This window comes from Triturus cristatus, chromosome 3_2, assembly GCF_964204655.1.
Source record: "Triturus cristatus chromosome 3_2, aTriCri1.1, whole genome shotgun sequence".
Classification (NCBI taxonomy): domain Eukaryota; kingdom Metazoa; phylum Chordata; class Amphibia; order Caudata; family Salamandridae; genus Triturus; species Triturus cristatus.
In genome coordinates this window covers 636833118-636977296 of record NC_140584.1, presented here as the reverse complement: position 1 = coordinate 636977296, position 144179 = coordinate 636833118, and the positions used below count along the sequence as shown (strand labels likewise).

Here is a 144179-nt window from a genome sequence, read left to right as displayed (position 1 = left end):
CTCTCTGACTCCCAGTCAAACCACCTGGTGTACCCATGAAGTGGACACATCCTTTTGAACACCTTCTGTGCACACCTCTGAGCCTTCGAGTTCTGCGCACACCTCTGAGCTCAGCTGTGGCTCCTTGTCGGAGCCGAGCCGCAACAGTTAGGAGCCGAGCCGCAGCACCTCACACAGCTCAGGACCCCGCGCAGCCTGCGCTCAACCCGACTACGGAGAGATCCACCTGTGAGGAATCTGGCCGACCCGCGAGATCTAACGACCCAGGGGCACAGACTGGCCTGGGGGCTGCTTCAGACCGGGCCAGAGGAGGAGCTCTCTGCATGAGTCCCGCGGACCCGCCGCTGCCCGAGCAAGGTCAGTCCAGACTCCTGCCTCATTAGCATGCGGGTTGTGTAGTAGCCAAAGTTTTTTTCTTTTCCCAACAATTATCCATTTTTTCGGTCGCACGGCCACACATAGGGCCATATGTAGGTAATATATATTTACCGATTCATAAATACCGAATTTTACCGATTCGGTATTTATGAATCGGAAAATAGAATGTAGGTAAACATTCGGTAATTATTACCGAATCGGTAATATTCGGTATTTATGAATCAGTATTTACCGATTCGGTAATAATGCATCCCTTCCAATTCATTCCTATGGGCCTGGAGGCCCATAGGAATGAATGGGAAGCCATTCACAATTACCGATTCGGTAAATACCGAATCGGTAATAGGGGGAGCTTTTTCATGGGTGGCAGGGTGTCACATTGACACCCTGTTGCACCCCTGAATCGTGCATGTGTGCAAATGTGGTGCACATACATGCCCTAAGGGCATGTATGTCTGCCACATGGCACTTGTCAAAAAGCACAAAATTGCTTTTTAAAAGGTTTTCGTTATTTACCATCAACTTGTAGTTGGTGGTAAATAACGAATCCAGAAACCTAAAATGCACTCACTTGAGTGCCCCCTACATTGGATTTCAGGATTCGGTAATTTACCGAATCGGTATTTTACCGATTTCTTAAAATTCAGAATCGGTAAATTACCGAATCCTGAAATCCAGCCACCTACATCTCAATTGCCTAAATACCGGTCGGTAACGGGATATTTACCGATTTTCGGCCGTTACCGACCGGTATTTAGGTACCTACATATGGCCCTTAGTATTTTGTGCAGTAAAGAGCCGCGGACCGTCTTTTTTGCAGTTTCTTGTGACTGAGTGTACGGTGAGCCTAGAAGCCGCTAAAGTGCTGGTTGTCAAGGGGGACGTATCAACGACATCGCTCTGATGGGCTTTTTACGGCCTGCCTGCATACACTGAATATGTATTTGGTGAAGTTGCCTGATTTCTCGTCTTGCAATCCTGATACTAATTAGCAAGTAACGATTCAAGTGACTTTTGCTCTCCAATCCCGCATCCCCGGATTTCGTCCGCGCCATTGTTAAACCAGAGGATTATTCCCTGTTCTTTCTTGTGCCTCGTCTGAAGATATTGAATGTTGGTTAATCGCGTCTTTTTTTTGTTTGCCTGAGATAGTCTACCTGACTCCCCCGTTTCTGCCCAGGAGGTCGCACTGAGCTGGAGCTACATGGCCAGAAAGTTTCTCTGGCTTCCCTCGATTCTTTTTTTGAATACCCCTTCCCCTCCGTCAGCTACTCGACTGTGACAGATTTATGCTACAGTCCCACGGTGGAGTTAACCTGGGGAGCCTCTACTAGCGGGACCAGAGACCCTTCTTGCACGGAGCACCTTACAGGGCAGGACCAGGAGCCCTACGGGGTCGTTACCCCCCAAAGCACAGCGCACTTTCTCGTCACCGGGGGGCCTGACTTCAAGCTCCAGTAGCCCTTGCGCCTCGAGGTGCCTGCGCTCTCTGTGCGCCAAGGGTGGGCCCGTCTGCCCCGTCAAAGACCGGAGGAGACTGGGCTGGGCCCCCCCAAGACCTACATCAAAATAAGGTACTGTGGACGGCTGCTTTATTCACTATATTCTCTTTACCCCATGATCCACTGTGTCAACGTCTGAGAGCCCCTGTTCAATATTACGCTTTCCGAACTATAAAATATTAAGATGAGCAAACGTGAGGGGAAGGGGAAAGGCGTGCAACCAGCTGGGAGTATCGCGGGGACTCTGGACAAATTTTTGATTAGGGCAACCTCCGTACTTGAACATGAGATTGTGAGGGCGGAACGACGACTATTTGTGGAACCTTTAGTTAATAAAAGATCTTCACTAGGGGGCATGACCTCCCTAGCCTCTCAGGTTTGTGGACCCAGCATCGACTTAATGAGCGAAACTTCTTTTGATGCAGTAGCCGAAATAGCCCCCGATATAGCTCACGGCCCGATACCCTGTGAACCTGCAATAGAGCTAGAGCCAACTCGCAATTCTCAAAGATCCTCTACCAGGGTACCAAGACTGACCAAAACTAGAAGCCCGGAAATCATTCCTGAGCCTGTCATGAAGAGGAAGAGGGGAGAGGGCCCACAGAGACATAAACCTGCGAAACCTGCTAAACAGTTTAAAAAAGGGGCGGATGTTGCAACCAAAAGAGCCTTAAACTCTGCGGATCTATCAAACACCGATACCCCTCAAGCAGCCTGCCTACCCCAAGATGAAGCCTCATGGCAGAGGTTGGAAACCTTGATGCTTACCATGTTAAATCCAATCACTCTGAGACTGGCCCACATAGAGGACAAGTTAAATGGCCTTGAATTGCAAACTAAAACAAATTTTCGAACTACAGAGGCGCTACTAATTAAAAATAGGCCTTTACCCCTGTTAAATGTTAATTTTAATGCCCAGATCACTGAAAGTTTTTACCAAGAGAAGAGTGAACGGGCGCAAATCCAATAGAACCCAAAAAGAAAGAAGTCTGCACCCCAAAGCTTGGCACCCCAAAGCTTGGCACCCCTTTCTGATTCCAACTTAACTAAGAACATGGAAGAATCCAATATCCTAGCCGACACATCTGGAGAATTTGTCCAAGGCACACCGAGCCCAATTGATGCTAACAACCCAAATTACATGGACGATGTAAATAATATCCTAGTGACTAACATTGCTAACGCACCTATTGGGCAAGGCACAATATTGCCAAGACTAGGAAGCACAGGAGCTAGCAGGAAGATCGAAAGATCCGACCGAAGTACAAAAAGGACTGGCATCCAGACCCTGACCCTGCACCTCCCAAGGGCAGCTGCATCCCTGGTGGTGGTACTGGGAAACGTGCCGTTACTGAGGGAGGGCCAGGCAGAGTCTACAGCCCAACTAATGACTAAAGCTATGCACTGGGTAGACCAAAAGCTGAGGGGGGCGGAGTTTGGGACGGGGCAATACAAAGCCACCTGATTATGGCCAGGAGAATTACCTGGATAGGGCCTATAAGAAAGGAAAAGGGGGGAGACTGTGAGGTCTTAAATTTTAACAATGGTCAAATTGTAAAATTCTTATTGGATATTTTGGACATCGACACCGATAAAAACCCCAATAACATCACAGTGCTGCCCTTTTGCTACTTCTATAGACCACCCCTCCCCTAAAATTATCAGGGACTATCCAATCATGTCTGATGTCGGGGAGACAGACCTGGGCGGTCCCAAGAGGTTGACCCCTGGTTTACAATCTAAGCTGTGAAAATAGATTTGCCCCTCTCTCTGATTTAGAAGCATGCGATTGACTACAGCATGTACAACTGAATTACCTCAATAAGCCTGCGACTAAACCCCCAATAGTCTCTCCCATCAGAGACAATGGACAGGTAGTACCATTAAATCTAACAGAGGGTAGAGGGACCCTATCCATTTTGGCCTCTACTATAAGTAACAGGTCACAGCCACCTGACAGACCACAGGGGTCTCAAATCATGGGATTTAAAGTAGACCCTAGGAATTCACAGGGAATTGACCCAATACAGTGGGACAAACATCAGCCAAACACACAGGAAAATCAGGACTGCCTAATTCCCTTTCCAGATCAGTTAATTTTAGGGAAAAGGCAAACTGCTATCGCCCAATATCCCTTCTCGACTCCTCGTCCAAGATTATGAGCTGAATTATGCTGGAAAGGCTTGAAGCCTGGGCCAACGAAAACAACATACTAACAGAGGCACAGTATGGTTTCAGAAGGGGTATTGGGACGGCAGAGAAATATTTAAATCTAGACCTGTTAATTGGGAAGTATACATTAGCTAAGAAGGGCACACTCCATTTATGTTTTGTTGACCTGACCAGTGATTTCGATTTAGTTAATCACCAAATATTATGGCAAACTCTGAGAGGGCTTGGTGCTCCCACAGAAATAATGTAATTTTTATCACAAATGTATGCCTATCTAATGTCAAGTGTACGATACGGAAAATCAGGAGAATGCACGTCCGACTTTGCGTAAAGCGAGGTATCAGACAGGGATGCGTACTGGCTCCCTTATTATTTTCCCTGACATAAACAATGTGGACTCGTTTTTACAAAAACTGGTAGTAGATGCCCCAAAAGTTGGAATACGCCCCACCCCTGTTTTATTATATGCGGACGATGCTGTCCTAATGTCCAGAACTGCAAATGTCCTACAATGTCTAATAGAAAACTTTGCCCAATATATGACTAACATAGATTTACAGCTGAACCTAAAGAAAACATTTGTAATCGCATGTGGAGGCAAGAGACAAAAGTGTAGACAACATCATTTGGGAGGGGTTTTTATAAACAGAGCCCCGACTTTTTCATATCTGGGTTTGTTATTCTGCAACAACAGCTCTTGGAATACACACATTGAATTATGTAAAATTACATTTTTAAAGATCTCTGAGGGAATTTTTAGATTTGCAGCGAAACTTGGGAACAAACCACCACGTGAAATTTTAAATTTATATATGAGTAAGTGTGTCCCAGCTGTCAACTATGGAGCCGCAATATGGGGAGAGCAAATACAATAACCCTCCAAATTAATGAAAATAAGTTCTTTAAAAGATTACTTGCAGTTCCTAGCGAAACTGCAAATATGATTGTACATAAAGAACTGTGTGTGCCATATTTAAGCGATTCCTTGAATATAGCTGCTCTTACCCTCTGGCACAGTATATGGACAAAAGAAAAAACACAATTTCCAGCGATGTAATCACAGACTGCATACCATGGCTGTGTCACATTTTTAAACTTTCGACAAAATGTGAAGTAAATACAGATAACTCCCTAAGTATATGGGAACACAGCAAAAGCGACCTGAAATTAAGATATATCACTGCTATAGAATATGATAGGGATAGGATGGCTATGAAAAAACAGACAATGGCAGCCTACTGTGAACGCCCCTACATGAGAGGTAGCCAGTTATACCTTATCTTGGTGCAGAATGTACAGCATAGATTTTACCTGACAAGGTTAAGGATGAGCACATTACACTATCTAATTGCCTTCCCAAGCATAGAGAAATGGCAGAGAACCTTGCCACCCTGCCCATGTGATGGTAAAACTTTACAGTCCACCTTGCATTTTATCCTCTTTTGCCCTTTTTATATGGATATTCGAAAAACTGTATTGAAACCACTCTTTTTAAAAAACATGCTTTTTAACTATAAAGACGCGTTTAGCTTTATATGTAGCTTGGATACAATGAAAATTATTAGCTCTGTAATCCACTTCATATATTAATCAGAATGTATTCCTGATATATAAATGTTTGTATGCTTTATGGTGTTTGCCTTGTTGTCACCGAATAAAGCTGTTTTGATTTTGGACACAGGTGACAGTCTGCCTTTGAAGAGCAAAATCTAAAGACAGCCTGACCATGTCAGAGATTGCATCAGGACAAGGATCCAAATATGCTGGAGTTGGGGAATCATTGAGCCTTCAGATAGCACCTGGGCTAGTCTTGTAGTCCTTGTGCCAAAACCTCACATCCATGATGGTAAAAGAGAGATGAGGTTTTGTGTAGACTTTAGAGGTCTCAATGCAGTCACTAGGACTGATGTCCATCCAATTCCCTGGGCGGATGAGCTAATTGGTACTCTGGCCTCTGCCAGGAACTCAGTATATTTGACCTGACTGCCGGTTACCGGCAAATCAAACTCCCTGAGGATGCCAAACCAAAAACAGCATTTTCAACCGCAAGTGGGCATTATCAATTTTTTGTGATGCCTTTTGGTTTGAAGAATGCACCTGCTCCATTCCAGAGGATGGTGAGCAAAGTCCTAATAGGGCTGGAAGCCTCTAGTGCAGAAAGCTAGTTACAGGCTGCATTTACTCATCCTCGGATGAACGCACTTCCGTGCTTTTGAAGGAAATAGGTATCTATTGGAATTTTACTATTTTGTTGGAAATTTATGCCAAGAATAATGATATATTTGGATATATTTCTTGTGATACGGCTTCATAGTAGAGCAAAATCCAGACCATCCTGGAATGGGTTACTCTCACTACCCAGACTCAGGTCAGAGCTTTCTTGGGCCTGAGTGGGTACTACAGGAGGTTTGTTAAGGGCTATGGATCCATAGTAACACCCCTCAATGATCGCCCATCCAAAAGAATGCCTAAGAAAGTTCAGTGTACTGTTACCTGTCAGAAGGCATTTGATGACCTGAAGCAAGCCATGTGCTCTGTTACAATTTTGCAAAGTCCTGATTACTCCAAAACCTTCATTATCCAGGTAGGTGCAGCATTGTCACAACTTAATGCAGATAGCGAGGCTCAACCAGTAGCTTTTCTAAGCAGAAGGTTGACCCCCAGGGAGAAATGTTGGTCAGTTATTGAGAGGGAGGCCTTTGCTGTGGTCTAGGCCTTGAAGAGGTTGAGGCCATACCTGTTTAGCACAAACTTCATTGTTCAGGCAGAACACATTCCCCTCTTATGGCTTAAACAAATGAAGGGTGAAAATCTCAAACTTCTGAGGTAGTCCATTTCCCTACAGGGGAAGGACTATTCTGTGGAACATAGGCCTGGGAGTAACCATGCCAATGCAGATTCACTGTCCAGATATTTCCAGATAGAAAATGAAGATTCAGCTGGGCAAGGTTGTCTCCCCTTCTTATGTTTAGGGGGGTTGAGGGGTTGTGTAGAAAAGTAAGATCTCCTCTCATTGCTACCCCACTTGGTGCTTGGTTAGTGTGTTTTTGACCTAATCGGACTGGGATACTGTTAATCAGGATGCCAGGCACTACGCTTCCTCTCCTAAATTGACCATGGTAAGTACTTTGGTACCCCCACAATTGGCTATTGATGTACTTTATATGTCCCTAGTCTGTGGTACTGAGGTACGCAGGGCATAGGTACCCCAGGGGTCTCCCATGAGAGCAGCATATATTATGCCACTCATGGAAGTCCACTTAAACGTTGACTACAGGCCTGCCAATGCAGCCTGTGTGAGTTGATGTTGATGCTTGCACCACTCATGACAGATATAAGTTTCCTTCTATCTGAGGTCACTGCACTTTAAACCGATAATTCACCCCAGAGGCACGCTCTTCAGTCTTAAGAGCAGGGTGCTTGGTAATAATTATGAGGGTGCCCCTGCTTGAGCAGGACACCCCAACAAACCCCAAAGTTGATTCTCCAGGCTTTGTAAGTGCAGTCAGCCATTTTAATACATATTTGGCCTTATGTAGGTGGCCTGGCATTTACCACTTCATAAATACCGAATCATACCGATTCGGTATTTATGAAGTGGTAAATGCTATGTAGGTATTCCTGCGGTAAAAATTACCGATTCGTAGAAATTCGGTAATTACCGAATCGGTATTTACCGATTCGGTAATGAGGCATACCTTCCCATTGATTGAATCGATTCGGTAATGAGGGGAACACAATCAAGGGTGGCAGGGTGTCACATTGACACCCTGTTGCACCCCTGATTCCTGCATGTGTGCACATGTGGCACACATACATGCCCTAAGGACATGTATGTCTGCCACATTGCACACTTCTAAGCGCTTGAAAATGCATTTACAGAGCCATTCTTCATTTACCACCAACTATTAGTTGGTGGTAAATACCGACTCCACACGACACCCACACACTCCCCCTACATATCATTACAGGATTCGGTATTTACCGAATCGGTAAAATTACCGATTCGGTAATTTTACCGATTCGGTAAATTACCGATTCCTGTAATGTGCCCCCTACATTGCAAAAGCCTAAATACCGGTCGGTAACGGTATAATTACCGAAAATCGGCCGTTACCGACCGGTATTGGGCTACCTACATGAGGCCCATTGTGTACATCAGTCATTACGAGATTTCTAACTACATAGTGACTGCACTGAACCTGGTCATGTTTGGTATCAAACATATTGCAATCATACCCCACATCCGATTCCAGTGTAAAAGGTATGATCCCATGTACTGGGGGCTCTTTTGGGGTACCCCCCCCCTGTACTACCGGTAATAGCCTTTCAGGGTCTGACAGCAAGCTAGTGCTTTTGCCAACCACAGACACAATTCTGCCCGCCTGCTGCTGAGACAAGCTCAAGCAGAGGAAGGTAGTACAATTGGTCTCAGTGTGTTGTGCTGGGGTGGGGGTGTTTGCCAGCGCCACCAACTGCTTTGAATGGCACATTTGCTACTGTCTTTGCATACTCCAGTTTCAGCCAGTTTAGGGAGCCTTGGCCCGTTGCTCTGTTGCAAAACTGGAAAAGGAACATGGGGGTATACTTCCCTCTGTCCAACCCCTCCCCAGCGAGGGAACCCTGAGTTGATCTAACCCTTTCCCTTAGGGTAATTAAGGGCTTACCTGTGGGTGGGTCTTTAGATTTGTCAAGACTCAAGCCTGAAACTATGTTGCTCTTTTACCATCTGGACACTTGGACTTTGTCAGACTTTGACTGGAACCGAGACTTCACCAAGGAAGACGCCTGCTGCTTCTGGTATCACTGTTCCTCAAGTTTTCTTCATTGTCTGTGCTTCTTCCAGGATCTTCAACAGACCTGTGGTTATCAAGGTCACCCGAAATAATCTCCCTTGAGTGAAGGAGTCACTCCGCTGCATCTGCAGGCACTGCAACTAAGTTAACCAGTATGCTGCTCTTGTTTTTCTATGGACTTCCCGGGGCTCAGCAACGCAGGTGTTGGATTTGCAACTCCTTCAAGGCCTCACCTGTTCTCGCAGCAATTTTGAGGCCAGTATCCCTCTTCGGAACTGCTGGGACCGAACCTCTGTGCACTGCATCGACTTGCCATTGCAAAGGTTTGTTTGAGCTACACTCCAGAGATATTTGGGATACAAGATCCTCCAGCATTCAGCATCTTTTCCTGCCAAGTACAGTGTCCTCACCACATCCCCTGCACCATGGGCCTTCCCTCTCAGCAAGCTGCTCAATGTCCTCCTGTGCCTTTGGCCTATGGGTCCTCCTGAGGGTCTTCTCCTGCTTCAGTGGGCTTCCCTGCTTGCTTGGGGCCTGCTCTGACTCTCCTGATTGTGGTGAGTCCCTTGGACCTTGCTGGTCCCAACGTTGCTTCTTCATTTTTTTCCATGCCAGTTTCAGCTGCCATGGTTTGTTGGTGCTCCTGCCAGACACTGACCCCCTGGTTCTTGACATCTGGCATGGGACAGCTCACGCACCGCTCATGGTATTCCTCAGCATTGCCTGGCCCTCACAGCTGCAGCAACAAGTTCACGTTACAGCTCTGAACTGTCTGACATCATTGGGCCTTACTCTTCTGTGCTGCCTGGTCACCTTCGAGTGGCTTAGACTCTTTCCCCTCTGCTTACAGGTTCTCCTCTTCAAAATCCACCCTTGAATTCCCCCGGACTTTTGCACAGTCTTCTCCAGAGGCATCTTCTTGGAAGTCCTCCATTGTGGTCAACATTACTTTGCACCTAATCACCTGGTTCTCTGGTGTAGGTATCCTGGTTACTAGGGTATCCACTGGTGGGTTGACTCTCCAACCTTCTGTCTTTCACAAGGTTTTTTCAGGGTCCATTGGGAAGGGTCCTTCTTCTTCAAAACTGAAACCACAACTTTCCTAATAACTTCTACTGGAGGCGCGGCTGTGTTTCCACACTTCAAACAGTCGCTGTGGGGGTTCCTGGGTACTTACCTAAGGAGGTTCCTTTTGTCCCCAGCTCCTCTGAGTCTCCTGGTCCATTCCATTTATTTTGTGTATGGTTTGGTACCCCCCTAGAGACCACTGTGTTTTGTGCTTACTTTCCTGATTGTAATTGAAGTATTGTTATGCATTTGTTTTTATATCTTCCGTTAGGAGATATACCAATATGTTATTGAGTGTTGTGAAATAAATAGACATATTTTTATATATACACTGTGTTTTTTATTTCAATTTAACCTACCCTATAGGATTAGACTGGTAAAACAAGCTGCTTAACACTCCTTCAAGATAAGCCTGATGGCTGCTCTCCATAGCTACCACTTTGAGAACTTTCTATGGTTATCAAAGACCACTTAATCACTTTGAGGGCTGCCTGGATTGGTGGAGGGTGTATCACTTAGATAAGTGTGCACCATATACTAAGCCAGCCTCCTACATGTCTCTACTACTCCTCCCAAGAGGGAGCCTAAGAAAATGGAGCCTTATGCAGAAAAGGCTAGTTTAGCCTTAAGATCTGTGAATACTTCCTGTTTAATAGGAAGAAACTCTCATGCTTCATTGGACAGGGTATCATATGTGTTACCAGCTGTTTTGTAGGACACTCAGAAACTTTTACAAAATTTGGGACCACATGCATCACTATTGTAATTGGCGATTATCTAATTGCAATTTTCTGTGAATCACAATTAGGTAATCGCTATTAATAATGTACACAACTCCATTCCTAGTGGGTCGCAAATCGACCTACCTAATGCATGTTCATGAGGTGGGCCGCAATTTGCGACCCATTAGGAATCACTAAAATCACAGGCATGGTGGCCTGCTGAAGTCAGCAGACCACCATGTCCATAATTGCTTTTAAATAAAGCAATCTTTTTTTTTTTTATTGCAGCCTTTTCCTTAAAGAAAAACAGGTTGCATCTAAAAGTGAAAAATTAAAAGTTTTCTTTTCCTTTTTTAAGAGGAGGCAGTGCTCTGAAAAAACGTCTTTGCTACAATTCCCAGAGGGGATTGGGTCCCTTAGGGATGTTACTGAATCGCAAATTGGAATTCGTACATACCATAATGCATTTTACCAGTCTCAAACGGTTTGCGACCGGTAAAATGCATGATACATGTGGCCCTTGGTTGGTGAGGGACAAGACACGGTCACATTTTCATTTAAGTCAGGTTAAATAAGGCTGATAGTTTGGCTAGAGCATAGTCACAATTATGGCTATTAGGCGACATGCGTGGAAATTTCAACTGGTTTTTCAACAGATGATCAACATTTATTAATAGATACATATTTTAATGAGCCCAGGTTATTTGAGGAATAAGCGGAATAAGCACTTGAAAGGTTTAGGGAGAGTAAGGCCACAGCCAGTACTTTAGGCTTCGTGCCTCTAGTTCACCACCTTACACAGCAACATCACACCTTTTGAGGCTTTGGAACAGGTTGCTTTCAGAGACAGTGGCAGTATTCACCTCAATTGGAAGTCACCCGGCCTTTTAAAGGTCGTAGTCATGGAGAAAGATATCAACACTCAGGGCCCCAAGGGCAGTGTTCTACCCAGCCCCTTTCAATACTTGTCCCCAAACATTCTACCACCAGCACAACATCTTCTGGGTGCCCACTTGTCAATTCTGAAAGGAGAAGTTCAGGCTCATTGGCCATGGGATCAATCGAGAAAGTGCCAGTTTCATAAATCAGAAGTGGTTGTTATGCATAGGAACCCATGTTACGAGTTTTTGTTCCAAAGGTGGTCTGTTGAACTGTGTTTTGTATGAAAGTAAAGTAACTGTGCTTTAAACCAAAAAGTGTCTTACTTACCTTTTTATTGTAGGATACCCGGTGTCATATCTAGGCATATCAACCCGAATAGTCAATGTAATTCAAAAGTGATCTAAAAGTATTCTAAAGTTATCTCTATATATTTTAAACTGTTTTAAAAGAAAATACAAACCTGTAACAATTGCAATTTCAAACACAACTGCATTTCCTTGTAAAGTTTTGCATTTGGAAGTATATTTCACTTACCTGTACCAAGTTCTGCTTGGGTCTATATATAAAAAATAAGTATAACTTTTTTATACTTACCTAATAGGTCTGGATTCTGTCACTGAGTGTGTGCCATCAGTTTTGATTGAGTGAATACAAGAAATGCTTAACACTCCCTCCTGATCAGCCTAACTGCTCGACCACCCAACCGCAAACAAAGCTATTTAATTTAGCCTCTGCTTTACCTCTGGAGATCCCCTGTGCTCTGTGCACACTATACCTTACCTTTAGAATGGTATAATTACAGTTTATTTCTTTAGTGCACTCTAATTTTACAATAATAATCCAAAGTTAACTCCGTTTATTCTGTGCTACTGCATCCGTTACACTGTGTCTGACAGTGCCAAGTAGTATACAAAGCTGTGTGGGTCGGACAAAACAGTCCCAGGATGTGTGCACTTTAACTTGAAACAAGATGTTTCTTAACTCCTGAGTATTTGGAAGAGGGAGTAAAGCGTGAACAGGAGACCCCTGAAGAAGGGTCGATATGTGACCCGAAATGCATTGGGTTTGTAAATAAAAGGACTGTACTCTGCCAAGATTAAGATGAAATGATGAATGAATTAATTAAGTACTTCAACAGATGAATGAATAAATTCATGGAATAATGTGAAACAAAAAAGTTTTGGAGTTTTTGCTTAAGAATTTGATGGAATTGAGTTAAGAAACATCATGTTTCAAATTAAAGTGCACACATCCAGGGACTGGTTTATCTGACCTATACAGCTTAGAATGGTATATACAGAGACAGCTTCCTATACCATTCTTGATCTTCGCACTCAGAACCTTTTACAAAAGGACAAGTTAAAGATGTGCACCCTGGCCCAAGTTCTGTCTGGCCTGAACCCAGGTGACTGGATGGTACCACTGAACTTGCAGGATATGTATTTTCATATCCACATTCTACAGTCCAGAACAGGCTCTACCTGCCGGTTTCCGGTACAACAAGAGTATCTTTAGTTCTATGTGCTCTCCTTTGGACTGAACAGAGTACCTCGGATGTTCACAAAAGTAATGGCAGTGGTCGCAGCTCATCTGTGGCGGCTGGGGCTGTCAGTCTTCCCATACTTGGACGACTAGTTACTGAAGGCGGACTTGCCTCAAACAGTCTCAAACCTCTTTCAAATGACAGCTGACCTGTCAACATTGATGGGTTTTACCATAAAGTACTGAAATCACACCTGAATCCTTTACAGAGATTCCCTTTAATCTGATCCATCCAGTATACGTTGCTGTTTTGGGCCATTCCTCTGCCTCAACGAGTACAGGACAGACATTCAGGTTATGCTCCTGATCTTTCAACCTACAGCCTGGGTCTCAATGAGAGTGTCTCTGATGCTTCTGGTTCTCTTGGCCTCCTGCATCCTTCTTGTGGATCACACCAGGTGGCACATGTGGGCTTTGCAGTGGAATTTGAAATCTCAGTGAGCTCCGAACCAAGGAACTCTGTCAGATTCCATCCAGGTATTGGTGGAGACTGAGGAAGACCTGCAATGGTGGGTGCTTGACTGCAGTTGGACCAGTTGCTGACCCTCTCTCGACCTCATCCAGAATTGACAGTCATGATGGATACATCATTAGTGGGTTCAGAAGGTAATTTGGTAGAGATGGAGATCAGAGGACTCTGGCATCTGATAGAGACATCTAGCTGCAGACTTTGTACCTTTGAATTTCCTAGGCACCAGATTGCATCCGTAAGATTTTCTTGTGAGCAGTACCCCTGCGTGCGCTGGTAGGTGAAGTTGGTCAGTTCTGAATGGCGCCATTAGCGTTGTCTGCACTGCAAGTGAAGTCCGAGTCATCTATATAGGTTCCTTCTCATCCCTCTCACACCAGGAAAAAGCTACCCCTCTAGGTTTTTAATCTAATTTTTTCTATGTTTGGTCAAGTATTTTTTGAGGAAATGCTTCCTCCTGGTGAGTCAAGGAGATGTCTTTGAGGAAGGCAGGATTTAAACCATGTGGCGCCTGTTGTCGCGCCAAGTAGGTTACAGACCCACACCTTGTGAGTCTGTGGTGTCTCGAGAGCAACCACGACTCCAATTTGTGCTCGGACTGCTGGGTCATGACACAAAGGCTTTGAGGGAGTGATTCCTGAAGCTGCTGACAGCCTGGCAGATGACACCTCATCATGCACCTCCTGGGATATCCCGGTCCTGATTAAGAGGGGCCACTCCAGGATTCCCAAGTCATCTTCTTCCCATTCCCGGTCCTCGGGCTATTCAGGGAGGAAGCACAAGAAACACAATAAGTCGAAGCGTACTTCGACTTCCCTCTGTCCATTGGCTGATGCAACATAGGAGCATCAACTTTCGAGACATGGTTGTTCGGAATTGCTGTCTGGGCCGACTCCAAGCTTCCTATCATTTTCAAGAGCCGGAGTGACCCCCACTCAAGTCAAAGAATTTTACAAGGCCATGTGCCGAGTTCTGAGAGGGCTGACCCCATGGGGGCCCCATCAGGTTCTTTGCTGACACCGACCACCTCGTCTCCATTTGGCCCCCGTGGGTCCAGCCATAGATCCGGACCAGCACCGGTCATGCCACTGCAACCTTCCCTGATGCCGCTGGCACCAGCCCCATTCAGATACTTGGTCGACAGGGAGTTGGAGCCACGTCGACCGACGCAGTTTCCGGTGCCGATAGGACGGCTGTGTTCTAGGTTGGAGCATGAACCATTTTCTGAAGGGCAAGGCATGGGAGAAGAGTGGGAGGGATCACTGGACCCTGTAGAATACCAGTTAGAAGGTGATATGGACTGGTGTGAGGAACCTGGGGATACCAGTAGTCTGGACACATCGACAGACACTGGTATGTTTTCTCCCCCACCGTGGCTATGGAGGAGGGAGCGTCTTATTCTATGGTGGAGAAGAGGGCAACTGACGTCCTGGACCTCAAGTTGTCCAGTTGCCCTTGGTTGCAGTCAAGACTAACATCTTAACAGAAGCGCTGCAGCCAGGAGCTTCTACTTCCGAACCCTTGCTCCATTTTAATGAAGCACTTACGGATGTCCTACTGGGAACCTGGACCAAGCTCAACACAAGGGCTTTTGTGAACAGGACAATTGCCAACCATCACCGCCCTGCACCTGGGGACCTGAACTTCCTCATTCCACAACCCATCAGTGAGAGGTTAGTGGTCCAAGCTTCTACGTCTCATGGACATCGCCACTGCCATCCCCAACGGATACAAGATCCAGAGAAGGGACCGCCCAGACCACCCAGGAGGAGGATTCGCCATCGCACACAAGATCTCCCTTCGACTCTCCACCTCCAATCCCAGTGACCCCCACTCCAACACAGAACACCTAAACTTTCAGATCCAGACAAACCCAAGAACCACTCTACGTAGCACCCTCGCCTATAGACCCCCTGGACCTCGCTCCCAGGCTGCAACCACCATCGCCAAGCTTGTCGCATCCCACGCCATCGCTTCCACGAACTACATCCTACTCGGAGACCTGAACTTTCACGTCGATAACCGCAGCGACCCCGACTCCATTACCCTCATAGACAACCTCTCCAACCTTGGACTGAAGCAGCTCGTCACCAACCCCACGCACAGAGCAAGACACACCGTCGACCCTATCTTCGCAGGACGGACGAACATCCAGTTCAGCCATACCTCGCAGCCCCTCTGGACGGACCACCTTTGCATACACTTCACCTTCAACACCTCCACTGGACCCAAACACCCCCCGCCCGCCTCAAAGGAACTCGAGTAATATCACAGAGGAGCACATCAACACTATTCTCCTCCGAGACCTACCCAGTGTCATGAATGTCGCCAACTCTGCAGCCAAGGAACTCCACTGCTGGATCTCCAGCTGCGCCGACAAGCTCACTCCCATCTGATACCCCAGCAAGCCACGTCCCCTGAAAGCCGCATTATTCGCCACTGAACTGCAAAAAGGCAGGCGCTCCTGGAGACGCCTCGAGAAAACCTGGCGAAACCGGAAAGCCACGGAAGACCAAAACATCTACCGGAGCACCCTGAAAGAATACCCCAGCACATAAGAGACACCAAGTAGACTTTCATCAAGAACAAAATCAACACCAACGCAACCAACGCCAAAGAACTCTTCAACGTCATACAGCAACTCACCAAACCCCCCAGCGAAGCCACGGACGTCACACCTTCTCAGAAACTATGCAGCAAGCTCAGCTCCTATTTCCACTTGAAAATCAAGGCCCTCTACGACAACTTCAGTGAACAGACTCCAGTCAGCACCCCCTTGCCTCCACCACCGACACAGCACCTACCATCACAACCTGGAATCCTGCCACAGTCAAACACACCACTGTGACCATGAAGAACACCCATTTAGAGCCCCTACAGACCCATGCCCACCGCACATCACCCACAGGGTCGCCGCCACCATCGCACCCAAACTAAGGCGTACCATCAATGCTACCTTTGAATCCAGCATCTTCCTAGATGCCTGGAAGCGGGCAGAGATCAAACCCCTCCTCAAAAGCCCACAGCCAACCCGACAAACCTGAAAAACTACCAGACGATCTTGCTCCTCCCTTTTACCGCCAAAGTTACCGAGAGACTCATAAACACTCAGCTGACCGCCTTCATTGAAGAAAACTCCATCCTAGATGCCTCCCAGTCCGGCTTCCGCAGCAATCACAGCACCAAGACCGCCCTTCTCGTTCCTACCAATGACATCTGCAGGCTACTCGACCAGGGACATACCACAGCCCTCATCCTACTAGACCTCTATGCAGCCTTCGACACCGTCTCACATCACACCCTCACTGCCAGACTCCACGATGTTGGGATAAGAGGAACCGTCCTCTCCTGGATCCGATCCTTTATCTCCGGCAGAACCCAGAGGATCAGACTCAACCCATTCATCTCCAAACCCACAGAGATCAACTGCTGAGTGCCCCAAGAATCATCACTCAGCCCCATGCTTTTCAACATCTACATGGCCCACCACGCCGCCATCGTCAGACAGCACGGGCTCAGAATAATATCATACGCCGAAGATACCCAGCTCATCCTCTCTCTCACCAAGAACCCCGAAGACACCAGACTCTGCTTCCAGGAAGGAATGAAGGACGTCGCTGCACGGATGAAAAGTAGTTGCCTGAAGCTCAACTCGGAGAAGACCGAGGTCCTCATCCTTGGACCCCCCCCACTGCCTGGGACAACACCTGGTGGCCCTCCGCCTTCGGGAGTCCACCCACCCCAACAGACCACGCGCGGAACCTCGGCATCATCCTCAACTCCTCCCTCACCATGATCCGCCAGATCAACTCCATCACCTCCACCAGCTTCAACTGCCTCCGAATCCTCCACAAGACCTTCAAATGGACCCCCCCAGAATGCAGAAAACTGTCACCCACACTCTCATAACCAGCAGACTGGACTACGGCAATGTCCTCTTTGCGGGAATAAAAAGAACTCTCCTTCAAAAGCTCCAAACCATCCAGAAAGCCACAACCAGCACTAAAGCCAGACTCATCCTTGGAACCCCACGGCATCAACACATGACACAACACCTACGAAACCTCCACTGGCTCCCCATTGAGAAGAGAATAACATTCAAGCTTCTCACCCACACCTACAAATCCCTCCACAACATAGGACCCAAATACCTCAACAAGAGAGTCTCCTTCCACGTACCCAAGAGGAACCTCCGCGCGGTGACCTTGCCCTCGCAGAGACCCCCCGCATCTGCCAACCCAGATTAGGTGGCAGAGCGTTATCGTACGCCTAGCATGAACTCCCCATCAACATCAGACGCTCCCCCACCCTCCACACCTTTAGGAAAAGAACCACAAGACCTGGCTTTTCGACTGAACCGGAACTGCGTCCCCCATCACCCCACAGCGCCTTGAGACCCTCATGGGTGAGTAGCGTGCTCTATAACCCCCCTGACTGATTGATTGATTGATTCCCTGCCGCACCCCGAGCAGGGAATCCAAGAGGCTGGACAGCTTGGGAAAGAAAATGATTCCATCCACCAACCTTGCATTGCTGTCGGAGAACATGGCATGCTTATTGGCTGCTACTCCCACACTCAGTGGGACACAATTGTGCATGTGCTGCTGTGGGTCCTTCAAGAGGCCCAGGCCGTGCTCTCCCAAGTTTTCAAGGATGGGAGAGATGCAGCAAAATTCACCATTAGGTGAGGTTTGGATGTGGGCAACTCGCTGGGAAGAGCTGTTTCGACAACATTGGTGCTTAGAATCCATGTCTGGCTGAGAACATCTGGCTTTTCAGGGGCTATCCAGGCTTATCTCATGGACATGCCCTTTGAGGGCAACCACTATACATGGTGCTGGAGCACTTTAAGGACTCGCGGGCAATGGCCAAATCCTTGTGCCTCTCAGTTGCACAGCGTCAACCCTAGTCTGCTTATATCTCCTTTCGTGGCTACGAAGAGGCTTTCAACCATGTCAGCCATACACTAACCACCACCCTATGCAAGCTTCTCAGACTGTAAGGGGGTGTCGACATGGTTCATATTGACCCCATAGGTCAGGTTACCAGAGGTCAGCCACAACTACTAACACCCCCCCCGCCCCGCAGCAGCAGCCTGTAAGCCCTCCTAATCTTGCCCTACAAGATAATGAGCATCCAGGTGGTGGTAGATTCAGCCATCATCTCTACCACAGGCAATCCATCACATCTGGCACATTCAGAGGGTATACTCCCTTCCCTTCAAATCCTCCGCTCCCCCTTTGCCTCTATCTCAAGACTGGCTGACAGGGAAAGTCATGGCACTCTTGGCCAAGAGCACCATAGAGAGAGATCCAATAACAGAAGTAGGAAGTGGCTGCTATTCCCGCTAATTTCTGATTCCCAAGAAGAACACCCAATTTTAGATCTCAGAACCCTCAAGCACTTCCTCAGAAAGGAAAAGTTCAAGACGCTCACATTGGCTCAGGTTTTGTCTGCCCTGGACCCACGAGACTGGATGGTAGCACTGGACTCGCAGGGTGCCTATTTTCATATTCCCGTCCTGCCAACCTCTCGGGTTACCTGCGGTTTAGAGTAGGCCACAAGCACTTTCAGTACTTTGTTCTCCCCTTTGGCCTTACCAGAACCCCTTAGGTGTTCACCAAGGTGATGGCAGTGGTCACAGCTCATCTGCGCACATCTGGAGTGCTAGTCTTCCCCTCTCCAAATGACTGGCCGCTGAAGGCGGGCTCTCCCACCTTCAGACTATGGTGGACCTCCTGCATTCGCTGGGGTTCACTGTCAACATGCGGAAGTCACACCTGAATCCCTCATGGACACTCCCTTTGATCGGAGCAGTTCTGGACATGGTGCAGTTCAAGCTTATCCTCCTGACCCGCAAGTCCAGGATATTCAGGCTATGATACCGATGTTTCAGCATCTATCCTGGATTTCGGTGAGAATGACTCTGAGGCTGTTGGGCCTTATGGCTAGGCCTGGGCCAAAATTCCGTTCCGTTCGCGGAAATTGCGATATTTTGGCATTCTCGCGTTCCGCGGAAAGCGCAAAAATGTCAAAATTTCCGCATTCCGCAGCTTAGCGATAATTTTTTTCTTGCTCGCGCTGTAAAACAATACATTCTCGCGCGCGCGCGATCGCCTTACCTGAATCCCTGCGTTCTCCGACAAGTTTTCTTGACCCGGTCGCGTTCTCCACGAGATGTTGGATTTTGGTAGCCATTTTGCGCTGTCTCGCAAGAGTTCGCGGCCGCATTCAAGTCATTTTTCACGCGATCACGTCATTTGTCGCGCGATCACGTCTTTCTTCTCGCGATCATGCACCGCGCGAGTATGAGAAGATTGAGATCTCGAACATGTCATTCTACATCGCGAGCCAGAGAATGAGGACGCGGGCACATGAAATCGAACGCGAACAGGAGAAAGAGACCGCGAACACGTCATATCCAACGCGACAGGGACAAAGAAGAGAACGCGATCATATCGTTTTCGACACGCCGGCGGAAGTAATGTGAAGCTGGAGAACTCAACAACGTAAAATTTACAATTTGGAGAGGAATATCGGCTCTAGCAGCATGAAACCATCTGCAAATACTGATTTTGGATGAAAAGAACTCCTTACATTCACATTTGGCTTTCCTTTTTTGTGCAAGGAGTCATTTTTTTTTACAAGGTGGAGAGAGGGAGGAAGTGACACAGATTCTCCAACTTCCTGTTCCTGTCCAGCAGGCTCCTCCCAGTGCTTTGTCCATCTCCTGCTCATTCTGCCTTTGGATTTGGAGCTGGAAAGATCACTCTTTTTGTCTGCTGCATCATTGCAATTGGATTTCAGGATTTTTGGAATAGGATATTTTACAAGTAAGTGGTTGTTGTGTTTGATTGTGGGCATTGCAGTTGTTGTGTAACTACAATTTATTTTTGATAATTAATTATCATCATTCCTTTTTTTTTTTTAAATTTATTTTAATTTTGTGGGTTGTAGTAGTAGGCCCGAGCTAGCCATGGGCATGGCCTCATGGGTGTGTGTGACTGTGTGCATGATGAAGCAACTGTTCCTTTTGTTTTTTGAATATATTTCATTTTCAATCACATTTAGGGCATGGATGGCATTGGATTGAGTTGGGGAAGTGTGTTTTTTGGGGTGGCCTTGCTGATGTTGTTGGGGCTCGCCATGTGGCTGGTGGCCATTTTGAGGCCTAGGCCTGCAAGCTTGCCTGGCCTTGTCTGCCAGCAGGCCTGCTTTCATCCACTGCTACCAGAGCAGGTAGCCACAGCTTTAGTAATCTACTGTTTTCTGTGTGCTCTGTTGAATTTAGACATCATTTAGGGCATGGATGGCATTGGATTGAGTTGGGGAAGAGTGTATTTTGGGGTGGCCTTGCTGATGTTGGGGCTCGCCATGTGGCTGGTGGCCATTTTGAGGCCTAGGCCTGCAAGCTTGCCTGGCCTTGTCTGCCAGCAGGCCTGCTTTCATCCACTGCTACCAGAGCAGGTAGCCACAGCTTTAGTAATCTACTGTTTTCTGTGTGCTCTGTTGAATTTAGACATCATTTAGGGCATGGATGGCATTGGATTGAGTTGGGGAAGTGTGTTTTTTGGGGTGGCCTTGCTGATGTTGTTGGGCCTGGCCAGGTGGCTGGTGGCCATTTTGAGGCCTAGGCCTGCAAGCTTGCCTGGCCTTGTCTGCCAACAGGCCTGCTTTCATCCACTGCTACCAGAGCAGGTAGCCACAGCTTTAGTAATCTACTGTTTCTGTGTGCTCTGTTGAATTTAGACATCATTTAGGGCATGGATGGCATTGGATTGAGTTGGGGAAGTGTGTTTTTTGGGGTGGCCTTGCTGATGTTGTTGGGCCTGGCCATGTGGCTGGTGGCCATTTTGAGGCCTAGGCCTGCAAGCTTGCCTGGCCTTGTCTGCCAGCAGGCCTGCTGTCATCCACTGCTACCAGAGCAGGTAGCCACAGCTTTAGTAATCTACTGTTTTCTGTGTGCTCTGTTGAATTTAGACATCATTTAGGGCATGGATGGCATTGGATTGAGTTGGGGAAGAGTGTATTTTGGGGTAGCCTTGCTGATGTTGGGGCTCGCCATGTGGCTGGTGGCCATTTTGAGGCCTAGGCCTGCAAGCTTGCCTGGCCTTGTCTGCCAGCAGGCCTGCTGTCATCCACTGCTACCAGAGCAGGTAGCCACAGCTTTAGTAATCTACTGTTTTCTGTGTGCTCTGTTGAATTTAGACATCATTTAGGGCATGGATGGCATTGGATTGAGTTGGGGAAGAGTGTATTTTGGGGTGGCCTTGCTGATGTTGGGGCTCGCCATGTGGCTGGTGGCCATTTTGAGGCCTAGGCCTGCAAGCTTGCCTGGCCTTGTCTGCCAGCAGGCCTGCTTTCATCCACTGCTACCAGAGCAGGTAGCCACAGCTTTAGTAATCTACTGTTTTCTGTGTGCTCTGTTGAATTTAGACATCATTTAGGGCATGGATGGCATTGGATTGAGTTGGGGAAGAGTGTATTTTGGGGTGGCCTTGCTGATGTTGGGGCTCGCCATGTGGCTGGTGGCCATTTTGAGGCCTAGGCCTGCAAGCTTGCCTGGCCTTGTCTGCCAGCAGGCCTGCTTTCATCCACTGCTACCAGAGCAGGTAGCCACAGCTTTAGTAATCTACTGTTTTCTGTGTGCTCTGTTGAATTTAGACATCATTTAGGGCATGGATGGCATTGGATTGAGTTGGGGAAGTGTGTTTTTTGGGGTGGCCTTGCTGATGTTGTTGGGCCTGGCCATGTGGCTGGTGGCCATTTTGAGGCCTAGGCCTGCAAGCTTGCCTGGCCTTGTCTGCCAGCAGGCCTGCTTTCATCCACTGCTACCAGAGCAGGTAGCCACAGCTTTAGTAATCTACTGTTTTCTGTGTGCTCTGTTGAATTTAGACATCATTTAGGGCATGGATGGCATTGGATTGAGTTGGGGAAGAGTGTTTTTTGGGGTGGCCTTGCTGATGTTGTTGGGCCTGGCCATGTGGCTGGTGGCCATTTTGAGGCCTAGGCCTGCAAGCTTGCCTGGCCTTGTCTGCCAGCAGGCCTGCTTTCATCCACTGCTACCAGAGCAGGTAGCCACAGCTTTAGTAATCTACTGTTTTCTGTGTGCTCTGTTGAATTTAGACATCATTTAGGGCATGGATGGCATTGGATTGAGTTGGGGAAGTGTGTTTTTTGGGGTGGCCTTGCTGATGTTGTTGGGCCTGGCCATGTGGCTGGTGTGGCCATTTTGAGGCCTAGGCCTGCAAGCTTGCCTGGCCTTGTCTGCCAGCAGGCCTGCTTTCATCCACTGCTACCAGAGCAGGTAGCCACAGCTTTAGTAATCTACTGTTTTCTGTGTGCTCTGTTGAATTTAGACATCATTTAGGGCATGGATGGCATTGGATTGAGTTGGGGAAGTGTGTTTTTTGGGGTGGCCTTGCTGATGTTGTTGGGCCTGGCCATGTGGCTGGTGGCCATTTTGAGGCCTAGGCCTGCAAGCTTGCCTGGCCTTGTCTGCCAGCAGGCCTGCTTTCATCCACTGCTACCAGAGCAGGTAGCCACAGCTTTAGTAATCTACTGTTTTCTGTGTGCTCTGTTGAATTTAGACATCATTTAGGGCATGGATGGCATTGGATTGAGTTGGGGAAGAGTGTATTTTGGGGTGGCCTTGCTGATGTTGGGGCTCGCCATGTGGCTGGTGGCCATTTTGAGGCCTAGGCCTGCAAGCTTGCCTGGCCTTGTCTGCCAGCAGGCCTGCTTTCATCCACTGCTACCAGAGCAGGTAGCCACAGCTTTAGTAATCTACTGTTTTCTGTGTGCTCTGTTGAATTTAGACATCATTTAGGGCATGGATGGCATTGGATTGAGTTGGGGAAGTGTGTTTTTTGGGGTGGCCTTGCTGATGTTGTTGGGGCTCGCCATGTGGCTGGTGGCCATTTTGAGGCCTAGGCCTGCAAGCTTGCCTGGCCTTGTCTGCCAACAGGCCTGCTTTCATCCACTGCTACCAGAGCAGGTAGCCACAGCTTTATTGATCAAGTGTTTTCTATGTGATCAGTTGAATTTTTAGACATCACCTTCCTGAGAGTGTAGTGTGGCTGTACACAGTACTAGTAGTATAACATAGCTCTAGTTAAAAAAAATTCATAAATGGCTAGACTATCTTTTGTTTGCACTAGTACAGTACTAAGTAACTGAACCACAAAAACAAATGCAACATTTCACTGATGTTCTTCTCCTGTCTTCTTTGCTTTTAGGTGCACAAAAGACAGAGTAGGAGGTGTCATCGGCATCACCTGGCTACCCGTTGTACTGCCAGCCAGACAGAAGTCCTGCTGCGCATCACGCCCACGTGTGACCAGAACTTGTTGTGCATCTGCCTCCTGCCAGACGTCGGAATAAGATGGCCCCAAAGAAAGGTACCAGGTCCAGTACCAAGAAAGTTGCTGGTGAGAAGTGAAGGACTGGGTTATTCTTAAGACCCAGCGGTGCCAGGGAACAACACCTGAAACCTTCGTGGGTTACCTGTTCTGGCGTACCAAACACAGAGACACGGGACACTTCCAGCGACGTCAGAGATCAGCGTTTATTACTGCAGGGATACAGAGGTCACAAGAAGTACACAACGTGTAGGTTCTCGGAGACTGCTTCAAATTCGTAGAAGTGGGTCGCTCCTTTTATACACGTTTTAGCCATAGCACAGTATGGCGAACAAAGGTTACAACTCGGTTCCCACAATAAACTTCAAAAGGGTCGCATTCATGTTTCAGGAGGCCGGAACATAATTACAACAGTCCTGCCAGTTCCCAACTGTAAAAACATATTCCCTCCGCCATAAAAGCATTAAGGAAGGACAAAAAACAGAATGCGGGGAAAGAACGAGGATGCACAACAGGTTAGAAAAGAGTGTTAGGGGCAATAAAGGAAACTCGATAGAGGGGTCAAAGACCTCGTGTCTAATGTATGCGTGACTGAAACAATAGACCGGAGCGGCAAGATGGGCCTTGAGCGGGGCCATCTGCCTCACTCGTGTCATTTCCCTCATCGTAAAAGTCACCTCAAAGAAACACGTGTCCTTCGTACTAGCTTGAAAGTTCCAGGGTCACGAAGCGGACAAAAAGCCCGTTCGCTGGCTACCTGAGGGCAAGAAACAAAATGGACGCTGTATCTAAAATGGAACCCGAGGGTTCGGATGAACGAACCCAAAAATGAGATGAACCATACGTGGCTGCATAGCGAAACTTCGTACACCCACTATACTCGTCATTTGCGGTTCATAGATACCAAACTCATCCATATTCGTCACCACTCAGAAAGTGCCGTCCCGTCTCACACGGAACCTCAGACGCTCCTTTTGCCCTCATGTAGGCAAGCACTAGTCAAGATCGGAATCTATATCAATATTCATCAGATCGTTCAGCTGCTGCTGGAACATCATTCTATTCATCAATGTCTCCTTGGTAACAGATGGCCGCCTTATACACGTCGCAGCGCATAGGCCACATAAGGCAGGACCACACTGTACACAATAGACAACACGTAAACAGAAACGCTACAACAGCCCCTACGATCATCAGAATCTTCCAACCCCAGGTTGACATCAGGCCCCAAAACCATCCTAGGAGCGTCCAATTACCTTCGTCCACGTGTATGGACTCGGAAATCTTGTGCAACTTCGAGATGGCTTGATAAACAGTTGGAGCATTGTCAGGAATAAAAATGCAACAACTCGAATGGATAATTTTACACACACCCCCTCTATCTGCAAGAACAACGTCTAGAACCATACGGTTCTGCAACGTCATGAGTCTATCCGCCTGTAGTTCAGCTGTTAGATTACCAAGGGCATTTGCAGTAATATTAGCAGTCGATTCTACCACACGGGTCAACTGTCGCAGGTTCCTACTATTAACCATAGGTCCCCAAAACGGCAAGAAACCCTTAAAGAAGTCTCCTGCTTCTTGACCAGCAGTATCCTCTTTGCTAATGACGCCTCTCACAACTCTAGTTTTGTGGTAGTCCGAGGCAACTGTGAAGGTCGGAGGTAAAAGATTCGCAATATAACAGGTACCCGAAAAATCGCGGGGTAACCATGTATATGCGCGTTCATAACACACAAAATAGGTGCCCTTAGCAGTCAGAAAAACAGGGGAGGAGAGCGTCGGTAGGACATACGTTTCAGTGCAGGCACTGTTCCCAAGTTGTGCTCTCGGATTTCGACCCAAACCCTGCAGGCAGAAATTTCCAAGGTGCGGTACAATCCATATTGGGGACGAGCTCTTAAGCTGTCTATCACCCACTGATGTACTATACTCAGTCTCACTCAGATCCTTATAAGCCTGCACTTCTTCATCTGGAATGAGTGATGCATCGAAAACATCTCTGTCCAGATCTGCTATGGCTATCGCCAAAGGCTTGTGGTACGGTCCAGGACCAAAGTTGACAGACCGTGGCTCTCGACTGGGGTAGGAATCTAGTGCACTGCGGAACATAGTTTGGAATGCTCGAGCTGAACCCTGGGAGCTGTATGGAAGGACCAGATACGGAATACCCCTATCCATGGTGTGTGGCATTAACCCACATACCCAACAATTGGTAGTATTCACCACCAACTGATGCTGATGTAGGAGTTGAACAAAGGAATTATTCATAAATTCCGCACGTCTAACCTGCTCATGTTGAGGCAAAGGATGAAAGGAATGTGGGGAGACAGTGGTGAGGGAACTTAGGTTAGGAGAAGAGGTAGGTGAAACAGAAGGCAAGAACAACAATACTCCGAAATACACTCCACCCACCAATAACATAGATACAGTTAGGAACAATAGAAACACCTGAAACAGAAAACATTTTGTTCGTACAACCCTCCATAACTCTGATCTCTGTGCCAACACCCTTTCTTCTTCCACCAGCTTAGAGAATGCCATCCTCTACAAACCGTCCGTGACGTACTTGACGCACTTCGTTCTGAGTAGCGATTATCAATCCCCAGGAGTTCCCAGGAATTGACAAAAGTAACCAACCTAACGTCAGAAACCTGCTAAACAGAAAGAAGTACCCGCACGGCCCTACGGTAACCCGGATGGCGAGGTTTCCTTGAAACGTTCAGATTTATTACAAGTCTCTTAGCAGTGGAAAGCACAAAAACTCAGAAAGAAAGGATGTAATTGTTCATAATATTCGTAACGTTAAAAACCACTATACTGTTAATTTTTATTAGTCCTTGAAGTCCTTGAACGAAGAAAGTATCGACTTCTTCCAGGTCGAGTTTGCTCTACGAACAATTGTTCAGCTGGCGCAACAGTGTTCAATGAAGTGGATGACGAGTCGGACCTTGGGTTCTCTGCTACTAATGACTCCACCTGTGGATCCGGCAAAGACGAATCCTCTTCCACAAGTTGAGCGTCGCTAAATGGCACAAAACGCGGAGGAGTCTCAGTTTCTCCGGCCGAAATCCCGGTTCTCACCCAACCGTCGGTTGGTAAGGGGATCGGTACCTTCTTTGTGTGACTGGCATGGACCCAATTTTTCCGGCCCTCCAGTCGAACCGCTGTCCTCGTCGTCAACAAGACTAGGTGGGGTCCGACGAATCTGGGCTCCAAGTTACGCTTCCGACCGAAGTTTCGGGTAACCACCCAATCTCCTGGCCGGAGCTGGTGTCCAGGACCCTCTGTCTGCGCTGGTAGAGCTTCAAAGACCTGTTGATGAATTAATCGTAGTTTAGTGGTCAAATCATACAAGTAATCAATCAACATTGGATATTCAAGACTATCAAAAGCCCTAGGTCTCGGGACTCCCCAAATATTTGCAGGGCGACCGAACACAATCTCATATGGGCTGAGCCCTACTCGAGAGTGTACAGTCGCTCTGGTCGATAGGAGAGCCAGAGGCAAGGCATCAGGCCATGACAGACCAGTCGTAGCTTGAATCTTAGCGAGTTTCAGCTTCAGGGTACCATTGTACCCTTCGACCAAACCCGCTGCCTGAGGATGGTTGGCACTGTGGAATTTCTGTCGTATCCCAAGGCCTTTACACACACTCTGCATTACACTTCCCACAAACTCACTTCCATTATCCGACCACACAATCCGCGGCATTCCATACCTAGGAAAATACTCCTTCAGCAGGATTTTTGCTGTGGACAGGGCAGTATTATCCTTAAGAGGATAGGCCTCAATCCATCTGGAGAACGCGCAAACCACAACTAAAACATACTTCAGGTTATTGCATCTCTCCATATGGATAAAGTCCAACTGGATAACCTCAAAGGGACAGGCAGGAGGAGCGAAATGACCAGGTGGAGTGGGGGTACCTTTTCCGGGATTGTGCATCAAGCACACCATACAATTTTTAACCACTCTTTCGGCACACTTAGCGATACCATCATTCCTCCATACAGGAGACAAGAACTTGCATATTCCTTTCGCACTAATATGTGACAACCCATGGGCCATCGTCACAACAGCTAATACATACGCATCCGGTAACATCCACCTCTGACATTCCGTCAGGTCAACCCAACATCCATGCATATCCAATTTCCCTGTACTTTCTTTCCACTTAGTCTTTTCAGCTTCAGTAGCTTCGTTCTGAATTTCTTTCACACTTTCAACAGTATTCTCACACATACCAGTCTCCGTCGGCCACCTTACTGAACTCGTGACATACATTCGAGTCGCAAGATTCTTAGCCGTTTCCTTAGCAATCTCATCCGCAAATGCATTACCACGACCAACATCATCCGTCACTTTCCGATGTGCACTACATTTGACGATCGCCACTTGTTTAGGCAACGTAAGTGCATCCAAAAGATCATTCACGAGATGGCCGTGCTGGATCTTTGTACCATGCGATGTCATAAATCCTCTTTCTCTCCACAATCTTCCAAAGTTATGCGCAACACCAAATGCATACTGACTGTCGGTAAACACATTCACTCGCTTTCCCTTCGACAGAACACACGCTCTTGTCAATGCAATTAATTCTGCTGCCTGTGCTGAATTCTGGTTCAATCTCGCGGTTTCCACAATCGTGCTCAACGTCACCACAGCATACGCAGTCGTCACATCGCCATTCGGCAATTTGAAGCAAGAGCCATCCACATACAAAGTACCATCAGGATCTGACAAGGGGGTGTTTTTCAGGTCCACACGACCTTTTGTTTCTTCCTCAGTCCGTAAATAACAATCATGGGGCAGGACATCATCTGATTCCATATTAATCGGCAACAATGTCGCCGGATTCAGTACATTACAACGCTTAATCTGTATATGACTTGCCAAAAGGGTCAGCTCGTACCCGGACAACCTTGCACTCGTCAGATGTTGAGTCTTTGTCCGATTCAAGAGCGTATCAACTGCATGTGGAACCATTACTATGAGCATATTGTCCATGACCAGACCTGCGGACTGCCGAATAGACGCCGCAGCTGCCGCTGTCGCTCTCAAGCAACTTGGCAACGCTCTAGCCACCGGGTCTAAGGTCGAGGAAAAATATGCACACGGACGCTGCTTATCACCAAATTGTTGCGTTAGAACACTCAACGCACAACCGTCCCTCTCATGGACGTATAATGTGAAAGGCTTGCTGTAATCAGGAGTACCTAACACAGGAGCCGAACACAGCGCATCACGTAGTTCAGAAAAACTTTTCTGGCATTCCTCCGTCCAAGGCAAAGGAGTTGAAACGTCCTTGCACGTGAGAGCTACCAATGGCTTCGCTAACAGTGAAAAGTTCGGGATCCACTGTCTGCAGTATGACGTGATACCTAAAAAGGCACGCACATCTCTCTGAGTTGCTGGCACAGGCATTCGAGCAATTGCTGCAATTCGTTCAGGGGTCAACCTTCTTCCCGCCTTTGACAATAAGTGACCGAGATAGGTAACTTCTTGACAACAATATTGTAATTTGGAAGGTGACACTTTATGATGTAAAGCACAGAGATGCTGTAACAAGGACACTGTAGCGCAGGGGTCTCCAACCTTTTCTGCAGTGAGAGCTACTTCTGATCCGTGAAAATGATTGTGAGCTACTAAAGGCCAAGCAACTTGTGAATCGTTCCCAAAGTCTCTTCACGCGCAGCTTCATTGACGAGGGATAAATAGATACCCATTTAGTGTCTGTAATGCACAATATGAAACCAGAGAGCCCGGTATAAGTCCTGGCTTTCCTCTTCAACAAACTGCATACTCCTGACCTCTGCCATAACCAGCTAAGAAGACTACAACCATAAGAAATCATATGGACGTGCAGTGCTGTTCAAAGCTGCAATCATACTAAAAACCATAACCTGCACATCTGTCTCTCACATCTTTTCATCCACCAAACTAGTACGTTCCATAACTCGGTATTCGAACCTCGGTGGTCATCATGCACAACATGGAACACTTCCCACATAGGCTCACAAAATAAAGACAACACCTTTCCCTCCACAAACCCTACACATGGATTGGCTTGCAGGGTAGTAAGCAGTATAAAGTAACAAATGCTGCAATACAAATATTTTATTACATCATACCTACTTTTTCTACTTTATCACATGACTAGACCTTGAAATGCATGAGTTCATGGTTTGCACTGTACAAATTCTCTCCTAACAGACCATAAATGTATTCCATGTAATAATAACCTATTCCACATGTATGGTTCACATGACTTGCCACTAAGTTCATTATCATAGAATTGTCATCAAGGATGGTGGGAGTCCATGATTATTTCATGATTAAAAGCTATTACTTCTAAAAATGCCTCTTAATCTTCAAATCATGGTCAGTGGATCACAGGACACTCACCAGAGTCCTGAACATACAGCTGTATGAAATGCTTCCTATTCGAAACGAGGTGCATTTGTCTTGAACTCTCATAGCTCCACTTTCCGCCCATCAAATAATAAATGGACAGAAACAGTGTACATTGCTGCAAATAAATATATTATATTGCTTAAGGATGTCTGGTCCTGGGCGCAGAATCAAATTTTACTTTAAATCATATTTAAATTTCATTTGGTAAAATGTTTTCAACCAACTCACCAGCTTGATTATAAAAGTTGGTTCTTGAGCAATAAAATGGTCACTAAAATATAACTATGAACTTGGGATGCAGGAAATCCGCAATCCACTCCACATCATCTGATAATAAACTGCTCCATAACCATTCGGGAACAGAGTGTAATAATGTGCCAAAGACCCATTGTGATACTTATAAGTTAATAGAAAAACAGAACATAGGGACTGGGTGGAGCAATAGTGCAGGACAGGGATATAAAGAGTTTGAATGATAAAAAAAAAAAGTCTACGTTTATTTATTCTCTTCTCTAAACGTTTGGAAAACCTGTGTGAAATGAATTGGTATCTAGGGTTTCCAGTAACCAATAGGCAAGTGTTTGCCTCTGTAAATGAAAGCTACCTTAGCAGAAAGGCCAAAGACTGAATGGGCATGGCACCAAAATACGTTTATAACTACCTTAGAAGGTTTGATACAAGATTCAAAGAAATACACACTGCTTCAGGTGACCTTAAGTGCCAGATTCACATAAAATGTATATTCCAATCCAGGCATATGTTAAGACAGAAGCAATTTACACCTGGGAGCCTACGTAAACCATGCATGGGTGAGTGATGCAAAAACTAGATTTAAATGTACTTTATGTGAATTTGATAAGCTGGAGGCGAGGTGGAAGAATCGGTTTTGTGTTTTACAAACAGGATTTTTAGAGTAGCAGGAGGCCCTCGAAATAACAGTGCAGGACACACAACAGAACAGAACGGCGGGGTCTGAGGGGCCCGGTCAGGACTGGATTACAGGAACCAGGATATGCTGGGGAAGGTTGGGTAGGAACATGCACACGAGAGATGATGATAGCAATTTGTAACGTGCATAGTTACTCTAAGAATGTACCAGCGCGACCCAGCATAGATCGGAAAGTGATCTGAATGCTACACAGCACACTGTACATATTTCATCTGTATCAATGGGCGCCATGCACACGGTGCACAGTGTGGGTAGAAATGTTTCTGAATGACCCAACAATTCATCAGTTTCCATGCTCGGATTCTGAAAATGAATTATTTCTAGCATGCCATGCCAGCGGCAAGAACCTAAAGTTGCGGAGGGAATGTTTGAGCACTAGAACCCCGCAGCCATGTGTTAATGCTGTAAAATTGACAAGCCCTGGTTCCCCTCATCTGCTTCTGCCGCTTTTCTATGCCTTGTTCACAGCAGCAGGTGGTGATGTGGTCTCTCACTGGTGGTGACATCTCCTGCCCCAGCCCCTCTCTCCCTGTGCTCACTGACAGGTTCGCTCTCCCTTTTGGCCGAGGAAGGAGGTGGGAGGGAGGAGTGAGCCCAGCCAGACCCAGAGGCTGCTGCATCCCAGCAGAGAGGCGCTGCCTGCCCAATGAAAGCCAGGGGAGGCAGAACTGCCAACGACTGGGGCTCTCTTCTCCCCTCAGCTCACAGACCCCACAAATTGCATCCCAAGGTAGGAATGCCGTGAAGACAGCCGCGGACTCGCTGTTAGCTCCTCAGCTGCTGTTCAGAAATCACAGCAAGCTGGCCTTTCCCTCGTGCTCGGATTGGTTTCATAAGGAAAGTTTTCTTTATCTGGTAGCAAAGAGCCACGAAGCAGCAGATCTGAGCTTTCGGCTTGGGAAATTAATAAACAATAACAAAGGGTATAATAAATAAAATATAGCGAACGGATCCCACGCCCGGCAAAATGAAAGATGCTGACAAGACACTTTCAGATAAGCCCCGTCTCGTGTCAGGACTCAGGAGTAGGACAGACTGCGAAAAGGCACCCCGCGATCTCGAGCCCGAGAGGAATCTGGATTTTCCGTTTCTCCTTGTGGAAAGTCGCATGGGGAGATAGTATGCTCAGTCTTATCACCCTAAGAATAAGGCGGCAAAGCAGAGCTAAAAATGAACAATTTACCTCAACAAGAGCTACATAATTTCAACAGCCAAAGCCATTGGAAGGAATTCTGTCCACATTTACTTGTTCGAAGTACTGCTCATATTTTATTTATTTTAGATGCCTTGAATAACGCTATGCACAGGCATCTATTGAAAAAAAAATAAAGCGCCTCTTGCCCACATACCTGCTGTCTGTCTGGTTCTGCTTAAGGTGGCTGACACTGCATCTCCTGTATTTCAGCATGGAGATCCAATTATGCCTTCAAGGCTGCCGCTCGGTCCGCAAAAGTGCACAGGATCATAGAAGGGAGACATGCAGCAAAAGGCGCGCATGATGGTTCTCCGAGGGCAGCAAACACTGCCCATGCGCTGGCTGACGTCACCACTTCACCCCGCCCCAGATTGGCTCAAATAGAAGGTGCTTCCTACGGCGGGAGAGAAGCGTCTACAAAAGACCTAAAAAACAAACAAAACGACAATGATAGGCTACTAAAGTGGAAGTCAGATCGCGAGCTACTGAGAGGGCACCTGCGAGCTACCGGTAGCTCGCGATCGACCGGTTGGCGACCCCTGCTGTAGCGGCTCTACAGAGCTGTTCAGTGTCAGCAGCAACCAACAGATCATCAACGTACTGAATCAAGGCTGCACCAGCCGGTAACACAAATGCATCAAGCTGACTTTTAAGAGCTTGGCTGTAGATTGATGGACTCTCACAGTAGCCCTGTGGAGCGCGTTTGAATCTGAAGCTACGACCACCTAATGAGAAACCAAACAAGTCTCTGCTGTCCTCAGCAATCGGAATGCTAAAGAACGCATTCTTCAGATCGATCACCGAGAACCATGATGCAGTGGCTGGAATCAGAGTCAGTAAAGCTGTAACGTCTGGCACCACAGGAAACTGTGGAACAACGACTTTATTTACCTCCCGTAAGTCGATAACTAGACGATACACGGGAGGCTTGGAGGGATCCGTTCGTTTCAGAATCGGCAACACGGGACTATTGCACACATTACCTCGTGTCTCCTCAATAACATCTTTGCCGATCAGATCATAAATGATCGCTAACAGTGCCCTTTCACCATCGAGGGAAATACGATACTGAGGTATACGTGGCAAACGCGCACCAACTTTTAGTTGGACAACATAAGGTGGTATATCCAACAGGCCCACGTCATTGGGACCTGTCGCCCACAAGGAGTCTGGGAGAGATCTCAATTCCGATGGGAACTTATCCATCGATAAATACATAGGGGAAATCACGCTCTTACCCAACGTAAGCTCCACACCCGTAGGAGAACAGTACAAAGTCGCATGTAACCTTTTCAACAAATCTAAACCCAAAAGATTCTCACCACAACCAGTAGTCAAAATCAAAGGAGCTTCCAGCTCATGAGACCCAATTGTAAGGGGCAAAGGGCTAGAAACTGGATTGCTAACGGGGGCGCCAGAAAATCCAACGGAAACATTCGTTAAGCCAGACAAAGGCGCGCCAGGGAGTTTTGAATGCATGATGGAACTTTTTGCTGCACCAGTGTCCAACAGAAAAGGCTCAACAACGCCCATAGTGGCTACTGCAACATAAGGCCCTCTCTGATCTACCGGAACTGATACTTCTCCCTTCCTTTGTCTATGGCTGTCCTAGTAGATACCATCCGCATCAACATCACATTCAACATAACAGTCATCCACATGATACTGTGCAGACCGACTGGACGATTGTTCGCGCCGATCGAAACAATTTTGCGAATCCGAAGACGTCGCAAAGCGTTCGGCCTGATTCTGGGTAACTCCGCGACCTCTACCACGAGAGACCTGTTGAGGACCGCTACGTCCTCCCCGAGCCGATACGCCATTGGTCCTATCACGGAGAACCGGACAATCAAACTTCAGATGGCCTTCCCCACGACAATACGCGCACTGATTGTATCCCAGCACAAAACGAGGTGCGGGCGAAGCATTGCGCGGCTGTGGTCTAGAGAACTGTGATTGCGATCTGTCTGGCTGCTGTGTATCACTGAAATTCGAACGCGGTGGATAGGCTTGCTGCAACAAAACCTTAGTTTTGAGATCCTTAGTTTTCTTTTCTGCACGCTCACTTTCCTCTTTTTCTCTATTTTCGTAATATTGGGCCGTAGCCAATATTTGGGCAGTGGTAGAGACAGCCCACGCACTCTCAGAATTCTTCAACTTGTTGCCAAGGTCGGGTGACAAATTTGATACAAATTTATCAACGAACAACCGCTGACCACCCTCGGAACCCATGTCCTGACCACTATGATCAATGAACGCTTCCTCAAATCTTGTAAAGAAATCAGAAACACTTTCATCCCTCTTTTGCCTGCACGCTGATAATTTGTCCCAGTTGACGCGCATCGCTGGCATAAGTGTTTTCATGAGGGTAATTATCCTCTGGGGCAAAGCCACAATAATCTGTTCGGGTTTAGCCCCACCAACCTGCCGGGCATCTGCCGCTGTAAGGGCGGCCCAGTCACCGCCTAACTCGGCTACGTGATTCTCGTGCCGAATTTTCGCCCAAATCGGCTGAGGCACCACATTGCCGAACAACATATCAATATCGGCTAGGTTCATAACAGTAGCATCCACCAATTGGGACAGCTCCTTATAGTAGCCCGCAGGATTCTTACGGGGATCAGGTAAGGATTGCTTTACTTGTAACACTTCCGATCGTTTCCAAGGGAGGTGTATCCACACTCTCTGGAAATGGCCTGGGACAGGAGGGATAGCAGCCTGATCACCTGGCATCCATACCGGGGGAACTTCCCGCATAGGATATTGACCAGGTTGTGCCATCCATTCCGCGGTCGCGTTCTTAAACAGCGCACGTGGTTGCACTGTACATCGAAAGGATAACAAGCGTTCCAGAGCCTCTCGAACTTTGTCACCTACAATTACACCCGTGGCAAACCGAAGCTGTAGCTCGGAAACCTCAGGTGGTATATCATCCACTATATCATCGTCCCACTCCTCTTTCAATGACTTACACAATTCTTCGAACACGAATCGCTGCGTGGGCACATTAAACTGAGAAAACGTTTCGAACACTACACGTGGGGTGTATGTAACAGGGTTACGAATCCATCTACGTGCCGTTTTCACCAACGATTCACGTTCCCTACCATCAGGAAGCTGGCTGCGTCTTTGAGCAACGTCTGAAAGAGTTGAACCAAGTATCGGCCCAAAGAGCGGAGAATAAAGAGAAGCAACAGCAGTCATGAGACGACTACGAACAGAAGGAGAAGAGGAAGAAGATACAGGCGTAGCAGCCATAGGGGTGGAAACAGTAGAAGTAGACGCAGCAGCAGGAGTAGCGGGAACGACAGGCTGAGGAGGTACTTGGAAAGGCGCAGTAGGGAGAGAAGCCGGGACAAGAGGATGTACGATCTGTGGCCCCAGGGGATTCGGGAGTACGGGAGGAACGGCGGGCTGACCAGCAGCCGCCAAAACCGCGGGTTGAGGAAGAGGTGGACGAACGGGACCCATAACATCAGGAGCATAGGGAGGTGGCGATTTCATCAGATAAGACAAAAGCGAATCTTCCACCGATTCTTCTCCTGTCTTATCGATCGTAGAAGGTAGCGCCGGATAACATTTGTCCACTGCCATATAATGAAGCCGAGCACTAACTTCCTGCTCTTTCTCATCTTTGTCTAACTGATATTGTTCAGCATTTCGCATCACCGTAATAACACCTTCTCGCTTATTTTTCTTATTCTGTTTGATTTCTTTCTGTTTGGCCTCTTTCCGCCATAACCGGAAGGAATCAAACATGGCCGGCCTAGCTTTCCTTTTAAATAATTTAGCTTCCAAGTTATCTAAAATGGCAGTCTCGAAACTACCATGAGGTGGCCAACTAAGGACGCCATCCTTTTTAGTGTAACGAACCCAATATTCATTATATACGATAGGACCCACGCCATGGCGACTATAGAGCTCATAAAGCGGAGTTCCAGCCGGAGGTATCGGACATGAATCCTCCAGCCGGGAATCCATGCTGCAACATTTGAGAAACCCAAACAAAGTACTACGGCCAGGCATCGTGCACACTAACCAAGTATACAAACTTCAAGGGCTATCGAATTACGATGTCCTCGCAAAGATGCAAGACCCTCGGTTTTTGGCAATTGCAATCGTCAAAAAAAAAACCAACAACTAAGAACCACGAATGCTATGGAACCATGCAAACAACAAAGCAACACTGGGAGCGACCCACAAATACTTAACTGAGAGAACAATGGCGTCACCAGGAAGGCCCGTCAATCGTCTCGCCGTACAAAGGACTACGCCAGGCGCCAAAACAGGTCGACAGTCAGGGCATCGGTCCGTCGCAGCCGTCAGGAGGCGGGGATCTTCGCGGGAAAAGACGTCGGGCCACTTGTTTCGACAACTGGATCGATGAAGCGGGGTGCACCTTCCCTCGGAGATTTCACACGAAGTTCCTCACGATCGCCGGGCTTTGGACCGGTACCGTTGATGTCGCCCCACGTTGGGCGCCAACTGAAGGACTGGGTTATTCTTAAGACCCAGCGGTGCCAGGGAACAACACCTGAAACCTTCGTGGGTTACCTGTTCTGGCGTACCAAACACAGAGACACGGGACACTTCCAGCGACGTCAGAGATCAGCGTTTATTACTGCAGGGATACAGAGGTCACAAGAAGTACACAACGTGTAGGTTCTCGGAGACTGCTTCAAATTCGTAGAAGTGGGTCGCTCCTTTTATACACGTTTTAGCCATAGCACAGTATGGCGAACAAAGGTTACAACTCGGTTCCCACAATAAACTTCAAAAGGGTCGCATTCATGTTTCAGGAGGCCGGAACATAATTACAACAGTCCTGCCAGTTCCCAACTGTAAAAACATATTCCCTCCACCATAAAAGCATTAAGGAAGGACAAAAAACAGAATGCGGGGAAAGAACGAGGATGCACAACAGGTTAGAAAAGAGTGTTAGGGGCAATAAAGGAAACTCGATAGAGGGGTCAAAGACCTCGTGTCTAATGTATGCGTGACTGAAACAATAGACCGGAGCGGCAAGATGGGCCTTGAGCGGGGCCATCTGCCTCACTCGTGTCATTTCCCTCATCGTAAAAGTCACCTCAAAGAAACACGTGTCCTTCGTACTAGCTTGAAAGTTCCAGGGTCACGAAGCGGACAAAAAGCCCGTTCGCTGGCTACCTGAGGGCAAGAAACAAAATGGACGCTGTATCTAAAATGGAACCCGAGGGTTCGGATGAACGAACCCAAAAATGAGATGAACCATACGTGGCTGCATAGCGAAACTTCGTACACCCACTATACTCGTCATTTGCGGTTCATAGATACCAAACTCATCCATATTCGTCACCACTCAGAAAGTGCCGTCCCGTCTCACACGGAACCTCAGAAGAAGGAACAGAAAAAGGAAGTGCCATTAACCACGACTGGTGGTGTGCCGGCCAATGTTTTTTTTGGCACCAAAGCGTTGTCCGGGAACCAAGCTGGGAGCAGCACAGCGGTCCAGCAACCCCACCAACCTAGGCCCAAGGGCTTTACTGTCGCAGAGGTAGCCAGTCTACTAACGGGCAGCGATGTTGAAGAAATGTCATTACCGCAAAGTAGTACACAATCAAGTTCAACGCAGGCGCAAACTCAGCAGATCAGTGTGCAGCCGCCGCAACAAGAACAGCAGCAGCAGCCGCCGCAACAAGAACAGCAGCAGCAGCCGCCGCAACCAGAACAGCAGCAGCAGCCGCCGCAACCAGAACAGCAGCAGCAGCCGCCGCAACCAGAACAGCAGCAGCAGCCGCCGCAACCAGAACAGCAGCAGCAGCCGCCGCAACCAGAACAGCAGCAGCAGCCGCCGCAACCAGAACAGCAGCAGCAGCCGCCGCAACCAGAACAGCAGCCGCCGCAACCAGAACAGCAGCTGCCGCAACCAGAACAGCAGCCGCCGCAACCAGAACAGCAGCAGCAGCCGCCGCAACCAGAACAGCAGCAGCAGCCGCCGCAACCAGAACAGCAGCAGCCGCCACAACAGCCCACCATAGTAGTTGTTGCTCCTGACGTAGGGGCATTTCAGGAAATCGAGCTTCCTGCAGACAAAGCGGAGCGAAGTCAAACCACTGTTTCAGAACATCTATTGTCTTCCAGACCACCAGCAAGGAAAAGGAGGCTTAGTCCATCATCTTCTTCTTCAAGCCCCGCTTCTGATGATCGTGATGACACTTGGGTCCCACCAGCTCGGTCTGAGAGTGAAGTACGCCACAAGACATTGCTTCTGAAAAGGAAGGTCCCAGAAAAACTTAGAGTTATGGAGGTAGATGTAGAAGAGGGGGGTGATGATGTTGATGAAGACGAGCCAGTCATCACGCACATTACTCCCGCCCCAAAGGGATTGGAGACCGACATTCTAACCCTATCCAGAAAGGCTGCTACTGAGCGGGATGTAGCACGGATCTCACCAACACAGGTTACACCACCACTACCTCCAGCTGCCATATTTTCCAAGGCCCGGCAGGGACCTACATCCAGCTCAACCACCTCAGTAGGAAGTGGTAGTAAAAGTCACAGTGTAGGTGGACAGGGTCACATATTTTCAAGCACCCCCTCAAGTTCATCTGGTGTTGAAAGTGGCACATCCAGCAGTGCCAGAAAGTTCTCCTCCCCAGTTTGGGACTTCTTTTCTGTTAGCGCCAAGGAGGAGAACGTTGCTATATGCGCAATTTGTCGGCAAGGTGTTCGGCGTGGTAAGCTTGGTACAAACTATGGTACCGGAGGACAAGCAAGTCATCTCAGAATACACCACACTATTGTGTGGGAGGATCACCTACTTAAGTTAAAAGAAAGTAGGAAAACTAAACCCTTTGAAGTTGGTCAGGAATCAGGGAGCGATATTATTGTGGTGGCAGGTGAAGAACAGGGAGGCATTTCTAGCCTTGTCTCCAGTAGTGCAGTCACTGCAGTGGTAACGCCCACATCCTCCTCAGTAACATCAGAGTGGCACCGCAGTAAGAGCCATACTCAGAGTGTGGGTGAGACACCAAGGCGACCGGCGAGTACCTCAATGAGACAATCTGTGTCGTTGAGCCTTAGTGGGTTAATGGCACCACTAAGGAAAGTAAGCCAGCCTACCATTGACAGCATGTTTAGGTTGGAGGGGCAGTTACAACGCAACCACCCAACGGCACGATTGTACAATGCGAAGCTGGCTAAAATGTTAGCGCTGGACCTTCTTCCTTTTTCATTTGTGGAAGGGGTGGGTTTCCTTGAATTTGTGTCTGCCATCTGCCCGAAATGGAAAGTTCCAAGCCGGTCCTATTTCGCAAGAATTGCTGTTCCGGCACTACATCATGATGTGCTGGAATTGGTTGGACAAGCTTTGCAGAAGAGTGCTGTGCACAATATCCACCTGACAACAGACATGTGGACCAGTTGCCAATGCCAAGCCACAGATTACATGTGTATCACTGCACACTGGATCTCTTTTGTGGGGGTTAAAGATCAACTATCTGCACGAGGTGTTGTTGACACAGCTGCGATTTTTGAAGGTACTCGGAAACATGCAACTGTAGCCATGTTCGCCATGGAGAAATCTCATACGGCTGAAAACATTTTAGAAGAGTTTCGCACCAAGGTTTTGGAATGGCTGCAGCCCAGAGGGCTTGGTATTGGTTTTGTTGCCACAGACAATGGCAGTAATGTACTGAAGGCCATGGAACTTGGTTCCTATTTCAGGGTTCCGTGTTTGGCACACTGCATAAACATTATAGTGCAAGACTTTCTGAAAAAAGAACCCATAGTAAGCAATTTACTGTCCATCTGCCGAAGAATATGCACTCATTTCAGCCATTCTTTTAAAGCTCGGAAGCAGCTGAGGATCCTCCAACGTGAGCGTAGGGTGCCAGTCAAGGCACTCATCCAGGAGGTGGCAACACGTTGGAACTCAACGTATTACATGCTTGATCGTCTGTACGAACAGCACAGGTCACTCAATGATTATGTCTGGTACAGAAGCAGTGATGCTAGTGTTAAAGGCATGACCCTTCAGAGGGAGCAATGGACCCTAATTCAATGCCTCACTGAGATGCTGTCTCCTTTTGAGGTCTTCACACGTGAAGTCAGCAAGGAGGACTGTACAATGGGCCAAGCTATCCCATTGTTGCAAATGCTAGAGCATGAGCTGAATAATGTGTCTGAATCCTACAAAGGTGTAGAGGACAGAAGGCAAGCCCATGACTTGGTGGAGAGCTTATCCAGGCGCTTATCAGAAAATGTAAGGATACAAAATAAAATTTTGTCACAAGAACATTACATTTGTGCCACAATTCTGGATCCACGTGCAAAATTAGGACTATTCCGTTCTTTTTCCGACACTGATGTTGCCCGCTACAAAAGTTGTATAGCTGAAGCAGCCATCAAGTTTGAAAACGAAGGGCTGCTAATTAAAAGCCCGCCACATCAACCCACAACAAGTACTGATACTGAAGCAGGCCATGCAGAATCAAGTGCAACTTCGTCGGCTGAGGGCAGTGCGGTTGGCTCACAATCGCAACATTCACCATCACCATCGACTACAAAAACAATAACTGGATCATTCTGCCGAGTACAATCATTATCAGATTGGTATGTAAAGATGGGCCTTAAGCACAGTGCTGATGCACAGAAAAAACAGCACAAAAGCTTACCAGCAGCAACCCTGAACATTGAGCGGATGGTCCAGGCCTATCTGGACGACCCAACAGAGGTGTACGTTGATCAAAACCCAGTGCAGTATTGGCATAGGAAAAGGTCTGAATGGCCACAGCTCAGCAGGCTGGCGATAAGCTATCTGGCTTGCCCTGTCGCAAGTGTCTCTTCCGAACGTGTTTTCAGTGCTGCAGGTTCCATTGTAACCTTGAGAAGGACCAGTCTATCTCCCAAAAACGTGGAGAGGTTAACAATGATCAAAATGAATCAGCACTTCATACCACCGAATTACACAATGCATGAATCAACAGAGGAAGATGAGGACAGCGGCTCAGGTGACGGAAGTATTGTGTCAGATGATTACCTACTACTGGAAGATCCCCCAGAGTTTGAGGACGAGCTATACTTCCCTGACAATTAGGCTCGCACTTACTGTCTTCCTCCCTTTTTTCCCCCTTTGTTTGTGTCTGTCGTTCCGGTTATAAACTTGTGAATCGCAACCAATGCATTATCACCGTCTTCTAATCTTCTAATTTAAGATACAAGTTTCAGGTGTCTGCCATTTGACACTACAGTCCTCAGAATCCAGCTCCTCCGCTCGATCATACTGCATCTCCTGGTCAATTCCATTTCCCTCATGAATGATGATTGGATGATGGTAACAACAAATTCAAACTTTCCTCGTCCTTCCAAAACAAGTGGACCATGAATCTGATGACTTCTATAGCTATCCTCCTTCAGAGCCGAGAGAGACTGGCCATTAACTGAAAATAAGATGCAACAGGTAATGATTGATGCCATGCATTGTCCGCAGAAAAGCAGACTGAGTGATGTAGATTTTGTTGTGTGTGTTGCGCATGAATGAATTGATGTAATTGTGCACTGCCACTAATCAACATTCTACAGAACACACTAATTTTCCTCTTCTGGCAAACAAGAAATGTGTACTTCTCCTGCATCTTGGTGATACATTGCTTTTAATTCAATACAGGAAGGGGACTCACTACATCTGCGCAATGCAAATGACTGTGACTTAACAGCACCGTCCATCATGATGATGGCGAAAGAGACGGCCTGCAGCGTTAACGAGATGAGATGCAACAGGTAATGATTGATGCCATGCATTGGCCGCAGAATAGCAGACTGAATGATGTAGATTTTGTGGTGTGTTGCGCATGAATTGATGTAATTGTGCACTGCCACTAATCAACTTTCTACAGAACACACTAGTAATTACTAATTTTCCTCTTCTGGCAAACAAGAAATGTGTACTTCTCCTGCATCTTGGTGATACATTGCTTTTAATTCAATACAGGAAGGGGACTCACTCAATCTGCGCAATGCAAATGACTGTGACTTAACAGCACCGTCCATCATGATGATGGCGAAAGAGACGGCCTGCAGCGTTAACGAGATGAGATGCAACAGGTAATGATTGATGCCATGCATTGGCCGCAGAATAGCAGACTGAATGATGTAGATTTTGTGGTGTTGCGCATGAATTGATGTAATTGTGCACTGCCACTAATCAACTTTCTACAGAACACACTAGTAATTACTAATTTTCCTCTTCTGGCAAACAAGAAATGTGTACTTCTCCTGCATCTTGGTGATACATTGCTTTTAATTCAATACAGGAAGGGGACTCACTCAATCTGCGCAATGCAAATGACTGTGACTTAACAGCACCGTCCATCATGATGATGGCGAAAGAGACGGCCTGCAGCGTTAACGAGATGAGATGCAACAGGTAATGATTGATGCCATGCATTGGCCGCAGAATAGCAGACTGAATGATGTAGATTTTGTGGTGTTGCGCATGAATTGATGTAATTGTGCACTGCCACTAATCAACTTTCTACAGAACACACTAGTAATTACTAATTTTCCTCTTCTGGAAAACAAGAAATGTGTACTTCTCCTGCATCTTGGTGATACATTGCTTTTAATTCAATACAGGAAGGGGACTCACTCAATCTGCGCAATGCAAATGACTGTGACTTAACAGCACCGTCCGTCATGATGATGGCGAAAGAGACGGCCCGTTAACTTAAGATGAGAAGTAACAGGTAATAAATGATGATAATTAATGGCATGCATTGGACACCTGACTCTGAGCTATTGGTCTTTGTGTTTGCGTTGTTTGTTGTGCACAAAGTGATGTCAAAGTGTACTAGTGTTAATCTATCTTTCTGTACACAATAAAGAATGACTCAAGTCAGTAATATTTATATTTCTACTCTTGTTGTGTTATAAAAATTACACTTGTACTGCAGGCCGATCTTCAGTCAGTAGAAGTATCAGAGCTGATGATGAAGTCAGGAGGATGTTTCATGAGTGGCATAAAACGGAAAAGCCTAAAGGTAAACACGTGAACCACAACCACAGCACACCCAAATGTCTGTGTAGAAGTTGAATAGAGTGTAGCGGTGGGATGACTGCAGTGCATTGATTTTACTAACTTTAACTGTAAAATGCTATGTCTGGAATGGATAATGTGCTTTGCGTTTGTCCAACTCTTTGAGAGAAAAAAAAAAAGGACTCTAAAGTGTTAACGTAGGATGTGCTAATGGTAAGCACTGTGGGCCTGATCTCTCCTGTTACTGTTGAAGGTCTATGCTGGAAACAGACTACAGTAGAGATGATGCATATGCATACATGCCACCTCGGAAAGTGTTCTTGTTGCACTACACCATCACTTGTGCATTTGTTTTCACTTTCTTTCTGAATATCCCCTTTGGTTTTCAATCTAAAATTACAGGCCGGGCCTTGTCCAAAACTTTGTAAAACATTACAATGCATATTAATTACCTTACCAATCAATCACCTTTTTATTCCAGCCGGGCAGTGGCGAGTGGTGAGGCGACACACCCAAGATTGATGGACGAGAGGAGCAAGAGGAATGCCGAGATGCAAAAAACCAGTCCACATTTTTGACCAGGATAAGACAGTAACAGTATCCACTTTTCACTTCTTTTAAATAATTTGATTAATATCTTGTATACATTCTTTACAACAGTGTGTTCTTGGAGTTGTTGTTATCAATCATCATTACGTTTGCTCTGTGTTTACGATTCTTCACTACCAATATTTTAAATTTCTATTTGCTATCTGTTAAAGTATTAAGGCCGGAACAGAACAAGAAATAGAAGTGTATGTAATCCGGGTCTCATCATGCATGCATTTCCTTTTTTATACCTTAACATATGGAATGGATATGGTATGGTAGTCTTCAATGATTGTCGTTTGTTTGTCTATGTATGCATACTGTTTTTCTATGTCAAACCTTTCCCAAAATCCCCCTTCCCATCCAATCAACGGACCCTAACCCTCTTCCCCCGGGCTGTGTGACTTATTGTCGAGGTGTAACTAAATTAAATGTACACCAATACTTAATCACACACTTGCTGGGGCGGATGTGGTGAAAGCAACACTACTTCAATTTCAATGCAGAGCAATGAACTTCTTCTGCTTGCCCACCCATGAGTAGGATATTTCACAGGTTATTTTATTTAACAAAGGAACATATACCTCAGCATGAATTGCCGGCATTGATTGGATTTGTTTGTTGTCATTCCTCATATACAGCACTAACTGTTAGACTGTAGGCATAGCCAAGTCGACAAAACTATAGTTTGTAACTCTGTCTAGTAGGCTATCCTCATAATAACCAGCATTCAGTTTTTTTGTCAAATATTTGAGCATATAATTGTTGCTCGGTAAATTCTGTGATGTACTTCATTCAACTACTCCTCTAACAGTCTCTCAAAGGCGATTGACTATCTCCTTTTCTTTTTTTGGAAATGCTGCCACCCTGCCAGTGTATACTACTACTACTATACTACCACCACCACCCCAATCATGGCATGTATGAAAAAGGAAACCATCTTCACCATGCAGCCAGTGCTGTGCCACAGTTGGACATAAACATCAAGCACCGGTAAGAGAGAAGTTTGGGGGAGGCAGAATCAATAATGGACATGTTGTCAATGATGTCAGTTTCAAACACTACTCCAAAGAATGCATAGTAGGACCAGTCAATGAGTGAGGTGTGTCGCATCTATCTGTTTGTGTCTTATACAGTCAGCAAATTATTGAAATCAAACACACGCTATGGGCGGCCATGCACCAGCATCACCAGCATCACCAGTGTGATGTAAAACAGTTACCCCACCTACAAAACATTAACAACATTGCATGTAACATAGAAAAATATATTTAATTGACCCTAACAAATAAACTAAACCCACAAAAGCTAACCCACCCACCTCCCTAACCCCAACGACTGTCCATAGAAATAGAGAATGCCCAAACGAGTCAAGAACGAACAGGAATTAAAAAAGGGGCAGTGACAGGGACTAACTGGTGGGGCGGGACTGGAGGAGGACACGAATCTGGTCCTCTAAATGGGCGACGCGGCGTCTAAGGCCGCGGCAGTTGCAGCCACAGTGGGGGGGGGGCACCGGAGATGGCACGGTGGCGGCGGGCAGCCGCCAGACGGTGGCGCCGTACCGCTGGAGGGCGGTGGCTGGGGCCCGGGGCACTGGAGGAGGCTTGAATTGCTGCTGCAGTCTCCTCCTCCTCCTCGGCTAGGACCACCAGCCGCCGGTATTCATGCTGGATTGCCTCCAGCTTCCGGCGCCGTGCCTTGGCGGCCAACTCCTTCCGGTTGATTTTTGGAGTAGCTGTGTATCAAAAAGAAAAAGCAAGACAATTGTAAAATATAGTCTTAATAAAACAGTAGGACAAGGTAATTATTTACACACATAGTGGCATGGTAGAGTAGCACTATAAAATAAAGCACAGTAGTACATAACATTTTAAATGTCGCCCGTCCTTCTTCCTTCCACCTGTCTTACACTTTTTAGTTGAACAGTGCACCAGGTGCTCTTCTCCATAAAACTTTCAAAGCGGAGTTGAAATCAGATAGATGAGGCCATTGGTTACTCAATACTCTGGCTCCTAGTCCTATACCAATTAAAGGGAATTCTAGTCTTCTAGTTCACTCTTCAAACGTCCCCAAGAACTCATACTTACTTACGACATCGGATAGCGGGCGGACTTTGTCCGCCCGCCATCCGACTGCTAAAAAAGGGTGGGGGTCCCGTGGGGACAATTAATTAGGATGATGCGCCCGGCACAGTGGCGGGCGCACTCTGTTATTTTAAATTTAAATTCTGGTTGGCTTTGCTGAAAGCAATGCTAAAATGTTGTGCTGCTTTTCCAAGCACAACATGACGGGCCTCGCACGGAGCCTGTCACGTTTTGCTTTGAAAGTCGGGGGGGTACCATAGCATCGGTAGGTACCCTCCATGGGGGCCCCCAAGCATACTCTGCAATGTGTGCATGCCTTTCCGTGGCGGACGGAATGCCGCCACGCAAAGGCATTCCAAAATGCAGATTATATGGCTGCCGGTGTGGTGAGAGAGACACCACCGCCATATTGAACCCTTTTCCGCCTAGACATGTCTGAATATTTTCTACAGGGATGGCGGGAGGTTTGCCCCTGCTGTGACGGCAGTGAATTCCAGCCAGCCCGGCGGGGGCAATACGCCCACCATCCTAATGGGGCCCTAATTCACAACTTTACAGTATACATGTACATACAGTACACCTTTGCAGTGAGTGTGCTGTCAAGTTAAACAATAGTTAAAGATTATGAATCTAACTTACCACCGCCTGCCACTGGTGCTGCCACTCCCCCTCCGTTGCTATCTGCAACTGCCGCATCCTCGCCCTCTGCGTCGCCTTCGCTGGCCCCAGCAATGGTGGTCGGTAGTGCGCCTAGAAAACATTACACATTTATTAGGCAACATATACACCTCCCCCCTATTGATCAGTAGCAAGGTTGAAAAATGAGTTAATACTAACATAAATCACTAGTACAAATCAGGTAGTAGTAGAGTAGACACTAAGTTATATGATCATTGTAGCATTTGCTTGATTAGCCCTAGCCATGCACATGTGACGTTACCTTTACCTTGCAGCTTCTTAAGACACCTTTGAGCCCACATGACCTGCCTCACACTGCTACTGTCTAGTCTACGCGCTGCGTACAGGCGGTCAACAAACATTAACAAGCCACTTTTTTAGGAAGAACTGGTGTACTACTGTTACTGTTAGTCCATATTGCTTATCCATAGATGCTACACTTTTTGGCACGGCTGAGAAATGCTTGCAAGTTGCAATATACTAACGCACACCATTTCTTTTTTCGCATTACAGACGCAAGATTCGCTTCTACAAACCAGAGCTTCTGAACGATGCACCAACTACCAGTACTAGGTTCTTCTGAGGTGAGGGGTCCCTTCACTCACATCTTCATTTATAAATGTATATAAACTAAATTGCTATGGGATGGTGGTGCTGCCTTCCACCACTTCAGTTATCATGATTTAATTCCCAACTGTATAAGTGTAACAATGTATATTGTTTTAATGTTATTGATTTGCCGGTTGGTGCTGCTAAGAAAACAGTGTACAGACCTTCTCAAATCGAAATAAAAATTTGAAACTTACATAGACTTTGTGGTATTTGGTGTGGAGTGGACTAACTTACACGATTGAGCAAATTAAAGTAAGGGTGTGCATGTGAATAGCTTCCACGACAGAGGTTGCGTGTGTTAATGTTCTGGGTTGTCTACTTGTTGGTTATCTTGGGGGGAGGGTTCCGAGACCTAATAGGTATGACAAGACAGTACTATAGTCAAGCAGTGGAATTGTGGTGGGTGCGGAATTTCTGATTGAGGTGTGCAAGGAAGGTCCAACCTACCATCACCAACATCCTATTTTCTGGTGCAAATGTATGTGCAAGATCCCTACAACAGTTGTATGTCCTATAGGGTATCATATCAAAATATTAAGAAATCTGGTAGGGCTGTTGCTGTGAATTTTCAAAGCCTAAACATCAACAAGAGTAAAAAGTAGTACAAGACAACAACCCAACGGATTGTATGAGCTACTGGTGAATATGAGTTTTATATTACAACCTTTCACAAAGAGTGGCACTGGCCAACTGGGCAAGACTAGCTACTACAGTACAGACAGACAGACTGATAGTATGTAGTGGTACTCAGTGATCATAGCGGAGGCAGAGATAAGCTTTTTGAAACCGTACAGATCGAAGGATAATTGGTGGTAAAAGAATAGCATTTGGAAACACACTATAGTTCGGGAGAAATGGGGCAGTAAAAGTTATGGAATAAGAAATATTATTAAAAACAAGAAGACTTACTGGGGCCAGCAGAGGAGCCCTCAGCGGTGTCCTCCTCGTGGTGTTCCTGTCCCGCCGACTGCCCAGTCCCTGCCCGTCTGCCCCTGGGTGCTGATGAACAGGAAAGATATAAGAAAGAGACAAACATTGATGGATGGTGTCAACTTAAGCAAATACAATATTTTTCAACAACGGTCAAAAAACACTTATGTAAACAATTGCAATAACTACATTGACCGATCTCATCTGGTCAACATGTAATATCGGGGGATTCGCAGTTCGACTACTTAAGTTACTATTTATCAACAGTAATCCATTCTTCCATTCTGATTCCAGAAAACTAAGTTACAAGTAAGCCTAAGAATTAGTACAACGTACCACCCAACCTAGCCCACCTATTCCAGGCATGCCAATTGTACATTAAGTATGCATTTCGACTGTATTCCTCAACAATGTGTATGATCCAATCATGGAGGACACATGAACATGACTACATTTTTTGTATACACCAAATTTTGGTTTGATTGATGCTGATCTGCTACTGCTAAGTAACTGCAAAGCCTACCTCCACTCATTGAACAAACTAGAAAGGTTCTAAAGACTGGCGTACTAGCAGCACGTCACGTAACTGAGTGAGGGGGGCATCACGCATACCACTAACCAATTAGAAGCTCATACAAAGTACCTAAACCTATGTATCAATCCGCCCCTATCTATTAGTGACAGGACAAAGTAAGGAGTGGACGTGAGTCACTGTAGCATTACGTAACTTAATTTCTCTAAAATAAACTCGTAAAGAATCACGCTAAGCAAGCGCAAACGGAAAGCTGCAAACAAGTAAAATTAGTAGTAGCGCAGAAGAGCACCTGTGTCATAATCACAGAAGACTTTTAAACGTTATTAACCTGGAATGTATTGCAAGCAGCAACATTCTAGCTGGTTGGAAGGAAAAAAAGATATTCGCAATATATAACATAGAGCAGAAGAACAGACACAAAGTTGTAATAATTAAATAGGTACTCACCAAGCCCCGGGACCTCCACTCCTAGCAGGTCCAGCAGGTCCTGCTCACGGTCCAGGATGTCAGACCACCGGTGCGTCAGCTGTGCCTGGGTGCGCCGGACCCCAGAGATGCGCGACACTGCCCGGCGCACCTTCCCCCACCGCTGCCGACGCTCCCGGAGGCCGTACCCGGACCCAGGCCTGCCACCTGCTGCCAGGGTTGAGGGGAGGTGGCGCTGCACAAAGAAAATTAGTGCAGCCAACTCTGCCTCCCCAAATAAGGCCCGTGCATGCACCCCTTGTGGGCGCCGCCTTCCGCAAGGAAGGCGGTCGCGGCTCTGGCTGCGCCGGCGAACAGCCCTGCCCTTGGACATGGTTCTGGGGACGGGGCGGGAAAGAAAAGGTAAAATAAATAAAGGAGTAAAGGAAATAAATAGCGGGCAATACAAAGAGAAACAGTAGCTAAAAAACAAAAAAAAAGTACACAAAAACCAAAAATATAGAGGCAGGAAAATAGTTAGAGAAATAATAAGTAATAAAGATCCAAAAAAAGTGGCTATAAACAAAGGATTGAAAAGATTTAGGGAGGATTGAAAATCAGGCCCCAGAACCATGCAATAGAGTGGAAAACAAGATGGCCGCGCCCGTTGCGACCACGTGCGCAAGTTCGCGCGATATTTTCTCCCTGAGCAAGCAAAAAGCAACGCGATCAAGTAAAAGCGATCGCGAACAGGAAATATCGACCGCGAACATGCATTGCGCGACCCGGAACAGGAAGTAAACAACGCCAGAGGGCGGGACAAGTGAAAACAAGATGGCCGCGCCCGTGAGCGACCGCATGGGTAAGTTGGCGACCCGCGAACACGCAAAAAATACCGCGAACAGGCGGCAAAAATACTTCCGCATCTTCGCGATATTTCCGGCATGTTTGCGAAGATTTTCTGCATTCTCGCGATAATTTGCGGAGGTTAATTCCGCAAATTCCGCCCACCCCTACTTATGGCTAGGCCTGGGCGAAGCACTACGCTACGCTCGCGTAGTTTGCGAAGTTCGCGCTACTTCGCGCTACGCGAACTTCACGTAGCACAGTGCGAACACGCGTAGCGTAGTGTTGCGTAGTGCTGCGGTCATTTTTTGCTTGCTCGCGGTCCTCAACGTCAAGTTGGCGACCGCGAGCAAGCAAAATGACATCCTGGCGAGACTTTTTCCTTGTTCGCGATCGCGAGCATGGAAAATAAACCTCCCGGCGAGATTCCCAACGCGAGAAGGTCAGGTTTCTCATTGCGAGGGGTCGCGTATGCTCGCGACCGCTCGCGATGAGAAACTACCAGTTCGCGTTGAGAAAGCTGCAGCTCGAGTAAAAATCTACTCGAGCAGTAGAAAACTACAGCTCGCACTGTGCAAGATGCCATTTTCAATGATTGCACATTGCCGATTGCTTGTCCGCACTGTGCAATCATTGAAAACAACATCTTGCACAGTGCGAACATGTTACTTCGCAGTTCGCGAAGTGCTACGCGTAGCTCGCGTAGTGCAAACTTCACTTTGCGTAGCTTCGCGAAGTGCTACTTCGCGAACTACGCCCACCCTTACTTATGGCCTCCTGCATTTTGCGAGTGGACCATGCCAGACGGCACTTGCAGGCTCTGCAGTGGGATCCGAAGTTCCAATGTGCACAGCATTATCGAAATCTCACCAACCTAGTTTGGATATCCGAGGGCACCATGAACAACCTGTGGTGGTGGCTGACAAACCGCAATTGGGTCAGAGGCAGACCCCTCTCCCTCCAGACCCAGATCTCACAGTAGTGATGGATGCTTTCTGGAATGGAGCAGCCATCAGGGTGAGGGGGAGTTCTGAGAACTCAGGGGCATATTAGAAAGGGCAGTATCGCTGCTGTTAGCGACAGCTTTATGGCAAATGCGACCGTTTTGGGTGCCGCTTTGCATGTCAGCGATATTTATCGCTAATAACATGCAAAGTAGGCGTTCCTCACTAAAAGTAATAGGAAGAAGTCGCTAACACGACTTCTCCCTATTAGCAATGCCCACGAAGCGATAAAAAAACTCACGCTAACCACGATTATCGCTGGATTTTAACACCTGCTAAAATCCTGACTTAGCCATTGTTTTCTATGGGAGGTGGATTCTACGGCTGAATCCTCACCTGCCTATTAGCGACCTTTTCCATAGCGATGGGAATTAATCGCTGGGATTCCCGCGTTATTGCTGGAGAATCGCCGCTATCGCTGGTTTATTATCGTATTGGAGATAAACTTTGATAATAGCGCGTTATCTCCGCGATGTAAACCAGTGATAGCCGGCGATAAAAAATACAGCGCTAAGCGCACTTAGCGATAATTATCGCTGAGCCTTGCTAATATGCCCCTCTGGTCTCTGGCGGAAGCCAAGTTCCATATCAACCTGTTGGAGCTTCGTGCAATCCGATTGGCACTGGATGCCTTTTTGCCATCCCTCAATGGAAGGCTAGTTCAGGTGTTCATAGACAACACTATCACCATGTGGTACTGCATCAAGCATGGCTAGTGGGGTCATGGACCCTCTGTTAAGAGGCCCTGCGTCTCTGGACTTGGATGGAACAACAGGGCATTTCCCTGGTGTTTCAATTCAATATCTGTCCGGTTCTCTATACGCCAGAGCAGACAAACTCAGCCACCGATGCCTTGCGGATCATGAGTGGCGTCTCCATCCGTAGGTGGTGCAAGGTCTCTTTCAACAATGGGGAAAGCATTGGTTAGATCTGTTTGCCTCCGAAGAGAACGCGCAATATCAGCAGTTTTGCGCATTGGAATTTCTAAGGCGGCTCTCGCTCGAGGACGCTTTTGTCACGAATGGAGCACAGGCCTTCTATACACCTTTCCACCCATGCCACTCTTGCCCAGAGTGCTCAAGAAGATCAGGAGAGACTAGGCGCAAGTCATCCTTGTGGCTCTGGAACGGAGAGTTTGTTATCCCAAGCTTCTGCAAATGAGCATTGATCCTCAAAACAGACTGCCTCTTCGGGAGGATCTTTGGTCGCAGCAGCATGGGAGGGCCCTCCACCCGAACATATCCACTCTCTGCATTCTTGCGTGGAGATAGAGCAGCGACAGTTGACAGCTTTTGACCTTCCTGTCGAAGTGTGTGAGGTGATTCTGGCAGCCATGTCCCCCCCAACAAAGTTGGTATACGCCTGCAGATGGCACACCTTTTGTAAATACTGTACAGAACGGTCTGTTAACCCTTTATGTGCCTCTCTATCAGATATTCTTCTTTACAATCCCTTCTTAGCCCAGCAGGGCTCTGCTCTGGGTTCTCTGAAGGGCTACCTTTCGCCCTTGTCTGCTTTTCTTCGGCGGCCAGATCAGCCATCCTTTTTTATATCACCTCTTGTACAGATATTTTTGAAGGGGCTTAACCATCTGTTCCCCCTTCTCCTTTTTTTATTCCCCAGTGGGGCCTTAATTTTGGCCTTACCTTTTGATGTGTGCACCATTTGAACCTCTGCACAATTGTCCCCTCTGGCTGCTAACTATCACTATCAAAACTACTTCATCAGTGCACGTATTTACTAATTTCTGCATAGCACTATTTATTTACTCTGGTCTTTATGTGATTGCCTCTAGGTATGCTACATTCAGGTGGCACATTATGTCCTAGTTCAATAGTAAATTAAGGCAGTTGAACACTGTGTCAAGTGCATCACCCCTATCCAAATGTACCCAAACTTTCTTGAAGAGAACGCAACAGCAACATTTTGATCATGTTTCTAAATAGTGTAAAACCTATGGCAAACAGTTTCGAAAACATTAAGGTAAGTGACCATCTGCTAGTTTAGACAAGTTAAACAAAAACTTCTGGCTCAACTCAACCTCCAGTCAACATTTAACCTAAAACATTTTATGAGGCAGAGCACATGGTGTGAGCAACATTCTCACACCTAATGTCAGGATGTGTCGTACCCTTAATATGTCTGTAGTCTCACAGCACTTCCGGGACTCTACATTAAGCTTAGAACTGGGAGCCTAGAATACCAGACAAATAAAATTAAACAGGCACAATTAAAAAAGGGTTGTTGTTAAGAACCGGACAATAAGGAAGTGAACAAGGTGGGACAGTTCCTGAAATCAAAAAAGATGGGCCTTCCGTAGGAAAGTGCCATTTTTGCGTGATTCCCACTCACTTTTTGGCTGACATCTGATGCAACCTGACTTCATGGGTCCTGGGTCCATGCCAATCAGGCTCCCAGGGCCACTGTTCATTCCCAAAACAGTACCTTTGTACCCAGAATTGACACATCTCTGGCAATAGGTAAGCCCCTTGTAATAGGTACCATGAGTACTAATGGCATTGTGACCGGAGAAGGCCTCTACAGGCTGTAGTACCCATTATGCCACCCTTGGAAACCCTGTACCATAACACCCACACACTGCTATTGCAGGCTGCGTGTTTTGGTGAAGAGTCGGTATTTTACCGATTTCTTAAAATTCGGAATCGGAAAATTACCGAATCCTGAAATCCAGCCACCTACATCTCAATTGCCTAAATACCGGTCGGTAACGGGATATTTACCGATTTTCGGCCGTTACCGACCGGTATTTAGGTACCTACATATGGCCCTTAGTATTTTGTGCAGTAAAGAGCCGCGGACCGTCTTTTTTGCAGTTTCTTGTGACTGAGTGTACGGTGAGCCTAGAAGCCGCTAAAGTGCTGGTTGTCAAGGGGGACGTATCAACGACATCGCTCTGATGGGCTTTTTACGGCCTGCCTGCATACACTGAATATGTATTTGGTGAAGTTGCCTGATTTCTCGTCTTGCAATCCTGATACTAATTAGCAAGTAATGATTCAAGTGACTTTTGCTCTCCAATCCCGCATCCCCGGATTTCGTCCGCGCCATTGTTAAACCAGAGGATTATTCCCTGTTCTTTCTTGTGCCTCGTCTGAAGATATTGAATGTTGGTTAATCGCGTCTTTTTTTTGTTTGCCTGAGATAGTCTACCTGACTCCCCCGTTTCTGCCCAGGAGGTCGCACTGAGCTGGAGCTACATGGCCAGAAAGTTTCTCTGGCTTCCCTCGATTCTTTTTTTGAATACCCCTTCCCCTCCGTCAGCTACTCGACTGTGACAGATTTATGCTACAGTCCCACGGTGAAGTTAACCTGGGGAGCCTCTACTAGCGGGACCAGAGACCCTTCTTGCACGGAGCACCTTACAGGGCAGGACCAGGAGCCCTACGGGGTCGTTACCCCCCAAAGCACAGCGCACTTTCTCGTCACCGGGGAGCCTGACTTCAAGCTCCAGTAGCCCTTGCGCCTGGAGGTGCCTGCGCTCTCTGTGCGCCAAGGGTGGGCCCGTCTGCCCCGTCAAAGACCGGAGGAGACTGGGCTGGGCCCCCCCAAGACCTACATCAAAATAAGGTACTGTGGACGGCTGCTTTATTCACTATATTCTCTTTACCCCATGATCCACTGTGTCAACGTCTGAGAGCCCCTGTTCAATATTACGCTTTCCGAACTATAAAATATTAAGATGAGCAAACGTGAGGGGAAGGGGAAAGGCGTGCAACCAGCTGGGAGTATCGCGGGGACTCTTGACCAATTTTTGATTAGGGCAACCTCCGTACTTGAACATGAGATTGTGAGGGCGGAACGACGACTATTTGTGGAACCTTTAGTTAATAAAAGATCTTCACTAGGGGGCATGACCTCCCTAGCCTCTCAGGTTTGTGGACCCAGCATCGACTTAATGAGCGAAACTTCTTTTGATGCAGTAGCCGAAATAGCCCCCGATATAGCTCACGGCCCGATACCCTGTGAACCTGCAATAGAGCTAGAGCCAACTCGCAATTCTCAAAGATCCTCTACCAGGGTACCAAGACTGACCAAAACTAGAAGCCCGGAAATCATTCCTGAGCCTGTCATGAAGAGGAAGAGGGGAGAGGGCCCACAGAGACATAAACCTGCGAAACCTGCTAAACAGTTTAAAAAAGGGGCGGATGTTGCAACCAAAAGAGCCTTAAACTCTGCGGATCTATCAAACACCGATACCCCTCAAGCAGCCTGCCTACCCCAAGATGAAGCCTCATGGCAGAGGTTGGAAACCTTGATGCTTACCATGTTAAATCCAATCACTCTGAGACTGGCCCACATAGAGGACAAGTTAAATGGCCTTGAATTGCAAACTAAAACAAATTTTCGAACTACAGAGGCGCTACTAATTAAAAATAGGCCTTTACCCCTGTTAAATGTTAATTTTAATGCCCAGATCACTGAAAGTTTTTACCAAGAGAAGAGTGAACGGGCGCAAATCCAATAGAACCCAAAAAGAAAGAAGTCTGCACCCCAAAGCTTGGCACCCCAAAGCTTGGCACCCCTTTCTGATTCCAACTTAACTAAGAACATGGAAGAATCCAATATCCTAGCCGACACATCCGGAGAATTTGTCCAAGGCACACCGAGCCCAATTGATGCTAACAACCCAAATTACATGGACGATGTAAATAATATCCTAGTGACTAACATTGCTAACGCACCTATTGGGCAAGGCACAATACTGCCAAGACTAGGAAGCACAGGAGCTAGCAGGAAGATCGAAAGATCCGACCGAAGTACAAAAAGGACTGGCATCCAGACCCTGACCCTGCACCTCCCAAGGGCAGCTGCATCCCTGGTGGTGGTACTGGGAAACGTGCCGTTACTGAGGGAGGGCCAGGCAGAGTCTACAGCCCAACTAATGACTAAAGCTATGCACTGGGTAGACCAAAAGCTGAGGGGGGCGGAGTTTGGGACGGGGCAATACAAAGCCACCTGATTATGGCCAGGAGAATTACCTGGATAGGGCCTATAAGAAAGGAAAAGGGGGGAGACTGTGAGGTCTTAAATTTTAACAATGGTCAAATTGTAAAATTCTTATTGGATATTTTGGACATCGACCCCAATAAAAACCCCAATAACATCACAGTGCTGCCCTTGGGCTACTTCTATAGACCACCCCTCCCCTAAAATTATCAGGGACTATCCAATCATGTCTGATGTCGGGGAGACAGACCTGGGCGGTCCCAAGAGGTTGACCCCTGGTTTACAATCTAAGCTGTGAAAATAGATTTGCCCCTCTCTCTGATTTAGAAGCATGCGATTGACTACAGCATGTACAACTGAATTACCTCAATAAGCCTGCGACTAAACCCCCAATAGTCTCTCCCATCAGAGACAATGGACAGGTAGTACCATTAAATCTAACAGAGGGTAGAGGGACCCTATCCATTTTGGCCTCTACTATAAGTAACAGGTCACAGCCACCTGACAGACCACAGGGGTCTCAAATCATGGGATTTAAAGTAGACCCTAGGAATTCACAGGGAATTGACCCAATACAGTGGGACAAACATCAGCCAAACACACAGGAAAATCAGGACTGCCTAATTCCCTTTCCAGATCAGTTAATTTTAGGGAAAAGGCAAACTGCTATCGCCCAATATCCCTTCTCGACTCCTCGTCCAAGATTATGAGCTGAATTATGCTGGAAAGGCTTGAAGCCTGGGCCAACGAAAACAACATACTAACAGAGGCACAGTATGGTTTCAGAAGGGGTATTGGGACGGTAGAGAAATATTTAAATCTAGACCTGTTAATTGGGAAGTATACATTAGCTAAGAAGGGCACACTCCATTTATGTTTTGTTGATCTGACCAGTGATTTCGATTTAGTTAATCACCAAATATTATGGCAAACTCTGAGAGGGCTTGGTGCTCCCACAGAAATAATGTAATTTTTATCACAAATGTATGCCTATCTAATATCAAGTGTACGATACGGAAAATCAGGAGAATGCACGTCCGACTTTGCGTAAAGCGAGGTATCAGACAGGGATGCGTACTGGCTCCCTTATTATTTTCCCTGTACATAAACAATGTGGACTCGTTTTTACAAAAACTGGTAGTAGATGCCCCAAAAGTTGGAATACGCCCCACCCCTGTTTTATTATATGCGGACGATGCTGTCCTAATGTCCAGAACTGCAAATGTCCTACAATGTCTAATAGAAAACTTTGCCCAATATATGACTAACATAGATTTACAGCTGAACCTAAAGAAAACATTTGTAATCGCATGTGGAGGCAAGAGACAAAAGTGTAGACAACATCATTTGGGAGGGGTTTTTATAAACAGAGCCCCGACTTTTTCATATCTGGGTTTGTTATTCTGCAACAACAGCTCTTGGAATACACACATTGAATTATGTAAAATTACATTTTTAAAGATCTCTGAGGGAATTTTTAGATTTGCAGCGAAACTTGGGAACAAACCACCACGTGAAATTTTAAATTTATATATGAGTAAGTGTGTCCCAGCTGTCAACTATGGAGCCGCAATATGGGGAGAGCAAATACAATAACCCTCCAAATTAATGAAAATAAGTTCTTTAAAAGATTACTTGCAGTTCCTAGCGAAACTGCAAATATGATTGTACATAAAGAACTGTGTGTGCCATATTTAAGCGATTCCTTGAATATAGCTGCTCTTACCCTCTGGCACAGTATATGGACAAAAGAAAAAACACAATTTCCAGCGATGTAATCACAGACTGCATACCATGGCTGTGTCACATTTTTAAACTTTCGACAAAATGTGAAGTAAATACAGATAACTCCCTAAGTATACGGGAACACAGCAAAAGCGACCTGAAATTAAGATATATAACTGCTATAGAATATGATAGGGATAGGATGGCTATGAAAAAACAGACAGTGGCAGCCTACTGTGAACGCCCCTACATGAGAGGTAGCCAGTTATACCTTATCTTGGTGCAGAATGTACAGCATAGATTTTACCTGACAAGGTTAAGGATGAGCACATTACACTATCTAATTGCCTTCCCAAGCATAGAGAAATGGCAGAGAACCTTGCCACCCTGCCCATGTGATGGTAAAACTTTACAGTCCACCTTGCATTTTATCCTCTTTTGCCCTTTTTATATGGATATTCGAAAAACTGTATTGAAACCACTCTTTTTAAAAAACATGCTTTTTAACTATAAAGACGCGTTTAGCTTTATATGTAGCTTGGATACAATGAAAATTATTAGCTCTGTAATCCACTTCATATATTAATCAGAATGTATTCCTGATATATAAATGTTTGTATGCTTTATGGTGTTTGCCTTGTTGTCACCGAATAAAGCTGTTTTGATTTTGGACACAGGTGACAGTCTGCCTTTGAAGAGCAAAATCTAAAGACAGCCTGACCATGTCAGAGATTGCATCAGGACAAGGATCCAAATATGCTGGAGTTGGGGAATCATTGAGCCTTCAGATAGCACCTGGGCTAGTCTTGTAGTCCTTGTGCCAAAACCTCACATCCATGATGGTAAAAGAGAGATGAGGTTTTGTGTAGACTTTAGAGGTCTCAATGCAGTCACTAGGACTGATGTCCATCCAATTCCCTGGGCGGATGAGCTAATTGGTACTCTGGCCTCTGCCAGGAACTCAGTATATTTGACCTGACTGCCGGTTACCGGCAAATCAGACTCCCTGAGGATGCCAAACCAAAAACAGCATTTTCAACCGCAAGTGGGCATTATCAATTTTTTGTGATGCCTTTTGGTTTGAAGAATGCACCTGCTCCATTCCAGAGGATGGTGAGCAAAGTCCTAATAGGGCTGGAAGCCTCTAGTGCAGAAAGCTAGTTACAGGCTGCATTTACTCATCCTCGGATGAACGCACTTCCGTGCTTTTGAAGGAAATAGGTATCTATTGGAATTTTACTATTTTGTTGGAAATTTATGCCAAGAATAATGATATATTTGGATATATTTCTTGTGATACGGCTTCATAGTAGAGCAAAATCCAGACCATCCTGGAATGGGTTACTCTCACTACCCAGACTCAGGTCAGAGCTTTCTTGGGCCTAAGTGGGTACTACAGGAGGTTTGTTAAGGGCTATGGATCCATAGTAACACCCCTCAATGATCGCCCATCCAAAAGAATGCCTAAGAAAGTTCAGTGTACTGTTACCTGTCAGAAGGCATTTGATGACCTGAAGCAAGCCATGTGCTCTGTTACAATTTTGCAAAGTCCTGATTACTCCAAAACCTTCATTATCCAGGTAGGTGCAGCATTGTCACAACTTAATGCAGATAGCGAGGCTCAACCAGTAGCTTTTCTAAGCAGAAGGTTGACCCCCAGGGAGAAATGTTGGTCAGTTATTGAGAGGGAGGCCTTTGCTGTGGTCTAGGCCTTGAAGAGGTTGAGGCCATACCTGTTTAGCACAAACTTCATTGTTCAGGCAGAACACATTCCCCTCTTATGGCTTAAACAAATGAAGGGTGAAAATCTCAAACTTCTGAGGTAGTCCATTTCCCTACAGGGGAAGGACTATTCTGTGGAACATAGGCCTGGGAGTAACCATGCCAATGCAGATTCACTGTCCAGATATTTCCAGATAGAAAATGAAGATTCAGCTGGGCAAGGTTGTCTCCCCTTCTTATGTTTAGGGGGGTTGAGGGGTTGTGTAGAAAAGTAAGATCTCCTCTCATTGCTACCCCACTTGGTGCTTGGTTAGTGTGTTTTTGACCTAATCGGACTGGGATACTGTTAATCAGGATGCCAGGCACTACGCTTCCTCTCCTAAATTGACCATGGTAAGTACTTTGGTACCCCCACAATTGGCTATTGATGTACTTTATATGTCCCTAGTCTGTGGTACTGAGGTACGCAGGGCATAGGTACCCCAGGGGTCTCCCATGAGAGCAGCATATATTATGCCACTCATGGAAGTCCACTTAAACGTTGACTACAGGCCTGCCAATGCAGCCTGTGCGAGTTGATGTTGATGCTTGCACCACTCATGACAGATATAAGTTTCCTTCTATCTGAGGTCACTGCACTTTAAACCGATAAGTCACTCCTGAGGCACGCTCTTCAGTCTTAAGAGCAGGGTGCTTGGTAATAATTATGAGGGTGCCCCTGCTTGAGCAGGACACCCCAACAAACCCCAAAGTTGATTCTCCAGGCTTTGTAAGTGCAGTCAGCCATTTTAATACATATTTGGCCTTATGTAGGTGGCCTGGCATTTACCACTTCATAAATACCGAATCATTCCGATTCGGTATTTATGAAGTGGTAAATGCTATGTAGGTATTCCTCCGGTAAAAATTACCGATTCGTAGAAATTCGGTAATTACCGAATCGGTATTTACCGATTCGGTAATGAGGCATACCTTCCCATTGATTGAATCGATTCGGTAATGAGGGGAACACAATCAAGGGTGGCAGGGTGTCACATTGACACCCTGTTGCACCCCTGATTCCTGCATGTGTGCACATGTGGCACACATACATGCCCTAAGGACATGTATGTCTGCCACATTGCACACTTCTAAGCGCTTGAAAATGCATTTACAGAGCCATTCTTCATTTACCACCAACTATTAGTTGGTGGTAAATACCGACTCCACACGACACCCACACACTCCCCCTACATATCATTACAGGATTCGGTATTTACCGAATCGGTAAAATTACCGATTCGGTAATTTTACCGATTCGGTAAATTACCGATTCCTGTAATGTGCCCCCTACATTGCAAAAGCCTAAATACCGGTCGGTAACGGTATAATTACCGAAAATCGGCCGTTACCGACCGGTATTGGGCTACCTACATGAGGCCCATTGTGTACATCAGTCATTACGAGATTTCTAACTACATAGTGACTGCACTGAACCTGGTCATGTTTGGTATCAAACATATTGCAATCATACCCCACATCCGATTCCAGTGTAAAAGGTATGATCCCATGTACTGGGGGCTCTTTTGGGGTACCCCCCCCCTGTACTACCGGTAATAGCCTTTCAGGGTCTGACAGCAAGCTAGTGCTTTTGCCAACCACAGACACAATTCTGCCCGCCTGCTGCTGAGACAAGCTCAAGCAGAGGAAGGTAGTACAATTGGTCTCAGTGTGTTGTGCTGGGGTGGGGGTGTTTGCCAGCGCCACCAACTGCTTTGAATGGCACATTTGCTACTGTCTTTGCATACTCCAGTTTCAGCCAGTTTAGGGAGCCTTGGCCCGTCGCTCTGTTGCAAAACTGGAAAAGGAACATGGGGGTATACTTCCCTCTGTCCAACCCCTCCCCAGCGAGGGAACCCTGAGTTGATCTAACCCTTTCCCTTAGGGTAATTAAGGGCTTACCTGTGGGTGGGTCTTTAGATTTGTCAAGACTCAAGCCTGAAACTATGTTGCTCTTTTACCATCTGGACACTTGGACTTTGTCGGACTTTGACTGGAACCGAGACTTCACCAAGGAAGACGCCTGCTGCTTCTGGTATCACTGTTCCTCAAGTTTTCTTCATTGTCTGTGCTTCTTCCAGGATCTTCAACAGACCTGTGGTTATGAAGGTCACCCGAAATAATCTCCCTTGAGTGAAGGAGTCACTCCGCTGCATCTGCAGGCACTGCAACTAAGTTAACCAGTATGCTGCTCTTGTTTTCCTATGGACTTCCCGGGGCTCAGCAACGCAGGTGTTGGATTTGCAACTCCTTCAAGGCCTCACCTGTTCTCGCAGCAATTTTGAGGCCAGTATCCCTCTTCGGAACTGCTGGGACCGAACCTCTGTGCACTGCATCGACTTGCCATTGCAAAGGTTTGTTTGAGCTACACTCCAGAGATATTTGGGATACAAGATCCTCCAGAATTCAGCATCTTTTCCTGCCAAGTACAGTGTCCTCACCACATCCCCTGCACCATGGGCCTTCCCTCTCAGCAAGCTGCTCAATGTCCTCCTGTGCCTTTGGCCTATGGGTCCTCCTGAGGGTCTTCTCCTGCTTCAGTGGGCTTCCCTGCTTGCTTGGGGCCTGCTCTGACTCTCCTGATTGTGGTGAGTCCCTTGGACCTTGCTGGTCCCAACGTTGCTTCTTCATTTTTTTCAATGCCAGTTTCAGCTGCCATGGTTTGTTGGTGCTCCTGCCAGACACTGACCCCCTGGTTCTTGACATCTGGCATGGGACAGCTCATGCACCGCTCCTGGTATTCCTCAGCATTGCCTGGCCCTCACAGCTGCAGCAACAAGTTCACGTTACAGCTCTGAACTGTCTGACATCATTGGGCCTTACTCTTCTGTGCTGCCTGGTCACCTTCGAGTGGCTTAGACTCTTTCCCCTCTGCTTACAGGTTCTCCTCTTCAAAATCCACCCTTGAATTCCCCCGGACTTTTGCACAGTCTTCTCCAGAGGCATCTTCTTGGAAGTCCTCCATTGTGGTCAACATTACTTTGCACCTAATCACCTGGTTCTCTGGTGTAGGTATCCTGGTTACTAGGGTATCCACTGGTGGGTTGACTCTCCAACCTTCTGTCTTTCACAAGGTTTTTTCAGGGTCCATTGGGAAGGGTCCTTCTTCTTCAAAACTGAAACCACAACTTTCCTAATAACTTCTACTGGAGGCGCGGCTGTGTTTCCACACTTCAAACAGTCTCTGTGGGGGTTCCTGGGTACTTACCTAAGGAGGTTCCTTTTGTCCCCAGCTCCTCTGAGTCTCCTGGTCCATTCCATTTATTTTGTGTATGGTTTGGTACCCCCCTAGAGACCACTGTGTTTTGTGCTTACTTTCCTGATTGTAATTGAAGTATTGTTATGCATTTGTTTTTATATCTTCCGTTAGGAGATATACCAATATGTTATTGAGTGTTGTGAAATAAATAGACATATTTTTATATATACACTGTGTTTTTTATTTCAATTTAACCTACCCTATAGGATTAGACTGGTAAAACAAGCTGCTTAACACTCCTTCAAGATAAGCCTGATGGCTGCTCTCCATAGCTACCACTTTGAGAACTTTCTATGGTTATCAAAGACCACTTAATCACTTTGAGGGCTGCCTGGATTGGTGGAGGGTGTTTCACTTAGATAAGTGTGCACCATATACTAAGCCAGCCTCCTACATGTCTCTACTACTCCTCCCAAGAGGGAGCCTAAGAAAATGGAGCCTTATGCAGAAAAGGCTAGTTTTAAGATCTGTGAATACTTCCTGTTTAATAGGAAGAAACTCTCATGCTTCATTGGACAGGGTATCATATGTGTTACCAGCTGTTTTGTAGGACACTCAGAAACTTTTACAAAATTTGGGACCACATGCATCACTATTGTAATTGGCGATTATCTAATTGCAATTTTCTGTGAATCACAATTAGGTAATCGCTATTAATAATGTACACAACTCCATTCCTAGTGGGTCGCAAATCGACCTACCTAATGCATGTTCATGAGGTGGGCCGCAATTTGCGACCCATTAGGAATCACTAAAATCACAGGCATGGTGGCCTGCTGAAGTCAGCAGACCACCATGTCCATAATTGCTTTTAAATAAAGCAATCTTTTTTTTTTTATTGCAGCCTTTTCCTTAAAGAAAAACAGGTTGCATCTAAAAGTGAAAAATTAAAAGTTTTCTTTTCCTTTTTTAAGAGGAGGCAGTGCTCTGAAAAAACGTCTTTGCTACAATTCCCAGAGGGGATTGGGTCCCTTAGGGATGTTACTGAATCGCAAATTGGAATTCGTACATACCATAATGCATTTTACCAGTCTCAAACGGTTTGCGACCGGTAAAATGCATGATACATGTGGCCCTTGGTTGGTGAGGGACAAGACACGGTCACATTTTCATTTAAGTCAGGTTAAATAAGGCTGATAGTTTGGCTAGAGCATAGTCACAATTATGGCTATTAGGCGACATGCGTGGAAATTTCAACTGGTTTTTCAACAGATGATCAACATTTATTAATAGATACATATTTTAATGAGCCCAGGTTATTTGAGGAATAAGCGGAATAAGCACTTGAAAGGTTTAGGGAGAGTAAGGCCACAGCCAGTACTTTAGGCTTCGTGCCTCTAGTTCACCACCTTACACAGCAACATCACACCTTTTGAGGCTTTGGAACAGGTTGCTTTCAGAGACAGTGGCAGTATTCACCTCAATTGGAAGTCACCCGGCCTTTTAAAGGTCGTAGTCATGGAGAAAGATATCAACACTCAGGGCCCCAAGGGCAGTGTTCTACCCAGCCCCTTTCAATACTTGTCCCCAAACATTCTACCACCAGCACAACATCTTCTGGGTGCCCACTTGTCAATTCTGAAAGGAGAAGTTCAGGCTCATTGGCCATGGGATCAATCGAGAAAGTGCCAGTTTCATAAATCAGAAGTGGTTGTAATGCATAGGAACCCATGTTACGAGTTTTTGTTCCAAAGGTGGTCTGCTGAACTGTGTTTTGTATGAAAGTAAAGTAACTGTGCTTTAAACCAAAAAGTGTCTTACTTACCTTTTTATTGTAGGATACCCGGTGTCATATCTAGGCATATCAACCCGAATAGTCAATGTAATTCAAAAGTGATCTAAAAGTATTCTAAAGTTATCTCTATATATTTTAAACTGTTTTAATAGAAAATACAAACCTGTAACAATTGCAATTTCAAACACAACTGCATTTCCTTGTAAAGTTTTGCATTTGGAAGTATATTTCACTTACCTGTACCAAGTTCTGCTTGGGTCTATATATAAAAAATAAGTATAACTTTTTTATACTTACCTAATAGGTCTGGATTCTGTCACTGAGTGTGTGCCATCAGTTTTGATTGAGTGAATACAAGAAATGCTTAACACTCCCTCCTGATCAGCCTAACTGCTCGACCACCCAACCGCAAACAAAGCTATTTAATTTAGCCTCTGCTTTACCTCTGGAGATCCCCTGTGCTCTGTGCACACTATACCTTACCTTTAGAATGGTATAATTACAGTTTATTTCTTTAGTGCACTCTAATTTTACAATAATAATCCAAAGTTAACTCCGTTTATTCTGTGCTACTGCATCCGTTACACTGTGTCTGACAGTGCCAAGTAGTATACAAAGCTGTGTGGGTCGGACAAAACAGTCCCAGGATGTGTGCACTTTAACTTGAAACAAGATGTTTCTTAACTCCTGAGTATTTGGAAGAGGGAGTAAAGCGTGAACAGGAGACCCCTGAAGAAGGGTCGATATGTGACCCGAAATGCATTGGGTTTGTAAATAAAAGGACTGTACTCTGCCAAGATTAAGATGAAATGATGAATGAATTAATTAAGTACTTCAACAGATGAATAAATAAATTCATGGAATAATGTGAAACAAAAAAGTTTTGGAGTTTTTGCTTAAGAATTTGATGGAATTGAGTTAAGAAACATCATGTTTCAAATTAAAGTGCACACATCCAGGGACTGGTTTATCTGACCTATACAGCTTAGAATGGTATATACAGAGACAGCTTCCTATACCATTCTTGATCTTCACACTCAGAACCTTTTACAAAAGGACAAGTTAAAGATGTGCACCCTGGCCCAAGTTCTGTCTGGCCTGAACCCAGGTGACTGGATGGTACCACTGAACTTGCAGGATATGTATTTTCATATCCACATTCTACAGTCCAGAACAGGCTCTACCTGCCGGTTTCCGGTACAACAAGAGTATTTTTAGTTCTATGTGCTCTCCTTTGGACTGAACAGAGTACCTCGGATGTTCACAAAAGTAATGGCAGTGGTCGCAGCTCATCTGTGGCGGCTGGGGCTGTCAGTCTTCCCATACTTGGACGACTAGTTACTGAAGGCGGACTTGCCTCAAACAGTCTCAAACCACTTTCAAATGACAGCTGACCTGTCAACATTGATGGGTTTTACCATAAAGTACTGAAATCACACCTGAATCCTTTACAGAGATTCCCTTTAATCTGATCCATCCAGTATACGTTGCTGTTTTGGGCCATTCCTCTGCCTCAACGAGTACAGGACAGACATTCAGGTTATGCTCCTGATCTTTCAACCTACAGCCTGGGTCTCAATGAGAGTGTCTCTGATGCTTCTGGTTCTCTTGGCCTCCTGCATCCTTCTTGTGGATCACACCAGGTGGCACATGTGGGCTTTGCAGTGGAATTTGAAATCTCAGTGAGCTCCGAACCAAGGAACTCTGTCAGATTCCATCCAGGTTTTGGTGGAGACTGAGGAAGACCTGCAATGGTGGGTGCTTGACTGCAGTTGGACCAGTTGCTGACCCTCTCTCGACCTCATCCAGAATTGACCGTCATGATGGATACATCATTAGTGGGTTCAGAAGGTCATTTGGTAGAGATGGAGATCAGAGGACTCTGGCATCTGATAGAGACATCTAGCTGCAGACTTTGTACCTTTGAATTTCCTAGGCACCAGATTGCATCCGTAAGATTTTCTTGTGAGCAGTACCCCTGCGTGCGCTGGTAGGTGAAGTTGGTCAGTTCTGAATGGCGCCATTAGCGTTGTCTGCACTGCAAGTGAAGTCCGAGTCATCTATATAGGTTCCTTCTCATCCCTCTCACACCAGGAAAAAGCTACCCCTCTAGGTTTTTAATCCAAATTTTTCTATGTTTGGTCAAGTATTTTTTGAGGAAATGCTTCCTCCTGGTGAGTCAAGGAGATGTCTTTGAGGAAGGCAGGATTTAAACCATGTGGCGCCTGTTGTCGCGCCAAGTAGGTTACAGACCCACACCTTGTGAGTCTGTGGTGTCTCGAGAGCAACCACGACTCCAATTTGTGCTCGGACTGCTGGGTCATGACACAAAGGCTTTGAGGGAGTGATTCCTGAAGCTGCTGACAGCCTGGCAGATGACACCTCATCATGCACCTCCTGGGATATCCCGGTCCTGATTAAGAGGGGCCACTCCAGGATTGCCAAGTCATCTTCTTCCCATTCCCGGTCCTCGGGCTATTCAGGGAGGAAGCACAAGAAACACAATAAGTCGAAGCGTACTTCGACTTCCCTCTGTCCATTGGCTGATGCAACATAGGAGCATCAACTTTCGAGACATGGTTGTTCGGAATTGCTGTCTGGGCCGACTCCAAGCTTCCTATCATTTTCAAGAGCCGGAGTGACCCCCACTCAAGTCAAAGAATTTTACAAGGCCATGTGCCGAGTTCTGAGAGGGCTGACCCCATGGGGGCCCCATCAGGTTCTTTGCTGACACCGACCACCTCGTCTCCAATTGTCCCCCGTGGGTCCAGCCATAGATCCGGATCAGCACCGGTCATGCCACTGCAACCTTCCCTGATGCCGCTGGCACCAGCCCCATTCAGATACTTGGTCGACAGGGAGTTGGAGCCACGTCGACCGACGCAGTTTCCGGTGCCGATAGGACGGCTGTGTTCTAGGTTGGAGCATGAACCATTTTCTGAAGGGCAAGGCATGGGAGAAGAGTGGGAGGGATCACTGGACCCTGTAGAATACCAGTTAGAAGGTGATATGGACTGGTGTGAGGAACCTGGGGATACCAGTAGTCTGGACACATAGACAGACACTGGTATGTTTTCTCCCCCACCGTGGCTATGGAGGAGGGAGCGTCTTATTCTATGGTGGAGAAGAGGGCAACTGACGTCCTGGACCTCAAGTTGTCCAGTTGCCCTTGGTTGCAGTCAAGACTAACATCTTAACAGAAGCGCTGCAGCCAGGAGCTTCTACTTCCGAACCCTTGCTCCATTTTAATGAAGCACTTACGGATGTCCTACTGGGAACCTGGACCAAGCTCAACACAAGGGCTTTTGTGAACAGGACAATTGCCAACCATCACCGCCCTGCACCTGGGGACCTGAACTTCCTCATTCCACAACCCATCAGTGAGAGGTTAGTGGTCCAAGCTTCTACGTCTCATGGACATCGCCACTGCCATCCCCAACGGATACAAGATCCAGAGAAGGGACCGCCCAGACCACCCAGGAGGAGGATTCGCCATCGCACACAAGATCTCCCTTCGACTCTCCACCTCCAATCCCAGTGACCCCCACTCCAACACAGAACACCTAAACTTTCAGATCCAGACAAACCCAAGAACCACTCTACGTAGCACCCTCGCCTATAGACCCCCTGGACCTCGCTCCCAGGCTGCAACCACCATCGCCAAGCTTGTCGCGTCCCACGCCATCGCTTCCACGAACTACATCCTACTCGGAGACCTGAACTTTCACGTCGATAACCGCAGCGACCCCGACTCCATTACCCTCATAGACAACCTCTCCAACCTCGGACTGAAGCAGCTCGTCACCAACCCCACGCACAGAGCAAGACACACCGTCGACCCTATCTTCGCAGGACGGACGAACATCCAGTTCAGCCATACCTCGCAGCCCCTCTGGACGGACCACCTTTGCATACACTTCACCTTCAACACCTCCACTGGACCCAAACACCCCCCGCCCGCCTCAAAGGAACTCGAGTAATATCACAGAGGAGCACATCAACACTATTCTCCTCCGAGACCTACCCAGTGTCATGAATGTCGCCAACTCTGCAGCCAAGGAACTCCACTGCTGGATCTCCAGCTGCGCCGACAAGCTCACTCCCATCTGATACCCCAGCAAGCCACGTCCCCTGAAAGCCGCATTATTCGCCACTGAACTGCAAAAAGGCAGGCGCTCCTGGAGACGCCTCGAGAAAACCTGGCGAAACCGGAAAGCCACGGAAGACCAAAACATCTACCGGAGCACCCTGAAAGAATACCCCAGCACATAAGAGACACCAAGTAGACTTTCATCAAGAACAAAATCAACACCAACGCAACCAACGCCAAAGAACTCTTCAACGTCATACAGCAACTCACCAAACCCCCCAGCGAAGCCACGGACGTCACACCTTCTCAGAAACTATGCAGCAAGCTCAGCTCCTATTTCCACTTGAAAATCAAGGCCCTCTACGACAACTTCAGTGAACAGACTCCAGTCAGCACCCCCCTTGCCTCCACCACCGACACAGCACCTACCATCACAACCTGGAATCCTGCCACAGTCAAACACACCACTGTGACCATGAAGAACACCCATTTAGAGCCCCTACAGACCCATGCCCACCGCACATCACCCACAGGGTCGCCGCCACCATCGCACCCAAACTAAGGCGTACCATCAATGCTACCTTTGAATCCAGCATCTTCCTAGATGCCTGGAAGCGGGCAGAGATCAAACCCCTCCTCAAAAGCCCACAGCCAACCCGACAAACCTGAAAAACTACCAGACGATCTTGCTCCTCCCTTTTACCGCCAAAGTTACCGAGAGACTCATAAACACTCAGCTGACCGCCTTCATTGAAGAAAACTCCATCCTAGATGCCTCCCAGTCCGGCTTCCGCAGCAATCACAGCACCAAGACCGCCCTTCTCGTTCCTACCAATGACATCTGCAGGCTACTCGACCAGGGACATACCACAGCCCTCATCCTACTAGACCTCTATGCAGCCTTCGACACCGTCTCACATCACACCCTCACTGCCAGACTCCACGATGTTGGGATAAGAGGAACCGTCCTCTCCTGGATCCGATCCTTTATCTCCGGCAGAACCCAGAGGATCAGACTCACCCCATTCATCTCCAAACCCACAGAGATCAACTGCTGAGTGCCCCAAGAATCATCACTCAGCCCCATGCTTTTCAACATCTACATGGCCCACCACGCCGCCATCGTCAGACAGCACGGGCTCAGAATAATATCATACGCCGAAGATACCCAGCTCATCCTCTCTCTCACCAAGAACCCCGAAGACACCAGACTCTGCTTCCAGGAAGGAATGAAGGACGTCGCTGCACGGATGAAAAGTAGTTGCCTGAAGCTCAACTCGGAGAAGACCGAGGTCCTCATCCTTGGACCCCCCCCACTGCCTGGGACAACACCTGGTGGCCCTCCGCCTTCGGGAGTCCACCCACCGCAACAGACCACGCGCGGAACCTCGGCATCATCCTCAACTCCTCCCTCACCATGATCCGCCAGATCAACTCCATCACCTCCACCAGCTTCAACTGCCTCCGAATCCTCCACAAGACCTTCAAATGGACCCCCCCAGAATGCAGAAAACTGTCACCCACACTCTCATAACCAGCAGACTGGACTACGGCAATGTCCTCTTTGCGGGAATAAAAAGAACTCTCCTTCAAAAGCTCCAAACCATCCAGAAAGCCACAACCAGCACTAAAGCCAGACTCATCCTTGGAACCCCACGGCATCAACACATGACACAACACCTACGAAACCTCCACTGGCTCCCCATTGAGAAGAGAATAACATTCAAGCTTCTCACCCACACCTACAAATCCCTCCACAACATAGGACCCAAATACCTCAACAAGAGAGTCTCCTTCCACGTACCCAAGAGGAACCTTCGCGCGGTGACCTTGCCCTCGCAGAGACCCCCCGCATCTGCCAACCCAGATTAGGTGGCAGAGCGTTCTCGTACGCCTAGCATGAACTCCCCATCAACATCAGACGCTCCCCCACCCTCCACACCTTTAGGAAAAGAGTCACAAGACCTGGCTTTTCGACTGAACCGGAACTGCGTCCCCCATCACCCCACAGCGCCTTGAGACCCTCATGGGTGAGTAGCGTGCTCTATAACCCCCCTGACTGATTGATTGATTGATTCCCTGCCGCACCCCGAGCAGGGAATCCAAGAGGCTGGACAGCTTGGGAAAGAAAATGATTCCATCCACCAACCTTGCATTGCTGTCGGAGAACATGGCATGCTTATTGGTTGCTACTCCCACACTCAGTGGGACACAATTGTGCATGTGCTGCTGTGGGTCCTTCAAGAGGCCCAGGCCGTGCTCTCCCAAGTGGTCAAGGATGGGAGAGATGCAGCAAAATTCACCATTAGGTGAGGTTTGGATGTGGGCAACTCGCTGGGAAGAGCTGTTTCGACAACATTGGTGCTTAGAATCCATGCCTGGCTGAGAACATCTGGCTTTTCAGGGGCTATCCAGGCTTATCTCATGGACATGCCCTTTGAGGGCAACCACTATACATGGTGCTGGAGCACTTTAAGGACTCGCGGGCAATGGCCAAATCCTTGTGCCTCTCAGTTGCACAGCGTCAACCCTAGTCTTCTTATATCTCCTTTCGTGGCTACGAAGAGGCATTCAACCATGTCAGCCATACACTAACCACCACCCTATGCAAGCTTCTCAGACTGTAAGGGGGTGTCGACATGGTTCATATTGACCCCATAGGTCAGGTTACCAGAGGTCAGCCACAACTACTAACACCCCCCCGCCCCGCAGCAGCAGCCTGTAAGCCCTCCTAATCTTGCCCTACAAGATAATGAGCATCCAGGTGGTGGTAGATTCAGCCATCATCTCTACCACAGGCAATCCATCACATCTGGCACATTCAGAGGGTATACTCCCTTCCCTTCAAATCCTCCGCTCCCCCTTTGCCTCTATCTCAAGACTGGCTGACAGGGAAAGTCATGGCACTCTTGGCCAAGAGCACCATAGAGAGAGATCCAATAACAGAAGTAGGAAGTGGCTGCTATTCCCGCTAATTTCTGATTCCCAAGAAGAACAAAGGGCTTCACCCAATTTTAGATCTCAGAACCCTCAAGCACTTCCTCAGAAAGGAAAAGTTCAAGACGCTCACATTGGCTCAGGTTTTGTCTGCCCTGGACCCACGAGACTGGATGGTAGCACTGGACTCGCAGGGTGCCTATTTTCATATTCCCGTCCTGCCAACCTCTCGGGTTACCTGCGGTTTAGAGTAGGCCACAAGCACTTTCAGTACTTTGTTCTCCCCTTTGGCCTTACCAGAACCCCTTAGGTGTTCACCAAGGTGATGGCAGTGGTCACAGCTCATCTGCGCACATCTGGAGTGCTAGTCTTCCCCTCTCCAAATGACTGGCCGCTGAAGGCGGGCTCTCCCACCTTCAGACTATGGTGGACCTCCTGCATTCGCTGGGGTTCACTGTCAACATGCGGAAGTCACACCTGAATCCCTCATGGACACTCCCTTTGATCGGAGCAGTTCTGGACATGGTGCAGTTTCAAGCTTATCCTCCTGACCCGCAAGTCCAGGATATTCAGGCTATGATACCGATGTTTCAGCATCTATCCTGGATTTCGGTGAGAATGACTCTGAGGCTGTTGGGCCTTATGGCCTCCTGCATTTTGCGAGTGGACCATGTCAGACGGCACTTGCAGGCTCTGCAGTGGGATCCGAAGTTCCAATGTGCACAGCATTATCGAAATCTCACCAACCTAGTTTGGATATCCGAGGGCACCATGAACAACCTGTGGTGGTGGCTGACAAACCGCAATTGGGTCAGAGGCAGACCCCTCTCCCTCCAGACCCAGATCTCACAGTAGTGATGGATGCTTTCTGGAATGGAGCAGCCATCAGGGTGAGGGGGAGTTCTGAGAACTCAGGGGCATATTAGAAAGGGCAGTATCGCTGCTGTTAGCGACAGCTTTATGGCAAATGCGACCGTTTTGGGTGCCGCGTTGCATGTCAGCGATATTTATCGCTAATAACATGCAAAGTAGGCGTTCCTCACTAAAAGTAATAGGAAGAAGTCGCTAACACGACTTCTCCCTATTAGCAATGCCCACGAAGCGATAAAAAAACTCACGCTAACCACGATTATCGCTGGATTTTAACACCTGCTAAAATCCTGACTTAGCCATTGTTTTCTATGGGAGGTGGATTCTACGGCTGAATCCTCACCTGCCTATTAGCGACCTTTTCCATAGCGATGGGAATTAATCGCTGGGATTCCCGCGTTATTGCTGGAGAATCGCCGCTATCGCTGGTTTATTATCGTATTGGAGATAAACTTTGATAATAGCGCGTTATCTCCGCGATGTAAACCAGTGATAGCCGGCGATAAAAAATACAGCGCTAAGCGCACTTAGCGATAATTATCGCTGAGCCTTGCTAATATGCCCCTCTGGTCTCTGGCGGAAGCCAAGTTCCATATCAACCTGTTGGAGCTTCGTGCAATCCGATTGGCACTGGATGCCTTTTTGCCATCCCTCAATGGAAGGCTAGTTCAGGTGTTCATAGACAACACTATCACCATGTGGTACTGCATCAAGCATGGCTAGTGGGGTCATGGACCCTCTGTTAAGAGGCCCTGCGTCTCTGGACTTGGATGGAACAACAGGGCATTTCCCTGGTGTTTCAATTCAATATCTGTCCGGTTCTCTATACGCCAGAGCAGACAAACTCAGCCACCGATGCCTTGCGGATCATGAGTGGCGTCTCCATCCGTAGGTGGTGCAAGGTCTCTTTCAACAATGGGGAAAGCATTGGTTAGATCTGTTTGCCTCCGAAGAGAACGCGCAATATCAGCAGTTTTGCGCATTGGAATTTCTAAGGCGGCTCTCGCTCGAGGACGCTTTTGTCACGAATGGAGCACAGGCCTTCTATACACCTTTCCACCCATGCCACTCTTGCCCAGAGTGCTCAAGAAGATCAGGAGAGACTAGGCGCAAGTCATCCTTGTGGCTCTGGAACGGAGAGTCTGTTATCCCAAGCTTCTGCAAATGAGCATTGATCCTCAAAACAGACTGCCTCTTCGGGAGGATCTTTGGTCGCAGCAGCATGGGAGGGCCCTCCACCCGAACATATCCACTCTCTGCATTCTTGCGTGGAGATAGAGCAGCGACAGTTGACAGCTTTTGACCTTCCTGTCGAAGTGTGTGAGGTGATTCTGGCAGCCATGTCCCCCCCAACAAAGTTGGTATACGCCTGCAGATGGCACACCTTTTGTAAATACTGTACAGAACGGTCTGTTAACCCTTTATGTGCCTCTCTATCAGATATTCTTCTTTACAATCCCTTCTTAGCCCAGCAGGGCTCTGCTCTGGGTTCTCTGAAGGGCTACCTTTCGCCCTTGTCTGCTTTTCTTCGGCGGCCAGATCAGCCATCCTTTTTTATATCACCTCTTGTACAGATATTTTTGAAGGGGCTTAACCATCTGTTCCCCCTTCTCCTTTTTTTATTCCCCAGTGGGGCCTTAATTTTGGCCTTACCTTTTGATGTGTGCACCATTTGAACCTCTGCACAATTGTCCCCTCTGGCTGCTAACTATCACTATCAAAACTACTTCATCAGTGCACGTATTTACTAATTTCTGCATAGCACTATTTATTTACTCTGGTCTTTATGTGATTGCCTCTAGGTATGCTACATTCAGGTGGCACATTATGTCCTAGTTCAATAGTAAATTAAGGCAGTTGAACACTGTGTCAAGTGCATCACCCCTATCCAAATGTACCCAAACTTTCTTGAAGAGAACGCAACAGCAACATTTTGATCATGTTTCTAAATAGTGTAAAACCTATGGCAAACAGTTTCGAAAACATTAAGGTAAGTGACCATCTGCTAGTTTAGACAAGTTAAACAAAAACTTCTGGCTCAACTCAACCTCCAGTCAACATTTAACCTAAAACATTTTATGAGGCAGAGCACATGGTGTGAGCAACATTCTCACACCTAATGTCAGGATGTGTCGTACCCTTAATATGTCTGTAGTCTCACAGCACTTCCGGGACTCTACATTAAGCTTAGAACTGGGAGCCTAGAATACCAGACAAATAAAATTAAACAGGCACAATTAAAAAAGGGTTGTTGTTAAGAACCGGACAATAAGGAAGTGAACAAGGTGGGACAGTTCCTGAAATCAAAAAAGATGGGCCTTCCGTAGGAAAGTGCCATTTTTGCGTGATTCCCACTCACTTTTTGGCTGACATCTGATGCAACCTGACTTCATGGGTCCTGGGTCCATGCCAATCAGGCTCCCAGGGCCACTGTTCATTCCCAAAACAGTACCTTTGTACCCAGAATTGACACATCTCTGGCAATAGGTAAGCCCCTTGTAATAGGTACCATGAGTACTAATGGCATTGTGACCGGAGAAGGCCTCTACAGGCTGTAGTACCCATTATGCCACACTTGGAAGCCCTGTACCATAACACCCACACTAGCTCCTATTGCAGGCTGCGTGTTTTGGTGAAGAGTCGACATGGCACACATCCCTGTATACCATGCCTTCAACCCACTTCCTGAGGCCCACTAAAGCCACCCCTCTAGGAGGTTGCACTAGCCCTCAGGTGAGGGCACAGTGGCATGAGCCCTGTGCCCCTACCTTGTCTAAGTCCATTCTCAGACATTGTAAGTGTAGCAAAGCCATAAAGAGTATATGGTCTGGAAGCTGACCATTACGAACTCCACAGCTCCATAATGGCTGTACTAAAATTTGGGAAGTTTGGTAGCAAACGTCTCAGCACATTAAACCCACATTGATGCCAGTGTGGGATTTAACATGAAATTCATTCAGAAGGCATCTTAGAGATGCCCCCTGAAAAATGACCAGCCCTGGTGCGGATAATGAATGGCTACCGCAATTTTCTACCACCAGACAGGTTTCTGGAAGTCTGGGTAGAGAGCCTCTGCTCTCTGGGTCTCGAAACAAAGCCCATCCTGGGCAGAGGTGTCATTCCTCTTCCCCCATGATAGGCTGGCTCCACAAAGGGGAAGCTTCAAAGTCCTGCCCCCTTTGGAATCTGTCCCTACCTTTTGCTGCCCCCAGCAACTGTCTCTCACCAGTTCTGCCCCCACTTTGGGATGGACAATCAGCGGGAAAATCAAGCTAGAAAGAGAGGTGTGCCCACCTTCGCCAACCCCACCCCGTAGGTGGGGGAGGCAAGGTGAAGCACAAATCTCAGTCCCCTCCATCTTGAAGATGAGGGGACTCAGCCAATTAGGGAGACACTCATGCCCCCTCCAACTGGAGGGTGGCATAATAGGGGTTATACCCACCTCAAGGAAGGGACCCATTGGTCCCTACCTGCACACCCCTTTTAATGTCCCTAAATGTATTATTTAGAGGTCACTATGAACCTTGCCCCCTCAAATCCGAGGAAGAAAGAAGAAGGACCGAAGAGCCATGCTGACCCAGGAAGAAGAGGACACCTACTGCTTTGGCCCCAGCCCAACCAGCCTGTCCTGTCTCCGACCTGCTGACAGCGAAGAATCCGGAGTGTTCAGCAGCCAGAAGCCCCTCAAAGCCTGGAGGACCTACTCTGCAACCATCTTACAGACTCTGTCTCCTGTGAGCACCAGATTTTCTCAAGCCAAGACTCATCCACAGAATCCAGATTCTGCACTACTCTGACCCGACGCCCACGACCCGAGATTGAGTGGTCCAACACCACGAGGAGGTCTCCCCAGCAATCCTGAAATGGGATTTGGGAAACCCCAATCTCCCTGAAGACAATGCCTGCAGCCTCAACCTGAAGGGTCCCCCGACCATGACCGGAGTAGGTAAGAAAACCTGATGCCAAAAAACACCCCTGCACCCGACACCCCACAGTCTTCGTGCCCCAACCAATGGTGTTTTGGCATCCCCAAGAACTTAACTTACCTCTCCAGCTGGTGGTCTTCTTCAGGAAGCCCCCCTGCCAGAGCCTGCAGCAACTTTGCCGAACCGAAGGTCTTCATCGAAAAACACAGGGTCTGTGATGTCTCCTTGGCACCCTCCTCCCAGCCACCCCAGTGCCGCTTGTGTTGCAGCTTCTGCACTGATTGTTGGCCCCTGAAGCGCTGACCTTAACCCCTGGAGCTTTGTTCCCACACCCGAGTGGCCTGTTCATAAGCAGCCCCTAACCGAAGGCCCCCTTATCCCTATTGTTTTACATTGGGCCCCTAAACTCCTCACACAGCCGCCCTAGTGCCAATAGTGGTCCAACTCAGGTGCCTCTCTAGAACTTGGGGAACCTTGGTCCTAACCCCTAAAACACCCACTTGTAAGACGTTCACTTACCTGTGAAACCGATGACCATTTTTCTCCACTAGGAACCCATGTTATGAGATTTTGGGCCTAAAATGTTCTCTGTGTTGACTTGTTATTTTGTATGGGTATAACGGTAACTATAGCTCAAGCCAAGAAAAGTCTTACTTACCTTGTATTGTGAGATCCTTAGGTGTGGTATTTAGGCATACCACTCCCAGTGCTCAATGTAATCTGAAAGTAATCAAAAAGTATTCTAAAAGTAATTACTGTGTAATTCAAGCTGCGTTTTAAAGTCATACTAGCCTGAAGCTGCAACAACTGCAAATCCATTCCAAATTGCAATTTATGTTTAAAGGTGTACAATTGAAAGTATATTTTACCTGCCTGTACCGAGTCCTACTTGGTTCTAGAAAGTACAAGTATACTTTTTTTACTTACTCAATTGGTCTGGATCCTGTCTCTGAGTGTGTTCCATCAATCTTGATTCAGTGAATTTATATACGCGGTATTAAAAAATCTTTAACCCCTTCCCTGCTCATGACGGAACCACTCCATCATGAGCCACGGGCGCCGTTTGCTCATGACGGAGTGGTTTCGTCATGCTGCGGCCGTTGGTGGCCGCTCCGCCCACGCGGCACTGATTCCCCGCCTGTGCGGGCGAACAATGCAAGTGGGCTGAGTTGTGACGGAACCACTCCGTCATGAGCACAGCGCGCCCGTGGCTCATGACGGAGTGGTTCCGTCACGAGCATGGCGGCGCCGCAAACACCCCAAACCCCCCCAGCGCCGCGGCAAAATGTGTGCCGCGGCGAAGGGGTTAATACTGATCGTGGGCTGGGCATGATGACAACATTCAGATGGAGGTGCAGATGAAATAAATATAAATGTGATAGAGACTTCTAGCTGCAGATTCATTACCTTTGAATTTCCCAGGCATCAGGAATCTGCAGTTAGATAAAGTCTCTACCAGATAATGCGTTACTGAAGGTAAGTAACTTGTTCATTAAGCAGTTTTTCTTAGAGCATGCACAAGCCTCACTAATAGAATTGAGAAAAAGTGTATAGAAATGAGTGTGCAATGTATGGAAATGTATCATTATATGCTCCATCGTAATCTCAGCAGCTTCTCCGGTCCTTTGAAACAGCAAATGTTGTTCACTATTTTGCTTGCTAAATTACCATTAATGCTATTACTGCATGTTAGAATTTGAGGTTTACGAAGTGTTTTAATTGTACAATTGGTGCATTGAATGTGCGGAAAATGTCTGTGCTAAATGAACAGGAGGGCCGTGTGCTGGCCTCCAGACATTGATCCCCGGAGTCAGAGGTAAGGGAGGTTTAGGGTGGCGCAGGGACCAGCACTGGACCTGCCGATTAGACTAGATTGCACAAACTCTCTAAACCAATTTTAGGTAAAGTCCAACTGTGTTTCGATATGCTGTTTGCTTGCTTGCATGCACATATCATATTTATGTTGTCTGTAAATGTTGAAAGAGCACAGATAAACGTGGTCTGGGTAGGAAACAGGATAATAGACTGGGTGGGGAAGTGGGATTGGGGGAGTCCAGAGATGTAGAGAATGTGTGAATTAATATCCATGGTTAAGAGGAAGTATGCTCTAGAAATAGTGCGGAAGCAGGGAAGATAAGTAGGAGCGCCCACGCTTGAAGCACAGAATTTTGAAGGATGAATGTTTGCAAGAAAGAGGCCCCCTGATCCAGCCCCACTGGCACCGGTGCAGCCCCTACATGCGCATGTCAAAAGCCAAAAGGCAAACACAAAGGGATCTTTACTTATGAGTGTAGATATCTTACTTTACCCTCCACGAAAACAGTCCTAGAATATACTGGGAGAACCCTCAACCTGTTCCTTCCCATTCCTATCCCCTTCCACAGGATGAGCTGTGGGTTCAAGGCACACAGGCCCGTTCCTACTCCTCCACTTGTGCTTGGGATAAGGAATTAGTATGGGGCCGAAAAATCTAAAACTGGCAAGACTGTATCGAAAGGGTCTTCTTCCCACACTATGTACAACCAGTCTGATAGAGCCACATGCAAGTAGCGAGTGGGAGTCACCAGCAAGAACGGGGAACAATCCATTCTTGAATATGGTACCTTTGATATAGGAAGGTTATGAAACCTGCAAAAGAAATTGAAAGATCCTAAAAACAAAATAGTCACTGAACAGTGGCCGCTGTTTTGGTTGTAGCATGAGAAGTCCCATAAACAAAAATATTGAATCCCACGTCAGGGGTCTGAAAATACTCAGGGTAAACTAGAGTACCAAATAAGCAACCTTGGTGGCAAACTGCTTTGCCTCCTTGCTATTTATTCCCCCAGATCACTAAACCACCAGAAAAGAATAAAGAAAGAAAGGGCCCAAGGGAGGAAAATCTATTGGATATGTTCCCATTCAGGCCAGAGAGGGGCGGGGCACACTTGGATGCACCCGGAAATGGAGCAGCGCATGCAGTAGTGTTGCGTTGGTGACTAGGTACAAGGAGGGAAAGTCCGAACACTGTGAAATGGCTCACTGATAGCAAAGCAACTGGTCGAGGGCTGTGAGTGACTAAATAAGATGCTGATTCCATTGTTGCGGTCTGATCATTACCTGTGGGATGCAGGGGCCTCAGATAGTGCAGGCCTAGTTTTACAAGAGAATGCTGAAGATGTACTGCTGATCGACAAGTTCCTTCTCTCCACTCTAGTGAAGCTGCTAATGAGGACCCCTTTGCTCCTGATACCTTTCTACCCTTGAATTAAACAGGCAGAAAGATTACTTGGAAACACAATTGCTGCTCTGACTCTCCGTTCCACCCCCACAGCCGCGAGGCAAATGGTCTTTCCCAATTGTGATGAGGAATACATTGTGACATATTCTGGGGATATAGAAATGCTAGTTACTAAGGAGCCGTCGCACTGAAGACCCTGACATGGTCACGAGGCGACCTCTGCTGGAGCCAGACACCAACGAGAAGACCGAGTCCATGGCTGAATTACAGGGACTCCCTCAATGGAAGAGAGAGGGATATGCTGCCTGCCACAGAGAGAATGTGAGTCAGTGACGCAATAACGCTCAAAACAGACTTGAAACCCGATTTGATCATGCACCTTAGCCCTAATTTTCGAAACATCTTCACACCTATACCCCCTCTAAATCGTTCTAGGCAAATCCTCCCTTCTTACACCACTTCATGAGGCCTTCTATAACCCCATGCAGGAAGACAACACTAGCTGTACGACAGACAATGGGAATATGCACACCAATGTACGAGATGTGACAGAAAATTGTAACTATATAATCCAGAATCCCGGTGCTAACCTATACTTGCAGAATTAGATCCTTAGAAACAAATGTAAGTACACATGTGTTAAGACAAAATGCTATAAAGTTTGTGTTAAAAAAAATGAGGCCTTCTATACCCGAAATCTGCAAAGCCACTTATTTTTCTTTCAATCCTTCCCTAATCTGTCCTTTTCAAAAACCTGCCTTATTACAAATCTGTTTTCCTTGTTCCAATGTATACCTCCTCGACTCCCATACCTTACTATCCTCAATCACCACTCCTTACTCTCGTTCCCTTCGATCACCTCAACTTGTCACACATTCTGCCCATATCATATTTCAGTCCCTCCCTCAAACCCAGTCTGTTTAATTCTACTCCCCTACATTACACCCATCACTCCTATTACTCGTACCCCATTTATAGAGGATGTAGCCTCACGGCTAGAGCGGTCGACCTCGTTCGAATCTCAGCAACAACGCTCAACATCCTGTGATTCTGCGAAAATCACTTAATCTCCCCGCGTCTAAAAAAAATCAATGTGTTCATCTGAACGAAACTGGTGCTCATGTAAAGCGTTCTGATACCTGCTATCTTCGGGTCTAGTTCACGCTATATAAAAATCTAAAAAAAAAAAAACCTTCTGACTACCACCCACTTCAATTTGTCTCCCGTTTTTCACACTCCATCCGCCATTATTTGCCAAACTTCCACACCCAAATTTTATTACTTCAAAACACTTCTTGTCCCAAACCTTAATTTACCCAAACCTCACTTGAGCCCAATTTTCCAACAATTCCACTTCTCCATTATCATTAGAAGTCTGGGTTACATCATATATTGCGCATAAACACTGTTTGACCCTAATCTCGAATTCGGAGTAGTGTGAAATTGCTGCACTTTCGGTTGTCAGGCATAACAGATTGTAATGGGGAAAAGTGCAGATTCTGGGCGTGGCAAACCCGCATTTGCACGTCATTTCCTATTCTGACCTCATTTACTCTGAATTCGGAAGTGAAAAATCATTGGGGCAAAACACTGTTAATTGAGTTGCCCTGGATATATTTTTTAACTATGCCGCAATTCTGTGGCATTTGTAACAACGCCATTGATTTCCCCCAAAACATTTTGTAAACCCTAATCACCCAAATGTTGGTCTTACATGAACGTCTCTACAAAAAAATTGGACCTATTCTTTATCGAGCACCAGCGCAGAAAGATGACACGTCTGGGGCTCAAATAGTAAATTTACCCACTAATATAGGTAGGGAGTTTGGCTGAATTCAGAGATTAAATACAAATTTAAATTTTTGCAGAAAGATATTTAAGTTGGTTCGAGATTAAGCCAATCCATAATATGGAGTTTATCTCTCTGCAAATTATGTTTTTGGAGTTTTTGTTTCAATGCGGAACCACCATTTGAGAAGAACGATGGAAAAGCTATTTGGGGAGGATGAAGGGTTGTCTGGTAAAATTGTGGGTGTTTTATCTCTAGAGCCTCGACTGAAGAGCGTAACATTATTTTTTTTCTCCCAGGTTCGAGCCTCTCAATGCCTTGGCCTCTGGTATTGCAGTGACCACTAAAGATGGAGTGTTTTGTGCTAGGTATGATAATTAGCCTTTTGTAACAGATTCATAGTTGATGCAGCAGGTCTAAAAGAGCAGGGCCACTTCAAACAAGAATGTTCCCAAGGTTATCAACTACAAACAGAGCAATATTTTTCTATTAGTGCAAAAGTAATTGAACCAATCATCATTGGGACAATGAAAGTGGTTTATAATAATAGTAGCTCCACACTATATTCAAGCCGTCTCCATCTTCTTTGTGATAAGTTGGTTGACAGATAGGTTGCTGTTTTTATGTATGAGCAAATGTTCGTTTAAAACAAAAAAAATATAAAAACATTTAGAAAATGGGAAATTATTTAATTTATAAATGTATCTAATTATTACATTAGGATATAGTAACGTTCTTGAATAATAACTCTATTATTAATTAAATTTATATTTGACACTTTCAGTCCTATTTACTAGGAAGTGGTGGAGCGCAGCGTTAGCCACCTTGGCTTAACGCCGCGCTCCACCACTTTCAAAACGCTGGGCTACACCATTTTTACAAGGATACGGTGCAGCCCTACATTTCTGGTGCTAATTTTTGCTGCCTAATGCCAACGCAGACACCCTTGCACCATAGTACAAGGGTGCCTGCATTGTAGGGAAAGACTGTTTATGTGCAGGAAGTTGTCCCTTTCTGCACATGAAGGTTTCCCTTTTTTGAAACTTCTATGTAATGCAGCACACGTAGAAGTTGCAAACTGTCAATTTTTTTAGATCGATTGTTATGTGCAGGAAGGGTCACCTTTCTGCACATAAACAATCAGTGGTCTTTTGCTGTTTCTATGTGTGCTGCACAACGCAGCACACATAGAAACAGCAAAAACGAGGAGAAATGAAACATTTCTCCCTGTTGCGCCTATTTAAGACCAGGTTTTCCCTGGTCTTAATTTTGGTGCGGCCCCATAAACCAATGGGTGTTGCGGTGGAACGCCCACCACAACACCCATTGCCCGCCCCTTTCACGCTAAGTATAGCGTGAAAGGGGACCTTATTTACAAGACAGCATTAAGACACGTTAAGTGGCTTAAAGATGCCTTGCAACTAAGGCAAACCCAATATATTGCCACAGAAACGTCACTAAAAGTGACGTTTCTGTGGTGATAGCGGCTTGTAAATATGCCCCATAGATTATTGAGTGCTTAAAGACTGGTGAAAAATGACAACATTCTTTGGGGTTTATTCAGTGCTTGGTGTATGTGGGACACCTTCAAATAACTGATGGATTACTGTCAATACTAGTTAGAGTTTAATCCTGGATATGCTCTCTTAAAAGTGCACACAGGTCATTCATCATTATTTGGTAGATCTCCCCCATCCACCAAACTCTAAATAATTCCTTTTAACATTTTTCTAATTTCGCGTGGAAGCCAACTGAGCTAATCCTTTGCTTAAAATGTTGGTGAATGTATGTCTGTCCATACATTTGGTTTTATTTGACCTCATCTTATCCAGTTTAAAATGGCGCGTGACCGGTCCATTGGGGCTGAGGGGCCACGCCCCTCCTCTCTTTGCCCCTCATGAATAGTGTCTGTCAGCCTGCAGAAAGGTTGCCTAACAGACACTGTTCACTTTCAGTTCAAGCTGCCAGGAGCCAGACATGCACATTTAGCGCAGGCTCCTGGCTGCCTGAGCTGAACTTCTGTGGGCTGAGGAAGTCACAGCTCCTGTGGGCCTGACGTCCTCAGCTTAGCAAAGGTCCATGAGGCCCTCCCCTCAGTGAAGAGGGGTAGTGTCACTGATTGCCTTGCACCTGGATGCTTCAGTTTTAAGCGCCGAAGCGACCAGGGTCGAGTGTCAATCAGTGACACTTCATCACAGAGTAGGGAAGGGTCAGCAGTCTCACTGACCCCATCCTCTGTGATGACGTTGGGACTGCTGCCTTCCCTCATTGGCTGACCTTAATGAAGGAAGGCAGCAGTCCCAAGCCTTCTGGATCCTCCGAGGCAGAGCTGGCTGCAGGTAAGTGTTTGTTTTAGTTTTAAACTGTTTGGTGCATGCGTGCGCGTATGTATGAATGTTTGGTGAAGAGTGTTGTGAATGAATGTGTTTGTGTGTGCATGCGTGTGAGTGAATACATTGCTGTAATTGTTCTGTGTATCCATCCAAAACGTACCTCAAAAATAAGATTTAAGCACACCATGAAACACAGACTAGTCAATCTGTTCCTTATAACTTCCATAGTAATCTCTTGTGTGAAGAATCCAATCAACTGCTGACATTTATTTTTCTTTTCTCCCCTGCAGAAACACTGGAGCTGTGCTTCCATCTTGTAAAACATGAATATATTCATCTCATGGACTACCTTATGGTTTACCCTTATCTTGACAGACTTCTGGACAAAGGTATAAATGTCCAGTTTACGTAACACCGCATTTGCAGCATTTGATGCTTCTTTTGTGGGGTTTCATATTGAGGTCCATGAAAAAAAGGACACCCGCTCCAGAGGTTTTCATATGCATCCATGAGTGTGCTACTTGCGACTTATCTACAACATCAAGAATGAAGCTGAAATGTTGGAGAACAGTCCAGAGAATGAAGTCTAAGGATCCTAGGAATCCTTACTAATGTGAGGAGCGATGAGATGAGATGAAGGGTCTTGTGCAGCTTCTTAAAGAGCAGCTAGAATTTGACGAGTGAGCTTTGCAAACGGAAATTATGTAAGCCGTTAGGCTCCAAACAAGAAGTTCTCAAAAGAAGCAAAAGAGGGAGGTACAGTCCATCAAAGCATCAAGTGCCTAGAAGGAAGAGCATAGTGCTGGTGCAACAGCCAAAAAAGAAGCAACTGATCCACAATGAAAAATCAGAACATCTGAACAGTATAGAACAATCAAAGTACATATTTCCAGAACTTGATCAAATGAAATCAACTTAGCCTGAACAGACTAGGGCGCAAACTAGAACTGTATTCTCTCCCCCAAAAAAACACCAACCCATTTCAAATGTACTGCCTCAGAAGTTGAACCATCTTACCCAAAATCTCTACTATTAGATCATCCTTTGCTATTCTATGTGGTTTGGTTTAAGCCGTTACAATGTAAAATTCCACCCTAACAACAGATTACACCCTCATAATGTGTGCCCCCACCGCACACCTATCATAATTGCTTTTCAGACATTCATCCCTTTCTTGCCTCATACCATTGCACTCATTTTAATTTTGGTTCCATGTTTGAGTTACTTACACCCACAATTGTACTACTCTATACCTCTCGACTTTACACCACTCCACTCTACACCATTCCACTCGGCACCACTCCACTCAATTGCCATCTACTGCACTCTACACCACTCCACTCCAAACAACACCACTCCGTACCACTCTACTCTACACCACACCACTCTATTCCACTCTTCTCTAACCCACTCCACACCACTCCTCTACCCCATTCCACTCTTCTCCATGCCACTCTCACACTCCATTCGACACCACGCCACTCTACACCACTCCATTCCATTCCACTCTACTCTACGCCACTTCACTGTATGCCATTCTACTCTACTTCACCCTACTTTATGACATTCTACTCTACAGAACTCCACTCTACTCTATGCCATTCTACTGCACACCATTCCATTTAACTCTACACAAGTCTATGCCACTCTACTCCACACCTCTCCGCTCAACACTACTCCACTATAGTCTACGCCACTCCACTTTAACCACTCCACTCAACGCCACTCCACTCCCCTCATTCAACTCCACTCCAATCTATGCCACTATACTCTACCACTTCACTCTACGCCCACTCTACTCTATGCCACACCACTCCACTCTACTCTACACCACTCCACTCTACTCAACGTCACTCCACTCGAAGGCACTGCACTCTACATCGCTCTACTCCATGCAACTCTACTCTATACTACTCTACGCTACTCCACTCCATGCCACTGTCCTCTATGCCACTCTCACCTATGCCATTCTACTAACTTTTAGCCATGTTGAACAGCCGCCACGCCGCCGATCAATATGGCTAAGAGACTGGCAAAGCCAATAGGTCTTGCATAGGCAAGAGCTATTGACTTTGTCCATGTTTGTTTTTGTTTGCTGCTGCTTCAGGTCTTTTCAGGGGCCTCCTGCTTGGGCAGCAGTGTCTGCCTACTTAAGCTACTGATAAGTTTTTGTTCCATTCACATTTTACTTCCACCTAGCACAGCATACAACACAGGGCAGTGGGATAGCCAATTTCAACTACTGATCAGTTAGCCAGCTATTCAAGTTTTTGGATGCCCACGGTATTTAGGACAACACTAAAGTATATAAAACTGTCATGGATAGAATACTTGAATTAATCTCAGTCACTGGTAATTACCCAGGCTGCATTCCCAATCCATTATTTAGCACACCATGCCATCTTAGTTTGGACCTAGCCATATGAAAATCTGTTTTGACCCTGCTCCAATGGAAACAGTCCAGCTTGAACTGCCAGGCCAGGTCCTTCAAGAGATGAAGTAGGTTTAGGGCTGTCAATGTGTTCTTGGATCTTCTGCATTTGTTTTCACTGAAGAAGAGATAGATGGCATTGCACATTCCTGTGGAGTGAGAAATAGGTGAATCTGGCAGGAGGGATGCAGTTCTTGATTGTCTTGAAGAACGTTCTGCTTCTTTTGGTGGATTCATTGGTGGTGTAGCACTGTACTTAGGCTGATGTGATGACCTGTCCGCATGTTGCACTGATGCACTGAGGACCTTCATTATCGAGAGCTCCTCAGGAGTTCTGTTTTTCTTACCTGTATCATATGGATTGTATATTGTCAGGAATGTCTTTAGAATGCGAGGGCGCTAAAGGCTTTGGCTTGCACTTGCATTTTGTAATTTGTGTGTGAATGTTTGTAGGAAGCTGGCTCTGTATATACTGTACCAAAAAGAGGAATAGTGTGCACAGAGTCCAGAGACTCCACAAAGGTATGGCAGAGGTTAAAATAGATAATACCTTACTCACAATTTAGTGGTAACTGGGCTGAACAGCTAGGCTTATCAGAGGGTAGTATTAAGCATTTATTGTACACTCTCAGGCAAGAAATGATGTCTCACACTCAAATACTGAATCCAGACCAATGGGTTGTACAAAAAGTTGCTACTTTGTTGTTTTATTCTCGAACTAAGAATCATTTACTGCAGGTAAGTTTCACAGTGGTTTAAAAGTAGCAAAACTATTAAAAATGCAGTAATGTTTTGTAAATGCAGTTATATACTTTACATTATTAACAATGTTTTCAGTAGATGTCAATCAAGTACAGTTGTATGTTTTTACAGTGATAACGTTTGACAGTTCAATTCAATAGAGAGAACTACAATGCAAATCTATGGAGGAAAACAATGTTAAACAGTTTGCAGGTAAGTACATAAACCTAATTCCCCAGGCTTTGGGGGTTTAGGACAACCCAAGGCAAGGTTCAAGACCAGGTAGGTACTGCACCACGAGCGGCACTGGTGTGGCAGAGTGCAGAGGTCACCGTGCCCAATGTTATCCAATTGAGCCGTGGGGTACCTTGAAGTGGCACGGTTTAAAGGTAGGTACCCATGGTCTAAGGGCAAGTGCCCGCCACAAAACAGCCCCTAAGCTACACAAACAGCGGCACAGGGGTGGCCGGGTCTAGGGTACAAATCAATGTCAAGCACCTAATGCTTTCCAACAGATTTCATCGTTTTCGGAAAGAGGCTGCAGGCTTAGACCAGGAAGCTGGATGAAGGCGACCAACGGTTGGGCAGGTACATTGGATAGCTGGGAGACACCATCAGCTTGGGTCTCTAAAGTCAGGGGGCGGAGGATGTAGGGGTGTCTTTTGGTATCTAGGCTTCTCAACTGGTTCCAGTCGCAGTCTGGCTGCAGGCGTCGAGGGGGAGATGGGGTCGTGAATAGGTCAGCCTCTAATGCAGATGAAGCCAGGATCACCGGGGAGACTTCACAGGATAGGTGAGTCACTGGAATTCGGGCCATGGGTGTCGGGTGCAGAGTGTGCTGGGGACACGGATCCGCCTTGATCCAGAGTCCTTGAAGTTGGGGTTTCTTTGTTGGACAATCCGTGTCCTCAGAAGACAAGAGTCTTTTTCGAAGGCAGGGAAGGTCTCCAGGGCTCTTAGCTGCAGGACTCGCTGGCTTCAGCTCACAGGTTCTATAAAGCGTAGGACAGGCTGGAAGGGATGGGGCCAAAGCAGTCATCATCTTCTCTACAGCATGACTCTTCGGTTCTTCTTCATCTTAGGTTGTCGTATGTAAGGAGCAAGGTTCAGGGGTGCCCCTAAATACCTAGATTTAGGAGTGTTACAGGGGTATGCAGGATGGGACCAATTGGTCCCTTCCCTGGGGTGTCTACACCCCCTTATGCCACCCTCCAGTGGGGAGGGGGCATATGCCTCATCCTCATTGGCGGAGTCCCCTCATCTTGAAGATGGAGGGGACTGAGATGTGTGTTTCACTTCGCCTGCCCCACCCCTCGCAAAGGTGGGCACACCTCCCTTTCTCTCTAGGTTTTCACGCCAATTCTCCTGCCCAAAGTGGGGGTCAGAACTGGTGGGAGCCAGCTCCTGATAGGAGCAGAGGCTTTGGCTAGCTTACAATTGAAGAATGCCTTTGAAGCTTCCAGTTCGTGGAACCTGACCACCCAGGAGGAGGAGGAATGACACCTCTACACAGGATGTGCTTTATTTCAGGACCCAGAGAGGTGGCAGAGGGAGGGTAGCCATTCAGGAACCACTGCAGGGATGGTCGTTTTCCAGGGGGCATCTCTAAGATGCCTCCTGAGTGCATTTTACATTAAATCCCGCACTGGCATCAGTGTGGGTTTAATGTGCTGTGAAGTTTGGTACCAAACTTCTCAGTCTTCAGTAAAGCCACCATGGAGCTGTGGAGTTCGTGCTGACAAGCTCCCAGACCATGTACTCAAAATGGCTTCACTACACTTACAATGTCTGTGAATGGCACAGACACTGTAGCGGATTTTTTTTTTTTTTCATGGAGTTTTATATAGCGTGAACATGACCAGGTTTTGGGTATCAGAGCGCTTTACATAGCACCAGTTGTGTTACATGAGGACACATCCATTCTTGTTAGGCACGGGGAGATTAAGTCATTTGCCCGTAATCACAGAATGTTCAGCATCATTGCCGAGACTCGAACATGGTTCCCCAGATTCAAGGTCAACAGCCCTAGCCGCTAGGCCAACTCCATGCAGCTATGCCCTCACCTATGGTATGGTTTACCTGCCTTTAGGGCTGTAATGCCTGCTAGAGGGGTGACTTACCCATGCTGTAGGCAGTGTGGGTGGACATTGCACACAGGGATGTGGGCCATGTCAACTCTTTAGTTTGGTCTGCACCAAAACACACAGCCTGCAATGGGAGTGTGTGGGTGTTGAGGTGAAGGGGTCTCCGAGGATGGCATGCCCACAGAGGGAACTCTCTGGTCACAAGGCCCTTGGTATCAGGGGTACCATTTACAAGGGACTTGCATGTGGCCCAGAGGTGTACCAATTGTGGAGACAACGTACAGTGTTGGGAAAGAACATAGGCCCTGTAAACCCGATTGGCAGATACCCAGGGCACACTCATCAAAGAACATAGGCCCTGTAAACCCGATTGGAAGATACCCAGGGCACACTCAGTCAAGTTTGCATCATGTATTTGGCAAAAGGTAAGGGGGTAACCATGCAAAAAGGGGCATTCAAAGACTGAATTCAGACCATTAGGTTGTTTAAAAAGTTGTTATTTTGTTATTTTATTTCTAGAACCCAAAATCACTTAGCACAGGTGAGTTTTACAGTGGTTTAAAAGTAACAATACTTTTCAAGAATGCAGTAATGTATTCTAAATGCAGTTATATACTTTACCATATTAAGAATGTTCTCTGTAGATGTCAATGAAGTACAGCTGTATGCTTTTGCAGTGATAAGGTTTCACAGTTCAATGCAATACATAGAACTACACTGCAAATCTATTGAGGAAGACAATGTTAAACAGTTTGCAGGTAAGTACCTAAACTTATTTTTCCAGGCTTTGGGGTTTTAGGACAACACAAGGCAAGGTTTAAGACCAGGTAGGTACTGAACTAACAGCAACACTGGGGCGGCTGACTGCAGAGGTCACTGGGCCTAATGTTATCCAATGGAGCCAGGGGTGGAGGGCACCTCAAAGAGGAATGTTTTGAAGGTAGGTACCCACAATGTTAAACAGTTTGCAGGTAAGTACTCAACTTACTTCCCCAGGCTTAGGGGGTTTAGGAGAACACAGGGTAAGGTTCAAGACCAGGTAGGTACTGCACCACCAGCGGCACTGGGGCAGCCGGATGCCCAGGTCGCTGTGCACAATGTTATCCAATAGAACCTGGGGGTACTTCGAAGAGGCACGGTTTGCAGGTAGGTACCCATGGTCTTAGGGCAAACGCCATCGGGATTAAAGTGAGCACAGGGTGGCCACAAAGCAGCATCAAATCGACACCACCAGCAGCACAGGGCTAGCTGGGTGTAGGATTCAAATCAGTGTCAGGCAATGAATGCTTTCCAACGTAGGTCGTCGTTTTCGGAAAAAGGCTTGGACCAGGAGGCTGGATGAAGGCGATCTACGGTTATGCAGGTAAGATGGATAGCTGGGGGACACCATCAGTTGGGCTCCATAAAGTTAGGGGGGTAAGACGCTGGGGTGCCTTTTGGTGTTGGGGTTTTGCAACTGGTTCCAGTCGCAGTCGGGCTGCAGGCATCGAGGGGGAGAGGTGTTCCCGAATAGGTCAGCCACTGATGCAGATGAGGTCAGGATCATCGGGGAGACTTCACAGGATAGGTGAGTCACTCGAACTCGGGCGATGGGTGTCGGGTGCAGAATGTGCTGGGGACACGGATCCGCCTTGATCCCGAGTCCTTGAAGTTGGAGTTTCTTTGTTGGACAATCTGTATCCTCGGAAGACAAGAGTCTTTTTCGAAGGCAGGGCAGGTCTCCAGGGTTCCTGGAGGCTGCTTAACTGCAGGACTCACTGGCTTCAGCTCGCAAGTTCTCTGAAGCAGAGGACAGGCTGGCTGGGATGGGGCCAAAGCAGTTGTTGTCATCATCTTCTCTGCAGCATGGCTCTTCGGTTCTTCTTCATCTTAGGTTGTCGTATGTAAGAAGCAAGGTTCAGGGGTGCCCCAAAATACCTAGATTTAGGAGCGTTACAGGGAGGTGCAGGTTGGGACCAATTGGTCCCAACCTAACCGCCTCTTATGCTACCCTCCAGTGGGGAGGCGGCATATGCCTCATCCAAATTGGCGGAGTCCCCTCATCTTCAAGATGAAGGGGACTGAGATGTGTGTTTCACTTCGCCTCCCCCACCCCTCGCTAAGGTGGGCACACCTCCCTTTCTCTCTAGGTTTTCCGGCCAATTCTCCTGCCCAAAGTGGGGGTCAGAACCGGTGGGAGCCAGCTCCTGATAGCAGCAGAGGCTTTGGCTAACTTACAAAGGAAGCAAGCCTTTGAAGCTCCCAGTTCGTGGAACCTGCCCATCCTGGGGGAGGAGGAGTGACACTTCTGCACAGGATGTGCTTTATTTCAGGACCCAGAGAGGTGGCAGAGAGGGTAGCCATTCAGGAACCACTTAGGGATGGTCGATTTCTAGGGGGCATCTCTAAGATGCCCCCTGAGTGCATTTTACATTAAATCCAGCACTGGCATCAGTGTGGGCTTAATGCGCTGAGAAGTTTAATATCAAACTACTCAGTCTTCAGTAAAGCCAACATGGAGCTGTGGAGTTCATTCTGACAAACTCTCAGCCCACGTACTCAAAATGGCTTCACTACACTTACTATGTCTGTGAATGGCACAGATACTGTAGGGGCATATTGATCATGCAGCTATGCCCTCACCTGTGGTATGGTGTACCTGCCTTTAGGGTAGTAATGCCTGCTCGAGGGGTGACTTTACCATGCTGCAGGCATTGTGGGTGGGCATTGCACACAGGGATGTGGGCCATGTCAAATCTTTAGTTTGGTCTGCACCAAAACACGCAGCCTGCAGTGGCAGTATGTGGGTGTTAAGGTGAGGGGTCTCCGAGGGTGGCATGCCATCAGTTGCTCTCTCTGGTCACAAGGCACTTGGCACCTGGGCTACCGTTTACAAGGTACTTGCATGTGGCCCAGAGGTGTGCCAATTGTGGAGACAAAGGTACCGTTTTGGGAAAGAACATAGGCCCTGTATGCCCGATTGGCAGTTACCCAGGGCACACTCAGTCAAGTTGACACCATGTATCTGGCAAAAAGGTAAGGGGGTAACCATGCAAAAAGGGACACTCAAAGACTGAGTTCAGGCCATTAGGTTGTACAAAACATTGTTATTTTGTTATTTTATTTCTAGAATCAAAAATCACTTAGGGCAAGTTCCACAGTGGTTTAAAAGTAGCAATACTTTTTATAACTGCAGTAATGTTTTGTAAATGCAGTTATATACTGTATCATATTAAGAATGTTTTCTGTAGATGTCAATCAAGTACAGTTGTACTCTTTTGCAGTGATAAGGTTTGACAGTTCAATGCAATACATAGAACTACAATGCAAATCTATTGAGGAAGACAATGTTAAACAGTTTGAAGGTAAGTACTCAACTTACTTCCCCAGGCTTTGGGGGCTGAGGACAACACAAGGCAAGGTTTAAGACCAGGTAGGTACTGAACTAACAGTGGCCCTTGGGCGGCTCAGTGCAGAGGTCACTGAGCCTAATGTTATCCAATGGAGCCGGGGGGTACCTCGAAGAGGCACAGTTTGAAGGTAGGTACCCACAATGTTAAACAGTTTGCAGGTAAGTACTCAACTTACTTCCTCAGGCTTTGGGAGTTTAGGACAACACAGGGTAAGGTTCTAGACCAGGTAGGTACTTCACCACCAGCGGCACAAGTGGGCGGCCGGATGCAGAGATCGCTGCGCACAGTGTTATCCAATAGAGCCTGAGGGTACTTCGAAGAGACACAGTTTGCAGGTAGGTACCCATGGTCTTAGGGCAAATGCCACAGGGATTAAAGTGAGCACAGGGTGTCCACAAAGCAGCACCAAATCTACACCACCAGCAGCACAGGGCTAGCTGGGTGTAGGATTCAAATCAGTGTCAGGCAACCAATGCTTTCCAACGGAGGTCGTGGTTTTCTGAAAGAGGCTGCAGGCTTGGACCAGGAGGCTGGATGAAGGCAACCCATGGTTATGCAGGTAAGTTGGATAGCTAGGGACACCATCAGCTGGGCGCCATAAAGTCAGGGGGCAGAAGACGCTGGGGTGCCTTTTGGTGTTGGGGTTTTTCAACTGGTTCCATTCGCAGTCGGGTTGCAGGCATCGAGGGGGAGAAGTTTTCCTGCATAGGTCAGCCACTGATATAGAGGAGGTCAGGATCATGGGGAGACTTCACAGGATAGGTGAGTCACTCAAACTCTGGCCATTGGCGTCAGGTGCAGAGTGTGCTAGGGATGCGGATCTGCCTGGATCTGGATTCCTCTTTGTTGGGCAATCCGTGTCTTCGGGATTCAAGAGTCTTTTTCAAATGCAAGGGCTGGCCTCTGGGGTTCTTGGAGGCTGCTGGCTGCAGGACTCACCAGTTTTAGCTTGTAGGTTCTCTGAAGCAGGAGACAGGCTGGTAGAGCTGGGGCAAAAACAGTGTCATCGTCCTCTTCTCTGTAGCACAGCTCTTCAGGCCTTCTTTTTCTTAGGTTGTCGTATCTAAGGAAAAAGGTTTACGGGTGGCCCTAAATACCTACATTTAGTGGCATTACAGGGTGAACAGGTTGGGACCAATGGGTTCCTTACCTGGGGTATCTACACCCCCCTCTTATGCCACCCTCTAGTGGCAGGGGGTATTTGCTTCGTACTGATTAGAGGAGTCCCCTCATCTTCAAGATGGAGGGACTGAGATGTGTGCTTCATTTCACCTGCCACACCTGAGGGTTGGGGTTGACAAAGGTGGGCACACCTCCCTTTCTCTCTAGGTTTTCCTGCTGATTCTCCTGCCCAAAGTGGGAATCAGAACCAGTGGGAGCCAGTTGCTGATAGCAGCAGGGGTAGCTAAAAAAGGCGGCAGCCTTTGAAGCTTCCCCTTCGTGGACCCTGCCCATCCTGGGGGAGCAGGTATGACATCTCTGCTCAGAATGTGCTTTGTTTCAAGGCTCAGAGAGTGGAGACTGTCTACCCAGGGGCCAGAAACACGTCTAGAGGTGGTACATGGTGGGTTGTCATTCCGGAACCACACAAGGGCTTGTCATGTTCCCGGGGCATCTATAAGATTCCCTCTGATTGCATTTTACATTAAATCCAACACTGGCATCAGTGTGGGTCAGTAAAGTCATCATGGAGCTGTGGAGTTTCTGCTTTACAAACATCACAGACCATGTATTCAAAATGGCTTTCCTGCACTTACAATGCCTGTGAGTTGCACAGACACTGAAGGTGGATATGGCTCATGCAACTATACCCTCACCTGTGGTATGGTGCACCTTGCCTTTATGGCTTTATGACTTGCTAGAGGGGTGACTTACCCATGCCACAGGCAGTGTGGGTGGGCATGGCACACAGGGATGTATGCCATCTTGACTCTTCAGTTTGGTCTGCACCAAAACACGCAGCCTGGGTATTATGGTGAGGGGTCTCTGAGGTTGGCATCATACATGCTGCAGCCCTCAGAGGCCCTCTCTGGTCACAAGACCTGTGGTACCAGAGGTACTTTTTACAAGAGACTTGCATGTGGCCCAGAGGTGTACCAATTGTGGAGAAAAAGGTACATTATTGGGAAAGAACACAGGCCCTGGGAGTCTGATTGGCAGGGACCCAGGGCACACTCAGTCAAGTTGGCAACATGTATCTGGCAAAACGTTAGGGGGTAGCCATGCAAAAAGTGTCACTTTCCTACAATGTTCACATAGTTTTAAATGGATTTTTGAGTCCAGGCAGGCAGGCACCGTGCATAGTAGAGGCAGAGTGCTCACTTGGCAGACTCCTAATTTAGTTCAGGCACAGATTCCCCCATTCACTGTTGGTGCTGGGATGTAAGGTCAATACTGCATTTTGTTTCCATTAACTACTTCCATCTTTTTCTGGAGGAAGATTTCTTTGAAGAAATTAAGTGCCAAACAAATTTACATGTCATTCAATTTCTGAGGAATCATGGAGACATTCTGTTTCCTCAATCTGGGGCACACCTGGAGACTCCCACATCACTTGTGGAGTTAAAAGAAATTCTGAGCCTAACACTGAACATGGGAATCCTACACAAACACAACTGTACAGTCCTTCTACTCATGCGGTTTGGGCAACACCTAGCTTCGCACTGGTCATGAGCACAGCAAGGTTTTTGATTTTGGAGTCTATTTTGCTTTTCAAGGATAATTCCGCTACATTGCCCCAAGATCACCCATACCATGACAGACTGTTCAAAATACAGCCTGTCATGGAACTTTTGTGTGCCAAGTTTCTAGAGATTTACGGGACATCCGCCATTTTATAAATCACCCCTAAGCCTTTGTCCTGAGTGACGCTCCTTACAGCGGGATTAGCTCGAGGCTGAAGCACCCACAACAGATGCATAGAGGAGGTGTGAGCAGTCTGCACCTTCACTATAAAAAGCCAAATCTGATAGAAATCAGGAAGAGAGACAATGGGCTGTTCACCTTCTAAGGAACTTTCACAACCTGAGATCAGATACTGCGGGCCAAATACACTAAGTGGCGAGCCATTATAGTCCCAGACTGCATTGTGTGAGATAGGCTGCGCCCAATTTCAATTATTCATCTGTGAATCCAAGTTTATCCAATGCTTTATTTATGGTGCAACTATTTACAAATCTTTTTAACTAACTGTTGTCCCAGTATATTACATTATCTCAAAACAACTTAACGAGACCTCCTTTGTTGTCAATCAACTACCAATGCATTTCAGACAAGCAGTGCTTCAGGGGAGATGATCTTATATTTCTGAAATACAAAATATAACTATTCTCAACTGAGGAAGCCTGATACATGATTACCAAAACAAATACATACCTCTTGACGTTTAGCATGTTTTTAAGGCTTGTGGACAGAAGGCTTGGACATAATATTGGAAAAGGTTTCATATAGGTTGAAATGAGACTGTCTTGGGAACTACAACTAACAGATACTGCAGTTCCACAACCCTACCGTCCATCAAATGACTGTTCCTTCAGCAGCTGTCTGTATCAGAAAGGACCTAATCGGATTTATAAGGGGGAGGCTTGTCTCAACTTTTCCCACTTCAGTGTCTGGGTTCCCTTCCTCCAGTCTCAGGAGTGTCAGCAATACAGTTCCACTGGCAAAGCATACTCATAGCCATGTTGTGTATATGAACAGTCAAGGGCTTCTAACCTGTGTCACTCTGCTCACTCATACACTGCATACCACCACACTAGCATACACACACAAGCTTAAGTGCATAGGATCTTGGTGCTACGACCCAAGATCACAGTGACCAGCAGAACACTAACGCTGTCACCCCTGTGCCACACGTGTGAAGCACCTGACCGGGACAGTAGTCCAGCTGTCAAAGTTCAAGACCAGCATACGTCCAGTAACTCTCACAAGTCAATGTCAAGCCTAGAATTCTGAATACACACTACATTAGTGACTCACCATGCAAACTTAAACTATTTCCCTCAATCATCATGTAAAGTTGGCTAACTAAGTCTTTGTGTGACAACATCACTGACAACTTTCACAACCATACGCCAAAACAATAACTCACTAACACTTGACCAATTGATTGACACTGTCACCACCCCATTACATGCGCCTGCTATTTACAATGGACCTGGACCCACAAAAGCTTTGTTTTAAGATCTTGACAACATTCTAGATCACCTTCACACTAGGGGTGGGCGGAATTTGCGGAATTAACCTTCGCAAATTATCGCGAGAATGTTTAAAATTATCGCAAACAAGCAGAAATATCGCGAAGATGCGGAAGTTTTTTTCCGGCATGTTCGCGCGATTTTCTGCATGGTTGCGGGTCGCCAACTTACCCATGTGGCTGCTTGCGGGCGCGGCCATCTTGTTTTGAGTTGTTCTCGCGGTGCATGATCGCGAGAAGAAAGACGTGATCGCGCGACGCATGACGTCACTGCGGGCGCGAACTGTCGCGAGACAGCGCAAATGGCTAAAAACAATACAACATCTCATGGAGAACGCGACCGGATCAAGAAAACTTGTCGGCGAACGCAGGGATTCAGGTAAGGCGATCGCGCGCGCGCGAGAATGTATCATTTTACAGCGCGAGCAAGAAACAAATTATCGCCAAGCTGCGGAAACCGGAATTTTTGACATTTTCGCGCTCTCCGCGGAACGCAAAAATGTCAAAATATCGCAATTTCCGCGAACGGAACGAAATTTTTGCCCAGGCCTACTTCACACTCTGGTCCCTCTGAACATTCTTGGGGTTTGGGTTTATAACAGATACACAAACACCCACATACAGAATACAATCTCCTCTCTACTTCATGCTGACCAGATACTCATTAATAGTCACGCATGCTACTCATTAATAGTCACACATGTGAATCACCCTTCCATGATCATTCACTGAGTGTCAACTCATCCATCTCTAGATATAAAATCCTGCACCTTATCCCTGCTTGCTGTACCACAGTGCACAACAATCTCTCTACTTCACCCAGTCCCAACATCTTCTATGACCTCAGAAATACACTTCCCTCACTCTTAGATCCACACTTGCATCTCAGAACCTTTAACCCTCCAGCACCACATACAGAGCAATGGATCCTTTTTGATGTCAAATCTCTCAATGCCCTCAATACCTGGAAACTTACAATAGCCCACTCCTTGTCCTTGCTATAACTTGACAAAACCAAACATTTTTAACTCACAAATTTTTATCTTCGCTCCAGAGTAATCCAACATGTCTTCTTCATTCCTCACAATCACTGTCCTGCAAAATTCCATATCTGTCACTTCAGAAACTCTTGCAGCCACCATTTTGATAAATATGTCTACTAGAACAATTACATCAGGATCACACTGGCCACTAGGTGTGCAATACCCCTAGCTCTCTTATTCACCCCATGCTCGTACAACCAGAACTATTGCACAGCATCTGCCTCAATGCATGCAATCAACATAAGAGCAATTCAACATTACCAGCCCTACACACACTCACCTCAATCATGCGTAACAGGCTACAAATTAGGCCTTCTTCTAAACAAATCATTGAGAGCTACCTGTCCATACTTTACATCGGTGACACTTGAACAACTAACCATTAGCATCATTGTCCCATTTTATGCACACATTGTCATCTGCCATCCACCCAGACTTTCAAGAATCTATAACAACATCCTAGATCAACTAAACCCCTTTGCCACTGGTTATATTTGGAGACTAAAGAATGACAAAAGAAACACACTCTTCTCACTACTTCTTGTTGACCGTAAGCTAAACATTACATATGCCACTCAATCACCATGCAATCCTCTTGACTGCATACAAATCCCACAGCACATCAATAACTCTCAAATCTCCCTGTGCTTATCCTCCTTTGACCACATCCTCATCCACTTGTTCCTCATAGTACCTCCACCAAGAAGTCACCTAAATCACCCGTCTCCAGATATCCCTGATTACCACAACACAGTGCACAACAATCTCAATATTTCACCTGATCCCAACTCCTTCAGTAACCTCACAACACACTATACTTAACATTAAACTCACACTTCCCTTTGTGAACTATGATGTTACAAGCACACTACCCTGGATCTTTCCTGGCACTGATCTTTAATAACTAAAGTGCGATACCAGATGTGCAGCTGGAAAAAATATCAAAGTCCTGAAAACTTAAAAACGTTTGCTTCTTGCTCTCACCAATGCTCTAAAACCGAATTATACTAATACTGAAATCTTATATTCATTCCAGCCTTATCAAAACCTTTATCTCTTACCTTTACATTACTGCTCAACGATTGCACAATTCTAACACATCTTCTGCACTTATTAACAGTGAAGCTACGGAGGAGCCAAGATGGCGACCGGAGCAGTCGCTTGAGCGCCCGGCTCCGTCGGCCCTTGGCCTCGGACTATCATCCTGATTCCTATCCTTGCCGATTTTCGAGGTGCAACGCGTGCGACGACGCGCTGACTGCGCCGCCGCTTTCCCGAAGTCTTAGCCCGCCCGGATGCCGGAGTTTTTCGTGCCTTTGTTCCCCGCCCTGGACCCTTGCTCTACTGTGGCCTCGGCCGGCCCCCTGGAATCGTTGCAGTCACCGGACCCGCTGGTGCAAATCTGAGCCCGAGGTCCCGATCCCGCCTCACGCCACGCACGGTCGCCAGAAGAGCCGGGAGAGAGACGCCCGGACACCTCCTGTACCCTGCATCTGATGGGCTGGAGCCAGAGGGTAAGCCCCGGTGTGGCGGGTCTCCTACCCCGCTCTGTGGACCACGCTGTAGAGGGCTGCAGACCCCCTTCTTCTATGGTCTAGTCGGCTGCAAAGAGAGCCTGAGGGAGGGGAAGAGACTGCTGGCTTTCACCTGTTGCGGCGCAGACCTGTTGGGACTTGCCTCCTTGTCACGATTCCCCCCCTGGCCACGGTACCGTTCAACGGTAAAACATGGCGCTGATTGCCTGCTCGCTGCTGGGGGGTGATGCTCCGGTCTCGCCCGCTGCCCGCTTCGCCCTCCCTCTACCAGACTCCAGCTCCCCAGTGCCGTCCCGGATTGCTGCCGTTGGGGGGACGCAGCTTCCGCTGACATACGGCTCCGTTCTGGCTGCCCTGCGGGACTTTCGTCTGCAATTGCGTGTCGGCTTGCAAACGCTGAGTGAGCGGTTCGACTCTACACTGTCTGCTGCGGGCCGTGAGCGCCCCGTTTGTGATCAACAAGACGTGAGTCTGCCAGTGCTGTGGTCCTCCTGCGGGGAAGCAACGACTGGGTATAACGGTGCTACACTGGTGTCTGCATTTGGCTTTCCCGGCGCTCAGGATCAATCGCTCTCCTGCTCAATGGCAGATACTTTGTTTCCCCGGTCATTGCTGCCTGCTTTGTTGTTGCCTGCCTCACCGTGCCCGCAGGAGTTTCCAGCTGAACTACACCTGGCGACCTCGAGGAACTGTTCACGGTGGCCTACGACTCCTTTTATGTGGAACTCATGTACTTTACAAGCCAGGTCTGGATTTTATATGGTGTGCAAGGGGACCTCAATAGATGATCGGCGGCCATTTTGTGACTCTACTTCTCCATCTTCTCCCAAGTGGCCATATTGTCTTTGTCTGTTCGGGATGCGGGGCATTCACGAGGGGGCGGGTCTAATCGTACGCCCGCGATCGGGCCAGGGCTAGATTACTTTCTATCATCATGGCTTCACGGCCGGGCTGGACTGGGACTGGAATCGTCTACTTATGTTGTGCGCACTCGTCGCGATCTGTCTGCCTTCATTTCCGTGGTGTTACATGCTATCTTCCCACGACCGCCTTTGGGTGTAGTGGGGTTTCAGTGTGTGGAGGCTTGGTTGGCCGGTGGTGTCGGGCGCTCCTGAGGATGCGTGGGCTCCTCCCCGCCTCCTTTCTTCTTTCTTCTCTTAGTTTCTTTACTCTATTCCTACTTTCTCTCTCGTCTATATTTCGGGTTCATTGGGCGACAGGCACTATGCTGGGGGGGGGGTAGGCCATAGCCTCCGCATTGGTGTAGGGTGGGGGGGTAATTTACTGTTTCTTTTTTAGTTCTATGGGCCTCTTTCTTTCATGTCTCTGCGCTATACTTGTTTCGATTCGGGGTCCGGGTGTGGGGTGGATTGAGTGGGGGCGGCTTTTAGGGGGTGCGTATTTACTACTGTGATGATCCTGTTATCTAATTGCATCGCCTTACTGTATGAGATTTTCTATGGCTGTTTTAATGATGCTGCTGCTCTCCAGTGTATGAAGCCGACTTGCGGACTCGAATCTCCTTGTTTCTATCCTTTACTGACTTTTTTCCCGAAAAATGTTTTTTTGAAAACCTTAAAATTAACCTTCACTTCTCCTTCCCCCGGTGTCAAGGATCCCTCCAGTGTATGAATCCTGAATCGTTGCTAATCTTGACCTTGACGCACAGGGGATGTATTGTTTGTCTCTGTGCTCAACCGTATTGTGGCCGGCCTGATGGTTGTAGGCCCGTATTTGTTCTTTTACTATGCACAAATAAAGGTTTTTAAAAAAAAAAAAAAAAAAAAAAAAAAAACAGTGAAGCTGTTGAATTATTTCTCTCAAATATGTGCATGACAGCCACACTGCTATATTAAACAATCATCTTCAATCTTATACTCCAAAAGACAAATGCCAAAAGCCACTTCTTTCACATCCTTACCCACAGCCTCAACTACTGAATGTCATCCCATTCTGAACTCAGATAATAAAAATGCTGTTGAAATGTTGCCATCGAAGAAGACATACAGATACATGAATGCACTTGATAGAATGTTAATCAATAAACTGTGCAATGTATTTTATTTGTTAATGTAGTAATTTAGGATGTCTTTAAAATGACTCATTAATAAATGTGTGTTTTAAAAAAAACATATGTACCAGGCAGCTATATTGAAGCCTGAACAGTAACAAGGCCCAAAGGCCTTTCTTTCAACCTTTGCTAATAGTGGAGCTGTACTGTGTGTCTGCTTAGCACTGATGTCATCTTAGAAATGTGCTGACTATAAGATGTTTGCTTAACTTTTCACCCCATGTTAGATCATTGCACTAGAATACTATGAGCTTACTAGATTTGTATAGATTAAATGGCGACATAGACTTTTGTAAAATATTGCTTCCTGAATAAAATATATACTTGTCTCTCCGTTGCTGACTAGCTTTTGTCTAAACAATGAGTTTAAAGAGCATCCTTAGCTTAGGTAAGAGGGTTCTCATGAGAACCCTCCCTCATGTAACAAACATAATACAATTTGTATCAAACTTGAAGACGAGGGCAGACTGTGGAAATCGAAAGAAAATGCATCGTGCGACAGACGATACCATCACATGTAAGACTTTTAATCTTCATCAAGTGAAGACGCCTTTGTATAATTATACAATTTCAGAAAACCTCTTAATGAGTGTTCCTAGTATAGCCACACTTCCTATTCCTTTGTGTTGTCCAGTGGTCACACTGCTGGATTATTCCCCGTCTTTAGACTCTTCTTTATAGAGAGTTGATTCCTTTGGCTGTTCTTGTTTGAAATCAGTTTAGCTTTAAACTGAATGATTGATCAACAATATTCAAATGCCTCCTTCTCTATTGTAGAATACCATACGTCACCACTCACCCCACCCCCACGAGACAAATGCAACAAGTTTTTTATTCTTCCATTAGCTGTGTCCAAAACCTCATAAACATACATTACTAGAATCCATGGTAAACATAGTGCGACATTTAGCACCAAAATTACCAACACAGGATCTTTACTCGTAATCGTTTTTTATTCTCTCAATCCTTTCTGTGCACACATGATCCCATGTAAACCCATTGTTGCATTAATTTTCTTTGCGTTTCAACTACATTCAAGACGTTGTCCACAATTAGAACATTATTCAGAGATCTGTTTCCATCACCTCTCTGATCATACTTTCAATTGAGTTTATGCCCATCGCAATTCCAGTCCATCATCAGATACATAAAGCATGTGCATATATAATTATTTGCTCATCAGTGTGTGTATAAGTTACAGAATCTTCAAAATGTCCCTCATTGATATGAGCAACACAGTGTGGTTTATCCATTTCTTTCTAATCTCCATCATCTGGATGCCAACCATGTTCCTATTTTTCTTATTATTTTTACAAACATCTTCTAACACCGTCTTGTATATTTTCAGATAAATCTATTTGTTGCACTTCTACATGGTTTTGCAGTGTCCTTTTTCCTTCCCACACTCTCGAATTATTTTTTTAGCTTCACTTCATGATATGCGCCCAACATACACACATCTGTAGCTTTTTATTTTATGTGAATCCTTACTGTGATCTTTAAATGTTCTGTGCTATTCACATGGCCAATACTTTTTCTTACTCCTTGTCACTGATGGGGTTGCTCGAGTGGTTCACTTTTTAACTCTCCAATTGTTTTTTGCAATATCGGATTATTTAGCATCCATCTCTCATCCTTTTGGAGTCACCGAAATGAATATGCTTTGCAACTCCTCTTAGGCAGCACTTGTTTCTTGCTTTGGTGCATTGTACTCATATATGTGAATGATACTGACATTTTTCTTTTTCCCCTCTTTCACCCTTAAGGTACATTCCTACATCTCTACCTTTCATGTACCTGTCTCCTAACTATCTACTACTACATCACCATGGACTTCCTTCTAATTAATGCTTTAAAATCAAATAGATAAACTTTCCAACCTCCAGGAACCTTCGCATCTCCTCCCCATCTCAGAGACCATCACTCCATCCTCCACAGGGAGAAACGAGGGAATGAATATTGATACTATTGATTCACTTTTGAGGAATCATCTCCTCCACAGTCCTAGGGACAGAGTATCAGCTCCTAAGCATTAGAAAAATCCAGCATCAACCCCCTTTCCATCACAATACAAATTTCCTTTGTACACCTGTTCCATGAACAAGCTATTGCAGTAATCTAAGTAATCTAGTTTACTGCAATAGCTTGTTCATGGAACTCAACAAGTATGTATTCTCTCCCATTGTCAATGTTATCAGCTTCTCAACCTGAACATTCTTCTCCATTTCACTTAAAAAACCCACCTCTCCCTCCTGCCTTTAGGGTGTTTGAGTTGCAGCCAATGGCAAAAAACAGTTTAAAATCTGTACCCTAATCTTCAAAACAATTTATGGCCTGGACCCTCACCTGTCACGCCTCAACTTGATCACTTCGATATGCAAATTCTTTCCAGTAGAGGTCATCTTTGCATGTTTATTAAACAAGTAGGTCTCGAGGAGAATGCTCCGCTGAAGAGAGACCAACTGGTCTGAATGAAGATGGCCATTCAAGAATAAATTAGCTAAGAACCACATTGAGAATCAGCAGTCAAGTCAAAAATTGGTTATACTGCTGTTAAACCTGGTAGGGTCTCCAACACCCTTGAACAGCTGAAATCTATAAGAGCTATACCAGGAGATGGATGGCAAACAGTCGGTCACCATGATCAACACTCTGAAATACCTGCGTGAGATACCCCATGGGCGGTCCGTTTTGATCAGATAATGGAGGATGAGCCTCTTTCTCCAGCAATCATCAGAATCGCTCTCCTATGAATGGTTTGAAAGATTGGGAAAGCTGCCATTTGTTACTGGTCTCTCTGGGATTGAGCTGTCCTGTGTCTGTTTCTGATGTTGCGGAGGCTGCACCAGGCCTGGTGGCACGCAGACATCTTTGAGGCTATTAATGGTGAGTCAATAGGCCTTGAGGGTGAAGTGAGGGCAGAAAGGGTACCATCAGCTGTTGGGTATACTTTCTCTCAGCAGGTAGGGGGTTACATCTTTGAATTCTCTGTGTTTATCTAGGGCTTAAAGGGAGACGTCTTGGAAGAGTAAGATGGCATTGCGACAGAATATCAGAGGCTTTTAGCTCTGCACCGTCTGGAGCTTCGGATGTGGAAAGTGCAAGGGAATTTTCTGATTTCACCGTTTTCACTGCCACAGTGGGAAAAGACGTGGGAGGGCTCCACTCTTTGCTGTTGTTAATTGTAATATCCTCTATGCACATTGCAGTGTTGGGAAAGGTTGGATGGGCTCTCTGAGGCCCTTGTAAAAGTGTCTTGTTGCATGACACAAGGCTCTAAACCGGCTTAGGCTACTGTTATGGGAGAGGGCCCAAAAGCTTGCAGGACTAGAAGCAGTATTGCCCTTTTGGCATTTCCTATCCTCATGTTATGCCTCAGAAGCAGGCTCCAGCCTAAATGACCTCGCCTCTGATTTCCCAAAGCCTGCCAATTCTCAGATGAATGTAGGTATGCCTAGGTAGGGGGGGCACTTCCAGCTAAGTGCCTGCCTGTATTGTGACCAAGCCGATGACGCAGATCTAACGGCCCAGTTCTCACATGACCCGGATATCGGAGAGGGGTCAACATATGATACCCCCATAATGGAGGGTGCAGGAGATCAGTGTTCAAGCACCAGCCAGCCATTTCTGAAGCCAGGGGATTGTATGACAGAACCACCCTCCATTTACAATGCATGCCTTCACCTGCATCCATTACCACACAATGCCTTTACCATGCATTGCCTTTACAAAGCAGTCTTTTACCACGCATACACCTTTACCACACATGCATTTACAACACAAGGTAAGAATATATATTAGGTAAGTGAAACTTTATATATTTATGTATATATGTGTGTGTGTGTGTGTGTGCGCGCATCTGTATATATATATAATATATATATATATATATATACATATATATATCACTGAAAAAAACATAGGTTTGACACACGTTATAGTTAGGAATTAGCATTTAAAAAACCTTGCAAATTCACTGAAAAAACCATAGGTTTCACACATGTTATAGTTAGCTGGACATTTCACTCGTAAAAAACCAATGAAATTCCCCCGTTATAGTTAGTTCAGCTAACTATAACTCGTGCGCCCGCAATCCACTGCTGATGATGTCACATATTACATCACTCATGACATGGTCAGTGACATCACTCATGACATCACTGATGACATCTCAAATGACATCACTGATGACATCATCCATTGAGTATGTGTTTCTGAACAATTTTAATATGTTTAATATATATAGGGAAAGGCCTGTTGAAGAATGAGTGGGTGTTCAAGTGTGTAAATGGATGATTTTCTGTGGTGCGTAACTAACTCTATAAGTGAGTCATTAAATGTATCGTACTGCAGACTAGTGACTAAACTGTGTAAATGTCTATATGTTTCTGTATGTTGGTGTATAAGTGGCTGCATGGTTTTGTGAATACCTATATGAGTGTCTGTTATTGATTGCTTGTCTCAGTATCTGTATGGGTTTCTGAGTGTTTGTGTGGGTAGGGTGTGTGTGACTCTATGCATAGATGTGTGAGTGGGTGATTCTATGGGTGCATGGTTTTATGAGTGCATCTGTGATGGACTGTATGGTTGAGTGAGTGTATGTATGGGTGTGTTAGGGATTTAATGTATATCTCAGTGGTACATTTGTGACTAACTACATATGTGAAAGGCAGTATATATGCGTGTAAGAGTATATAAGTGGGTAGATGTGAGAGTGTGTGATTGTGAGAGTGACTGTATGGATGAGTGTGTGCTTGTATCAATGATTCTATAAGAGTGTAAGAATGTGGTACTATTTTTATGATTAAGTGAACTTGAGTGTGTATAACCGCATAGGTGAGTAAATGGGAGTGTAATTATTTGCATGACTGACTAGGTGTGAGAGTACCTCTATGGATGATTGGTGGTGTGTGAGTGTCTATATAGGTATATAAATGCATATGATAGTCTTTCTATGAAGTGACTGGAAGTATGAGTGACTGTACAGGTGAATGAGTGGAGGTGTATGTAGACCTAACAGTTAATAAGTGGATATGTAGATATTGGTATTGGAGTATGTATGGTTTTGAGAATGGAACTCTGAAATTTTGTGTCGGTGTATTAAAGGTTATATTAGGGTGTGAGAAGATGTGGTAATTTATCACATGGATGACGTCATCAGTGATGTCATCAGTGTTGTCATTTGAGATGTCATCAGTGATGTCATGAGTGATGTCACTGACCATGTCATGAGTGATGTAATATGTGACGTCATCAGCAGTGGATTGCGGGCGCGCGAGTTATAGTTAGCTGAACTAACTATAACGGGGGAATTTCATTGTTTTTTTACGAGTAAAATGTCCAGCTAACTATAACATGTGTGAAACCTATGGTTTTTTCAGTGAATTTGCAAGGTTTTTTAAATGCTAATTCCTAACTATCACGTGTGTGAAACCTATGGTTTTTTCAGTGAATTTGCAAGGTTTTTTAAATGCTAATTCCTAACTATAACGTGTGTGAAACCTATGGTTTTTAAGTGAATTTGCAAGGTTTTTTAAATGCTAATTTATGAATGTATTATTATATTTTTTAAATATTTATTTTACAATAAGCTACCTATATATATAGTTATAGATTAACTTTATCCTGTAATATGGAATGGCTCAGTTTTTTTTTTTTTTGGATAGAGTTGAACAGCATAGTTAATATCTTATATAAACTTTTTTTTTTTAAGGGTTTTTGTCCGTGCGTGCACGGTTCGCGCATGGTGCACGCATGCGTACGTGCTCCATGTGCGCATGCGTACGTGCTCCACGTGCGCATGCGTACGTCGTGCGTGCTCCATATGTGCGTGCTCCGTACGCGCATGCGCGCGTGCTCCATACACGCCTGCTCCGTACGCGCATGTGCGCGTGCTCCGTACGCGCATGCGCGCGTGCTCCGTGCGCGTACGCACATGCGCGCGTGCTCCGTACGCGCACGGTGCGCGCATGGCAAGTCATGTGATTTAGAAACAACACTTTTAATTGGTTTATAGTAGTTTCAGTTCCAGAAACTTCCAACACCACACCCACTCCCCTCATTATTACTTCAGATTCCCTGGGAGAAGGAGCTGAGCAGCTTTTCCAGTACTCCAGTACTTGAGAATGGCAGAGCAGCAGTCATCTTCTGGGAGTGAGCAGGAGACCCTTGTGAGACAGAGACAGAGGAAACAGAAAGACTCTTTTATATGGCAATTTTTTACATTTCCAGAGGGGCAGAAGAAGGTGAATGCTCCAAAAGTCACCTGCACTCTTTGTGATCGTGTCTTATAAAGAGGAGATCCTAAAAAGAAATACTCTTTTAGTATCTTCACTATGATCAGGCACGTTAGAGATGTACATCCTGTGGCTTATGCTCGAGCTGCTAGAGAAAACCCTCCAGCAGCTCAGCCGAGCACATCCGAAGCAGCTCAGCCGAGCACATCAGCGGCAGCTCAGCCGAGCACTTCATCTGCGGCGGCAGCTTCACCTGCTTCTGTTCCTCTGGATATACACCCTCTGTTTAAGAGAGCAAGATATAGCAGCACACGTGCGACACCCTATAATTTTTGCCATTTTTCTGTTCCTCTGTCCCTCTATTAACACAACGGCTCTTTTTAGAGCCACCTAACATCTAAACACTTAAATTTGAATTTTAAATCTATTTGTTTATGATTTTTTTTCTGCCGTGCGCGCACCCCGCCATTTAAAAAAAAAAAAAAAATGTTTTTTTCACCCTTCATGGTCCTTCAGGGACCCCCTGACAAAAGCTAGGGGGCCAGGAACTCTGCCCCCTTATCACGTTCTCCACCTTTCTTTTTCACTGTCACACACAAAATGGTGGACAACACTTCCTGATTTCGACCGATTTGAATGTTGACTGACATGTAACCACCAATCTAAATTACGCTCGCGCACGGCACCGTGCGCGCACGGTGCGCGGCTATAGATATTTATGTGCTTTTAACTGCAATTTTCTCAGGAACTACTGAACAGATTGACATCATATATGCAAAAGGCACATCCCTGACCTGAGGACTACCTCTTTGCCAAATTTCAAGTAATTCTGTTCAGGCGTTCGGGCTGTACCTTCAACTAAAGGTCCTATGGGAAAATGCATGGGGAAAACGCGTTTTGGGACCCCCTTTTTTACTCAGCCCCCGCTTGACGAATCACCCTGAGCCCTGAGACTTCCAGGGTAGGAGCTGAGAGGAGCGCACCATTAGTTTTGAAAATTTCACGAGGATCCGTCAACCGGCGCCAAAGTTATTAAAAAAAAGAAATTCAGACTTCCTATGGAAACACGGTCCTAACTATAACTATCTACTGGCGGCCGGCAGTAGATATAATATATATATATATATATATATATATATATATATATATATATATATATATATATATATATTGCGACTTCACGCTGCAATGATGCACCCAGTATAATGAATTTCATGTCAAAATAAACCAGTTTGAACATCAAGTTAGACAGCCGTGTTCAGTTTCCTAAGCCGAGTGGAATTAATGCTGGCTAATTGGCTAATCAACAACAGACTCATTATGAATATATATATATGCATAATGAGTTGGGTGGGTAAGGGGGGACCTTTACCAACCCATACCCCTACTGACCGCTAAATCCTACAGACACTCTTACCATTCAATACCCTTACCCACTTCTAAACCGTAAAATCACCCTTACCACACAGTGCTTCTACCTACCCAATAACCATAAAAATGTCCTTACCACCCGCTACCCTTACCCACCGCTAAACCCTAAAATCACCCTTACCCCTATACACCTTCCCACCCCTAATCCCTAAAAACACCCTTACCACCCAATACCCTTTTCACTGATAAACCCTAAAAACAGTTACCACCCAATACCTCTATCTACCCCAACCCATAAAATGTGTATATATATATATATTCACTGAAAAAAACATAGGTTTCACACATGTTATAGTTAGCGGAAATTTTACTGATAAAAAACCAATGAAATTCCCCCGTTATAGTTAGTGCAGGCAACTATAACTCACGCGACCGCAATCCTCTGCTGATGCTAATACTGTATTTAGACACTTATTTACCCATGTCTTCTTCCATACATTTTTAGCTATACATATATTACAAATATTTTCTTTTCATAAAGACACATATGTCATCAGCAGAAGATTGCGGTCGCGTGAGTTATAGTTGCCTGCACTAACTATAACGGGGGAATTTCATTGGTTTTTTATCAGTAAAATTTCCGCTAACTATAACATGTGTGAAACCTATGGTTTTTTCAGTGAATTTGCAAGGTTTTTTAAATGCTAATTCCTAACTATAACGTGTGTGAAACCTATGGTTTTTTCAGTGAATTTGTACGGTTTTTAAAATGCTAAGTTACTTTACGCCATTCGTGGCGTGCGCGCCCACTTAACGCAGTTTGTTCCGTGCGCGCACGGTGCGCTTCGCGCACCGCGCGCCCACTTTACGCAGTTAGTGCCGTGCACGCACGGTGGGCACGCGGTGCGCTACGCACACCGCGTGCCCACGTTACGCTAGATGGGCCATGTACGCACGATGCGCTTTGCGCACCGTGCGCACATGGAGGACATATGATGCACTTCGTTTTTAAAGGTAATATTTTAATTTTTCGCAGTAGTTATAAGCCATGCGCAAATGGTGCCCTTCGGGCACCATTTGCACACGGGGTGGAGAGAGTGTGGATAATTTTTTTTTTTAATATTTTTTTTTTTAATATTTTCGTTTTTTACTTGTGTGATAAGCCATGCACAATTGGTGACCTTTGGTCACCAATTGCACACGGGGTGGGGTTAGTGTGGATATTTTTTTTATATATTTTTACCGTACGCGTACGGTAAGCGTAATCGGCAAAATTAGCGAAAAAATTAAAATTCCGTTTTTGGCCTTGGGGGATCTTTGGGGACTCCCTGTACATGGCTATGTGTGTGGGAGCTGTCAAAAGAGCCCCTTTAAATGTTTTTGTGCTTTGTTTGTTAATCATCTCTCTCAGTGCGAGAGAGAAAATGGCGGCCGCCGCTTCCTGGTTTCGGCCGATTCGAATGTTTACTAAGATCTAAGAGCCAATCATAATCGCGCTCGCGCACGCCACCGTACGCGTACGGTAAGCGTACCGTAAGCGCACCGTAAGCTGGCTCAGATATATATATTGATTTAAAGGCTATTTTCTCAGAATCTACTGAACAGATTTACACCAAACCTACAAAAGGCACTTCCTTGACCTGAGGACTACCTCTCTGCCAAATTTCTAGTAATTCTGTTCAGCCGTTCGGGCTGTAGCCCTGTCTAAAGGTCCTATGGAAAAATGCATGGGAAAAACGCGTTTTGGGACCCCCCTTTTATCTCAGCCCCCGCTTGACGAATCCCCCAGAGACTTTCAGGGTAGGAGCGGAGCGTAGCGCCCCACCTATTTTGAAAAATTCGCGAGGATTTGTCGACCGGCGCCAAAGTTATTCAAAATAGAATGTTGCGGATTTCCTATGGAAACGTGGTCCTAACTATAACTACCTACAGGCGACCGCCAGTAGGTAATATCTTTATATATATATATCTTTATTTATATATATATATATATTGTTAGAATCCGGGTTCTCTGGTTGGCACAGGTAGGTACTTTTGACAAGCAGGGAACCTTTCCTCCAGTCAGGGTAAGGGGTTACACTCCTAAAATAACCCCTGCTCACCCTCTAGGTAGCTTGGCGCGAGCAGACAAGGCTTATCTCAGAGCGTTATAGGTTAAGCATTTGTGAACACATACAGTAACCAAGTGACAACACTACAAATGGACACCACACAGGTATTTATATTAAAAATAAGGATTCTTTATATAGGATTATCACAAGACCATTAAACGATTAAAAAATACACAATACGGTTGCTTAGTTGGTAGAAGATTGCTTAGTTTCTCTTAAGTTCTTAAATGCGACACTTTCAGTCAATGTACCTTAGATGCAACACGCAGGGCAACGAAAGTGTTGCAGCGATGCAGATGCGTTAAAGTTCTTGGTGCAAAAGAAATAAAGACGGGATCTTCCAGATGCGTTACGCTTATCCGATGTTGCGAGAAGGCTCGACTCGATGCGTCAGCTACAGCGGCGTCACCCATGACGAGATGCGACGACAGCGGCCTTGGCAGCGGCCCTCTTCTCCGACGTTGTGAGACGCTTCTCGATGCGAAGCTGCAGTGGCGACACCCCTTCTGCGAGATGCGACGACAGCGGCTCCGACGGCGGCACGCTTCTCCATGGATGCGAGGCGCATTTCTGGATGCGGTGCAATGCGACAACTACGATGGCTGCGATGGCGACACGCTTCCTCCTTGAAGAGAGACTCTTCTCTCGATGCGGTGCAATGCGACAGCTACGAGGGCTGCGATGGCGACACGCTTCTTCGGCGTTGCGAGACACTTCCGGAATGATGCGAGGCGCTTCCGCTCGATGCGATGCTGCAGCGGCGATACTCTCTGCGAGATGCGACGGCAACAGCTCCGACGGCGGTACGCTTCTCTTCCTTGCGTCGCGCTTCCAGCTCCTTGCGACACGCAGTCCCTCAGAAGGCCCAACAACAGCAGCAGGCACTTCCAAAAGACTCTGGCGAGCTGGGGGTGAAGTCCACTGGTCCTGGGACTTCGTTCAGGGGGCAAGCTCAGTTCAAGCCCTTGGAGATCTTTTCAAAGCACAAGTTGAAGCAAAGTCTTTAGTAGTCTTTCTCCTCTCCTTCAGCAGCAAGGCAACCACTGCAGGCCAATCCCCCAGGACAGGGACAGTACTCCTCCTACAGCTTTCCCAGTTCCTTCTCCTCTGGCAGAGGTTCTTCTTGTTTCAGCAGGATCTAATTTCTTGGGAGCAGGGTCCCAATACTTATACCCCTAATTCCTTTGTTCCTCTGGGGTTGAGGGGCCTTTACCCAGTCCAAACCAGTTCTTGAGCACTCTGTTGACATGACTCTGCCTTTCTATTCAGGGTGCAGGGCAGAGTCATCAGCCGCTCTGCAGGAGGTGGAGCCAGCATTGTGGTAGCAGAGCACAACCCTATTCAGAGCCCAGGTGTACTCCTCCCACCCATCTGACTGCCAATCTTCCTATTCACCACCAGGCTACCTAGCCCTGCCCCTCTGGGTTTTCCCAGCCCTGTCACTCACACAACCAGACAGGCAGATACACATCATAGCAGAGGCGGGCTGAAATGGTCAAGCAAGCAAATACCAACTTTCTAAAAGTGGTATTTGCAAACACAGAATATTAAAATAAACTTTACTAAAAGATGTATTTTATTATTCTGAGATCAGGCATACTAAACTCGAATTTCTACCATGTTCCCTGGGTCTGTTAGGATCATAGGATGTAACAATTCTAACAGCCCATTCTGGCCTATGGAGAACAGGTAGCCTTACAATAGTGAAAAACGAAAATGGCTGTAATTCACTATTAGGACATGCCACACACATCAGGGATGTCCTACCTTATGCTTACAATGCACCCTGCCCTTGGGCCTACCATAGGGGTGACTGATATGAAGTTAAGGGAAGGTTTAGGGACTGGCAAGTGTGTGCACTTGCCCAGTCAGCATGACAGTACCAGACTGCACGCAGGTTCTGCAATGGCAGACCTTAGATACATTTTACCAGGCTGCTTCTGTGGGTGGCACAACCAGTGCTGCAAGCCCACCAGCAGCATTTGTATTTACAAGCCCTGGCACTCCTGGTGCACTTTACTGGGGTCTGACAGTAAACCAAATAAGCCAATCATGGAATCCAACCAACATATACATTTTAAATAGGGAGCACTTGCACTGTGGCACTGGTTGGCAGTGGCACAGTGCTCTGAGCAGCTAACACCAGCAAAACACATGAGGCACAGCGACAAAAAAGTGGAAGGGAGACTCACCCCAAGGTGCCAGGTCTAACACTTGTCCCCTCCAGCTGAAAAGTGGGGAGAACTACCCTACCTCAGGGAGTTCCTCATCACTAAGGCGGAAAAATCTGGACAGACCGTCAGCATTGGCGTGATCTGTACCAGGGCGATGTTCCATCATGAAATCCATACCCTGTAGGGAAATGGACCACCTCAACAGCTTTGGATTCTCACCCCTCATATGCATCAACCATCTGAGGGGCCTGTGGTCTGTCTGAACCCGGAAGTGAGACCCAAACAGGTATGGTCTTAGCTTCTTCAGCGCCCAGACCACAGTAAATGCCTCACGCTCAATAGCACTCCATCTCTGTTCCCATGGAAGTAACCTCCTGCTAATAAAGGCTACAGGTTGATCTAGGCCCTCTTCATTAATCTGTGAAAGAACAGCCCCCACACCATGCTCTGAAGCGTCTGTCTGAACGATAAACTCTTTGGAGAAGTTGGGAGCCAAAAGCACGGGCGCCGTGCACATAGCAGCTTTCAGGGCCTCAAAAGATTTCTGACATGTGTCAGTCCAGATCACCTTCCTGGGCTGCTTCCTTGAAGTCAGCGCCGTCAAGGGGGCAACAATGTTGCCATACCCCTTGACAAACCTCCTGTAGTACCCGGTGAGACCTAGGAAGGCTCTCACCTCCGTTTGGGTTTTGGGCGACTCCCAATTCAGGATGGTTTCTATCTTGGGTTGAAGGGGTGCCATCTGGCCACTCCCAACTTGGTGCCCCAAGTACACCACTGAACCCTGCCCGATCTGGCACTTACTCGCCTTGATCGTGAGGCCTGCCCTCCGCAGCGCCAGCAACACTTCCCAGAGGTGGCGCAGGTGTTCCTCCCACGTGGAGCTGAACACTGCGATGACATCCAGGTATGCTGCACTGAACGAATCCAGCCCAACCAACACCTGGTTGACCAACCTCTGGAAGGTGGCAGGGGCATTTTTCATCCCAAAGGGCATAACCCGGAACTGCTAGTGCCCATCAGTGGTGGAAAATGCTGACCTCTCTTTGGCCCCATCGGTCAAGGCGTTCTACCAATACCCAGACGTTAGATCAAACGTGCTGAGGTAGTGGGCAGCCCCTAGCCGATCTATGAGCTCATCAGTTCTGGGGATGGGGTGTGCGTCAGTCCTGGTGACTGAATTGAGTCCTCTGTAGTCCACACAGAACCGGAGTTCGGGTGTGGCTCCCGGCGCTGCAGCCTTTGGGACCAAGACCACTGGGCTGGCCCAAGGACTGCTTGAGGACTCAATTACCCCAAGGGCAAACATCTTGGAGACCTCCTCCTTGATGCAGGCCCTTACCCTGTCAGTCACCCTGTAGGCCTTGTGCTTCACGGGGGTACTATCCCCAGAGTCCACATAATGGACGCACCAATCAGTGACACCGGGAACCAGGGAAAACAGGTCAGAAAATTCTCCCAGCAGCTTGCGACAATCATTCTGTTTCTCAGGGGTCAGGGTGGAAGAGAGGATGACACCATCCACTGACCCATCTTGCTCCTTGACTGACAGGAGGTCAGGAAGAGGCTCAGTCTCCTCCTCCATCCCAGCATCTGTTGCTAAGAGCATGCCCACTTGGGGCCTCTCCAAGTGGGGTTTGAGGCGGTTGACATGTAGGACCCTTTTGGGGTTCCTAGGAGACTTCAGGTCCACCAAATAGGTAACCGGACTCTTGCGCTCCACCACCTCAAAGGGACCGGTCCACTTATCCTGGAGCGCACAGGGCTCCACGGGGGCCAAGACCCATACCTTCTGTCCAGGCTGAAGCTCTACCAGAGTGGCATTCTGGTAGTACCACCGCTTCATCTCCTCCTGGCTGGCTTCCAGGTTTGCCTCAGCAAGTTCCCTGAAACGCCTAGTCTGGTTTCTGAAGGCCAGCATGTAACTATATACATTCTGGGGAGTTTTCCTGGGAGATTGCTCCGAGCCTTCCTTGACCAGACTTAGAGGTCCTCTCACTGGGTGTCCGTACAGAAGCTCAAAGGGACTGAACCCCAGAGACTTCTGTGGCACCTCTCTGTAAGCAAAGAGAAGGCATGGTAAGAGGACGTCCCACTTACGCCTCATGGGTCCATCCAGGCCCATTATCATGCCTTTGAGGGTCCGGTTGAATCTCTCAACCAACCCGTTTCCTTGGGGGTGGTAAGGTGTGGTGAACTTGTAGGTTACACCACACTCTTGCCAAAGGGATTTCATATATTTAGATATGAAATTGGTACCTCGGTCAGACACCACCGCTAGAGGGAATCCCACTCGGGAGAAAATTCCCATCAGTGCACGTCCCACCACGGGGGCCGTCACTGTCCTCAGAGGGATGGCCTCCGGGTACCGGGTGGCATGGTCCACCAGGATCAGGATGAACCTATTGCCCATCGCTGTCCGGGGGTCCAGTGGCCCTACAATGTCAATCCCCACTCGCTGGAATGGGGTACCGACCACAGGGAATGGTTGGAGTGGAGCCTTCTGCTTCCTTCCACTCTTCCCACTTGCCAGGCAAGTTTGGCATGTTCTGCAGTGAGTATCTGAACTACTGCGCATTTGGGGCCAAAAGAAGTGGGTGACAAGCCTTTACAAGGTCTTGTCCTGCCCCAAATGTCCTGCTAAGGGTACATCGTGAGCCAGCCCCAGTAGTAAGTCTCTGAAGCGCTGTGGTACCACCAGCACATGGGCTGACCCAGGCTCAGCAACCTTAGGCTCAGAATACAGGAGGTCGTTCTCCCAGTAAATGAAATGTGTTCCGGACTGATCACCGTTGGCCTGGTCTGCAGCCTGCTGCCGCATACCCACAAGAGAAGGGCATTCTTTCTGCTCCCTGCAGAACTCTTCCCTGGAGGGTCCTCCTTCCTGCTGCCAATGGGTCTGCTCAGGCAGGTCCCCCAGTTCAGCTATCTGTTCCCCTGTAGGTTCCAGGGCATCACCCTCAAGGTCTGCTCCCTCCTGGACCGTAGGAACTTCAGGGGCCGTTTTCCCACGCCCCCTGCTCCTTCTCTTTAAGGCCGGTCCCTGGGCCTCCCTCTCAGGCTCCAGGACCTCTTGAGCACCCCTACTGGCTGCCATGGACCGTGTGGTGACACACACCCAATCCAGCATACCCAACATCTCCAGGTGAGCACTCCGCTCCACCTTAGCCCAAGGTGAGCTCTCCAGATCGTTCCCTAACAGACAGTCTACAGGCATGGCGGGCCTCACAGCTACCTGAAGAATACCAGAGACCCCCCCCCCACTGAAAGGGAAACTGAGCCACTGGGCAGTGACTCTCAGTGTTGTCGGCGGCAACAACCGGATAGAATGCTCCTGGAACAACCTGCTCCTGAGACACCAGGTGGCGCTTGACAGCCGTCACACTGGCTCCTGTGTCTCTGAGAGCTTCAACCCTATGGCCATTTATGGTCACCCACTGCCTGTATTTTTTAGTGTTCACAGGCAGCTGGGTTTGGGGGACCACTTCACGGTCTCCTAATGAGACAAGGGACATCTCTGTGGGACCCCACCCACCTTGGACACCCATCTCCTCCCCCAGGGCTACACTAGTCACCTGCCGGGATGGAGCACCACTGGGTGCTGGTTTACCAAACAATGGACATTTCACATCAGAGGCAAAATGCCCCATGTTACCACACTTGTAACATCTGATGGGCCCCTTCTGAACAGGTGTACCTGTCGGGCCCCTGTCGGTTTCTGTGGTGGGGGAGGCTGAGAACCTTTCCCTTGGTTCCCTTGGGGATTACTTTGGGGCCTCTTCTGGAACTCCCTCTGTTTACCATTGTCCCCCCCACTCTTCTGCTGGGGACCCTGCCCACCTTTGGCGGAATCTCCCACTTGACCCTTGTGGACCCTGGTACTGACCCAGCGGTCTGCCTCCTCAGCAAGCTTCCTAGGGTTTGTCAGCCTACTATCAATCAGGTGCTGGCGTAGCTCAGGAAAACAAATACTAGACAAGTGCTCCCATGCCATTAAATCAAGAAGCCCTTGAAAATCATTAACTTTGCTACCCTTCACCCAACCATCCAGTGCTCTGCAAAAAAAAGTCACATACTCAACATACGTACTGTTTGGAATCTTGGTGCAACCCCTGAACCTTTGCCTATACAACTCAGGGGTCAACCCATACCTAGACATCAAGGCAGCCTTCATATGGGGATAGGAATTATAATCATCTGAAGGCAAATCCAGCAGTGTATCCCTCCCCTCACTAAGGAACCGTCCTCACAACCCCGCTCCCCAATCTTTCTCAGGGACCTGGTGGGAAGACATGGCTACCTCATAGGCCTTAAACCACTGCCCTATGTCATCATTCTTGAAGAATTCCTTAACCACATCCTTGGGTATGTACACCCTTGATTCTGTCTGCACTGAGGGAGTAGACTCTAAACTCTTAGCTTTCAGATCTAATTCCCTCAACTTTGTTTCATGCTCCATTTGTATTCTTCTCTCTTCCAGAGCCAGCTTTTTGCTCTCTAGCTCCAGCTGCCCATTCAATTTGAGCTTTGCCATTTCCATTTCGTGCATCCAACCCTCTCTTCTATCTGCCAGCTCCTCTGGAGATATACTTTTCCTTGAAACACTGCTATCGGCAGAGGAAGGGCTTCTCCTTCCTCTTGAGCCCACTGGCCCATCCAGTTGTTCGTCTGCATTATCATCATCAGTGGCCTTCCTTGCTTCTACCCAGGCCCTCAGCGCCTTGTAGAGCTGTGTTTTTTTTTTATATCCAGTTGTAGAAACATTAAAGTTCTTGCAAAAGAACTTTAGCTGCTTGGCAGTGTAATTATCTATTTCCTCTTCTTCCCATTCAAATTCTGTATTGACAGAGACTGTGGATGCTGCTTTCTCCACCATGGTAAAGCTTGGCAGTGCTAAAAAAAAGACAGTCCAAAAAGAAATCTACCAACAAGTATTGGTTGCGTTTAAGGTCTGCACTCACTAAGTAGCGTTCACCAATCACTGTACATGAGTCACAAATGCAAGTCCAGAATCCTCACCGCTGACCACCAACGTTAGAATCCGGGTTCTCTGGTTGGCACAGGTAGGTACTTGTGACAAACAGGGAACCTTTCCTCCAGTCAGGGTAAGGGGTTACACTCCTAAAATAACCCCTGCTCACCCTCTAGGTAGCTTGACGCGAGCAGACAAGGTTTATCTCAGAGCGTTATAGGTTAAGCATTTGTGAACACATACAGTAACCAAGTGACAACACTACAAATGGACACCACATAGGTATTTATATTAAAAATAAGGATTCTTTATATAGGATTATCACAAGACCATTAAACGATTAAAAAATACACAATACGGATGCTTAGTTGGTAGAAGATTGCTTAGTTTCTCTTAAGTTCTTAAATGCGACACTTTAAGTCAATGTACCTTAGATGCGACATGCAGGGCAACGAAAGTATTGCAGCAATTCATATGCGTTGAAGTTCTTGGTGCAAAAGAAATAAAGACGGGATCTTCCAGATGCGTTACGCTTCTCCGATGTTGCGAGAAGGCTCGACTCGATGCGTCAGCTACAGCGGCATCACCCTTGACGAGATGCAACGACAGCGGCCTTGGCAGCGGCCCTCTTCTCCGACTTTGCGAGACCCTTCCGCTCGATGCGATGCTGCAGCGGCGACACCCCTTCTGCGAGATGCGACGACAGCGGCTCCGATTGCGGCACGCTTCTCCGTGGATGCGAGGCGCTTTTCTGGATGCGGTGCAATGCGACAACTACGATGGCTGCGATGGCGACACGCTTCCTCCTCGATGCGAGACTCTTCACTCGATGCGGTGCAATGCGACAGCTACGATGGCTTCGATGGCGACACGCTTCTTCGGCATTGCGAGACACTTCCGGAATGATGCGAGGCGCTTCCGCTCGATGCGATGCTGCAGCGGCGACACTCTCTGCGAGAAGCGACGGCAACAGCTCAGACGGCAGTATGCTTCTCTTCCTTGCGTCGCGCTTCCAGCTCCTTGCGACACACAGTCCCTCAGAAGGCCCAACAACAGCAGCAGGCACTTCCAAAAGACTCTGGGGAGCTGGGGGTGAAGTCCACTGGTCCTGGGACTTCGTTCAGGGGGCAAGCTCAGTTCAAGCCCTTGGAGATCTTTTCAAAGCACAAGTTGAAGCAAAGTCTTTAGTAGTCTTTCTCCTCTCCTTCAGCAGCAAGGCAACCACTGCAGGCCAATCCCCCAGGTCAGGGACAGTACTCCTCCTACAGCTTTCCCAGTTCCTTCTCCTCTGCCAGAGGTTCTTCTTGTTTCAGCAGGATCTAATTTCTTGGGAGCAGGGTCCCAATACTTATACCCCAAATTCCTTTGTTCCTCTGGGGTTGAGGGGCCTTTGCCCAGTCCAAACCAGTTCTTGAGCACTCTGTTGACATGACTCTGCCTTTCTATTCAGGTGCAGGACAGAGTCATCAGCCGCTCCGCAGGAGGTGGAGCCAGCATTGTGGTAGCAGAGCACAACCCTATTCAGAGCCCAGGTGTACTCCTCCCACCCATCTGGCTGCCAATCTTCCTATTCACCACCAGGCTACCTAGCCCTGCCCCTCTGGGTTTTCCCAGCCCTGTCACTCACACAACCAGACAGGCAGATACACATCATAGCAGAGGCGGGCTAAAATGGTCAAGCAAGCAAATACCAACTTTCTTAAAGTGGTATTTGCAAACACAGAATATTAAAATAAACTTTACTAAAAGATGTACTTTATTATTCTGAGTTCAGGCATACTAAACTCGAATTTCTACCATGTTCCCTGGGTCTGTTAGGATCATAGGATGTAACAATTCTAACAGCCCATTCTGGCCTATGGAGAACAGGTAGCCTTACAATAGTGAAAAACGAAAATGGCTGTAATTCACTATTAGGACATGCCACACACATCAGGGCTTGTCCTACCTTATGCTTACAATGCACCCTGCCCTTGGGCCTACCATAGGCGTGACTGATATGAAGTTAAGGGAAGGTTTAGAGACTGGCAAGTGTGTGCACTTGCCCAGTCAGCATGACAGTACCAGACTGCACGCAGGTTCTGCAATGGCAGACCTTAGATACATTTTACCAGGCTGCTTCTGTGGGTGGCACAACCAGTGCTGCAAGCCCACCAGCAGCATTTGTATTTACAAGCCCTGGCACTCCTGGTGCACTATACTGGGGTCTGACAGTAAACCAAATAAGCCAATTATGGAATCCAACCAACATATACATTTTAAATAGGGAGCACTTGCACTGTGGCACTGGTTGGCAGTGGCACAGTGCTCTGAGCAGCTAACACCAGCAAAACACATGAGGCACAGCGACAAAAAAGTGCAAGGGAGACTCACGCCAAGGTGCCAGGTCTATCATATATGTATATATATAAACACACACACACACACAACCACACACACAACCACAAGCACACACACACAACCACACACACAACCACAAACACACACACAACCACACACACACACAGCCACCCACACAACCACACACACACAACCACACACAACTTAAGGGAATCGGGTAACGGAAAGAGAAAGAACTCTATCCAAAATCACACGTTTTCAGTCCAGTCAGAAAGTATGACTTAGCCCCAATGAGTCCTTGTTTTGTAGACAAGCAGATACAGTCAATTATTTCAGTAAGCCTGATGCGACATTAGAAAAAGAGAAGTATAGTGCAATTATTAGGCACGCATTGTTTACCTTGTAACCGCGTAAATATTTGCCGTGCATTTTAAATTTTTTTTACCTTGTAACCGCCTTCATTTATTTTACCTTGTAACAAAGTAAATATTTGCCTTGCATTTTCATTTACTTTGCCTTGTAACCACCTTCATTTATTTTGCCTTGTAACCGCGTAAAGATTAGCCACGCATTCCTCCCAATTAAGCAACAAACTGTATTGCAGCCGCAAAGCCACAAGTAAAATGATTGCAAAACTGAAAGCAAAGCCACAAGATGTATTTGTTTTACTGTCTGTTTCTTCTCTCATAGTGTATTAATCTTTCTCTTAGTTTGTGCGTTTCTATCTCTCTCTCAGTCTATCTGTGTGTCTCTGTCTTTGTATATGCTCCTCTGTGCCCGTCATGCTCCGCTCTATGTGTCTACCTATGTGTACACTGTATTTGCGTGTATGTATCAAACTCTATATGTGCCTTTTAGTGTTTATAAGTTTCTGTCTTTGTCTCTGCCTCTGTTCCTCTTTGTCTATCTGTCTCAGTTTCTACCTTTGTGTATGTGCCTCTGTTTCTGTACATCTCTTTGCTTGTTAATCTCCTTTTCTATATGCGTGTACGTCTGTTTTCCTGTACCTAGGTCTAGCTCTGTGTATTTCTGTCTACATGTCTATAACTCTATTTGTAAGCAAGCGCCATTTTAGATTAAGGGAATCGGGTAACGGAAAGAGAAAGAACTCTATCCAAAATCACACGTTTTCAGTTCAGTCAGAAAGTATGACTTAGCCCCAACGAGTTCTTGTTTTGTAGCTATGCAGATACAGTCAATTATTTCAGTAAGCCTGACGCGACATTAGAAAAAGAGAAGTATAGTGCAATTATTAGGCACGCATTGTTTACCTTGTAACCACGTAAATATTTGCTGCGCATTTTTCATTTTTTTTACCTTGTAACCGCCTTCATTTATTTTACCTTGTAACAAAGTAAATATTTGCCTTGCATTTTCATTTACTTTGCCTTGTAACCACCTTCATTTATTTTGCCTTGTAACCGCGTAAAGATTAGCCACGCATTCCTCCCCATTAAGCAACAAACTGTATTGCAGCCTCAAAGCCACAAGTAAAGTGATTGCAAAACTGAAAGCAAAGCCACAAGTAAAGCGATCGCGAAACCGAAAGTAATCGCTTTTGGAAGCAGAGACAGCCGCCAATGGTGTGCACGCGCACGCCACAGACAGCCATATGCTTTCAATTATCGTGCCCGTGTCTGGGCACGATAGTTGAAACCAGATATTGTTTTTGTGTGTGTAACAGACACCAATAGGCCATGAGCGGAGCGATGCGCCCGCCTTTGGCCTATTGCGTGCTCTGTCTAAAAAATACAGCCACTAAAAGCCCAATAATAGAAGACAAAACAAAAAATGCACGCACAAGCATGTACGATTCCAGGGTCCATTTCTGAACCACGCACAAAAGGACTCTCGCTGCGCGAGCACTGCTGCGCACTACAACGCTAGGCGCGAGACCTAAAAATGAGATGGATGCAAGGACACAGCTTGCCGCAGGCCCAGCTCCAGTGCAAAGGAATCTGAGTATTCTCCACCTGATCCAAATCTCACAGAGGCATGCAGGGCCCTCAGAACGTCAGTTTAGTCTTGATCCAACCCTTGCTCCAAAAGGATGTTCCGGAGTTGTCTCCAGTTCCTCCATTGAAGGAGAAGCAAAGATGATATCAATAGTCATACCCAGCTCCATACAGAAAATGTGGGTGAGCTAAGCATTGGTATTGCCCAATAATTCTGTTGCGTTAACTCAGCCTAATTTGGTTAGATATGAATAACGTTTCCCTCCCCGACGATCAGCATTGTTGTGCAAAACACCCACCTGAGAGGCATGAAAGTGTGAAAACAATGTAGAAAAGGAGCATAATTTGGCATTAATCCCCCCCGTTGATAACATTAAGATAATCTTGATACTGAGGAGGACCTGTTCCATAAACAATGTATGACAGAAAACTGAGCATTACATTATATCGCTAGAAACGGCATTTAAAAAGCTCACAATAAACAATTACGTTTCGCAGAATAAACAACCATATAATTTGAATTCCAATATGGGTAGTTGGTACTGGATTGATCATGAAGGCACTAGAGACACAGGGTAGAATGAACACTCCACCCCTTCTCTGCCCTTTTCCAGCCTACTAACTGGGACACAAAAACTCTGGAAACCTTCCCAAGTAAATGTGTGCAGGCTTCCTTTAGGAGGATATAATCAAACGTATGCATATAGATATGCTGCCCATCAGCCCCCAGTTTGGACTTAATGCCTGCTATGTTCCAACAAATCAGTTTTAGGGAGAGTCCAGCACTCTCCAATGGAGGTACTATTTGGATCAGTGGTGATAAACGCTTATATGTCAGACTTAGTCGTGCTGTTGAATGATCCCAGGATGGTAAGTGTATCCATAACCGCACTATTTAAAAAGAGAGGCTGCACTAAGGTGTTACCATGCCCAGCCAGGCATTAAGCTCTTATTGAGGGCCCTGAAGGCCTTTGATGTCAGTCCCTGTCATTTTAGTCTGTTAAGAGTTCAAAGCAATTATTTGAAGAAATGTAAGAGGTGTAGAACCAACTGAAGCCACAGAATGGTTAGCTTCAGCTTTCATAACAACCATGCTGGAGGTGTGAGATTTGTCTCTGCATTGATTTGAGAATTTTAAATAAAAATGCAGTAGAAGACAAAACTACTTTTCCAAAGATTACAGAAATGTTTTCTTATCTTAAAGAGGTTAAGATATTCATTAAACTGGGATTAACATCAGCGTAGCATCAAATTAAACATTTTTTTTTATTAAGTTTTATTGAGTATTTCACAACAGATAAACATCAAAATGAAGTACATCACACAGTGCAAGGGCAAGTATTAATGCACGACACAATAGTTCAGAGTCCATTGAGATCAGGTTAGGAGCATGCATGTAAACATAAATGAGCAGGCCAGCCAGAACACAGGGGAAAGATGCAGGGAAACGGGGGCAAAGTGCATCATAGTAATGTACGAACATGTCAACAGCATTGTCCAAAAGAACAAGACACTAGATATTGGGCACAGACAATAAATAGGTCGTGAGAGGTGACCAGATATCACTGGGCCGGGATGGCATCGGCAGCTCCTCAGCATAACAGACCAATTGATCTCGACAGTAGGTCAAGTCCTGCAGCCACAGTTTGGTGGTGGGGGCTAGCCTACTCTCCCAACACATGGAGACCCTCTGCTTGGCCACCAGCAACGCAATAGCCACAAATCTTCTACAGGAGGCCTTAACATCAGCAGCAAGACCAAGGAGACAGAATTGCGGAGTGCAGTCCAAAGGAAGCCCAACCATTATACACATAATCTTTATAACATCACCCCAATATGAGAGTACCTTGGGACAAACCCATGCCAAATGATAAAAATCAGCATCCGGGGTGCCGCAGCGTTTACAGGCGGCAGAGTCACGCAAACCATAGCGATGTAATTGGGCAGGCGTATAATATAGCTGGTGTATATATTTATAGTGCACCATGCGCAGATTCCCGTTCGACGTCAGCCGCCCATTGAGGCGGCAGCAGCCCACCCACTCATCTTCCGTCAAATCGCTCGGCAAAACAGCGTTCCATTTCAGCCGCGCCACCGCAACAGCAGGAGAGGCTTCCCTCTGTGAGATCCGATACTGTCTAGTGACCAGTTTCACCCTAGAGGGGTTAGTGTATAAGAGTTGCAGTGCTTCCAGCACAGGCGGTTCCGCAGGAAATTGCGGAACTTCAAGAGAAGTTTGGGCTGCAACGCTCGGATTTTTTTAAACAATCACCAAATTCGAAGTTTTTTAGATAAACTTGATTTAAGAGGGCAGATTAGTTTGGAAAAGAATTTGATATTGGAATCTATAAAGGGGAGATGTAAGATTTCTCAACTTTCCAAAATTATAATCACAACCCAACAGGACGACCTTGTTTATTTTGAGCAACGTTGGGATAGAAGGCTGGGGATAGTAGGTGTTGATTTACATTGAGCTTAGCTGATGCTGTTCTTTTTTCAGGCAGCTTCAAAAGCCAATGTTATATGGCTATTTTTGATTTATACTATTCCCCAGCGAAGATAGCTAAATGGGGAACGAATCGGGGGGATGTCTGTCCTAGATGCGCTTTGAGGGCAGCTGATCTGGTGCATATGCTCTACGACTGTCCTGTATTAGCCCCCCTGTTAAAAGAGGTTAAACGCTTTTTGAACCTAGGTCTTGGAGTCTCTGTTGACATTACACCTCAATTAGTGCTATTTGGATACGAGTTTGGGGTAAATATTAGAAAGCGTTCAACCCCCGAGACGGGGTTTCTGCTTTTATGTATGGCTATCTTTCGTTTATGTATCACCTCCCAATGTCTTAGTCCGGATCCACCGTCTTTTTCTATTTGGAAGGCTAAACTACTATCCCTGTATAATTTGGAAATTGCTTTGTATAAACTTAAAGGTAGAAGGAAAAAGGAATTTGGGTTTGCATTATGGGCCCCAATAATCAACTGGGTCTGATTGTTCTATTTAGTTTTTGTGTATTGTTTATGTAATGACTAATGTTTTTTTAATGTAAGAATGAAATTATCAATGCTGATTTAAATAAAATTAAAAAATATTTTAAAAAAAAAGGAAATTGTGGATACAGTTCGCGCATGGCCGACCGCAGTCTAGTGTAGGTGAAGAGCTGCATAGAGGTAAGAGGGCCATCAGCAGTCAAGGAGGCAGCGGCAATGAACCGGCCCCCAGGGTACACATCTTTCATGGTCACCAAATTCATGCTTCTGAGAAGCTGCAGGGCGCCCACCTCAGTGGTGACCGAGAGAGAGGAATGGTGAAGCAGAGGCATGTCAGGTGCATAAAGTGGCAGCTTCTGCGCTCGTCTACCCAGCTCCCGCCATGCCCCAACCGTGGTCTGCACTGTGTCAAACTCTCCTTTCTCGAATACTGTATGAGTATTGACAAGCATGGCCCTGAGTGGTATAGGATGCACCGCCCCAGCCTCAACCGCCACATGGGGAATATACGCAGGGTCATGTTGCCAATAATATGCATAGTGGGCTTGCGCACACAGGTAGTATAACAGAAAATCAGGCGCCGCAAAGCCACCCAGCTCATAAGGAAGTGTAAGTGTTTCCCACTTGAGACGAGGTTTTTTTCCACCCCCCACGCCAATGTGATTAAAAGTGATCGAAGGGAGGTGAAAAAATGACGTGACAGGGGTGTTGGTATATTTAAAAATAGATACAAAAAACGGGGGAGGATTACCATTTTTATTAAAGCTAATCGGTCCGCGAAAGAGAGGGGCAGCTTTATCCAGCGGGCAACCTGCTCCTCAAGGCGCGTGATAGCCACTCCATTGTTGGCACGTACCACCTCCCGGGGGTCGCGGTGTACCCACACAGCCAAATATTTCACTGCGTCGGTACACCAAACCAGGGGAAAGTCTAAATCAAATGGAGACGTACCGTCTGTAAGGGGCAAGATCAAGGACTTGGACCAATTTATACCAAGCCCAGAAAACCATTCAAAACGAACATACTCCCGCAGGAGGGGGGACAGATGAAGGGTCGGCTCACGCACCTACAGCACTATATCGTCTGCATACATGGACACTGCCAAAAGACGCTGGAGAAACCGCAGCGCCGCCAGGGAGTGACGCTGCCTTAGGATACAGGCCAGAGGTTCAAGCATGAGTGCAAACAGTAGCGACGAGAGCGGGCAGCCCTGGCACGTGCCACGGTGAATAGATATCGGATGAGATATGTGCCCATTAATCCTCACTCGAGCTGTAGGGCAAGTGTAGAGCAATTTGATCCAATTAGTGAAGGCAAAGGGAACCCCCATACGGTGCAAAATCGCAATCATGTAAGACCAAGAGACGGAATCGAAGGTCTTAGCGACGTCAAGAAGCACAGCCACCGCAGGCAACGTAGGCTCAAGCACATGCATAACAGCAAAGAGTGTTCTAAGATTGTGGGAGGTGGAACGGGCAGGCACGAAACCAGATTGGTCCGGTAGGACCATAACCGGCAGAATCAGCTGCAATCTGGTAGCCAGGACTTTAGCTAAAATGTTAACGTCTGTGTTGATTAAAGACAATGGCCGGTAGGAATCACATCTGTCAGACGGCTTGCCCGGTTTAAGAAGGGCGACCATCAGCGCTTCACGCAGCGTTGGGGGCAGGCGTTTTGTCTCATAAGCTTCCTCATATACCTGGAGCAAGCACGGAGCTAGAATGTCGACATAGGTCTTATAAAACTCCGCCGGCAAACCATCAACACCAGCAGATTTACCAGTGGGGAAAGCAGCTATGGCATCCCGTATTTCACCAAGGGTGAGCGGGTGCATTAAAAATTCCTGTTGCCTCCGAGAGATCCACACCAATGCAATGTCTTCCAGATACTGCTGTAACTCAGCAGCATCAGCTGCCGAACAGTGAGCGTACATGTCCTGATAAAAATCAGCGAAGGCCTGCAAAATATTGGGGGTGTCATGATAAGTGACATCATCAACTGTGAGCGAACTGACCGTGTAGGCGCCACCTCGGGGCTCCATGATACGGGCCGCCAGTGCTCTGCCCGGTCTGCCACCCTCCCCGTAGTACCTGGCCGTACTCCTGCGGGACAAGTGACGGACCTCTTGGTCTGCCACAGCGTTATATTCTGCCACTTTTGCTTTAATGAGCGCAAGAACAGAAGGGTCAGGTGCGCCCTGATACTTCTGCTCCAATCCCTGCAACTCACGTTCCAGCGCAGGGATTGTGCCCCTGAGCGACCTAAGAACTCCTGCCTGGAGACCAATGCAGACCCCACGTATGGTTGCCTTAAAAGCCTCCCAGAGCGTCCCCACCGTGTCAACCGACCCGGTGTTGCGCGCGAAGTAGTCAGCAATGGCCTCCCGGACGCCCTCACAGAATACCGTATCCAACAAAGCTGAGGGTTGGAGTTGCCATTGGAAGAAGGGGGGATGTAAGCTGGCAAAGCCATACGGAGGTGCACGGGGAAGTGATTCGAGAGCGTCCAAGGTCAGTGTTCAACATGCGCTATCCAGTCATTGGCGTCCTGGGTCAGCAGCCACAGATCTATACGGGACCAAGCGGGGCGAGCATATGAGTGACAGGTACCCTCCCGGATGCCAGGGTGACGCAGACGCCAGACATCTACAAGCCCCAGCATCGACATACCATCCCGCAGACCAATAGCCGCCTTCTTGGGAGGCCTGTCCACAGTAGATACTCTGCCCATATCAGGGTCCAAGGCCACATTAAAACCGCCCCCACAGATAATAGTGCAAGGGGCAGTTTATAGAGTTTCCCCCACTGGTCTTCATAAAAGGAAGGATCGTCAATGTTGGGACCATACACATTGACTATTACTAATGACCGATTATAGAGCGTACCTTGCACTATGAGGTATCTTCCACCTTCATCCTCGTCTACAACAAGCGGTACAAAGGGGGTGCCTCTTTTAACCAGGATCATAACCCCCCGGGCGTAGGAGGAGTAGGAGGCAGCAAGTCGTACCCCCGCCCACCTGGTGGCAACAGTAGAGACCGCCTGTTTGGTAAGATGCGTCTCTTGCAGGAGAGCGATTCGAATACTGTGACGATCAAGATGTGAAAGCACCTGGCGAACTTTACACGAATTATTAAGTCCCCGTACATTCCAACTAAGCCACGATATAGTCCTGTCAGCAGAGACAGTTATGTCTCGACAGTAAAAAGCAAAATACCAGCACAATATGCATAAACAGCCCCCAACATTACCCTACCACAACATTGCAAACCCCAACATCTCAACCCACCCACTCCAGCAGTAAAAACCTGCTGTGACACCCCAGAAAACAGCATAAAATAAAACACCCCAAAACATGTCGCATAGTAGGCAAATCATACAAATAGGACCTCCAGTCGAGAAACAATGCGACCAGGATATGAGCAAAAACTAAAAATACAACTTGGCGGGGAATTCCCATTCAGGGAAGCACCAGAGGCCTTGGACACCCTGTGAGGGACAGGGTGGGCCGAGACGGAAAGGATAGAGCCATCCAAAGCTGGTCACAAATGTCGCCGAACGACCACACTTGGTAACGTGTCCATAAAGGCCCTCCCCCCCACATCCACCATTAATACCATCAATGTAGTGCAATCAGCAAAGGCAACATATAGCAGAACAGTCAAGCAAGGTTAAGAAGACATAATAAAACATTGTAAATTGCGCCTTAAGTTAGTACAGGCAGCCAAAGCTGACTCATGGGGACATCCGAATCGTCAACGGGCAAAGCAGGGATGGGACAGCAATACAAGGAAGAGGCCAAGCCCCGCCATTGAACCATCAGAGTCAGAGTCTCCCATTTTCCCATGTTGCGGCGACCACTGCGGCGAGCGACCCTCTAGCTGTCGGAGAAATTGAAGTACCTCCTTAGGAGTGGGGAATATGCGGGCTTTCCCATTATGGTGAATACGTAGGCGCGCCGGGTAGAGCATTGCATAGGGAATGCTGAGCAATTGCAGTTTTTTCTTCACAGCATGGAATTCTCTGCACGCCTGTTGTACCGCAACCGTGAAGTCAGGAAATAGTTCCACCTTCATTCCCTGATAATTCAGGCTGCCTTTCTCCCGGGCCAGACGTAGCGCAGTGTCCCTATCGCGGTAATTTAACAAGCTAGCTGGGGCGGCACCCCTGGGATAGGCCTGGCAGCTAAGGAGCGGTGGGCTCTTTCAACAATGCTTTCGAGAAGTGCTCCACCCCAAACAGCGAGGTAAGTAGTGACTCCACAAACAGTTCCATAGGCCCTGTGTTGGTCGACTCCGCAATTCCTGTAATGCGCAAGTTGTTCCGTCGAGACCGGGTCTCGATATCCTCATTTATGGCCCTAATAACCTTCATGAGCTTTCCATGCTCGCACATGAGGTACTGACTGCCTCCACCCTATCCTCAGCTGTGGAAATGCGCTGCTCAGCCTCAGCCAGCTGTGCGCCGTGTTTGTCCAGCTTGGATGCCATAGCATCCATACGCAAATTTAGATTGCCAATTTTGGCGTCAATAGTATGGAGGCTCTGCTGCATGGAAATCATCATGCGTTCCAGCTTGGCCCCGGATCCCTGCTCATGATCAGGTTCAACATCTGAGGTAACAGGGGTGAGGGGCTTCGGGGGCGATTTAGATTGGAAGGAGAGCTTACTCTGCTGCTTGTCCGTACGCCCCATGGCTGACCACGCAAACCACCTGACGTGCAAGAAGGAAAAAAAAAATTTGGCAGACAATGACCCCAAGAATCCCAGGACGTAGGCCGTGCAGTCAAACCGTCAGGAGCCACAGAGAGGGCACACAAAGCTGCAGGGGCTTCATCAATTCACCAATGTCCATGGAATAGTGCAGGCAGAGGAGGGCTCACAGCGCATAAGAGGAGAGGCGCGCTACTACAGGTCCTCCCGCCACCAGCAGCAACAGAGAGTATTCAGCCACAGGCCCCAAAATCATACGCATGTGCTCAGCGCCAAAGATGGGGGTCTCCACACAGTGGGCCCCAAGAGTCCGCCACCCCGTGGATCCTCCAGTGACACGGGGGCAGGCGGCAGCCGGGCACTGAGCAGCGTCGATCTCAGTAACGGGGACGCGATGAGGATGACCTGCAAGCTGCGATGCAGGCGGCCCTGGGGCGCGAGGAGCCGCGCAATGCTTCACGGCCGTCCTCGGCTGCAGCAGAGCAGGCCCAGCGGGGCAATCTCACCTGGATGATATCCCGGTAAACCAGGGCCGCCGCAGCGTCCGCAGGTGGGTCAGTGCAGCCGTCGATACTCCGCAGCAGCCGCCAGGGTCCTCATGGTGTTGCTGCCAAGCCCCGCTGCAACAAGTTCTTCAGCTGTCAGGAGGCGTGGCCCTCACGGGCCGGCCGGCGCCAGGCGGGAGTCCCGTCCTACACTGCCAGGCCCCAGGCACTCAGGGCACGCCGCTCCACAGGCCGATCGCCCCGGAGCAATTCAGGCCCAGCTCCGCACCACCGCAGGGGACACCACGATCGGCAGCCGGCAGGAAGCAGAACCCCACACCAGGACAGCAGCAGCTCAGGCGGCAGGCCAACAGAGGAGATGAGGCTACGCCATTGCACACCGGGTCAGGAAGCAAGATGGAGCTGTATGGGCAGCAACAGGCCGTAGATGGACACCAAAGGACACCAAAATGATGCTGATACGGTAAGGAGGGCAGATCCAGGCAGTAGAGACTTGGATGGCCTGAAATAACAAGGATATTAGGCGGATTGAAGTCTCGGCCAGCAGAGCTGCACTAAAGGACGGCCATCTTGCTCGGGCTCTCTAGCGCCCCCCCCCGCATCAAATTAAACTTCACCATGATTCTCACATTCTCAAAGCATTAACTTCATTAGGATGCAATTTGGGTTAATTTTCAAAGACTCATGGATGGATTGGTTGGTGAGTTAGAAGGATGTCAGTACTTCCAAGATGATGTCCTAGTTTGTTTTTTGGAAGAGATGTAGATGAACACAATACCAGAATGAGAGGTAGTCCTGGATCTCATGTAAAGACGTGGTATACTTTAAAAACAAAGAAATGCTTGATTTGCTGAGTCAGAAATTGAATATTTAGGACATTTAGTAACTCAGGGGGTCATTACGATGGTGGAAGGACGGCCACCACCGGTCCGGCAGTGGCGGCCCTACCGCCATCACCAAGCGTATTACCCACTGCCAAATTAGGATGGCGGTGGGTATTTCGGCGGATGCAAAGTCCGTCCACTGCTTCACCGCCAAGGCAATCGTACTGATTGCCTGGTGGATGGTGCAGGGCCACTAAAATGGTGGCGGTGCCTAGCAGGCTCCCTCCATCAAATTAGGATGTGGGTGGTAAATGGCCTTTCCATTGCGGTGAAAGACTGGCGGGGTTTGAGTTTGGAGGCCCGTTGCGGGCCCCCTTTGTTTGGGGGGGTGTCGCTGCACAGGGGGGCACCCATGGTACCCCCCTGCATTTCAATGCACCAAGTGACAGGCACTGCGTGGTGCCTGCCACGTAGTGCAGGGAAATGCAGTGCAAGCACTTTTAACATTGCATCTGGTACTGCAGCTAGCAGCGCCGCCCGCAATGTTAAAAGCCCTGCATCCTAATCGCAGTGGTGGGACCGCCGCATGTCTGGCAGGCAGTCCCAAACACCGCTACGTAATCAGCCCCTCAGAATGATGTGAAACCCAAAAAGAAGTCAATAGCTAGTATAAGAAACTTAAGAAGTCCCATGGCCAAGAAAGAATTTATGTCACTTCTAGGAATGGCAGAGTTCTCTAGCAGATTCAACAAACAAAATGCAAGCAAAACATATATGAGGAAAATAAGAGAGGAAGTAGGTGTAGACGTTATTGGCCCAATACAGGGAGGTAAGTATCTATGTTTTGCAGCATTGTTGATCAACGTATTCTCAAAGTAGCTTGAATTTGAAGTTGTAATGGAAATAACCGTTAGTAAAATAATACACTTTAGGATCAACTATTTTTCAGATTCAGTCGTGTTTTTGAAGGAATGAATGCTGTTGGCCAAGAGTAGCAGGCTGTGTTGGAGGAATTAGCTCAATAGAAAAGTGTTGGTTTACAGAATATCGCCACATAGTATTACAGGAATGTCACCATTTGAACTCATCAAGAGTAGGTGACTAATGACCAAATTGTCTCCAGGTTGGATGGTTAGGAATAAGACAATGTGTGATAGAAATCCATGTAGTGAGTGGAGAGAAAGAGAAAAAAGACAGATGCATAAACATAAACAATGTTTTAACAGAAAGGAAGGCAGTGGGATAGACAAAAGTGAAAATTAGGAATGATGGTCAGAGAAGAGGTAGTAATAAAAGTACTGGTAGGTGTGGAAAATGGGCGGCGCTGCAAGATCCAATCCTGATGTTGTAGATGCAAGTAACAAAGAATCTAAAACCAAAATGAGCAATTGGTATACTTAGTCCACAAATCGTCTGAAATAATAACGTGAAACCTAGTTACTTGAAAGACGTTGGTCCTTATTACGATGTGGGTCAGAGTTGCCTCCGGCCTGACCATAGGTCGAAAACTCCCTGCAGCACAAGCTCCCATAGAGAAATGGGAGTTTGTGTAAATCCCTGAACTGTGTGGCAGGCTCTATGAGGTGCCTGCCACATGGTGCATAAAGTTTCAGAGGGGCATCATAGGTGCCCCCCAGGGTCACAACTGGAGGGCCAGGGGGGAATGGGGTCTGCTATGGGTCCCCAAAGTCACTTTCCGACAGCCTTTCCATGTCAGAAAGGCCAACTTGGAAAGGCTGTCGGAAACCGACCTCATAATCCCGACGGCAGAAATGCCGACCGTAAGGGATTATGAGTGGTTTCCGACTATCCTCGTTCCTTGAGCCCATCAGAACAGGGTTGGTTTCCCCAGTCAATTTACACTCCGACAGCCAACATTGTAATTTAGCGATCAGAATGTAAACCTTCCATGTTGGTTGGAAATCCTCCAACCAGTGGTCAGAGGCTGTCCGACCGACATTGAAAAAAGGTCCTATGTGTTTAGTAAATAGAACCTTATTTCTCTGTTAGTTGCCGTTTGCGTGATGCATATTAAATAATTAATTACGTTTATCCTTTTCATACATGCAATGTAATTGGTAGAATTCATATTTATTGTAGTTTGACATTATTGTTTCAAAAAGAGAAAGACTTTTAGCAAATCTAGATCCTAGACCTTGAAATGTGATATGGGAGCTGTATTGTTTAACCGATTTAGCTGTCAATTGTAATCTTCAGATTGTGAGGTGAAAAACCTTTACATTCTCACTTTGTGGGTATCTTGAAGAGGATACTACTTATGATGCAATTATTTCAGCCATTATCACATGAACCTCTCAATCACTCAGTACTTCCACTTAAATGTACATATTCATGCCGGGATATCGGACCCCCCTACATCCTCTTGTACAGAGTGGCTTTAAGCAGTATAGTAAGTGATTGCCTATTTCAGTTTCACAGTCAAGCTTCTATTCCGAAGTGTCATAAGAATTGTGTTCTACTTGGAAGTTTCTCGCTTTATCATTCATGTGAACATATGGGTATGTCCCTCTAATTCAGGTTCAACTGAGATAAGGAAAGGCTGTCCTCAATTAAGGACATATAGAACAAGCATTGGAAATGCAATCGGTCTCGCATTTTTCTGAGTTAGAGCCATTGGTATTGTAAATGGCAAGGTCTTTTATTATGCGTTATGGAGTGTATGTGTGTGGTGTGTAGTGGAATTTTGTGGGTTGGATTGGATTTGTAAATTGTGGAAATGTGTGACGTGGAATTATGTGACGTGGAGTGGATTTGTGAAGTGGAATTATGTGGCATGGCGCGCTGTGGTATAGTCCAAAGCTCTGTTTTTGATATAAAATCAGGGCCTTCGTTGGTCATATCACCAAAAATACAAGTTTTGAAAAATATATCATTGTCTAGTGACTTCCTACTGTGTGTGTAATGGTAGAAATGTATAGCACACACTCTATAGTAGAACAGACTACACTGCAGCACATTCACTACACTGCTACACAGAGATTTTGAAACACTGACTGGGCTTCTGCACACGTACTCTATCTACTGCTAGCAACAATATTCAAGCACAGTGGTGGTACCACAGCACTGTGACTGCTATAGGGTATGGTGTAAAGAACAAAGAATGCCACGAGTACTAGACTTGCTGTGGATGCCTAATATGTGGTGCACACCAGATGCGAGCCCTGCACAGCTCCTGGGCACGGTGATGACGCCTGCAAGCGGTGCACTATAAATCACAGGAACCTTTAATTGGCGCTCTTATTCCTAAAGTGAACGGGTTGCTCTGCAGAGGAACCCTAAGGCTAAGAATACACCAGGCTGCACCCGAGGAACTAGGCTGTCTGTCATGAGGTCCTTCAGCTCTTCTTTTCCTTTTCAAGGAGACAGGTGATGCCAGAGCTGCAAAGAGGGCTGAGGTAGTGCCTGCCTCTGCTGCCGTTGCCTCGCGTAAATGTGGGACCTGTTGCATGCAAATGCTTGTTAGAACTGCTGGTTGTGAGCAAGACCCGCTTAATGCCCTGGTCAGAACGGAGACTGAGAGATGAAGGGTGGTAGCTTGGAAGGAAGTGGAATGTAGAAGTGAAAAAATATATATTTACACTCAAATCTAATAGGCCATGTGAAATCGCACAGCCAGACTTCATTAACTGCCTCGAACACTAGTGTCTTTTCTTTAGCGACTTTTAAGTGAACTTGTGCTGGAGTAAGATCTGCTGTGTTAGAGTTTTTAAAAGTTGTCTTTGGAAGGTGAATTCCAGACACCTCTGGTGAGGTCAGTGCTTGCTTGACACACAGTGAAGGCGCTGGTCTGTCTCATGAGTGCCCTTTCAGACCCTGTGGCTTTTTGCAATCCTTGCTTTGTGCAATGCGTGGTGTTCTCATGTTTCTTTCCTTTATATCTTGACTTCATGCTGATGATTTTCATTATTACGTAAAGCGCCATGAAGCACTTATAGACACAACAGTTTACCACTATGGCAAGAAGAAAAAAAGTGCATATGGGGGTGCTGGTTAATTGAGGGTGAAGGTAAGGTTCCACACGTGTTTGACGTAAAGCCTACAAGACTGTTTCTTCTTATGCTGTCTGCATCTAAATTCTAGATGGGTTAGCTATACCGGTTGATGACAGGGATTGTCCCAGGTTTGCATTGTTTAATGTTCTGTGAGCATATTTACATGGAGGGGGCTGGTCCCGAACTCTGCCACAGTTTAAGGAAGAGTGGAGGGTCCCACCCAGATATTTGTCTGCATTAGAAGTCAGAGCTCTGCTGATGCATCATCATGTCCTGAGCTCGCTCCTCCTCGTGCTCAGCATCCTCTGTGCAGGTAAGTAAAGCATGTGAGGGAAGCACGTGCTCCGCACGGTTTCCTAATAGTTCTAAATACATAAATCAATGTATACTTCCGTACATCTGTTTATAAACCATAATGAATCACAACTGGATATGTTGCTCCTCTTGACCCGTAGATTACGTTCTAATCTTGATGTTGCAAGTTCCTGGTTTCTGCCTGCGCTGACCAAGTCGTCCTCAGTCAGTGTCGGTGACTCCATGACAGGCGGCCAGACTGCCCTGCGCTCTGAGCAGTGGAGCGCGCGTCAGTTACTATACTGTGTTCTGGTACCAAACAGAGACCCGGGTCCCCTCCCCAATACCTGCTGCGCTACACGTCCAGTTTAGAGAAACCATCCGGGACCCGAGCCCGGTTCTCTGCCTCCAAGGACCCCTCCAGTAACACCTGCTCAACATTGGGGCAGATTATTACTGTAAAATCTGGGATGACATTGACAGCTAGAATGCGTCACAGTGACCCAGAGCGATGGGGAGGTGAGACAAGAACCCTGCCCATGTGTAGAACAATAGCAGTAAAAGAAATCCGGTGCCTGAAACTCGATATTTTGGTTCCATGCTGCCCTGAGGGGGAAGGGGAAAGAAACGCGGCGCAGCGGCTGCACTGCCGGGATCGGGAAAGGCTCATTTTGACACTGTTGATCCTGTTAGGGTCGCGCAGCCGAGGCTAACGCGGGATAATGAGGCGGCGCCTGTTTGTAATTCACCTCACCATTGTTCTCTCGGCTCTGTTTTGGTGGGCACCTTAAAGCACTGCCGCCGGCAATCACTTTTTTTCTCTTCTGGATAGACGAGCTTCAGTTTAAATCATTCAGCAATAAATTCGGCTGCAATAGGAAAAATAGATATATATGTTCTGGTATCTTTGCAAAAGCACTGGTAACACTGTTATTTTCTGCTGCGTGACATGGTTTATTCTTCTTGCCTACTTTAAACATGTTACATCATTTCTCAGCCTCCACTGCCATTTCTCGACAAATAATAAAGTGAGATGTACTGGATTTAAATGTGGCATCGAAGCGGAAGTAGCTGGGAGCAGCAGAAGTAGCTGGGAGCAGCGAATGAGCGAGCAGGGAGCGAGGAGCCTTTCACCTGGACCTGTACCACACCCGCCGACCCGTTCTGCGAACTGTAGCAGTAGGCTTGGGGGTGATACAACACGTTACACGAGAGGGCTGCAGGCTTGTACCACCTAAAGCAGCGTGGAGCGGCAAGGAGTCAGGAAACTGGTTCGCCTCACCCCAGCCATCAGCCTCAGCGTGGTTTTGGCAGATTATCTCAGACTCAGCCACAGGCAGATCCGACTGGTTTTAGGACACCGACGCAGGGTCTTGGACGCAGCACAGCAAGTTAGGTAAGGTGTGGGAGGTAGAAGAGGTAACAGCCGGTGCGAGGGACATGTGTCAGTCACGCTCACTGCCTGGCGCCCCAAGCACCGCCCAGCAGGTGAGCTACCTCGCAGGATTGAAGGTTCCTCATAGGTGAGCCAAGCCACTTTACTCATCCTAGTCTGGTAAGAGCACAACTAAATACTACAATACAAGCTCTTATTGCACAACAAGTGCACCTCCTCCTGTTTCGCTGCTTGTGCTGTCTCTGCCTCCCGCCGTAAACTGTGAAAACGCCAAAAATGAGTTAGTGCCATGCGACGGACTGGACTGTGACCAAAGCAATAATAGCCACATAAGCATTGGAGTAACAAACCTCACTCCAGTCACTTACATCTTTACAGCAATTCTGATATAGCGCCTGCTGGTAGCTGCGGCCCCAACAACTGACTTACTCCGACTTTCCCAGCGGCATCGCCCGCAACAGGAGAGTAGGATTCTGATGGCTGCTGGTGTACTCTGGACAGGCTGACTTGGAAGCCAGGTTCACTTCGGGTGAGCCCGTTCGCAGCATTCATTCAGATTTTTTTAATCTACAAGCCAGAAGTCACCCGTGAAGCCAGTGAACCGGGGCGAGCTGTTAACACTGCTCTGCCTTGTGCGCACCAGCCCCCTGCATCTGCAAACGTAAGTAAACAAAAAATACATGCTTACTGTAATTCGGACTCCGTCTCTACAGCTGCACGGACGCCGCTTTCACAGCCACAAGCGGGTCTCTCTGCATCGGGCTTTAAGCCACGCCCCCAACCAGGCACGAGCGCCTACTTCCTCTTGGGACGTTGTCTTCCTGCAAGGCCCCGCCTATGTCCAGGAAGTTCACCTGACTTCCGACTCGGGTTGCGGCGTTTTTGTTGACGCTGCATTTTCCATAAACAAAACAAAAATGCGGGGTAGGCTCCCGCTTCCATGGTATTAATGTCCTGCCTTCTTGCACCAGTGTGCCTACCTTTCCCCGCCCACAACGCATAAGGCAAACGGGAGTGCGGGTGGGCAGGCGTTAATAAGGCACGAACAACGGAAGTGGGGGGTGGGAGAGAAGGCTCGGACAGCGGGAGGGATGGCACGGGGACAAAGTAGTGCTTACAAAACACGCAGTAAAGGGGCCAATAGCCGTGGAAGGAGACATGGCCGTCATAAGGCGGGACTAGCAGCCTCTAAACCAATCTGAATGCAGCATTTACAAAGCAAAAAGTCACAAGCCAATGAAAAAGTGGGCGGGAGAGTGGGCGGGGCTTCCCTCACCTACAGTGTATACTGCATGCCTCGCAAAGCGAGCAGCGCATGCGCTGCACCGCTAGGCGAGACCTAAAAAGAGCCACTGATGCTTCTTCATTAATTGAAAAGATGCCTCTCACAAAATCTCACATGGGGAAACTCCCTGGATGGATCTTATTCACCATTCACCTTTGCGCCTTATCTTTATATACAAAGAGCTTTACGCTCTGTGGGATTGATTAAAAAAAATGCACTTTGTAGTACTTTTAATTGTATTACGAAATACACTACAAATTGCAATTCACAAACTACATGTGGAGTGTTACATTTACAATTTGCCTATAAATATATTGGTTGAGTTGTCCACCCAGACTGCAGGGTCTCCTCACACTTTAGTATACATTTCACTAGTAAATGTGGGTGGGACTGGAACCAGGCGAACTCTTCCAACGCCAAACGGAAAGCACTCACAAGAGTAATTTGAAGCAAAGTGCTTTATTGTGCAGAACGCCCTGCACTGACAGACGCGTTTCGCCTTGCGGCTTTTTCAAAGTCAGTTTCTCCGTGGAAACACAGCAGCATTTAAAATAACAATACATCTTGTGTCTTGCGTGAAAATCAAAGATGGACTTACAAAACATTGTTGGTAAATTTAATGGTGGCCATCTTTGAACATGTTTTATACATTTGATCGTGCAATCACCAAAGTGTAAAGTGCAATAGTGCAATATAAAATTACATTAAAAACATGATATTTCTGGAGAATAATGATCTATAGATGCAAACTTGAAGACAATATCAAGTCCAGTATTTTATTCAGCATTCATTGTATATGTAAATTGTTTTGCTGAAAAACAATTGCTTATTTGATCCGATTTGCATATGTTATTCACAATATTGGCTCCCTGGTATCAATTATTATGAATGGGCAAATATGTATCAATCTGGAGGCAAAGGAGGCGGTGTGGATGTCTGATTTTTACTTTGAAATAATTTTGTCATATGCATACATATACGTTATGAATGATTACAGATGACACTTCCCCAGTAATAATATTTTATATAAGAACATGACAGGTATGGCTTTTTATTCCAAATGGACCCATAACTCCTGATCGTTATTAAGCCCTATGGGCGCTTTAGTTTGGAGATCAATAACATATTTTGACTAAAAAATTCAGAAGTTTTCTCACTCTGTCCTCTCCCCTCTTATTTTTCTGTATCTGATCTGTACAGTAGAATCTTAGGTCACAGTTGCTCTGATGGAATTTCTCAAAATGGCGAGCAACCGGATAGGATGCATCCTTGTTTGTGATTGCACGCATGTGCTCAAGGATGCGCTTCTTAGCAGGGTGGGTCGTGCTCCCTATGTAGCGATTAGGGAAAGGGCTCTCTAAACAGTATACTACATGTATTCAGAGTTGCAGTTGAGGAGCTGTTTGATTACTTTAGTGGGCTTGGGGTCTCCTGGTCTACCCTTGGAGTTGGTAACGTTGCCACTATGCTTACAGGCCTTGCAGCGCAGATACAGCCCATTTCTCACACTAAAATGCATCCCTCTTTGCCATGGCGGTATTCACAGAGTGCTGCAAAAAGTCCACCGATCAGCAGAGTTCCGCCAGCGGTGTAGTCTATTAAGTAACGCTGCTTGCACTGAGTTTGAGCATTGGGAGTTTGTACTGCACTGCACTCTGCGTCACACCGGAGAGGCTGCTGCTTTCTGCCACTTGAGTAGACATTCTACTCGAGCGGCATCTACCTCAACACGAACAGCAGATTTCTCACCTACATCGGTAGCAACCTGCAGCAACTGCCTGCATTGAGAAATCTCACTGGCAGGGGATTTAGCAAGCAATGTTTTCTCGCAAGCGCTGCCAAACTTAAGGTTGGCAAGCCACACAAGACAAAAAACTCTTCTCACCATCATTTCACGGAATTTTTCAAAACTCCATGTGGACAAACTATGAGAACTGGAATTATCTGCCCACCCCTATTCCTAACCTTTCATTTTACCTCTCCAGTCATCTGTTACCTCATCTCTCTATCTCTTCTATCTCTTTTAATTCTGATCCTGTACTCATGTCTCTCACTATTTTACACAATTTTCTCACTATCTCTTTTTCTCCATCATTACATGTTATCTCTTAATCTCGCTCACATCTGACTTTACATATCCTTCTTTATTGAAGCTCTCCTTTATTACCTCACCTTGCTCTTTCTAGCGCTCTCTTTTTATGCATATCTTCACCCCATCCTCTCTGTCTCTAACTCTCTCTTTCTCTCTCTCTCACTCACAACTCTCATTCTACCTCTGTATCAATCGCTTCTTTCTGTCTCTTTCTCACCTCTCTCTCTTTTTCACCTCTTCCCTCTCTACAACGTATCTCTGTCAACACTTCATATCTTTCTCTGCTTCTGCCTCACTACCGTTTTATCCAAACAGTTTTTCTTTTTTCTTCTCATTTTGGTCCTTTCTCTACTCCACAACTCTCTTTTACTTACATCTTTCTTTTATTCTCTCACTGCCCACCTCTCGATCTGTCTACCACTACCTCTCTCTGCCTTTACTGCCCTGTAACTTTTCTCCCTAACATACCTCTGTCTATATGCCCCCTTCTTAATCTCTCTACATTTCCATCACTCAAACATTAGCTCTCTGTACCTCATTATAAAATCTTGTCTGTCTCTTTACCTCTCTTTATCTATCAACCTATTTCTCTATCTACATCTCATTATCTTTCTTTCCTGGTACCTGACCTTTTAGTGTTTAAATGACATCTCCCCACACCTCGCCTATCTCTCTACCTCATCTCTTTTTCTCCAGCATTCTCCATCTACTTGACCTTTCTCGCTAAACTGTTCTCATTACCTCTCTGTATCTTGTCCATACCATTTCTCTTGGTCAACAGATTAGGAGTTCACTATCAAGCGACTGAAGTTTATACTTGTAAAGAGAAGTGGAGGGAAAGAGCTCAGGAGTAGAATTAGGGGAAATATTTTCAGATTTCACCAAATAATAGTGAAAATCCTTGGAGCAGTGCTTTGGGTTTTACTGTTGCATGTATTTGTTTAGTGTAAACCCAGCCAGAAATGGAAAAAGGCAGTGGAGTGACATTTGTCACAGTGAGAAATGTAAGTTGTAAGAGGCATCGGGGCACATGCATCAAGACATTCTTTTGCAAGTCCTTAATCGCAATTAAGGACTTGCAAAAGCCTATGCATGTAGCAATCACTATAAAAATAGCGATTCCTAAACATTCCTTGATTGTGACTCGCAAAGTGCGAGTCACAGTTAAGGAATGGCTTCCCATTCATTCCAATGGACCTACAGGCCCATCGGAATGAATTGGAAATTGCATGTGCAATTTGCGAGTACCAATAGGTACTCGCAAATTGCGCATGCAATTTCAAGGGTGCAAGTGTGTCAAAAGGACACCCTGTTGCACCCCTGAAATTGATCTGCGCACACATGTTGCACACACACATGCCCCCAGGGCATGTGTGTGTGTAACCTACAACTTTGAAAAATGCACTTTAGTGCATTTTTCAAAGTTTTTGCTATTTACCACCTGGCATTATTTTTCTGTAAATAGCGAACCCTAATAGAGAAATCGCTATTTTAAAAGGCATCTTGCATTGCATTTAAGGAATCGCAATTTGCGATTGCTTAAATGCAATTGCAATTTGCGATTTTTGCATTTAGGATGATGCATCCCAAATGCAGAAATACCGGTTGCAAAGGGGCAAGATTCTGCCCGTTTGCGACCGTTTTTTGCCTTGATGCATCTTGCCCATTATTTCTGATTATGAATATCCAGTAGTAAAAACTGCAACATTGTTCTCTATGTGCAAATGCCTTAATTTTAACATTATGCATTGCTCCACTAAACATTCACCAAAGGATATCATATAACTATGAGTAGGTGAAAGTTTAGTGGAGCAATAGAAGGAACAGTCTGGCTAGACATTATATGCCTCGTAAAATGTTGAAAGACAAAATAAATCTATACCCAAGCACAAAAAATGGCTTTATCAATGGCTAGCCAAACTATCTTTTTGTACTATTTGGCTGATGGACTCTGGGTAGCCATGCCATTGACTGCTTTTGCACTCCCCCATTTCTAAAGATTTCACATATAATTAAAAAATGTTGACATCACATGGCCTTGAATTAGCTTAAATCACTTAATAAATTCATAATTGTTATGAACAGGTGCCTCCAAAATTTGTCTTGCTTGTAGCCCCAAAATTGTTAAGATGCCACTGACTGTATGACCTTCTCTTCACAATTTGGTCTCTCAATAATCTGTCTTATTTCCCCTCCCACTGGCTGCCATATTCTACCATCTATCCAATATCCATCATATCTGGTTGCTGCTGGTACGTGCACCTTTTCTCAATGCAAGCACCTTCAAGATATTGATATTTGCCTCCTGCCCAACTGAACTTGCCGCATCACCATTTAGCTGCTTGGTGGGGGACTCCATCTCCCAGTGACGCTCGCGCCAGGAGGAGCTCACCAGCCGCGTCACCAACGCTGCGCCGGAGGCGCTAAAAGCCATCCTAGGGCCCCCGTAGCGCGGGATGCCCGACTGAATTTGCCGCATCACCATTTATCCGCTTGGTGGGGGACTCCATCTCCCAGTAACTCTCTCACCAGGAGGCGCTCGCCAGCCGCGTCACCAACGCTGCGCCGGAAGCGCTTAAAGCATCCTTGGGCCCCCGCAGTGCGGGACATGTGCAGGCTTGCCCAGGCCAAGGGTGGGCCCATCTGCGCCCGTCAGAGATGAGAGGAGGCCGGGCTGGGCCACATTATTAACATTTCAGAGTAAGAGTGTTCACAATTGCTAAATACTAGAAAGATTTAAGGGAATAGACTATTAGACTATTTGCTATATATCCCAGTTAACTTTGAGGAGATTTAAAACATGAGTAGACGTATATCGCTCACTGGGCAGGGAGTGGCCGGGACTTTAGATGCCTTTTTAATCAGGGCCGAGTCAGCTTTGATTCATGAAATACAGCTCACTGAGTGCAGGCTTTCATTGGAGCCACAATTTTCCCATGCCCGCTCTGTAATAACTACCCCTGTAGCGAGCAGCATCCAGGCCACCAATATCTCTGTAACAGATTCATTGCAACCCATGGTGATTGACTTGGATGATAATGACTCTCTGTGGTCAAGGAGTATAATAACATAACTCAAAGACCGACAGTGACCACCAGAGGACAGAAAGCTAAATCCAACGGAGGCAGTAATCCTGCTCCCCCACCTAAGAAGAGGAGGGGGCAGGTTCCCAACAAACAAAGTCATACTCTAAAAACCCGGGGTTGTAAGCCCAAAATGGTGGAGAGGGAATCCAACCAGGAGTAAAACACTACCCCTAATGCCACAGGGCAAACAAGCTCTCTTTTATATTACAAGCAGGAGGAGTTCTGGAAAAGGTTGGAAGCCACTCTGGAGGTCCTTCTGAACCCATTAAAGCAAACACTTACACAAATTGAAGTGAGGTTAACTAAACTGGAGAGTACTGTAATCTCCACTCCCTCGGTTCGCCATGATCCATGTGTATGTAGAATGCAAGCTGTCCAAACCAGCATAAGCAGGGTCCCACCAGTTAACCAACCTAAGTGCCACTGCACGGGTGGGAGAGCACCACAGCACCAGGTACATTCAAAATGGGAAAGTTTAAATGACCCGGCAAGACCAGAGTTGATGGGAGTAAGTGTACTCCGGTCATCCCAAAACCAAGTCGAGTCATTACTTACCAATCAGGGTACAC

General features: G+C 46.8%; 2 protein-coding genes across 2 annotated transcripts; both read right to left on the bottom strand.

The window, feature by feature from the left end:
* Window positions 1-24089: 24089 nt before the first annotated feature.
* Window positions 24090-138244, bottom strand: LOC146857873 (endogenous retrovirus group PABLB member 1 Env polyprotein-like). The gene is made up of 2 exons (XM_085648558.1): window positions 137836-138244; window positions 24090-27207 (listed from the first exon to the last, which is right to left on the bottom strand). Exon 2 carries the CDS (start codon window positions 26434-26436, stop codon window positions 24952-24954), a length of 1485 nt encoding a protein of 494 aa, XP_085504684.1. The 5' UTR covers window positions 26437-27207; window positions 137836-138244; the 3' UTR covers window positions 24090-24951.
* LOC146857874 (uncharacterized) lies at window positions 45411-48792 on the bottom strand. Its single transcript, XM_085648559.1, has 3 exons — window positions 48342-48792; window positions 46782-46892; window positions 45411-45793 (listed from the first exon to the last, which is right to left on the bottom strand). The coding sequence occupies exons 1-3, from the start codon at window positions 48466-48468 to the stop codon at window positions 45531-45533; spliced, it is 501 nt and encodes a 166-aa protein (XP_085504685.1). The 5' UTR covers window positions 48469-48792; the 3' UTR covers window positions 45411-45530.
* Window positions 138245-144179: the final 5935 nt, after the last annotated feature.

Coding starts and splice junctions, on each gene's coding strand:
- LOC146857873 (XM_085648558.1), bottom strand. CDS start 26,436: ATGGCATTCTCTAAGCTGGTGGAAGAAGAAAGGGTGTTGGCACAGAGA.
- LOC146857874 (XM_085648559.1), bottom strand. CDS start 48,468: ATGTTTGTCTCTTTCTTATATCTTTCCTGTTCATCAGCACCCAGGGGC. Junction 46,893..48,341: donor GGGCTCCTCTGCTGGCCCCA/GTAAGTCTTCTT, acceptor AATGTTTTCTAG/GCGCACTACCGACCACCATT. Junction 45,794..46,781: donor AGCACCAGTGGCAGGCGGTG/GTAAGTTAGATT, acceptor TTTGATACACAG/CTACTCCAAAAATCAACCGG.